At 42.2% G+C, this 144,179-nt stretch overlaps 2 protein-coding genes across 4 annotated transcripts; both read right to left on the bottom strand.

The window, feature by feature from the left end:
* Positions 1-906: 906 nt before the first annotated feature.
* Positions 907-87,404, bottom strand: LOC134348674 (protein mono-ADP-ribosyltransferase PARP14-like). Of its 3 annotated transcripts, none has more exons than XM_063052440.1 (18): positions 87,063-87,404; positions 77,569-77,708; positions 77,441-77,480; positions 71,281-71,463; positions 64,678-64,938; positions 62,464-62,697; positions 60,130-62,357; positions 59,802-60,035; positions 59,492-59,713; positions 47,583-47,661; positions 42,955-43,107; positions 34,715-34,777; positions 25,187-25,363; positions 19,507-19,713; positions 17,088-17,717; positions 11,834-11,979; positions 4,786-4,963; positions 908-4,219 (listed from the first exon to the last, which is right to left on the bottom strand). In XM_063052440.1, the coding sequence occupies exons 1-18, from the start codon at positions 87,253-87,255 to the stop codon at positions 3,933-3,935; spliced, it is 5,655 nt and encodes a 1,884-aa protein (XP_062908510.1). In that variant the 5' UTR covers positions 87,256-87,404; the 3' UTR covers positions 908-3,932. The 3 variants fall into 3 exon arrangements, with proteins under 3 accessions (XP_062908511.1, XP_062908510.1, XP_062908513.1); XM_063052443.1 differs by having other exon boundaries at positions 60,130-61,895; positions 87,063-87,403; XM_063052441.1 differs by lacking the exon at positions 71,281-71,463 and having other exon boundaries at positions 907-4,219.
* A 10,231-nt stretch (positions 87,405-97,635) lies between these two features.
* LOC134348800 (fas apoptotic inhibitory molecule 1-like) lies at positions 97,636-119,749 on the bottom strand. The gene is made up of 3 exons (XM_063052603.1): positions 119,639-119,749; positions 99,600-99,821; positions 97,636-97,785 (listed from the first exon to the last, which is right to left on the bottom strand). The coding sequence occupies exons 1-3, from the start codon at positions 119,747-119,749 to the stop codon at positions 97,636-97,638; spliced, it is 483 nt and encodes a 160-aa protein (XP_062908673.1).
* Positions 119,750-144,179: the final 24,430 nt, after the last annotated feature.

The following is a 144,179-nucleotide window of genomic DNA, read 5'->3' on the forward strand; positions in this document are numbered from 1 at the left end:
TGGCAAAGCATCAGGATTTCAGATGAATTGCACGCCAAGTTATCAGCAGTTCTTTACTGTACATCCACAGCAGTACTTACCATCAATGTACTGGTTGCTCCTGTCTTCTATTTGGAAACTACAACTGGGATATTTATTGGTGTGCATATTGATCATGTTGAAAGCAGGTCAGTAATGGGCCTGGAACTGCAATTTCTCATTGTAAGCTAGAATTCAGCTTGTTGCTGATGGGACATTCACAAGTGAATATGTTAGTGCACCTAGGTAAGATGCCATTGAAAATTAATCTGCATCTTAATGCTTTGCAAGGCAAAAGTATAGGTACAATCAGAGATGAGTCAGAGGTGGAAATAGTGAAGAAGTATTTGATTCAATGTGGCTTCGTGTTCAATTCATAAATACGAGAAAGTCTGCAGATGCTGGAAATGCAGAGCCACACACACAAAATGCTCAGCAGTTCAGGTAGCATCGAAGGAATTGAACAAACACTCAACATTTCAGGCCAAGTCCCTTCTTCAGGACTGGAAAGGAAGGGGAAGACTTAAGGTGGGGTAGGGGAAGGAGGCAGTGTAAGGGGCAGTACGTAGGTTAGTAAAGGAGGTGAAGCAAGAGAGATAGAAGGTGACAGGTGAAGCCAGGTGAGTAGGAAAGGTAAAGGGCTGGAGAGGAAGGAATTTGATAGGACAGGAGGGTGGACCATAGGACAACGAGGAGGAGGAGTGGACGCAGGGATGACAGGCAGGCAAATAGAGGTAAGAAGTCAGAGTGGGGAAGAGAAGAAGAGGAGAGGGGGAAAAGGACTTTCTTAAATCAGAAGGAGAAATCAATATTCATGTCATCAGGCTGGAGGACGCACTGACGGAATATAAAGTGTTGCTCCTCCACCCTGAGGGTGGCCTCGTCTCAGCACAAAATTGAATTGACTTTATTTCTTACATCCTTCACATACATGAGTAAAAATCTTTACGTCTCTGTCTAAATCTGCAATTTGCAATCATAGTGATTTATAATAAGTAGAATAGTAAATGTAACATACAAATACACTCAAATCAGCATGAGTTAATCAGTCTGATGGCCTGGTGGAAGGAGCTGTCCCAGAGCCTGTTGATGCTGGTTTTTTTGCTGTGGTACCATTTCCCGGATGGTAGCAACTGGAATAGATTGTGGTTGGGGTGACTCGGGACCTCAATAATCCTTCGGGCCCCTTTTTCACATCTGTCTTTGTAAATGTCCTGAATCGTGAAGTTCACAACTACTGATGTGCTGGGCCATCAACTGACATGTTGGAATGGGAATGGAAATGGAAATTAAAATGTTTAGCTACCAGGAATTCCTCTTTTGGTGGATGGAATGGAGGTGCTCGATGGGGCATTTCCCCACTTTATAACAGGTCTCACTAATGTAGAGCAGGCTGCACTGGGAGCATTGGACAAAACTGCAGACAGTACAAACTGTTTGTCATAATCACACATTCCAATTAATTTTATTGCCTTGTATTATTTCCCAATTGTATATTCTGATTTGTGGGATGAATTTCATTGCTTCATAATGGTACCTAACTTATTCACACCTACTCAGATTAATGATCAGGAGGATGTATGCATTCGACTGCAAGGTATATCACAAGGTAATTTAGAGAGCACCAGTAAGAAAGATTATCTGGGAGAGAGAGAGAGTGATGAAGCAGCAACTGATGGTCCAGGGAAACCAGGAAACACTTAGCTGTGGAAACAAATGACCAAAATCTTTACAATTTCTTTGATCTGGCAGTTTAAGCTCATACTTTGGTAGAGATAATGCCACCTCTTTAAACATCATTATCTTCATAATTTATAAATTCTTTGATAATAAAAGTACTTTGAAACTTCCATAATTTATTGTGTGTTATGTGTTCTAGTGTGCATTACACCCTGGTTCGGAGAAACATTGTCTTGTTTCTACATACATTATATGGTTATATATGTTATATACATGTATATGGTTAAATATCAATAAACTTACCCGAATAATAAATTATCACTAATGCAATTCAAAACATTTCCACAACTCAGCCAGAAAATTTACTATAGATGGCTGAGGAAAAAAAAAGTTGTGCCCAATTCAATCCTTCCAGCCAAGAAACATGAAGTCTTGAGCACTATTTTGAATAATTAAGACCAAAAAAAGTTAGAAGCAAGTGGACCTTTTTTTTGCCCAAGATGAATCTGAAGCTTAACTGGGAAGCACAAGCGGCCTAATTGTAATGTTTAATAGAGATGTTTGAATTGACAACTTATTATATTTGCACTGTTTTACCAAGTTTCTTGAAAATTATACACAGTAAGGCATGCACTCAAATAAATTGATTCAAGCATCCATCAAGGATTAATAATTGTTGTTTAAACACAGTGCACGTAGTTATAAGAAAGTACACAATTCTTTATTTTCTGGGTTAAGATAATAAATCAAAAAAATTACCTATTAATGAATCATTTAAAGAATTTAGTATGATAAAAAATTCCCCTTTTCATTTTTAGAATGCTATGGAAAATCAACTGGTTAATGGATAAATCTAAAAAAACATTGAAAATGGGCAGATTGAAGCAATGGTCACAATAGGCTTGGCAATTTCCAAGAGTGAATTTTTATCAAGGAAGAGAACAGAAAAGGGGCACAGATTGAGGTTCAACACCCTCCTGTTAAAGATACAAGGTTGTTTTTTGAAGTCTCAAGACAGCAGCGGCTGAATCAACAAGTCTAATGTGGTGATGTAAGAATACTGTATAGCTGCTGGAAATCTGGAGCAACTCAGAAAATGCAGTAGGCACTGCAGGTCAGACAGCATCTACAGATTCATGACTGGAAAGAAACAGGGGAGAAGCCAGAACAGAAGGGTGGAGGGAGGGGGTGGACTGAAGAGCTGGCATGTAATAGGTAAATCCAGTAGAGAGGCAGAAGATAGGCAGGTGGTGAAGGGACTAGGAACAATGTAATAAGCTTGGAAGTGACAAAGGGCTGAAGATGGAAAGGGTGGTGGACTGTGGAATAAAGGGAAGGAAGTGAGCGAAGAACTGAAGGGAGGAATGTGTATATAATGGCAGATTGAAAAGGCAGGAGAAAGAGAAGATGTAACGTGGCCAGTAGGAATGGGAAAACAAAAGGCCGAGGCAGATAGGAGTGGTTACCAGAAGCTGGAGAAATTATGTTCATGCCATCATTTGGAGATTACCAAGATGGAATATGAGGTGCTATTCCTCTAATTGACATCTGGCCTCAATTTGGCAGTACAAGAGGCCAGACAGGCTGGTGTGAGATGTTGTGGGATTGATTCCCTGAAGTACTCCCTTGTTGTTTAGTGGAAAGTCCAGATCTGCCTCTGCTTCCTCTATACTCAGTAAGACACCTCTCCATGTGCTTTTTACTTTAAACGAATCATAGCATGACAGTTGATATGTCTTTAATAAAAAGCTTCAATCAGAAACAGTAGCTATGAAACTGACAGATTGCATGTGAAAGTGTATCGGTTTAATATGTACGTACATGACTCCAAGTCCATCCAAGTGGTTGGCTTGTTATTTTCTTCTCAGTTCTGCAGCAACTAGGTCACAGGCCTGGTTGACAGATAAGCATATGTGCTCTGAGTAATATACATATTTGTCTGATTTAATGTGTGCTTATCATTTACAACATTCATTTCTAACAGATATGCACTTTCTATCTATGCAGAGAAATTAGCATTAGGGATATTGTATTCATACCAAGCAATGTAGTCAACCACCCACTGTACCTGGAATTGAAAGTTTATCTTAGACAAGAAACACTCAACCTTTTCAGTAGCTGTTCAACATTATGACCCCAAAATGAAAAGTTATGATTTCAACAGTGGAATTCAATGAAAGAATTACAGAAAAATTAAATTCCAATATGATGTTTTCATATCTGAAATAATTTAGTTATTTGAAAGTAATTAAATATTCTGGGTAAGCTTGAACATCATTGAAAATAATGAACATGGAAGGAGTTGCTGTGTTATCCACAACGCTGTCAAACAAGTCTGTCGGATCACTTGAATTTTTTGAAGGGGGTGCGACCATTCCACCCTGTCCTCGACAGTAGATTCCAATTAGTACTCGGGCACGATACATGTACTTCATTCCATTCGTGTCAGGTTTTGAGTAAGTGGGTTGAGCAGAATAGTTTGCATCTACGGCAAAATAGGTGCCATTCCCATACACTGTGGCTACAAAAGAAAGTTAAACATTGCTTAATTGAGCAATACTATTTCCACTTATCAAACAGAAAACATGTTAATCATTTTAAGGAAACAAACCAGAAACATTTGCTTCCAACATTCCAAAATTAAGCAATTGTAAAGACTTCTTAAAAATATGATTTGAAAAATGGAAACTGGAAGATTTGGAGCAGAGGAGCTGGTGTTTAGTTTTCTGCGGTGATTAAGTGGTTTGTGCACATTGTGGTCCTATGCTGAGTGGAAGCAATATCTTACTATTTTAAAATCAGGGTGATGTGCCTCAGATGAACAGCATTTTGCATTTTATTCCTGCAATCTAGTTTACAAACCACTGTATTTTACAGCTTAAAGAAAGGAATTATCTAAAAGATTACTGAATTTTGCTGATTAAAATAATGACAAGTATTTCAAAACTAAATAGTAATACATTTCTGGTTAAACATAAACATCAGAACATATTTTCTTTCCCTTTTGACTATTCGTTGACCAATACTCTCCATATTCCAATTTCCAGATTTGCAATTTGCCCTTTTGATTAAAATTTCATTGCATACCATTCCTTCCAGCATAGCTCCGGTTGAATCCATGACGACTGATTAAACTGAGTGTATCTGGTGCAGTTCCATGGAATAAATTCCTCTCATTATTAGTTCCAGGTGGATTTTTGTTATCAAACTGTTGTTTTTTAATCATATAATTCTTCCAAAGACATGGGTTTTGAAGTCTTTCAATCTGTTAACACAATTTCCTTGGTCAATTGTGCTTACAGTTTCAACAAAAATAATCTCAAACAAACTTACCTTCTATTACATGGGATGCTGTTCCTATCACATGAAATGCTGATTTCCAGTGCCTGCATTTCTTAGAAACTTTCCAAATTCTCTTACAATCATTTATGTAGAAAGTATCTAAAGTATATACTGTACACTTTGCTCGACTGGTGGTAAGAATCTGTATTTAGTGATTAAGATACAAAGTTTGTGCTAGGATAGTCTGAATACTTATTGATGTTAATATATGAGGATCAACCAAATACTGCAGCTGTGCTCTGTCCACACTCTTGTACGAGTCAGAGTGCTGGCACATGACAGAACGCGGCGACCTTGCCATACTGTTGTCATTCCACACCATGAGCCTCTAGAAGACCCTCTGTATTTTCTGGTCAAGAAAGATCTCTGTTGGATCTCCAAGCAACACACACCAAAGTTGCTGGTAAACGCAGCAGGCCAGGCAGCATCTGTAGGAAGAGGTGCAGTCGACGTTTCAGGCCGAGACCCTTCGTCAGGACTAACTGAAGGAAGAGTGAGTAAGGGATTTGAAAGTTGGAGGGGGAGGGGGAGATCCAAAATGATAGGAGAAGACAGGAGGGGGAGGGATAGAGCCAAGAGCTGGACAGGTGATAGGCAAAAGGGGATATGAGAGGATCATGGGACAGGAGGTCCAGGAAGAAAGACAAGTGGGGGGGGGGGGACCCAGAGGATGGGCAAGAGGTATATTCAGAGGGACAGAGAGAGAAAAAGGAGAGTGAGTGAAAGAATGTGTGCATAAAAATAAGTAACAGATGGGGTACGAGGGGGAGGTGGGGCCTTAGCGGAAGTTAGAGAAGTCGATGTTCATGCCATCAGGTTGGAGGCTACCCAGACGGAATATAAGGTGTTGTTCCTCCAACCTGAGTGTGGCTTCATCTTTACAGTAGAGGAGGCCGTGGATAGACATGTCAGAATGGGAATGGGATGTGGAATTAAAATGTGTGGCCACTGGGAGATCCTGCTTTCTCTGGCAGCCAGAGCGTAGATGTTCAGCAAAGCGGTCTCCCAGTTTGCGTCGGGTCTCGCCAATATATAAAAGGCCACATCGGGAGCACCGGACGCAGTATATCACCCCAGTCGACTCACAGGTGAGGTGTTGCCTCACCTGGAAGGACTGTTTGGGGCCCTGAATGGTGGTAAGGGAGGAAGTGTAAGGGCATGTGTAGCACTTGTTCGGCTTACACGGATAAGTGCCAGGAGGGAGATCAGTGGGGAGGGATGGGGGGGACGAATGGACAAGGGAGTTGCATAGGGAGCGATCCCTGCGGAATGCGGGGGGGGGGGAGGGAAAGATGTGCTTAGTGGTGGGATCCCGTTGGAGGTGGCGGAAGTTACGGAGAATAATATGTTGGACCCGGAGGCTGGTGGGGTGGTAGGTGAGGACCAGGGGAACCCAATTCTTAGTGGGGTGGCGGGAGGATGGAGTGAGAGCAGATGTACATGAAATGGGGGAGATGCGTTTAAGAGCAGAGTTGATAGTGGAGGAAGGGAAGCCCCTTTCTTTAAAAAAGGAAGACATCTCCCTCATCCTAGAATGAAAAGCCTCATCCTGAGAGCAGATGCGGCAGAGACGGAGGAATTGTGAGAAGGGGATGGCGTTTTTGCAAGAGACAGGGTGAGAAGAGGAATAGTCCAGATAGCTGTGAGAGTCAGTAGGCTTATAGTAGACATCAGTGGATAAGCTGTCTCCAGAGACAGAGACAGAAAGATCTAGAAAGGGGAGGGAGGTGTCGGAAATGGACCAGGTAAACTTGAGGGCAGGGTGAAAGTTGGAGGCAAAGTTAATAAAGTCAACGAGTTCTGCATGCGTGCAGGAAGCAGCGCCAATGCAGTCGTCGATGTAGCGAAGGAAGCTCCCTACGCAACTCACTTGTCCATTCGTCCCCCCCATCCCTCCCCACTGATCTCCCTCCTGGCACTTATCCGTGTAAGCCGAACAAGTTGTACACATGCCCTTACACTTCCTCCCTTACCACCATTCAGGGTCCCAAACAGTCCTTCCAGGTGAGGCGACACTTCACCTGTGAGTCGTCTGGGGTGATATACTGCGTCCAATGCTCCCGATGTGGCCTTTTATATATTGGCGAGACCCGACGCAGACTGGGAGACCGCTTTGCTGAACATCTATGCTCTGTCCGCCAGAGAAAGCAGGATCTCCCAGTGGCCACACATTTTAATTCCACATCCCATTCCCATTCTGACATTTCTATCCACGGCCTCCTCTACTGTAAAGATGAAGCCACACTCAGGTTGGAGGAACAACACCTTATATTCCGTCTGGGTAGCCTCCAACCTGATGGCATGAACATTGACTTCTCTAACTTCCGCTAATGCCCCACCTCCCCCTCGTACCCCATCTGTTACTTATTTTTATGCACACATTCTTTCTCTCACTCTCCTTTTTCTCCCTCTGTCCCTCTGAATATACCTCTTGCCCATCCTCTGGGTCCCCCCGTCCCTCCCCACTGTCTTTCTTCCCCCTCCTGCCCATGATCCTCTCGTATCCCTTTTGCCTATCACCTGTCCAGCTCTTGGCTCCATCCCTCCCCCTCCTGTCTTCTCCTATCATTTTGGATCTCCCCCTCCCCCTCCAACTTTCAAATCCCTTACTCACTCTTCCTTCAGTTAGTCCTGACGAAGGGTCTCGGCCTGAAACGTCGACTGCACCTCTTCCTACAGATGCTGCCTGACCTGCTGCGTTCACCAGCAACTTTGATGTGTGTTGCTTGAGTTTCCAGCATCTGCAGAATTCCTGTTGTTTCTGTTGGATCTCCATTTATTTTCCGATCCTTAGGATTCTTTCAGGAGTCAGGAATGATGAGCATTCTTAATTATAAGATTTCAGATTATTTTAGAGTACAAACATGCAAATACTAAACAAACTAAGTAAAGAGCCAAGAATCGATGCTAAGAGCTGTATTATTGAGGAGACAAAGAAATAAAGAAGAAGCCAAGCGGCCAAGATGGTGTCTCCAAAAAACCATTGCTTTTATAGAAAGAGAAATTTGTTAGATAGAGAATAAACTAGCTAATAGCCTACATAATTAAAACAATTACATAATGTGGATAATGCACTAATACTTAGCCAATGAAAAATGAGAAAGGTGATAAACCGCTAATTTTAGCTGCTATACCATTTTCTGCCAAGTGGGGATGAACCACCACATACTGTGAAAAGTACAGTGAGGCTCCTCTTCCTATAGATGCTGCTTGGCCTGCTGCGTTCACCAGCAACTTTGATGTATGTTGCTTGAATTTCCAGCATCTGCAGAATTCCTGTTGTTTGCGTGAAAAGTACATGAGTTTGTTAAAAAGCATGAATCTTGAAAATGTTATTTAAAAAGTGGTTTCCAACATCTCCAACCATGCCCTACTCCATCAGTGTCATCAAGAGGTGACGGACAGAATCATCATGAGGAACTGTTGGAGATCGATTGGGCATGTGATGAGAGGAGAGGCTAACTCCATCATCAAGACAGCACTGCACTGGACCCCTGAAGGGTGGAGGATATGCAAGAGACCAAAGACAACTGGGCTCCGTACTTTAGAGGCAGAAATGCTATAAAAGTCGGACTGGGATGTGTTATGTGCGCCACACAGGGAGGACATTAACAAAATGACTGATAGTATCACAGACTACATCAAGTTCTGTGAGATCACCACAGACTGTATGCTGCTTCCCCAACACCAAGCCCTGCATCACCAGTGACCTGAGAGAACTTTTGAATATGAGAAGATAGCTTTCAGGTCTGAAGATACACAAGTACTGAGGCGAGTACAGAGTGTACTGAGGCGAGTACAGAGTGAACTGAGGGTGAGGCTGAGGGAGTGCAAAGAATCCTACAAGAGGAAGCTGGAGTACAAGCTCCAGCAGAATAGAATAAGGGATGTGTGGTCGGGCATGGAGCAGATCACTGGCTTCGAGGTTAAGGAAAGGAAGATTGAGAGCTGCATGGATAGGGCCAATAAATTGAAGTTGTTTTTCAACAGGTTCAGCATGGGACCTCCTGCTGTCCTTTCCCCCACTTGCCCAAACCACACTCCTGCCCCCAAAGCCTGTTCCCTCCATCCCTCCCTCCCCTCCGGTGAGTACTTGTGTTCCGAACCCCCAATTTTGGAGTCTCCTGCCTCCATGGGGATGACCACCCTCCCCCACCTGACCGACTGCAGGTCAGGGTAAGAGACAGCTGGAGAGACTACATCAAGGCAAGTCTGCTGGACCCGACGGTATCAGCTGAGGGTACTGAAGGCCCGTGCAAACCAGCAGTCTGGTATTTTGCAGCATCTTTACAATCTGAGTCTGAGTCAGGAAAAGATATGGTGCAATGAAAGACTTACTGCTCGTTTCCTGTACCCAAGAAGGTAACTTCATCTGGACTTACTGACTACAGACCAATTGCCCTCACATGTCATGTAATGAAGGTACCGAAGAGCTGGTCCTGACTTACCATAGACCGCAGATGAGATCTTCATTGGACCCTCTACAGCTTGCCTACCAACCTCATGTGGGAGTGATGATGCCATCATCTACCTGTTGTACTGAGCTCACTCCCACCTGGATGATGCTGGTGGCATTGTGAGAATCACTTTTTTGATTTCTCTTGTGCCTTCAATACAATCCAGCCACTTCTTCTGAGCAAGGAGTGAAGCTGCAAAGGATGGGTGTAAACAAATCCACTATCTCCTGGATTACTGACTACCTGACAAATAGACCCCAGTTTGTACAGCGGAGTGGTTCTCCGTCTGAGATGGTGGAGAGTGGCACTGGAGCACCACCAGGGACTGTCCTGTCTCCACAATGTACACCTCAGACTTTCAGTACAAATCTGCGTCTTGTCACTTGCAGAAGTTCTCTGATGACTCTGCAGTAGTTGAGTGTAGCAGAGATGAGCAGGAGTTGAAGTATAGAAGACTGGTGGGCAAGTTTGTGGAGTGGAGCAGGAGGAATCACCTGCTCCTGAATGTGGCCAAAACCAGGGAAATGGTGATTGATTTTAGGAGGAAGAGGACTGTGACGAGTCCTGTACCTATTCTGGGAGAAGTTATTGCGATAGTGGAGGAGTACAAATACTTGGGTGTTCACCTTGACAACAGACTTGACTGGAAAACTGGAAAACCAGCACCAAGACTGTTTACAAGAGGGGATGAGCAGACTACTTTCAAAGGAAACTGAGATCCTTCAATATGTGCAGCAGGATGTTGGAGATCTTTTACCAGTCTGTTGTAGTGAGTGCAGTCTTCTTTGCTGCTTTATGTTGGTGGAGCCGCAGCAGTGCTGGTGATGCAAAAAGACTAAATAAACTCGTAAGAATGGCTGGATCCATCCTTGGCTACAACTTGGACTCTTCTGAGTTAGTGATGGAGAGGAGATCACTAAACAAACTGTTATCCGTTACGGACAATCAGACAGATTCTCTCCATGACCTACAGAATAAGCAGCGGATCACCCTTTCAAACAGACTCATTCAGCTCTGCTGTCACAAGGATCATTACAGAAAACCTTTCCTACCAAATGCGATAAGTACATACAACAGTCAATCACTGCGCGACAGAAGAACACACATCATAGTACAATAGTCTCTGCTTTGTTATTTTGTTCATTATTATTGCACATTAGTAAATTATTGCTTATATTATTATTCAGTACTTTATTAGTTAATATATTTATTATTGCTGCATTTTAAATGCTGCTACTGTAACAAAATAATTTTCCACGGAATCAATAAAGTACTTATTATTAATATGCTATGTTGAAATCGCATAAGATGTTGGTGAGGCCTAATTTGAAGTATTGTGTGCAGTTTTGGTCAAATACCTACAAAAAATATATAAATAAGGTTGAAAGAGTACAGAGAAAATTTGCAAGGATGTTGCCAGGACCTGAGTTATAAGGAAAGATTGAATCCGTGTGGACTTTATTCCTTGGAATGCAGAAGATTGAGGGGAGATTTGATCAAGGTATACAATATTATGAGAGGTATAGATAGGTTAAATGCAAGCAGACTTTTTCCACTGAGGTTGGGTGAAGATACAATCAGAGGTCATGGGTTAAGGGTAAAAGGTGAACAGTTTAACGGGAAAATGAGAGGAAACTTCTTCTCTCAGAAGGTTGTGAGAGTGTTGTATGAGTTGCCAGCACAAGTGGTGCATGTGAGCTCAGTGTTAATGTTTAAACGAAGTTTGGATAGGTACATGGATGGTAGGGGTATGGCGGGCTATGTTCCTTGTGCAAGGTCAATGGGAGTAGGCAGTTTAAATTGTTTTGGGGGTGGGGGGGGGGGGTTGAAGGCCTGTTTCTGTACTGTGCCTTTCTATGACTCTATTGGGACAGGCAGCCACAAATCAAAGAAACCCAATGGAACTCGTTAAACAAAACACCATTAAACACCCATTCTGCAGAAAAGAAAGAAATCGTGCAAACAATAAAAGTAAGCAATAATACCCAGAATTGAAGTTCACTAAAGTGATTCCACAGCCATGAAGCCAGTCACAGCCGATCTAGGAGCTGGTCAGTTTCAGGCCACAGCCTCAGCTGAGCACAGAGATGAGTAAACCTGGTGGAGTAGTGAGCTGAACACAGGCTCATCCCTCACCTCCAGCTCCAACACACTGACCTTTTCAATCTGGCCTGGTGCTTAAATCAGGCAAGCCTTGGGTTGTTTCTCATTCTCAGACCCAAGTCCAACCGCTTTGATACGCTGAAAACGTATTAGTTACGTTTATCCAAATCTCTCCTTGTTAAGTTACAAAATTATGAAGTACAAATTGGCTCATGATAATTAATTTGACATACCTTTACAATCTGAAGCTGTGCAACAGTTGCTTTGAACGATTGTGCTACATCCTGATATTCGCTGGAATTCTGTTGGAGCTCCACAGATCTACTTTGTAAATTTTGCATGTCACTCCAATGTGCTGGTAGGCTATCAGTTAGCGTTCCTACAGATATGTCAAATAAATCATAATTATTACCTTTGTTCAAAGTTAATGTACTATCAATGTACATGTATGTTACAGTACACAGTCAGGATTCATTTTCTTGCAGACTTACTCAATAAATCTGTAAAATAATAATTATAACAGATTCAATGAAAGACTGTCCAACTAGGGTGTACAACCAGAGTGTGGAAGAGGAGAAAATGCAAACACAAAAAAGAAAGACAAAATAATAATACATAAATACACAATAAATATAGAGAACATGAGATGAAGAGTCCTTGAAAGTGAGTCCAATGGTTGTGGGAACATTTCAATGAAGTTGAGAGAAGGTATCCTCTCAAGAGCCTGAGATTCATTTTCTTGTGGGCACTTACAGGAAAAAAATAGAATAAAATTTTATGAAAAACTATATGAGAAAGTGTGCAAAAAGATAAACTGAGCAAATAAAAAATAATACTGAAAGCACGAGTTGTTTAAAAGACAGTTTGTAGGTCATAGAATCAGTTCAGAGTAATGCTTAATGAAGTTATCCACAATGGTTCAGGAGCCTGATTGATGTAGGGTTAAGAACTGTTCCTGAACCGTGTGGTGTGGGCTCTAAGGTTTCCGTATATATTGGCCAATGATGGTAGTGAGAAGAAGTTGTTAGTCAAATGTGGGTTTTAGATGATGAGTGATAAACATTTTAGACCAGGGATAATTTCCACTTTTTTCTCTTTCCATTTGTGCAGCAATACAGTACAATACATAATTAAATCTAAATTACAAGAAAAATATAAGTTAAATTTGTGCAAAAAGAGAAAAAAATAGTGAGGTAGTGTTCATGGGTTAAATGTCCATTCAGAAATCAGATGGCAGAGGGGAAGAAGCTGTTCCTGAATCACTGAGTGTGTGCCTTCAGGCTTCTATACCTCTTCCCTGATGGTAGCAGCAAGAAGAGGGCATGTCTTGGGTGATGGGGGTCCGTAATGATGGATGCTGCCTTTTTGAGTCATTGGTCCTTGAAGAACTCATCAGGTCTAACAATCTGCACAAAATATTTCACAATTCAGGAACTGTCACTGAAAGTTACCCCACATCAGTATTGCTAAATATGCCATAATTATTTTAGAATGTTGTATTCTACATCCGAAGTTAATTCCATTGAAATAAACGGGACAACATCCGGAGACAGAGGAACTATATGGACATGACTGATGCATGATTTCTTGCACATAATTCAGAACAGCTGGAAGAATGGCAGGTGGGATTTAAATCCAGACAAACGTGTTGCATCTGGCGGGGCAAACCAATGAATGGTGAGAAGAATGAAGAGGGTGGTAGGAAAAATGGATCTGGGAATACAAAAACTGCATCACAGGTAGGTAGGGTTGGAAAGAGAACTTTGGGCATATTGGCCTTCATAAATCAGAGCATTAGACCATAAAACATCGGAGCAGAAATAGACCATCTGGAAAATCAAGTCTGCTCCACCATTCAATCATGGCTGATCCATCTTTCCCCCTCCTTAGCCCCACTCTCTGACTTTCTCCCCATAACCTTTGATGCCATGGCCAATCAAGAACCTATCAATCTCTGCCTTAAGTACATCCAATGACCTGGCCTCCACTGCTGCCTGTGGTAAGAATTGCCACAAATTCACCACCCTCTGCCTAAAGAATTTTCTCTGCACCTCTGTTTTAAATGGATGCCCCTCTATCCTGAGGCAGTGCCCTCTTGTCCTAGACTGCCCCACCATGGTAACATCCTTTCCACACCTACTAAGTCTAGGCCTTTCAACATTTGAAAGGTTTCAATGAGATCCCCCCTCACCCTTCTAAATTCCAGTGACTACAGGCCCAGAGCCATCAAACATTCCTCATCTTTTTATTCCTGGAAACATTCTTATGAACCTACTCTGGACCCTCTTCAATGCCAACACATCTTTTCTAAGATAAGGAGCCCAAAATTGTTCACAATACTCAAGGTGAGGCCTCACCAGCATCATATCCCTGCTCTTGTATTCTAGACCTCTTGAAATGAATGCTAACATTGCATTTGCCTTCCTCACCACTGACTCAATCTGCAAGTTTACCTTTAGGGTGTTCGGCAAAAGGACTGCCAAGTCCCTTTGTATCTCTGGATTTTCTCCCCGTTTAGAAAAGAGTCTGCACATTTATTTCTTCTACCAAAGTACATGACCATGCATTTTCCAATATTGTATTTCATTTGCTACTTTCCTGCCTATTCTCCAAATCTAAGTTCTTCTGCAACCTTCCTGTTTCCTCAACTCTACCAGCCCCTCCACTAATCTTTGTATCATCTGCAAACTTGGCATCAAAGACATCTATTCCATCACTAAATCATTGATATACAGCATAAAAAGCGGTCCCAACATCGATCTCTGCGGAACACCTCTAGTCACTGGCAGTCAACCAGAAAAAGAGCCTTTTATTCCCACTCACTGCCTTACTATATTATTTATGGTGCAACTGTAACGAAAACCAATTTCCCCCGGAATCAATAAAGTATGACTATGACTATCAATCAGCCAATTCTCCAACTATGCTAGTGACTTTCCAGTAATAGTGCAGGCTCTTAACTTGGTAAGCAGCCTCATGTGTGGCACCTTGTCAAAAGCCTTCTGAAAGTCCAAATATACAACATATACTGCATCCCCTTTATCTATCCTACTTGTAATCTCCTCAAACAATTCCAACAGGTTTGTCAGGCAGCTTTTCCCTTAAGGAAACAATGCTGACTTTGTCCTATCTTGTCCTGTGTCACCAAGTACTTTATAACCTCATCCATAACAATTGACTCTAACATTTTCTCAAACAGTGAGGTCAGGCTATCTGGTCTATAATTTGCCATATGCTGCCTCCCTCCTTTCTTGAAGAACATTTTTCCAGTCCTCCAGAATCACACCAGAGTCCGGTGATTCTTGAAAGATCATTACTAATGTCTCCACAATCTCTACTGCAACCTTTTTCAGAGCCCTAGGGTGCAGTTCATCTGGTCTGGGTGACTTGTGTACCCTTAGGTCTTTACGCATGTTGAGCACCTTCTCCCTTTCCCCTCCACTTACTTTCTTCCTTCGCACCCTACAGTACTTAGCACACTGCTGGTGTCTCCACAGTGAAGACTGATGCAAGATACTCATTTAGTTCATCTGCCATCTCCTTAGCCCCCATTAATATTTATTCAGCTGATTTTTTTTGAGCATTGAGTACAGGAGTTGGGATGTTATGCTGAAGTTGCACAAGACACTGGTGAGGCCAAATTTGGAGTACTGTGTGCAGTTTTGATCACCTACCAACAGGAAAGATGTAAACCGGGTTGAAAGAATACAGAGAAAATATATAAGGGTGTTTCTGGGTATGGAGGAAAGATTGAATAGGTTAGGACTATATTCCTTAGAATGTAGAAGACTGAGAGGAGATTTGAAAGAGCTCAACATAATTATGAGAGGTATAAATAGGGTGAATGCAAGCAGGCTTTTTCTACTGAGGTTGGGTGGGAGTATAACCAGAGGTCATGGGTTAAAGGTGAAAGGTGAAAAGTTTAAGGGGAACATGAGGAGAAACTTCTTCAGTCAGAGGGTTGTGAGTGTGCAGAATGAGCTACCAGCACAAGTGGTGTGTGCAAGCTCGATTTTTCAACATTTAAGAGAAGTTTGGATAGGTACATGGATGGTAGGGGTTCATGTCAAGTTTGTCACCTAAGTGCATTATTGTATGACATAGGCGATCATGGTCTTTTCATAATCATAATTGTTCTTGGCAATTTTTTCCCTACAGAAGTGGTTTGCCATTGCCTTCTTCGGGGCAGTGTCTTTACAAGATGACCGACCCCAGCCATTTTCAATGTTCTTCAGAGATTGCCTGGCCTCTGTGGTTGCATAACCAGGACGCAATATGCAGCAGGGGCTCTACAACCATCCACCACCTGCTCACATGGCTTCACATGACCCTGATTGGGGGGAAGGGAGCTAAGCATGTGCTACACCTTGCCTCAGGGTGAGTTGCAGGGTGGTGGAGGGAAGGAGTGTCTAACACCTTCTTTGGTAGAGACCTATCTCCTCCCTGCCACATAATGAGGAGGATAGATAGGGTAAACTCTGGCAGGCTTTTAACACGGGTTGGGTGAGGCTAGGATAGAGGTAATGTAATAGGTTAAGGGTGAAAGTTGAAATATTTAAGGGAAACCTTTTCACTCAAAGGTAATGTGAGTGTAGAATAAGCTGCTAGTGGAAGTGGTAGATGCAGATTTTATTGCAACAGTTAAGAATATGACATGAAACGCTGTCGTAGGAAAGCAGCATCTATCAGAGATGTTCTCCACCGACGCCATGCTCTTTTTGTACTATTGCCATCGGGAAGAAGGTACAAGAGCTCAGGACTCGCACCACCAGGTTCAAGAACAGTTACTACCCATATAACCATAACAGCATGGAAACAGGCCACCTTGGCCCTTCTAGTCCATGCTGAATGCTTACTCTCACCTAGTCCCACCGACCTGCACTCAGCCCATAACACTCCATTCTTTTCCTGTCCATATAGCTATCCAATTTTACTTTAAATGACAACATCGAACCTGCCTCTACCACTTCTGCTGGAAGCTCGTTCCACACTGCTACCACTCTCTGAGTACCCCTCAGCCATCAGGCTCTTGAACAAAAGGGGATAACTACACTCACTGGCCCATCCATTAAGATGCTCCCACAACCAATGAACTCACTTTAAGGAGATGTTATTTCAAGTTCTCGTTATTTGTTGCTATTTATTTATATTTGCATCTGCAGTTCGTTGTCTTCTGCACTCTGGTTGATCTTTCATTGATTCTGTTACAGTCACTGTTCTACAGGTTTGCTGAGTATGCCCGCAGGAATAAAAGAATCTCAGTGTTGGATGTGATGACAGTTGTATTCTGATAATGAAAGTTACTTTGAGCTTTGGAAAAGTACATGGATGGGAGGAGTATGGAGGGCTACGGTCCAGATACAGGTTGATGGGATTTGGCAGAGTAACAATATGTCACAAAATAGATAGGCCAACATGTCTCATTCTCAGCTGGGCACGCTATGACTATGAATGAAAAGTAGAAATTAAATACAATGAAAAATTTACCTTCAACTTTCGAAATCCTTTTCAAATTCATCTCACGTCCATTGACCCTTGCAGTACACTTCTTCATAGCTACAACACATAGCTGGTTGCGAAATGTAAAAGTAACTTCAGCCTTTTGTTCAGTGAATGCCTTTTCCAGTTTCAGGTTTGTAGCACTGTCAAATGCTGTGAATTGACTTGAATCAACTTGAAATTGCCATTCAACCAAATTTTTGACAAGTTCCTCATCTCTTTTTTCAAATTCATTTTTTCTGACGTTCTCAATCATCACATGAATTTTTGAAAAGGCATTCAGAACATCCTTTGTGATACCACAGATTTTTATCTGAGCTCCAGATTGGTTGCGTTGTAGTTCCAAAGAGATTTGAAGACTTCTCTGAAGACGATGTAATTCTTCATGTTCATTTTCAGAGAATTTAAATAAGAAATCATTGATAATAACTTCTTCACTCTGATCTTTTGAAACCGTACTTTTTATGAAGGATATAGTACTTTCAATAGTTTGCTCATTGTTTCCACAGATCTCAAAATGAGCTGTCTCTATCCCATCTTTGAATTCAATATTTTCTTCAATGAAGGAGGCTGCATTTTCTTTCTTCTGTTCCCCCCAAAACACTGACGTAAATGCATCTGATATTAGCAGAAAAAAATTCACAAAATTACCTAAAAGCATTGTATGCACAGACACAGAATAGAAACGGGATGCATGGTGTAACTTGCCACATCAACACACGTTCCACTTGATCCTCCTCTCTCTTTTTGTATTTAACTTGATCAACTTTGTCTACTACTCCCTTTCCTTAAATGTGCTGTTTGCTTCACCCATCTGGTAGCTAGTTTCACACTCTCACCAATATTTGCATGAAAATCATTGTAACATCTACACTCATCGTGGATGAAATCCCTCTATGTTCACTCCGTCACTTGGTAACTTTAAATCAAGGAATCTGTTAGCCTATTATGGTATGTTACTGTATCCAGTGCTCCCAGTGTGGCACTATATATCGGTGAAATCCGATGTAGGTTGCGAGACTGCCTCGCTGAACACCTACACTCCATCTGCAAGAAAAAGCACAGGATTTCCCAGTGGTCACCCATTTTAATTCCACTTCCCATTCCCATCTGTCAGTCCATGGCCTCCTCTGCTGCTGCCAAGAGGCCACTCTCAGTTTGGAGGAGCAACACCTTATATTCCGTCCGGTTAGCCTCCAACCTGATGGCATGAACATCGATTTCTCGAATTTCTAGTCATGCACCCTCCCCTTCATCATTCCCATTTCCCTCTCTCACCTCAACTCCTTACCAGCCTATCACCTCCCTCTGGTGCTCCCCCCCTTTCCTTTCTTCCATGGCCTTCTGTCCTCTCCTATCAGATTCCCCCTTGTCCAGCCCCTTATCTCTTTCACCAATTGACTTCCCAGCTCTTTACTTCACCCCTCCTCCCCTTCTCCCACCTTCTTACTCTGACTTCTCATCTTATTTTCTCCAGTCCTGATGAGGGTTTTGGCCTGAAGCGTCAAATGTAAACTCTAAGCAGTAATTATCGCAATACTGCCTTTAGGAAATGTCACAAGCCATCTTCTTGGCTTTGAAGAAATGCCCATTACACCCACTATTTGCTTTCCCTCGTGACACCAGACAGAAATTTTTTATTTTCCTTAATCCCTGAATCTACATTCCTTGACCTTGGGCACTAGGCATTCTAGCAGCACCTTATCAAACGGTTCTAAAAATGTAGACAAAATATATCTACAATATAACTATTGTTGGTGCTTTATTTACCCTGTTTAAGTAAGATTTTACTTTTGAACTCTACATTGAGAATTCTTGTTTCTAAAGTTTTGTCCATTAACCTCTCAACAGGAATCCATTATTTTACCTACATTTAATATTAAACGGACTAGTCCATAATTCTCTGTACCTTAAATACAGGTAATACACTAGATTTCACTATGCCTCTGACAATATCTTGTATATAGTACGTCACTGAACTGAACTGAACTAAACTGAATATGCCTAGACTGTTTCAATGACTCTGTGGTTTGATGATTTACATTTTGTGTTTTTCATTAGTTTTTTTGCCATTTGAGTGATTTGTTCCCCCCACCCCACCCCGCATGTTGCGGGTTTGATGTTTTTCTTTGAGTGGGTTTACTTTGTTTCATGGCTGTCTGGGGGAAGACTAATCTCAGTGTTGTATACTATATACATACTTTGATGATAAAAGTACTTTGAATCTTGAATCATTGAAGGTCTTTTGTATCTCAACATCCTTTTAAAATGCATGATGCAAACCTGTTTTATTTTCTTTGATTTTTAGTTTATGTAATAAATCCTATTTTTCTATTTTAAAAGCATTTATCCAATTACTCATTTCAGTACAAAATATATTCTTCTTTTTAAAATGTCTGATACTTACTTGATATTTTTTTAAAGAAAGATTCATTAACTGGAATATTAGATCCTTCACGCATTTTCATCCTGTTGTGAAATTCACTTAACATTTGAGGTTGAAAAATTACGATGCGAATGTTCCGCAAAGAAGCCGAAGGTTTCTTCTTTATAAATTCCACAACTGAATCAATCATTGCATCAGCAACTTGGGAGGGGTTGGCATTTCCTTGTCCTGGTGATTGGCATAGAAACATTTTAAATTTACACATGTGATTTCGTTTACTAGCCACGATTAACCCGAAGTGCCAGGCAGAAGCACAGAAACTGTAGAGAACAGGCCATTTGTCCTTTCAAGACTGGAGAACCCATCTAGTGAGGTGTTGTGGGTGGAACTGAGGAATAAGAAAGGCCTGATCATGTTAATGGGGCTATACTGGAGACCACCCAACAGTCCAGGGATTTAGAGGAACAAATTTGTAGAGAGATCTCAGGTTATTATAGTAGGTGATTTTAACTTTCTACATATTGACTAGGACTCACTTATTTTAAATGGACTAAATGGGAAAGAGTTTGTTAATGTGTTCAAGAAAGTTTCCTTAATAAGTAGGTAAAAGTACGAACAAGAGAGTGTGCGATACTTGATCTGCTATTAGGGAACGAGATAGGACAGAAGTTTGTGTAGGGGAACACTTTGCATCTAATGAAGACAATGGCATTAGTTTCAAAGTAAATATAGAAAAAAGATAGGTCTGGTCCACGGGTTGAGATTCTAAATTGGATAAAGGCCAATACTGATGGCATCATGAATGATCTGGCAAGTGTGAATTAGGACACGCTGTTTTCTGGCAAGGGTGGACTTGGTAAGTGAGAGGCCTTCAAAAGTGAAATTTTGAGAGTACAAAACTTGTATGTGCCTGTCAGAATAAATAGTAAAGATAACAGCTTCAGGAAACCTTGGTTTTCAAGGGATATTGAGGCCGTGATTAACAGAGGTATAGGCAGGGAAGTTTCTCTGTTCATCTGATTATGGCAACCCATTTCTTGGTTTCTTGGCAAATCATTTGATTGGCAGCAAAGAATCCTGCTCTATAATTTCTTAAAATTAAAACCTTATCGGTTCATGGCCAATGAAACTAACACACTTTATATTACATTCACACATACTAATCTGAAGTAGGTTACTTTTTCTGCATTATTTTTCTTCTATGTTTCTTTTATTTTCTATTTTAACCATTTTCTTAAATTATTAAATATTTCAAATGTAAGGATGATAACAGTTAAGATTAAAGGTTAATTTCATACTTTATTACATTAATATCTTCAGCTGCCTGAATGATTATCACTTAGGAACACTCACATAGACAACTACGGCACAGAAAGATCTTTTGGTCCAGCTAGCCCATGTTAAATTATTAATCTGCCTACTCCCATCGACCTGCCCCTGGACAATAACCCTTCATACCCCCCCCCCCATCCATATACATATCCAAACTTCTGTTAAATGTTGAAATCAAACTCAGAACCATCACTTCCACAGGCAGCTCGTCGTGCACTCTTAGCAACCTCAGTGAAAAGGATCCCCCCCCTCAAGGTTCCCCTTAAATATTTCACCTTTAACCCATGACCTCTGGTTTAAGTCTCACCCAACCTCAGTGCAAAACCCCATTGATACACTTCATAATTTGTATACCTTTATCAAATCTCCTCTCAATCTTCTATGTTCCAAGGAATAAAATCCTAATCTATTCAACCTTTCCCTATAATTCAGGTTCTCAATTCCCAGTAATGTCCTTGTAAATTTTCTCTGTTATCTTTCCTGGAGATAGGTGACCAAAACAGCACACAATACTCCAGATTAGGACATCTGGAACATAACATCCCAACTCCTGCACTCAGTACTTTATGAAGGTCCATGTGCCAAAAGCTTTCTTTACAACCCTCTTTACCTCTGAGTCCACTTTCAAAAAATTATGGATCTGTGTTCCCAGATCCCTTTGTTCTACCACACACCTCGGTACCTACTGCTCACCATGCAAGACTTACCCTGCTTTGTCTTGCCAAAGTGCAATACCTCACACTTGTCTGCATTAAATTCAATATGCCATTTTCAGCCCATTTTTCACACTGCAAGTTTTGATAGCCTTGCTCACCATCCCACGCCTCCAGTCTTGGTGTCATCCACAAATTAGTTTACATTATCACCCAGATTGTTAATATAGATGACAAAAAACAGACTCAGCACTGATCCCTGTGGCATACTACTAGTCAAATGCCTCCAGTCAGAGAGGTAACTATCTACTACCACTCTTTGGTTTTCCCCTCATGAAGCTATTGTCGAATCTTATTTACTACCTCATCCTGAATACCAAGTGACTGAACCTGCTTTACTCATCTCCCATGTGGGACCTTGTCAAAGGACTTGTAGACAGCATCAACTTTAGAAACATAGAAAACATACAGCACAATACAGACCCTTCAGCCCACAAAGCTGTACTGAACATGTCCTTGCCTTAGAACTACCTAGGCTTTACCCATAGCCCACTATTTTTCTAAGCTCCATGTAGCCATCCAGGAGTCTCTTAAAAGACCCTATCATTCCCGCCTCCACCAATGCTGCCAGCAGCCCATTCTATGCACTCACCACTCTCTGCGTAAAAAACTTACCCCCGACATCTCCTCTGTACCTACTTCCAAGCACCTTAAAACTATGCCTTCTCGTGCTAGCCATTTCAGCCCTGGGGAGAAGCCTCTGACTATCCACATGATCAATGCCTCTCATTATCTTGTACACCTCTATCAGGTCACCTCTCATCCTCCATCGCTCCAAGGAGAAAAGGCTCCGCTGCACCCTTTCTATGGTTTCCACATCCTTCCTATAGTGAGGTGACCAGAACTGAGCACAGTCCTCCAAGTGGGGTCTGACCAGGGTCCTACATAGCTGCAACATTACCTCTTGGAACTTTCCTGGTAACTTCCTTGAAAAACTGTAAGATAGATTAAACACATCTTACAACGCACAAAACCGTGTTGACTATCCCCAGTCAGTCCCAGTCTATCCAAATACTTATATATCCGGTCTCTTCCAATACTTTCCAATAAATTTCCCACTGCTGATGTCAGGTTCACCGGCCTATAATTTCCTGGCTGATTCTTAGAGCCTTTCTTAAATAGTGGAACAATATTTGCCATCCTCCAATTTTCCAATACATCACCCATAGCTATGGAAATTTTAAATTCCCTTGTTAGGGCCCCTGCAATTTCTGCACAAGGTCTGAGGGAACACCTTATCAGCGCCTGGGGTTTTATCCACCCTAATTTGCCTCAAAACAATAAGCACTCCTCTTCTGAAATCCGTATACAGTCCATGAGCTCATTGCTGTTTTGCCTCACTTCTATAAACTCTGGGCCCATCTGAGTAAATACAGATGCAAATAATCCCGGAAGGGGGGAGAAGATGGCGGCGTGACGACAGCGTGCGCGGCCACTTCAGTGATGAATATCTGTTACCTGTCAAGTAGGGGACCGTGCACGATTCTGATTTGATGGAGACAGGTGTCAGAGCACAGCAGAACATCTGGAAAACTTCTGAAATGCCTGCTACTGTGTGTTTTGCGTTTTTCAGCGGCCGGGGAGAGGTTGAAGGCGCTCGGCAGAGGATGTCGCTTAGGAGGCTGTATTGGAGAGGCTGGTCGGAAGCTCAGAGTTTTCGGACGGATGGACTCAGGGTTGGCTGGGGTCGGCTGCTTCCAAGGTATCGGCAAGTTGACGGTGCCTGGAGGTTTATGGCAGGGAGTTTCTCCCTTTTGCCACCTGCTATCGGGGACTCGGGAGTCGATCGACTTAGGACTTTTGAGACTTTTTTTTTACTGTGCCAATGGTCTGTTCTTTATCAAATTACGGTATTGCTTTGCACTGTTGTAACTATATGCTATAATTATGTGGTTCTGTCAGTGTTAGTCTTTGGTCTGACTTGTTTTCTGTGATATCACTCTGGAGAAACATTGTATCATTTCTTAATGCATGTATACATTTCTAAATGACAATAAAAGAGGACTGAGTGTTCTCACAATCTAAGATTTTCTCCATCTCATTGGCTACAAGCATAGATAACCATGCTGATCTTGAAGAGCATCAATTTTGTCCCTTGCTATCCTTTTGATTTTAATATAACTGAAGAAACCCTAGGAATTCTCCTTCAGTTTGTTTACCAGAGCAACTTTATGCCCTCTTTTAGCCCTGATGTCCCTCTTAAGTGTACTTTTGCATTTATTATTCTCAAGTACCTCATTTCATCTTTACTGCCTACACCTACTGTGCATCTCCTCTTTATTAACAATATCTCTCAAAAAATGCATTGTATGTTTCACTACCAACACAGTCCGAAGATGTGCTGGGACAGCCCGCAAGTGGCACTATGCTTCCAACACCAACACAGTGAGCCCGCAGCTATTAATCCTAACCTGTAGGTCCTTGACTGCTTGGGAGGAAACGGAGAACCCAGAAGAAGCCCACGTGATCACAGGGAGAAGGAAGGAAAAGAACGGTAAACTAAGGGAATCTCAGGTAAGAGAGCTGTTCAATTTGGTCAAGAAGGAAAAGAATGCATGTGTAAGGTTCAGGATGAGATACTGAACATTTCAAAAGCCATGCCTAATTAGGGATTGTAAACATGGCTTTGTGTGGGGCGAGTCATGTCTTCAGATCTTGACTATGATTCTCAAGGTGATGAAGGTGATTGATGAAGAGCTCTGGATATTCGAGTTTAGTAAGATCCCTCATGGTAGGTTCATCAAGGAGATTAAAATGCATGGGATCCATAGTGATCTGTCCATTTGCATTCAAAACTGACATGCCCATAGAAGGTGTAGACTTCTTTCTAAATGGGCAGTGAATTCAGTAGGATTCCTCATGCAGGATTTTACTAAAGGTTAATTTGCAAGTTAAGTTGGTAGTAAGGAAAGCAAATGCAATGTTAGCATTTGTTTAAATAGAGAACTAGAATATTATATTTATATTTAGAGATACAGTGCAGAAGAGGCCCTTCCAGCCCAATGAGGCGAACTGCTCAGCAACCCAACTATTTAACACTACCCTAATCATAGGACAATTTACAATGACCAATTAACCTAGTAACTGGTACTAGGTTACACAAGCTCACACAAGTCAGTCAGATGAGCCCACGCCAACAAAGTCAAAATGTAACAATTCAATCTGATTAGCACAAGGATAAGAATAGGGAGTATGGACAGTATGAAACCAACCATTGCAGAAGTGGACGATCCCACTGTGGAAACGTAGAGATTACATCAGGATCAAGATCCTACCTTGCCATTCTCTTCAGATTTTGGTAATCGCAACATTATAGCATCTCTCTCACAAATTATCAAATCAAGTTCTCCAGTTGTAGCATGCATTGTGGAAGTAAGCACTAGGGTATGTACTTTCATCTAAACTGGAGTATCCAAAACTACGATTGCTGCCTGTTTCATCTCAAGCCCATTTTCAGACCAACTGCCTTCCCATGATCATAATCCACTACTTACATTCCCACATCTTACTGCATAATTCTTATATACTGTAGTTGAACTGGGACACAACTTATATAGTTCCTGTCTTGGTCTGGATATTAATATTTTGGCTCTTCTCAGTGTGTAAGGAAACTCCAAAAGGAGTGGGGAATAAAAAACTTTAAGGAAAATACCAACCTGTACCAACGGCAGGGAAAGCAACTGATGAGAATTTCTGTTGTTCACATAGCTGCAGAACTTCATCAACTATGGCTTTGATTTTAGTTGGATCTGTATGTCCAACCATATGAATTATAGCTTGACACCGCAGTTTTCCTGGACTTGTTATTATTGTTGCACTGTTTGCCTGTGAGCCTATGAATTAAAGAAAGAATCATTTCATTTATTTTTTGCAGTCATTACATAAATAACAATTAAATATTCCTGTCCACTAATATTTAGACCATAGGACACAGGAGAACCAGGCCATTCGGCCCATTGAGTGAGCTCCACCATTCCGTCATTGTTGATTTATTATCCATCTCCCTGTAACCTCTAACAGTGTGTGTGTGTGTGTGTGTGTGTGTGTGTGTGTCTTCCCAACCACTGAAGTCAGGCTAACTGGCCTATAATTTCCTTTCTTCTGCCTCCCTCCGTTCTCAAAGAATGGAATGACATTTGCAAATTTCCAGTCTACAATGCCTTAAGATATCAGAGCAGAATTAGGCCATTTGGTTCATCGAGTCTACTCAGCCACTTCAACATGGCCGATCCATTTTCCCTCTCAGCCTCAATCTTCTGCCTCCCCCCCCACCCCCGTATACCTTCCTGCCCTGACCAATCAAGAATCTATCAACCTATCTCTATCAATAGCTCCAGCAATAGTTTCAGTCCTCAGGAACCATTCCAGAATCTAGTTACTCTTGAAAGATCATTACTAATGCCCCCACAATCTCCTCAGACACCTCTTTCAGAATCCCGGGTGTAGACCATCTGGTCAAGGTGACTTTACTTCAGTCCTGTCAGCTTCCCAGACACCTTCTCCTTAGTAATAGCAATGACACTCGCTTCCACACCCTCCACCCGCCACTGATACTCTTGAATTTTTGGAATACTGCTGGTGTCTATTTGAATAGAGGTTTTAAAATTTTTTTTAAATATTTTTAGAGATAAAGCATGGACCAGGATCTTCTGGCCCAATGACCCACACCACCCAGCAACCCACCTATTTAACCCCAGCCTAATGACAGGACAATTTACAATCGCCAATTTATCTGCTAACTGGTACGTCTTTGCACTGTGGGAGGACACACACACACAGGAAGAACATTCAAACTTTCTTACCATGGACACCGGAACTGAACTCCGACCCCCACCCCCCACCCAAGCTGTATGAATTTTAAAACATTTTGACTTATGGCACTGTACAATATCTCATGCCACCTTACATCCCCATCGCTCACTGACTTGCTAAACAACACAAGCTACCTCTTCCACAATGTGTTGATTTAAACCTTTTATTTGATTGTATAAATTCTTGAATGACTTCACCCCTCCAGCTTTGTAATGTTCTCGAAGTTCAGCATCCTTTCACCTCGTCAACCATGCACATGACTGACCCATCCATTGTTGGGTGGCGGGGTGGAGATACAGTACATCCCTACCAAAGGAGGTGTGGGACGCTCCTTCCCTCCGCTAGTCTGCAAAGCACCCTTGGGCAAGGTGTAGCCCCTGACCAGGGCCACGTGATGCCATGGGAGTGGATGGTAGATGGTCGTATGAGCAGCTGGTGCACATCACAAACCATAATGGCTGGGGTCATCCATCTTGTAAAGACACTGCCCAGAGGAAGGCAATGACAAACCACCTCTGCAGAAAAAACTGCCAAGAATAATCATGGTCATGGAAAGATGATGATCACCCATGTCATATGACATGGCATGTAATGTGGAATTCCTTCTCTAAATCCTCCCGCAGATTTTCCTGTAATTCATTTCAAAAACCTGCTCATACCCTCCTTTGGGCTCTGTTCATTATGCATCTTTGTAGTGCCGAGGAATGAGGAAGTTGGTACATCAGGAAACAGAGACAAATTTCTAAGATCGTGGTAGAGTGAAGGAGCCTTGAAATATTTTGCAAGTGTCATCATGTCTGTGAGCATTAGCCACCCTGGAATAAGACAGCTTTGATATTCTCACTTGGTATGAATAACCAGAAAAATTTGTTGAGGGCAGTGGAATGAAATGCTTGCCTGAGGACATCCGAGATCTAGAAATTGAAATATTAAAAAAACGAGTCCGAGAGTAAGTTGGGAAAAAGTGCACGGAGAATAGTCTTAGAAAAAGTTTTATTTCAAACATTAGGCCTCTGTGGTTCTGCTTTTTGTTTCTGTTGTTCTGCCTTCTGACCTGCACAGAGCTGTTTTGGTAGCTCTATTGGTAACTCTTCCATAACTAGAGGGGCACTGATTCTGTCTCATTACATTTCTTGATAATCTTACATAAAATCTTTGCCTTTGATTTAGTATACAGTGCCTTGTAAAAGTATTCAGCCCCTAAAACTTTGCTCACATAAATGAGTATTACAACCAGGATTTTTGATCAATTTAACCAAGATACTGTATTTGTGAATCACAGGCTCCTTTTTTCATAGTACAGCTCCCCTCACCAAAAAAAAAGAGAATTGCAAAGCATGAAAAACTAAAAATTCAAAAATATTCATTCTTCTTTGATCAGTACGTAGTTGAACCACTTCTCACAACTATTATAACCAGCAGTCTTTTAGGAAATCAGATTTACGCCCCACGTACTGCTTAGTGTTGAGGCCAAAATGTTCCTCTTCAGTCTCATCCGACCGCAAGACCTTCCTCCACATCTTTACATTATCTTCTAAGTAACACTTTGCAAAGTCTTTACGGGCAAGAATATGTTTTTTTCTTCAGCTAGGGCTTCTTGCTTGCCACTGTTCCATAAATACCCATTTTGTACAAACCCTTAGAGTTTGTGAAACCATGAACGTCATCTCTAGTTGCAGCCGGTGATTTCTGCAGCTTACTCAGAGTGACTGTTGGGGTCACAGTGGCCTCTCTTACAAGTGCCATTCTTCTCTGGCAGCTAAGTTTAGAGGGGCACCCTGACCTAGGCAGTGTGGCTCTGGTTTCCTATTTTTTCCACTTTTTCACAATGGACTGCACTGAGCTCTGAGGTGTGTTCACTGCCTCTGAGATAGTCTTGTACTCTTCTCCAGATCTGTGTTTCTTTCATATAATTTCCCTGACTTGGCTTGTATGATCTTTTGTCTTTGTTTTGGTTTGGTCTGTTGAAAATCTACCATACAGTTGTTTCTCAGAGAATTGTATGAATTCATTGAAAACAAGTGATTCTCCAATTTTCTAAATCAACAAATTGCATGAGTTGGTAAAGTAATATAAAGTATTGGGTCTGTGAAAAGTTAGTGTAGTAATTAAAAAGAGGATGAATACTTTTTCAACCTCACAATTTTGGTTTTTAATTTTTAGTAAATTGTTGACATTTTGGAATTTTTCTTTTGATTTGACATGATGCACAATATTTTATCGATTAGCTCAACAAAAATCCAACTTCAATATATTTTAAATTTAGAAAATGAGAGAGTAGGTTCCGGTGATATCATCGTCCAGAATGGCAGCTTAAATCATTAGCTCCTCTGGAAAAACGCAAATTTTGCCCCGTTAATCCATCAAATACAAGATCTTTTGAAAATATCTGAATTGATAAGGGGGGCAAGAATGGGGAAAAAGAATGGATATAAAAAAAGCACCACTGCGGAGCCTATAGAAGGGAGAGGTAGAACATGCGGCTCTCCTACACATGCGCGTGGTGGCGAAGCTGACGCGGGGCCTCGTTCAGGTGAAGTGGCAAATATGATAAAAATTCTAGAAGAGACAAGAGAAGTCCAAAAAGATATAAAACAGCAACTAAATGATATAAAGTCAGAGCTCGCCAACATCAATCAGAAAACAAAGATGGCAGAGACTCGAATTGAGAAGGTGGAAGATCGCGTGCAAAATGTGGAACAGATACTAAGTAAGATGATAAAAATATTAAATCAACAGGAAAGTAAATTGTTTGATCACAAGGGAAGATCGCGTCTGAAAAATATCAGGATTTATAATGCTCCCGAAGGAGTGGAGGGGTTGTCAATTATGAAGTCTGTAAGAAAGTTGCTGCAGGAGGCGCTGGAGATTCCCCCAACTATGGAGATTGAAATTGAGAGGGCGCATCGTGCGCTCGTCCCAAGGCCTCCGGGAAACAGAGAAAGTAAGCCGCGCTCAATAGTACTTCGAGTGGAAAGTGGCCAGTGAGTGAGTGGGCCAGTGAAGGAGTGGAGCTTTGAGGCTTTGACTCGAGAGATTCTGGCAGTTTTGGCAGTTGGTCTGTGCAATCAAGTCAATCAAGATTTGAACAGATCAGACTCAGCAGAAAACTGTTGATTAGACAATCAGGATTTGAATAGCTCAGACTCAGCAGAAAGCAGCTGATTGGGCAATTGAGGTCAGGTGACCAAACATTTTGAAAAGCTCAAACAGATAAATAGAGGGATAGCTCAAGCGAAGCGGCCAGTGAGTGAGTGGAGCTTTGAGGCTTTGACTCGAGAGGCCTCGACGAAAATAGGTGGAGGACAATCTAGCTCGCAGTTAGTTTTTACAATGTCTCCTGAGACAGTGATGTGCCTCTCATGTGAGATGTGGCAGTCTTGGGGGAACTCCCCTCTCCCGCAGAGTCACATCTGCCAGAAGTGCATATGGCTGGGTGATCTGGAAGACCGTGTAAGGAATCTGGAGCAGCAGCTGGATGACCTTCTACTCATAAGGGCGAATGAGGCAGTCATAGATGAGAGCTACAGGGAGGTAGTCACACCTAGGCTGTTGGAAGCAGGTCACTGGGTGACAGTCAGAGGGGGGAAAGCGAAGGTGAGCAGACAGGAAGCGCAGAGCACCCCTGTAGCCATTCCCCTGAATAATAAGTTTACCGTCCTGGATACTGTTGGCAGGGATGACCGACCAGGTGTGAACCACGATGGCAGGGCCTCTGGCACTGAGTCTGACCCTGTGGTGCAGAAGCGTGGGACAGAGAAGAGGAGAGCTGTCGTCATTGGAGACTCTATAGTCAGGGGAGCAGACAGGAGATTTTGTGGACGTGAGAAAGACACCCGCATGGTTTGTTGCCTCCCGGGTGCCAGGGTCCGGGATGTCTCTGACCGGGTGCATGACATCCTGGTAAGAGAGGGAAAGCAACCAGAAGTCGTGATACATGTTGGGACCAACAACATCGGCAGGAAGAGGGATGAGGTCCTGAAGTGTGAGTTTCGGGAACTAGGCAGAAGGCTGAAGAACAGGACCTCAAGGGTGGCGTTCTCAGGATTGCTGCCAGTGCTACGTGACAGTGACGGTAAGAATTGGAGGAGATGGCAGTTGAATGCCTGGCTGAGGAGTTAGTGCTGGGAGCAGGGTTTTAGATTTTTAGATCATTGGGATCTCTTCTGGGGAAGGTGGGACCTGTACAGATTGGATTGGTTGCACCTGAACTCGAGGGGGAGCAATATCCTTGCAGGTAGGTTTGCTAGCATGGTTCAGGAGGGTTTAAACTAATTTGCGAGGGGGATGGGACCCAGAGCGATAGAGCAGTGAAAGGAGTGCATGGAGTAAAGCCAGATCTAACATACAGAGAGGCTTTGAGGAAAGAGAAGCAGAATAAACGGTGTAAAGACAGTAAGGTAGAAGGGCTGAAATGTATGTACCTCAATGCAAGAAGCATCAGGAACATAGGTGATGAACTGAGAGCTTGGATACATACATGGAATTATGATGTAGTGGCCATTACAGAGACTTGGCTGGCACCAGGGCAGGAATGGATTCTCAATATTCCTGGATTTCAGTGCTTTAAAAGGGATAGAGAGGGCAGAAAAAGCGGAGGAGGGGTGGCATTACTGGTCAGGGATACTCTTACAGCTACAGAAAGGGTGGGTAATGTAGCAGGATCCTCTTTTGAGTCAATATGGGTGGAAGTCAGGAACAGGAAGGGAACAGTTACTCTACTGGGGGTATTCTATATGCCCCCTGGTAGCAGCAGAGATACAGAGGAGCAGATTGGGAGGCAGATTTTGGAAAGGTGCAAAAATAACAGGGTTGTCATCATGGGTGACTTTAACTTCCCTAATATTGATTGGCACCTGATTAGTTCCAAGGGTTTAGATGGGGCAGAGTTTGTTAAGTGTGTCCAGGATGGTTTCCTGTCACAGTATGTCTACGAAGGACCTGGGGTAAGAAGAGGGTTTTTTGGAACAGGAAGTTAATATACTTCGATCAAGATTACCCCCCGGCGGTCCTACAGAAACGGAAGGAATATTCCGAAGCAAAATGAATATTAAAGCAAGAAAAGATAAAATTCCAAACCCCGTACCCTGCTAAACTGAGGGTGTTTTATGAAGGAGGGATACAGCTATATCAGATGGTGGAAGAGGCGACTGCAGACATGAACAACAGAGGGTTGCTCATTAGCGTGGTCAGACCGAGGGAAAGCCTGGCTCAGCAGTTATTCTGATCTGCTTGGGAAATAGTAACAGAACTGAGAAAGCAGGGGACGGGAGAACAAGAGAAGTATATTAGGAAGAAACTCCAAAGACAGCCCTCACCTCCTCCAGAAGAGCCACAAGGTTTGGCTAACTTTAAAAGTGCTGATAAACTAGACAGAAGCAAAAATAGATGGTGATATACCTATCTCAAGAAATACGTATTATAATGTGGACTTTATATTACTCAAGTTTTTATTATTCATTTATTCACTCCTTTTTTCACCACCTAAATGAGAATATATACATGGGAGGAATACACAGGGAAATCATTTCTGTGTAATGGACATAGAATTTTTTTACTTACTTTTATAGGTACTGCAGCGGGGGCCCTCAACTCACAGGTAGGAGGGGCTATCCCCTACGGCTAGACGTTTCTTCCAGCCCAACCCAGGGTCATCTAGAGACCCCAGCCTTGGAATCACACCTTCGTTACCTTTTTTTAAATTCGCATTTCTTGGCTCTTATTTGTTCAGGGAGTAGATTGATTAAGTTATATTCTGCAAATTTCAATGATATACTAACAGATAAATACACATGGCTAAGGACAAAGTAAAATTCATTTCTTTCAGCGTCAATGGGCTGTTAAATCCAATCAAACGAAGTAAAATTCTATCAAAAATGAAAAAAGAACAAGCCTCTGTTCTTAATGTGGATTATAGAATATTTACCTCCATCATGGACAAACAATTAGAAGAGTTTGTACCCACACTGATACATAATGATCAGACAGGATTTATACAACAACGCCAAACTCAAGACATTATACGAAGGACACTTCATATTATGGATCATATAAAAAAAAAATGAAATTGAAGCAATAGTGATAAGCGTGGACGCTGAAAAGGCAGTTGATTTCGGTTAACTGGAATTTTCGTTACAGAATTTTACATATATTTGGTCTACATGACACAATTATTAAAACTATACAGGCACTGTATGACAATCCTACTGCTAGGATTAAAATCAATGGATATTTATCTAATAGTCTTACCCTAGATAGGGGCACAAGACAGGCTTGTGCAAGGTCACCACTACTCTTTGCATTATATCTGGAACCATTAGCTCAATACATCAGACAAAATGAAGATATCAGGGGAATTACTATTAAAGGGACAGAGTATAAATTGGCCTGTTATGGGGATGACATTTTGATCTAGCTAGGGCAACCAACGTACTCTTTACCTAAATTGATGCAACCCTTTGAACAATATGGCCAATTATCAGGATACAAGATCAACATAGATAAAACCCAACTACTTTCATATAACTATAGCCCACCAACAGAAATTGAAAGTAGATATCCTTTGGCATAGCAAACAGAGCCTGTCAAATATTTGGGCATCATTATGCCAAAAGATTTGGCAAAATTATCAGAATGCAATTATCAGCCTATATATAAAAAAATTAACGAAGATATAACAAGATGGAACCCAATTCCTTTTTTTGGCCTCAGTTCAAGGATTGAATCTATTAAAATGAATATACTGCCCAGACTACTGTATCTCTTTCAGAGGCTACCAATAGAGATTAACCAAAATCAATTCAATGAATGGAACAAGATGCTATCAAGATATATATGGCAAGGTAAAAGGCCTAGGGTTCGTCTCAAAATTTGCAATTGACCAAGGAAAAGGTGGGATGGGGCCTCCCTTCTCTTAGAGATTATTATTTTGCAGCACAGTTGAGAGCTGTGATAGGCTGGTGGAACCCATCATATGACGCTCAATGGAAAAACATTGAGGAGAGGATACTTTCCATCCCCATACAGGCAATTTTGGCTGATAACAACCTACAAGGTTACATAAATAACCCGTGGGTGAAATGGACTCTTAAAATATGGAAAACTATTATAAAAGAATTTAAACTAGAGACAGAAGGAACACTGTTCAGTTTTGAAATGCTCAAAGAGAAACACTTATTAGAAAAACAAGACTTTTACTGGTATTGACAGATGTGACAGTATGTTCATAGGAGGGTTAAAAATGTAACCAAGGCAAGTACATGTCTGATAGAGATACTTAGAAAAGCATATAATTCAGACAACGGTAGTAGAATAATTTCAAGTGTGTATAAGGGTTTGTCAAATCTTAAAACACATTTGACTTCATACATTAAAACAAAATGGGAGAAGGAAGGAGGGATAATAATATCTGGTGAAGTCTGGACAATAATATGGAGGTATCAATGGAAGTGTACCAGTTCACAGAAATGGGGGGAGTTCGGGTGGAAAAACATGATAAGATATTTTATTACACCCTCTCAGAAATCCCATTATGATAGTAACATCCCTGTTTGCTGGAGAAATTGTGAAAATCAAAATGCAAACCATTATCATATTTTCTGGGAATGCCCCGTTATCAAAGACTATTGGAGTGGGATACATAATGCCCTACAAGACATCTTTAAATGTGAAATACCCTTAGAGAGTAAGCCCATATATTTTGGGTATATACCTCAAGAATAGTTGAATAGAGATAAATATTTAATGAATATACTGCTGTTGGCTGGTAAAAAGACCCTTGCCAGGAAATAGTTATCACAGGACAGCCCAACTTTAAATGCATGGATGGAAATTACAATGGACATTTACAAAATGGAGAAGATAACAGCATCTGTTAATCATAAGTTGGAACAATTTGATTCATACTAGGAAAAATGGTTTAACTACATCGCACCTCATAGGCCTGATTTTATTCTCACAAGTCAATGAATATGTTGTTTAAAAAAAAAGGATCACTCCCTACTTTGTACATAGTTTTCTTCTTCCGATTGTTCTTTCTTTCCTCTCCTTCTATAAGTGTATACCTCAGATAAATATTATGTGCAGATTTGTGACAAATATGATATTATATATCTGAAATACATCTTATGGAAGTGTTTGTTTGATGATAAACTTCAATAAAAAATATTACAAAAAAAAGAAAATGAGAGAGTGAAATGTGGACATAATTGTGGGGGCTGAATACTTTTTCAAGGCAACGTAATATTTTGCCAATTGGAAGTTTAAGTTTAATACTAAAATGTTAAAATCCTATTGTACATTATAGGCAGAAAGGCAAAGAGATTGTAGAGCTGGAAGCTGTTTGGGTCTGTAAAAGAAAACAAATTCCAAACCTTTCTGATGGCACTCAGCTTCCACAGTTGGACCAGCAGCATCTAAAATAGCCTTGGAGACACCTGAAATTTAATTACAAATGAGATGATTGATTTAATAGGAAAACCAGCATATCCTTAACCAGAGTAACACACACAAAATGCTGGAGGAACTCAGTTCTTAAACAACAAATGCCTTTTTTATTAAACATATTTGATACTTTAAAAGTGTGCATCAATTGACAAGAGATCTAAACTTAACAGTATTGCTGGTGGATTAATTATAATAATAAACAGGTATGTCTTTTCATCACAAATCCAAGTAAGAGTGAGTGAGTGAGTGTGTGTGTGTGTGTGTGTGTGTGTGTGTGTGTGTGTGTGTGTGTATCTCTCTCTCTATATATATTATATATATATTTTGGCAAAATGTGATTAAGTATGATCCTGTATGTGATTAAGTATAAACCAAACAAAGGCCAGATTTTTCTTTCAGCATGGTGTCTACTGATGACCTCAATGGGGCATTTTGTAAGCGTCTGAAATCATTGCTAATCTGAAATCTATTCCAATGAGGCATCACTCATGGAGCATCTCTGAATGAGGAAAGAAACATCAAGATGATGATCAATTGGACAGAAGTGTCCTCAGCGGCACACTTGCAGATCCGATGAGTTCAACTCGGTCCTTGTGTGCTGTCTATGTGGAGTTTGCACATGCTGCTTGTGACTGTGTGGAATGCTGGAAACATCGAAAAGCCAAAGACTCCAGATGTTGAAGTTTCCTCCCCCATGCTAGAATTGTTGGAGTTAGTTAATTATCTGCTGTAAATTCCCATAGTACATTGGGCACCATGTCAGGATGGCCGTTAGCACGATGCTATTCCAGCTCAGGGTGCTCCAGAGTTCAATTCTGTTCCGTAAGGAGTCTGAACAGCCTCCCTGTGGAGTGCAAAAGTTTTCTCTGGGTTTGCTGGTTTCCTTCCACAGTCCAAAGACGTACCAGGTAGGTTAATTATTTTCCCGTGATTAGGTTAGGGTTAATCGGGCTTGTCAGGGGTTGCTGGGGCAGTGTGACTCGAAGAGCCAAAAGGGCGCTGTGTCATTAAATAAAATAAATATTGGTAAGTGGTAGATTATGGGGGTGAGCTGATGGGAATGTACAGGGAATAAACTGGGTCAGGATAATATTAGTGTGAAAGAAAAGGGGTACTTGAAGGTTGGTGGACTGAAGCCCCATTTCTATGCAGTGTCTGTGATTCATTGAATGAGGCACAGCACAATCCACAACATATAAAAAACAAACTAAAGCTGACTTTAAATCTTATACAGAAAATATACTGTGGCTACGGAAATAAAGATAGGATAATAAAAGTGAGAAATGAGACAGACTACATTTGCTTTAAAAACCTGCTGGGTACTTACTTTTTCCTAAGCAAATGAGATGACATCTACATAAAATTCATACCTAACATTTGAGTGTTTCTACAGCAGTAATTGTCGTTCATTAAAATAAATCCTTTGATCCCATGTATGCTAGACTTAACTTTTTAAGTTATCTTCAATAAAGAAGGTTAGCAATTCAAAGTAAATTTATCATCAAAGTTCTTGTATGTCACCATATACAACCCTAAAATTAATTTTCTTGTAGGTATACTCAACAAATCCAAAATAGAATTACTTCATTTCTGCAATGCTCCATTTCTGTTGATGTCTATCTGTACTGACTGCAGTATGGGACCTATAGAGCAGCAGGCATACTTGGCAGATTCCTGACTGTGGCCGAGTGCTTCACGATCTCAGGAACTGCCTGGAAGATGCACACCTTTGGGGCTGGGAGGTCGGAAGTCGTGGGTGACCCGGTTCCTTGCCGATTTCACTAACTGAAGTGCTATGAGGGACTGAAACATCAAGACAGCAGACGGTGTATTTGCTGATCACCGGCTGCTCTTGGAGGAAGTCCTGTGCTCGGGCGATGCCCCTCTCTCTTTTATGATGGAGAAAGTGCGCCTGTTTGTCCCTGAGAAAGGGGGAACAGCGAGTTGCTGGTTTTGCAAATGAGCGAACGAGAGAGATCGAGATATAGAGAAAGACACAGAGATGGGGGGGTGTGGGGGGAGGGGAGAGTGTGGGATGGAATCTCAGCACCTTGAATGGTGGGTGAGGAGTCAATGCTTCTGGTGTGGGGGAGGGTCAATACTTATGCTACCGCTTGTGCAAAGGTGGGGGGCGGGGCGACTTCTGGTTTTCGGGTTTTTGATGTTTCTATCGTTCTATGGGGCTTCTTTGTTTCATGATGTCTGTGAAAGGAACAAATTTTAGGTTGTACTAGGCAATGGGGTGACCCATTGTGGCACACTTTGAGAGAAGGGTAGTGCAGTCTGATGTGACCAGAATGTACATTAAATTTTCCTGAATGCTATTGGTATCGCTTTGCTTTAGAAACTGAAGTAGAAAACCTCAGTTTATTAAAAAGGAATGACGCATAGCAAAGCAAATATAGCTGCTCCTCTTAATGAAGGCCACTCTTGATGGCATCATTTCTGGTTTATCTGCCACCCTTCTGCCTCTCATTGTTATTCTGGAGACATGCAGCCCTTTCATCCCCCGTCTCTTCATGTCTTTTGCTGTTTGTTGTTTGTCTCTGATCCTGGAGACGTGCATGCCTCTCCTCCTCTGTCTCTTCTTCTCTCATCTTTTTTTGTCCTGACTCTTTGATCCTGGAGTCATGTGGCCCTGGCCTCATCTGATTCTTGTTCTCTCCCTCTCCTTGCCGCTTCCCGACGACGTTTGGCGTCATCTCTGTACCATAATGTCCCCCATCCCTTTCCACGCGGCATAATTAGGCTGACCTTTTTTTACCCTAATGCTGGATAGAAGATATGAAGCAGTAACACCAAAGAATGCTGATTATTCTTGATGATGTGGTTGGCGCTCTCCTAAATGGAATTGATATAGCCACTGCTGTCCTTTGACTGCAGCAAAGGGTTTTATGGGTGTCTCAAAGTATGTCATTACAATAAGATTTAATTATCTCTTGTTAATGGATGGCAGTTAGATCTGTCCCAATCCTGTGCATGCTGATGGTGATTAGCCAAATGTGACCCCTCGAAATAGAGCTGCCCTGCCCTTTTGCCCTGGTTAGTGTCGCTGCTGAGGCTGGCCCCGCGCATGCGTCGGGCTGTCGCGTCCCGATTTCTATGATGGCGGATCGGCTCTCGGGTTAAAAGGGAGTCTGTTGATTTTTGCGAATGAGCAATTTTATACTACTGTATAACCCTGAACTTTGTCTGCATTCTGTAAGATAGTGCATTTTAATTCGATTTAGCCAAAAAAAGTGCCGCTGTAATGAACCGTTTGCGCTAATTGGAGGTTACAAACAGACATACAGACAGAGCATGAGAGTTTGAGTAGTATATAGATACTTTATAGCAGGGGTCACCTACCTTTTTTGCACCGCGGAGCAGTTTAATATTGACAATATTCTTGCGGACCAGCTGACGGGCAGGGGCGGGGGGTGTTAATCACGACCGGAATATAGGTGATAAGTCAACTATAAGTCACTATAAGTGGCTAATACACTCAATTTTGTTTCTAAAAGGGTTTATCTAACGAATTTAATATTAAACACACAGCGTATATTTTCCTCGCATGAATATAGTGATAAGTCAATTATAAGTCACTTATAAGTCAATAGCATCATAATATTTTAAGTAACGTTTGGATATTAAGCACACAACGCATATTTTCCCCATATGAACATATGAAATTATTGCAACACACCAATATCGCTGAATCAGTGGGAGCCCTGGGCTTGTTTTCCTGCAACAACACGGTCCCATCGAAGGGTGATGGGAGACAGCGATACTCGAAGAGGGTTCCTTATGTCCAGTCTATTCCGCAATTTAGCTTTCGTTGCATTCATTGCAGAAAATCCCACTTTGCAGAGATATGATGTTGGAAATGGAAGCAACGTTTTCAGTGCTTTCGTGGCTATCTCAGGATATTCGGCCTTGACTTTGATCCAGAATGCCGGCAGAGATGTTATGTCAGACATACTTTTCAGCCCACCGTCATTTGCAAGCTCGAGAAGTTGATCTTCTTCCCGTGCTGACATGGATGATTCACCAGGGACATTCACAAATGGGTCACGGACCCATTCCTTTGCACGTCTTGGGTCATTTGTGGTTGGGAAGTAATGCTCGAATTCTGTCGACAGTGAAGATAGGTGATCACGCACCAGCTGTGAGAAGGATGGTGCAGCCCCAGTCTCTCCCAAAATCCCAGCTAATGTTGGGAACATGTCAAATATGCCCCTGTCCACTCGCCGTCCCCACATTTCCAGTTTGGCTTTGAAAGCAGACGCTTTATCTGCCAACTTGAAGACAGTTGTCATTCTCCCCTGAAGTGACAAATTGAGTTCATTGAGCAGGTTGAAGATGTCACACAGATAAGCGAGTTTTGCTATCCACTCCTCGTCACTGAAGTGTGCTGCCAGTGGTGACTTTTTTCCTGAAAGAAATCTCTGTAGCTGCTCTCTTAACTCAAAAACCCTGGCCAGGGCTCTCCCCCTTGATAGCCACCTGACTTCAGTGTGTCAGAGAAGGCGTTTGTGCTCGGCATCCATTTCCTCACAAAGCTGCTCAAACAGACGTGAGTTAAGGGCTTTTGCTTTGATGTGATTGATAACTTCAACAACGTCACTCAATACGCTGTTAAGATCAGGTAACATTTTTCAGCTAGCCAGCATTTCCCTGTGTATGACAGTGTGTAGACTGGCATTCAGGAGCAACCTCTGACTCGGGTAGTGAAACCAGACAGCCGTCCAGTCACAGCTGCAGCCCAGTCTGTGCATATTCCAACACAGAATGACCAGTCCAGTTTGCCTGACATGTAGTCATTCAAAGACTTGAATAGTTCTGCCCCAGTTGTGTTAGTTGGCAGTGGCAGTGCACACAACATATCTTCGTGCACATCGGCTTGAAATATGTATCGCAATAAACCAGCAGTATTGCCTTGTTGTTGACATTGGTAGACTCGTCGACCTGGATAGCATACCATGGTGACTTGTTAGGCCGTTCCAACAGCTGTGCTTCGATGTCCTCCGCTATGTCATCAATTCTCCTTGAAACTGTGGTAGCTGAAAGAGAAACCTGTGCCATCTTGTTAGCTGCAGCTTCTCCCAACAGTTCACGGCACATGTCCTTGGCAGTCGGCAGAATCAGTTCTTCACCAACAGTGAAAGGCTTCTTAGCCTTAGCAATACGGCTAGCCACTAAGTACGACGCTCTCAGAGCAGCAGCATTTGTGGAGGTGTTGACTCTCAGCACTTGCTTCTGTCCCGCCTGCTCACGTTTATTCTGCTCAAAAAACTCAACGGGTTTGTCTTTAAGTGCAGGGTGCTTGGACTCAAGGTGCCAAAGCAGGTTTGAGGGCTTCACTGCCTCATTAGATAGCTTGTCTCCTCATATCACACACAGGGGGCTTGGAGCATGCAAGTCACCGGTCGCATTAAAGCCACATTTTATGTATGACTCGTCGTATTTTCTGTTGAAGGAAGCTTTCTTTTTTTTTTTTGCAGTCTCGGCCTCAGCTGTCTCTGCGTTATCATCATTTTTAGGCCTTTTATGTCCCATAGAAACCATAGAAACTACAGCACAGAAACAGGCCCTTTGGCCCTTCTTGGCTGTGTCGAACCATTTTCTGCCTAGTCCCACTGACCTGCACACGGACCATATCCCTCCATACACCTCCCATCCATGTATCTGTCCAATTTATTCTTAAATGTTAAAAAAGAACCCGCATTTACCACCTTGTCTGGCAGCTCTTTCCATACTCCCACCACTCCACCACTCTCTGCGTGAAGAAGCCCCACCTAATGTTCCCTTTAAACTTTTCCCCCCTCACCCTTAACCCATGTCCTCTGGTTTTTTTCTCCCCTTGCCTCAGTGGAAAAAGCCTGCTTGCATTCACTCTATCTATACCCATCATAATTTTATATACCTCTATCAAATCTCCCCTCATTCTTCTACGCTCCAGGGAATAAAGTCCTAACCTATTCAACCTTTCTCTGTAACTCAGTTTCTCAAGTCCCGGCAACATCCTTGTAAACCTTCTCTGCACTCTTTCAACATTATTTATATCCTTCCTGTAATTTGGTGACCAAAACTGAACACAATACTCCAGATTCGGCCTCACCAATGCCTTATACAACCTCATCATAACATTCCAGCTCTTATACTCAATACTTCAATTAATAAAGGCCAATGTACCAAAAGCTCTCTTTACCACCCTATCTACCTGTGATGACACTTTTAGGGAATTTTGTATCTGTATTCCCAGATCCCTCTGTTCCACTGCACTCCTCAGTGCCTTACCATTAACCCTGTATGTTCTACCTTGGTTTGTCCTTCCAACGTGCAATACCTCACACTTGTCAGTATTAAACTCCATCTGCCATTTTTCAGCCCATTTTTCCAGCTGGTCCAAGTCCCTCTGCAGGCTCTGAAAACCTTCCTCACTGTCTATTACACCTCCAATCTTTGTATCATCAGCAAACTTGCTGATCCAATTTACCACATTATCATCCAGATCATTGATATAGATGACAAATAACAATGGACCCAGCACTGATCCCTGTGGCACACCACTAGTCACAGGCCTCCACTCAGAGAAGCAATTCTCTACTACCACTCTCTGGCTTCTTCCATCGAGCCAATGTCTAATCCAATTTACCACCTCTCCATGTATACCTAGCAACTGAATTTTCCTAACTAACCTCCCATGCGGGACCTTGTCAAAGGCCTTACTAAAGTCCATGTAGACAATATCCACTGCCTTCCCTTCATCCACTTTCCTGGTAACCTCCTCGAAAAACTCCAACAGATTAGTCAAACATGACCTACCACGCACAAAGCCATGTTGACTCTCCCTAATAAGCCCCTGTCTATCCAAATGCTTGTAGATTCTGTCTCTTAGTACTCCCTTCAATAACTTACCTACTACTGACGTTAAACTCACCGGCCTATAATTTCCCGGACTACTTTTCGATCCTTTTTTAAACAACGGAACAACATGAGCCACTCTCCAATCCTCCGGCACTTCACCCGTAGACAGCGACATTTTAAATATTTCTGCCAGGGCCCCCGCAATTTCAACACTAGTCTCCTTCAAGGTCCGAGGGAACACTCTGTCAGGTCTCGGAGATTTATCCACTTTAATTTTCCTCAAGACAGCAAGCACCTCCTCCTTTTCAATCTGTACAGTTTCCATGGTCTCACTACTTGATTCCCTCAATTCCATAGATTTCATGCCAGCTTCCTTAGTAAATACAGACGCAAAAAACCTATTTAAGATCTCCCCCATTTCCTTTGGTTCCGCACAAAGCCGACCACTCTGATCTTCAAGAGGACCAATTTTATCCCTTACAATCCTTTTGCTCTTAATATACTTGTAAAAGCTCTTTGGATTATCCTTCACTTTGACTGCCAAGGCAACCTCATGTCTTCTTTTAGCCCTCCTGATTTCTTTCTTAAGTATTTTCTTGCACTTCTTATACTCCTCAAGCACCTGATTTACCCCCTGTTTCCTATACATTTCACACAACTCCCTCTTCTTCTTTATCAGAGTTGCAATATCCCTTGAGAACCAAGGTTCCTTATTCCTATTCAATTTGCCTTTAATCCTGACAAGAACATACAAACACTGCACTCTCAAAATTTCCCCTTTGAAGGCTTCCCACCTACCAATCACATCTTTGCCAGAAAACAACCTGTCCCAATCTATGCTTTTTAGATCCTTTCTCATTTCTTCAAATTTCCCCTCCCATCTCTTCCAAAGAAACTCTCAAGCGACGTTTGTCTTTTACTCATCGAGAAGTTGTTGGTTATACCGACTGATGACCTCGTGTGCGTTCAAGTTCAACAGTGGGTGTGACAGGGAATGAGGAAAGGTGCAGCTGACTCATATCGTTTCATACCGCCAAATCATATCATTTCCTCGTAGCCCAGTAGTACATGCTTTGCGGCCCGGTGGTTGGGGACCACTGCCTTATAGCTACTCTGATATTTAATATACTTTGAAACCTTTGGGACATCTGGATTTTCCAATTTAATCACATCTACAATGTTAAAAGTTGCAATAACAGCAAGGCACCATTGTACAATTACAGTAAAATGTAGTCAATTCTTAGCGAGTAAAATCAATATGAAAATTAAGGGAATTGCGTTCTTCTTCAAATTATCTTGGAACAATGTGTTAAAATACCTGCTTTTAGTGTAAACCTGGTATTTGATGAGTTGACAATGACATCTGTGCTCTCCTTTGTAATATCTCCTGGTACCACCTGTAGTAAAATTGGTCCTACGAGCATTTCAGCCTGACCGGGTGCAGTCTCAGATAGGTTTCCAATGAAAAGACCTGTAAAATGGTTCCAAGGTATCTCCTCAATTATACATTTCTTCACAGAACATTTTATTTTACTAATCAAATAGTCTTTAGAAACATGATAATACATTGCTTATGCAGTCCTCACATTTTTCTGTTTTTTTGCAATCAGACATGGCAAGGTCGAGACCTCCTGACAAAAAGGTGGATACAGGGAATAAACCATCAAGATCTAGACAGACAAGAGAAAATCTGCAGATGCTGGAAATCCAAGCAACACACACAAAATGCTGGAGGAACTCAGCAGGCCAGGCAACATACATGGAAAACAGTACAATCAACATTTCCGGCCGAAACCCTTCAGTAGGGCTGGAGAAAAGAAACTGAGCAGTAGATTTAAAAGGGGAGAGAGAAACACAAGGTGATAGGTGGAGGGATGAAGTAAAGCTGGAGGAGCAGGGATGAAAGGAAACTAGCAAATAATATCAAAGAGGATACTAAAAGCTTTTTCAAGTATATAAAGAGTAAAAGACAGGTGAGAGTAGATATAGGACCGATAGAAAATGATACTGGAGAAATTACAATGGGAAATGAGGAGATGGCAGAGGAACTGAACAAGTATTTTGCATCAGTCTTCACTGAGGAAGACAGCAGGATACCGGACACTCAAGGGTGGCAGGGAAGAGAACTGCGCGCGGTCACAATTACGACAGAGAAAGTACTCAGGAAGCTGAATAGGCTGAAGGGTAGATAAATCTCCTGGACCAGATGGAATGTACCCTCGTGTTCTGAAGGAAGTAGCTGTGGAGATTGCGGAGGCATTAGCGATGATCTTTCAAAAGTCGATAGATTCTGGCATGGTTCCAGAAGACTGGAAGATTGCAAATGTCACTCCGCTAGTTAAGAAGGGGGCAAGGAAGCAAAAATGAAATTATAGACCTGTTAGCTTGACGTCGGTGATTGGGAAGTTGTTGGAGTCGATTGTCAAGGATGAGGTTACAGAGTACCTGGAGGCATATGACAAGATAGGCAGAACTCAGCATGAATTCCTTAAAGGAAAATCCTGCCTGACAAACCTATTACAATTTTTTGAGGAAATTACCAGTAGGCTAGACAAGGGAGATGTAGTGGATGTTGTATATTTGGATTTTCAGAAGGCCTTTGACAAGGTGCCACACATGAGGCTACTTAACAAGATAAGAGCCCATGGAATTACAGGAAAGTTACATACGTGGATACAGCGTTGGCTGATTGGCAGGAAACAGAGAGTGGGAATAAAGGGATCCTATTCTGGTTGGCTGCCGGTTACCAGTGGTGTTCCGCAGGGATCAGTGTTGGGGCCGCTTCTTTTTACATTGTACATCAACGATTTGGATTATGGAATAGATGGCTTTGTGGCGAAGTTTGCTGACGATACGAAGATAGGTGGAGGGGCCGGTAGTGCTGAGGAAACGGAGAGTCTGCAGAGAGACTTGGATAGATTGGAAGAATGGGCAGAGAAGTGGCAAATGAAGTACAATGTTGGAAAGTGTATGGTTATGCACTTTGGCAGAAAAAATAAACGGGCAGACTATTATTTAAATGGGGAAAGAATTCAAAGTTCTGAGATGCAACGGGACTTGGGAGTCCTCGTACAGGATACCCTTAAAGTTAACCTCCAGGTTGAGTCAGTAGTGAAGAAGGTGAATGCAATGTTGGCATTCATTTCTAGAGGAATAGAGTATAGGAGCAGGGATGTGATGTTGAGGCTCTATAAGGCGCTGGTGAGACCTCATTTGGAGTACTGTGGGCAGTTTTGGTCTCCTTATTTAAGAAAGGATGTGCTGACGTTGGAGAGGGTACAGAGAAGATTCACTGGAATGATTCCAGGAATGAGAGGGTTAACATATGAGGAAGGTTTGTCCGCTCTTGGACTGTATTCCTTGGAGTTTAGAAGAATGAGGGGAGACCTCATAGAAACATTTTGAATGTTAAAAGGCATGGACAGAGTGGATGTGGCAAAGTTGTTTCCCATAATGGGGGAGTCTAGTATGAGAGGGCATGACTTCAGGATTGAAGGGCGCCCTTTCAGAACAGAAATGCTAAGAAATTTTTTTAGTCCGAGGGTGGTGAATCTATGGAATTTGTTGCCACGGGCAGCAGTGGAGGCCAAGTCATTGGGTGTTTTTAAGGCAGAAATTGATAGGTATCTGAGTAGCCAGGGCATCAAAGGTTATGGTGAGAAGGCGGGGCAGTGGAACTAAATAGGATAAAATGGATCAGCTCATGATAAAACTCGATGGGCCAAATGGCCTACTTCTGCTCCTTTGTCTTATGGTCTTATGGTCTAAGTAAAGAGCTGGGAAGTTGATTGGTGAAAGACAGAAAGCCATGGAAGAAAGAAAAAGGGAGGAGCACCAGAGGGCAGGCAAGGAGATAAGGTGGGGCGCGGTGGATTTGCAGATGAGAAATGGTGAAAGGGGGCGTGGGGAACATTACCAGAAGTTTGAGAAACCGATGTTCATGCCAACAGGTTGGAGGCTACCCAAATGGAATACAAGGTGGTGTTCTTCCAACATAACTGTAGCCTCATCACGACAGTGGACAAAGCCATGGTTGGACATATTGGAATAGGAATGGGAAATGGAATTAAAATAGGCGGCTACTGCGAGATCCCACTTGTTCTGGCAGACTGAGTGTAGATGCTCGGTGAAGTGGTCTCCCAAACTATGTTGGATCTCACTGATATACAGGAGGCAACACCGGGAGCACTGAACACAGTATATGACCACAACAGACTCACAGGTGAAGGGTCGCTTCACCTGGTAGCACTGTTTAGGGCCCTGAATGTGAGAGAGGAAGTACAGGGTAAGTGTAGCACTTGTTCCGCTTGGAAGGATAACTGTCAGGAGGGATGAATGGACAAGGGAGTCGCGTAGGGAACGATGAGGGAAAGGTGTGCTTGGTAGTGGGATTCCGTTGGAGGTGGCAGAGGTTTCGGAGAATTATGTGTTGGACGTGGAGGCCAGTGGAGTGGTAGTTGAGGAAAAGAGGAACCTTACCCCATCCTCCTGCCACCCTACCAGGGATAAGAGCAGATGTGCATGAAATGGAAGAAACGTAGTTGAGGGCAGCGTTGATGGTGGAGGAAAGGAATCCCCTTTCTTTGAAAAAGGACATCTCCTTTGTTTTAGAATGAAAAGCCTCATCTGGAGAGCAGATGCAGCGGAGACGGTGGGATTGAGAGAAGGGGATGGTGTTTTTACAAGTAGCAGGGTGGGATGAGGTGTAGTCCAGGTCGCTGTGAGAGTCCATGGGTTTGTAATAGACATTGGTGGATAAGCTCAGTCCGGAGACAGAGACAGTGAGATGGAGAAAGGGAAGGGAGGTGTCGGAAATGGGCCAGGTCAATTTGAGGGCAGGGTGGAAGCTGGAGGCAAATGGATGAAGTTGACGAGTTCAGCACGGGTGCAAGAAGCAGCATCAATGCAGTCATCGATGTAGCATCGGAAAAGTGCGGGATGGTCACCAGTGTAGGCTTGGAACATGGACTGTTCCACGTAGCCGACAAACAGGCAGGCATAGCTGGGACCTATTGAGTGCTCATGGCTATCCCTTTTGTGTGAAAGAAGTGGGAGGAGCCAAAGGAGAAATTATTTAGAGTGAGGACAAGTTCTGCTAGGCGGAGGAGAGTGGTGGAGGGGAACTGGTTAGCTCTGGAGTCCAGAAAAAAACAGAGCTTTGAGGCCTTCCTGGTGGGGATGGAGGTGTATAGGGACTGGACTTCCACGGTAAAAATAAGTTGATGGGGGCCAGGGAACCTGAAATTATTGAAAAGATCAAGAGTGTGCGAGGTGTCACAGATGTAGTTTGGAAGGGACTAAACTAGACAGGCTGATTTCTAAAAACGCAAATATGAGGAAATCTGTAGATGCTGGGTCTCGGCCCGAAACGTCGACTGTACCTCTTCCTATAGATGCTGCCTGGCCTGCTGCGTTCACCAGCATTTTGTATGAGAGGCTGATTTCCCCTGAGTTACTTGCATGTTGTGTGAACGGTAGCCTTCTTGGGATCTAGACATTATTCCAACATGCATAATAAGTGATGAAAAGGACCGTGGGCATGCAGAAAATGCATTTCTCACTGTAGAATGCACAGCACCAATTTTCAGTGGCCCAAGGTTGAAGATATTACATTTTTCCTGTGTCTGCAACCTCAAAACTTGTTACTAACCACATCCAGTAATTTTACTGCTCAGCTCATTTTCACTTCCTGACATTGTGGAAGCAAGCCTGAAAAGGACTCACGAATTTCCTTTAAAAGATTTAATGGAGTATTTACTTAAAATAAAATCTTCAGAGAGAGTGAAGAAGAGGAAGCAAAGTATTTTTATTAAAGTTTTAAATACTTGCAATCTAACCAAGATGAAGAAATCTTGCACTTGACAACAAAGCATATTTTTTTTAATCTGTTGTGGTCTGGGAAAATAAACAAGATCTAATCAGCATTTGCAATAAACAGTGACCTACCCGTGGATTTCGGCTGATCAATAGGAACCGCAGTTTTTGGCTGCTTTGTAAAAACCTTTTGGAATTCCTGAGACATTGCCTATACAACAAAACACTGTTAATATTCCAAGAAACACACCGAATCACCATCTTAATAATAAACTAGTGAGTATACATCAGCCAGTCTTCAGTGGTGCTCATTCTTTCTTGTTGCCATTTGCACAATTTGTTGTTTTTTGCGTGGGGAGGTGGGTTTGATGTTCTTGTTGCAGTTTGTGCAATTTGTTGCTTTTTACATGGGGGGGTGGGTTGATGTTTTTTTTTGAACAGCTTCCATGGTTGTCTTTCTTTCCTGGAACATGAATCTCAGGGTTGTATACCGCATACATTTATTTTAAGATTGAAGTCTGTCACGAGCCTTGTGGCCCATCATGCCGGTTTCCATACTGCATACATACTTTGATAATAATTGTACCTTTGATCCTTGTGGGGAAATTATTGGAGAAGATTGTTAGAGACAGGATTTGTGAGCATTTGGATGAGGGTTAGTCAGCATGCCTTTTGTGAGGGGCAGCTCATGACTCATGAGTCAGACTGAATACTTTGAGGATGTGACAGAGCATATTTATGAAGGTAGAGCAGTGCATGTGGTGCATATAGATTTTAGTAAGGCAATTGATAAGGTTCCCCATAGTAAGCCCATTCAGAAGATTAGGAGGCATGGAATCCAGGGAAACTCAGCTGGGTGGATTCAGAATTGGCTTTCACAAAGAAGGATGAGTGTAGTTTAAGGTGGAACGTATTCTACCTTCAGGTTGGTGACCAGTGATGTTCTGAAGGAATCTGTTCTGGGACCCTTGCTCTTTGTGAGTTTTATAAATGGAGAAGAGGATTGGTGGATTAGAAAGTTTATGGATGACATGAAAGTTTGTGGTTGATGTGGATAGTGTGGAAAGTTGTCGAGTGTTACAATGGGACATTGATGGGATGCAGAGCTAAGCTGAGAAGTGGCAGACAGTGTTCAATCCAGAGATGTGTGAGGTGATCCACTTTGGATGGTTGAATTTGTCGCAGACTACAGAGTTACTGGCCGTATTCTTAGCAGGATGGGGGAACAAAGAGATTTTGGAGTCCATGTCCATAGGCCCCTCAAGGATACTGTGCAAGTTAATAGGGTTGTTGAGAAGGTGTATGGTCTATTGTCCTTCATTAATCACTGAATTGTGTTCAAGAGTCACATGGTAATCTCAGTATATAATACCATCATTCCCACAATCCTGATTAAGAAGTTGCAGAACCTAGGCTTCTGTACCTCCCTCTGCAATTGGATCCTCGACTTCCTAACCAGAAGACCACAATCTGTGAAGATTGTGAAGAAAAAGCATTTCAGGATGTATTTTGTATACATTTCTCTGACATTAAACTTGACCTTTGAACCTTAACATATCCTCTTCACTGACAATCAACACTGGTGCACCTCAGGGGTGTGTGCTTAGCCCACTGCTCTACTGTCTATATATACATGACTGTGTGGCTAGGCATAGCTCAAATACCATCTATAAATTTGCTGTCAGTACAACCATTGTTGGTAGAATCTCAGGTGGTGACGAGAGGGCATACAGGAGTGAGATATGCCAACTAGTGGAGTGGTGCCACAGCAACAACCTGGCACAACATCAGTAAGACGAAAGAGCTGATTGTGCACTTCAAAGAAGGGTAAGATGAAGGAACAAATACTAATCCTCATAGAGGGATCAGAAGTGGAGAGACTGAGCAGTTTCAAGTTCTTGGGTGTCAAGATCTCTGAGGATCTCACCTGGTCCCAACACATCGATGTAGTTACAAAGAAAGACAGCAACTATACTTTATCAGGAGTTTGAAGAGATTTGACATGTCAACAAATACACTCAAAAACTTCTATAGATGTACCATGGACAGCATTCTGACAGGCTGCATCACTGTCTGGTATGGAGGGGCTACTGCACAGGACTGAAAGAAGCTGCAGAAGGAGTCAGCTCCATCTTGGGCACTAGCCTACAAAGTACCCAGGACATCTTCAGGGAGTGGTGTCTCAGAAAGACTGTGTCCATTATTAAGGACCTCCAGCACCCAGGGCATGTCCTTTTCTCACTGTTACCATCAGGTAGGAGGTACAGAGTCTGAAGGCACACACTCAGCAATTCAGGAACAGCTTCTTCTACTCTGCCATCTGATCCCTAAATAGACATTGAATCTTTGGACACTGTTTCACTTTTTAAAAAAAACATATACAGTAATTCTGTTTTTGCACTTTTTAAAAAATCTGTTCAATATACATATACTGTAATTGATTTACTTATTTATTTTTATATTTATTTCTTTTTCTCTGCTAGATTATGTTTGCCTTGAATTGCTGTTACTAAGTTAACAAATTTCACGTCACATGCTGGTGATAATAAAGCTGATTCTGATTCTGACTCTGTCACAACTCTATAAAACCCTGGTTAGATCACACTTGGAATATTGTGTTCAGTTCTGGTTGCCTCATTATAGGAAGTTTGTGGAAGCTTTAGAGGGTGCAGAGGAGATTTACTATGTTGCTGCCTGGATTACAGAACAGGTCTTATGAGGATAGACTGAACGACCTTGGGGTTTTCTCTTCGAAGCAAAGAAGAATGAGAAGTGACTTGATAAAGGTGTACAAGATCACTTTTTTCTAGGATGGAAATGGCTAATACAAGGGGGCATAATTTTAAGGTGATTGGAGGAAAGTATAGAGCTGATGTCAGAGGTAAGCTGGTTTTTTTTAATACACAGAGAGTGGTGAGTGCCTGGAGTGAAACGCCAAGGATGGTGGTAGAGGCAGATACATTAGGGACATTTATGAGACTCTTGGAAAGGTATATTGATGTAAGAAAAAAAATGGAGAGCTATATGGGAGGGAAGAGATAGACTGACCTTGGAGTAGAAACATAGAAAACCTACAGCACAATACAGGCCCTTTGGCCCACAAAGCTGTGCTGAACATGCCCTTACCCTAGAACTACCTAGGCTTACCCATAGCCCTCTATTTTTCTAAGCTCCATATACCTATCCAGGAGTCTCTTAAAAGACCCCATCATATCCACCTCCACCGCCGCCGCCGGCAGCCCATTCCACGCACTCACCACTCTCTGTGTAAAAATCTTATCCTGACATCTCCTCTGTGACTATTTCCAAGCACCTTAAAACTATGCCCTCTCGTGCTAGCCATTTCAGCCCTGGGAAAAAGCCTCTGACTATCCACACGATCAATACCTCTCACTATCTTGTACACCTCCATCAGGTCACCTCTCATCCTCCGTCGCTCCAAGGAGAAAAGGCTGAGTTCACTCAGCCTATTCTCATAAGGCACGCTCCCCAATCCAGGCAACATCCTTGTAAATCTAGTAAATTAAAAGGTTGGCACAACATCGTAGGTGGTTATATTCTATGTTTGAAGTTCCATAATGTTGGGTAAAAAAAATGGAAACCTACTAAACAAGGACATAAAGTATAAACAGGGGATTTGGTATAGCTAGAACAACGCATACGAAACGCTGGAGGAACTTCTTCTCTGCTAAACTTAGGCTGAAGGAGCAACACTGGGTATCCATCTGGGTCATCTCCAACCCGATGCATGAACATCAATTTCTCTAATGTCCAGTAATTACTCACAACACCCTTCTCTCCTTTTCCATTCTCTATTTGGTAAACCTCTCACACCTTCCCATCACCTCCCTTAACTGTTGTTGGCAAAATTTCAGATGGTGACGAGGAGGCTACAGGACTGAGATAGATCAGCTGGTTGAGTGGTGTCAGAACAACAACCATGCACTCAGCGTCACTAAGACCAAGGAGCTGATTGTGGACTTCAGGAAGGGGAAGTTGAGGATCACACACCAGACCTCATTAAGGGATCAGTAACGGGAAGTTTCTATTTGCTGGGTGTTATCACCTCTGAAGACGTACCACCTCCTGGCTTCTCACTCCATCCCTACTTCCCCACCCACCACCCACCTTCTCCCCTCCCCTGGTCTCACCCTTCTCCTCCCTGCACCTGCTTATTCTGGTTTCAGCCCACTTCCTTCCCAGTCCCCATGAAGGGTCTCAGCCCAAAATACAAACATAGAAAACCTACAGCACAATACAGGCCCTTCAGCCCACAAAGTTGTGCCAAACATGTCCCTATCTTAGAAATTACTAGGCTTACCCATAGCCCTCTATTTTTCTAAGCTCCATGTACCTATCCAAAAGTCTCTTAAGAGCCTCCATCACTGTTGCCGGCAGCCCATTCCACGCACTCACCACTCTTTGAGTAAAAAAAACTTACCCCTGACATCTCCTCTGTACCTACTCCCAAGCACCTTAAACCTGTGTCCTCTTGTGGCAACCATTTCAGCCCTGGGAAAAAGCCTCTGACTATCCACACGATCAATGCCTCTTATCATCTTATACACCTCCATCAGGTCATCTCTCATCCTCCATCGATTGTTTATTTCCCTCCAGAGATTCTGCCTGACTTGCTGAGTTCCTCCAGCACTTTGTGTGTCACTAAGCAAAGATAGCTACTTATATCAGATCTATAGTAGAGTCATAGACAAGTACAACACTGAAACAGGCCTTTTGGTCCATCCAGTCCATGCTGACTCATTTAAACTGCCCAGTCCCAACGACCTGCTCCGTGACCATAGCACTCCATATCCCTCCCATCTATGTACCTGTCTAACCTTCTCTTAAAACATTGAAATCGAGCTTGCATGCACCACGTGTGCTGGCAGCTCGTTCCACACTCTCACAACACTCTGAGTGAAGAAGTTTTCTCTCACGTTCTCCTTTAAACTTTTCACCTTTCACCCTTAAACCATGACCTCTAGTTGCAGTCCCACTCAAACTCAGTTGAAAAAGCCTGCTTGTATTTACCCTATCTAAACCCCTCATAATTTTGTATACCTCTATCAAATCTCCTCTCAATCTTCTACGTTCTGAGAAATAAAGTCTGAACCTATTCAATCGTTTCTATAACTCAGGTCCACCAGACCTGCAACATCTCTTTCAACCTTGTTTACATCTTTCCTGTAGGTAGGTGACTAAAACTGCACACTATACTCAATATCTGGTCTCACCAATGTCTTATACAACTGCAACATAACATCCCATCTCCTGTACTCAGTAATTTTACATACGAACCCCAATGTGCCAAAAGCTTACATTACGACCCAATTACCTAGCATTTATGTAATTTAAATGAACAGCAAATGATGAAATATTATCAACCTATATTATTGACTCCGTTTCCCTCTACAGCAGAGATTCACAACTTTTTTTTATGTCGTGGACCCCTACCTTTAACCAAGGGGTCTGTGAACCCTGGGTTGGGAATCCCTACTGTACAGACACTGCCTGACTGGCTGACTTATTTTCATAATTTACTGTTATTTGCTTTTTGGTCCTAATTACCATAGCTACAACAGGAACAGGCCCTTTGGTCCATTGTTTCCATGCCAACCAAGGTGTATTAAAAAGAAAAGGTATGACAAGTTTAAGTCAGTATTATATTTAAGCAAACTGTGAATTTACAATTACAATGTTAAATGTCCCTCATGAGTCAAAAATACAACTTATATCATCAGATACAAATTTCATAACATATGCTGGTTGTTTCAAACCCGATTCTGATGTTTAGGACTGGGATATAATGTCATTTGTAAATTAGTAGATGGTTAACAAGTTTGCAGATGACACCAAAACTGTTGGTATCATGGACAATGGAGAAGACTATTTAAGATTTCAACAGGACCTAGGTGAATTGTGAAAGTGGGCCAAGTAATGGTAGATCAAACATGTGTAGTACTGTATTTTAATAAGTTAAACCAAGACTTAACAGTGAATGGTAGGGCTCTGAAGAATGTAGAATAGAGTGACCTAGAGATAGAAGTAGACAGCTCCCTAGAAGTAGTGACTCAGGTAGACAGGGCAGTGAAGGAGGAGCTTAGTACACTCACCTTCAATGGTCGGGGCATTGATTACAGGAGTTGGGACATCATATTGTCATTGTTGGTGAGACCACACTTGGTGTATTTTGCACAGATCTGATTACACAGCTATAGGAAGGATGCCATAAATCTGGAAAATGTGCAGGAAAAAACCACGGGCTGTTACTGAGACAGGAGGGTTTGAGTTATAAGGAGACAGTGGAGACAGTGGGACTTTTATCCCTGAAGCAAGGAGGACTTAGGGGGGACCTTACAGATTTATAACATCATGAAGAGGGTGGATAAGGTGAATGGTTGCAGTCTTTCACTCATGTAGGGGAGTCTAAAACTATAGGACATGGATTTAAGTTGAGGGGGGACAGAATTAAAAAAGGGAGCCAAGGGGAGGCCTTTTCCACACAGAGTATGGTGGGTATGTGAGGAAGCTGTACAGGTTGGTATAATTATAATGTTTAAAGGACAGGTACATGTTTAGAGCAGGGGTTCCTAGCCTTTTTAATGCCATGGAGCCTTACCATTAACAGAGGGGTCCGTGGACCCCAAGTTGAGAACCCCTGGTTTAGAGGGTTATGGGACAAATATGGACCAACGGGACCAGCTCAGACAGACATCAGCATGCGTGAGTTGGGTAAAAGGGGGCTGCTTTCTGTGCTGTACATATTTATGACTTTCAACATCTTAAATCACTCACAAATACATTTATTGGTAATAACTCAAAGACCTTGTACACCAACAGAAGCAAAACATACTATTGGCAATTTGTCACCAGCAGGCTTCACTGTGTGAATTGGGCAAAGTAAGTTTAATCTCAATAATTCTTGTCAGTGACTATAATGCACACAGTTGCAAGGTTGCAATAGGAAGCGATATTGAAAGTAAGAAACTAGAAAGGGAATGCATCTCAGGTAACGTTTTATTTTCATAAGTGTCTCTCTGTAAAGATTTGAGCTTTGTAGAGATTTGTGGGTTGCTGGTATCATAACAAAATACACAGAATGTAGGAACCATATGAGTTAAGAGGAGTAGATCTGTTCAAAGTTCAAAGTAAATTTATTGTTGAAGTACATGTACAACCCTGACATTCAATTTTGTGGGCATACTCAAAAAATCCAATAACCAATATAGAATCAATGAAAGACCCCACCAACAGCGGAGATAACCAATGTGCAAAAGACAATAAACTGTGCAAATTAAAGATAGAAATAATAATAATAATGTTTGCTTACACTGGCACAATTAAATGGCAAACATCATTCACCAAAATTTTGCTGCAGGGAGATCAGTGGGGAGGGATGGGGGTGTCGAATGGACAAGGGCGTCACGTAGGGAGCGATCCCTGCGGAAAGCAGAGGTGGGGGGAGGGAAAGATGTGCTTAGTGGTGGGATCCTGTTGGAGGTGGCGGAAGTTACGGAGAATAATACGTTGGACCCAGAGGTTGGTGGGGTGGTAGGTGAGGACCAGGGGAACCCTATTCTTAGTGAGGTGGTGGGAGGATGGAGTGAGAGCAAATGTGCGTGAAATGGGGGAGATGCGTTTGAGAGCAGAGTTGATGGTGGAGGACGGGAAGCCCCTTTCTTTAAAAAAGGAGGGCATCTCCCTCGTCCTGAAATGAAAAGCCTCATCCTGAGAGCAGATGCGGTGGAGACGGAGGAATTGCGAGAAGGGGATGGCGTTTTTGCAAGAGGCAGGGTGAGAAGAGGAATAGTCCAGATAGCTGTGAGAGTCAGTAGGCTTATAGTAGACATCAGTGGATAAGCTGTCTCCAGAAATAGAGACAGAAAGATCTAGAAAGGGGAGGGAGGTGTCGGAAATGGACCAGGTAAACTTGAGGGCAGGGTGAAAGTTGGAGGCAAAGTTAATAAAGTCAATGAGCTCAGCATGCATGCAGGAAGCAGTGCCAATGCAGTCGTCGATGCAGCGAAGGAAAAGTGGGGGACAGATACCAGAATAGGCACGGAACATAGATTGTTCCACAAAGCCAACAAAAAGGCAAGCATAGCTCGGACCCATGCGGGTGCCCATAGCTACACCTTTAGTTTGGAGGAAGTGGGAGGAGCCAAAGGAGAAATTATTGAGAGTAAGGACTAATTCCGCTAGATGGAGCAGAGTGGTGGTAGAGGGGAACTGATTAGGTCTGGAATCCAAAAAGAAGCAGAGAGCTTTGAGACCTTCCTGGGGGATGGATGTATATAGGGACTGGACATCCATGGTGAAAATAGAGTGGTGGGGGCCAGGGAACTTAAAATCATCGAAAAGTTTAAGAGCGTGAGAAGTGTCACGAACATAGGTAGGAAGGGATTGAACAAGGGGGGATAAAACCGTGTTGAGGTATGCAGAAACGAGTTCGGTGGGGCAGGAGCAAGCTGAGACAATAGGTCTGCCAGGACAGCCAGGTTTGTGGATCTTGGGTAAGAGGTAGAAACGGGAAGTGCGAGGTGTGGGAACTATAAGGTTGGTAGCAGTGGATGGGAGATCCCCTGAGCAGATAAAGTCAGTGATGGTGTGGGAGACAATGGCCTGGTGCTCCTTAGTGGGGTCACGATCGAGGGCTAAATATGAGGAGGTATCCGCGAGTTGTCGCTGTGCCTCGGCAAGGTAGAGGTCAGTACGCCAGACTACAACAGCACCCCCCTTATCAGCGGGTTTAATAATAATGTTAGGATTAGTGCGGAGGGAGTGGAGAGCACAGCGTTCCGAAGGAGTGAGGTTGGAATGGGGACAAGGTGCGGTGAAGTCAAGACGGTTGATGTCCCATCGGCAGTTAGCAATAAAGAGATCCAGAACAGGCAGAAGACCAGAGTGAGGTGTCCATGAAGAAGAGGAGGGTTGAAGACAGGAGAAGGGGTCATTGATGGGGATGAAAGAGTCCTTGCCGAAGAAGTAGGCTCGGAGACAGAGACGGCAGAAGATGAGTTCCGCATCATGGTGAACACAGAACTCGCTGAGGTGTGGGCAAAGGGGGACAAAGGTGAGGCCTTTACTGAGGACAGAGCATTCTGCCTCCGACAGTTGAAGGTTGGAGGGGATGGTAAAGACCCAGCATGGATGACAGCTGGGATCAGAGGGGGGAGGCTGGTGGTGTCAGTGGAGAGGGGAGGGTTGGGGTGAGAGGAAGATGGAGCCTCTGAGTACCTTGGAGCTGTCGAAGGGATCTGAGGGAGACGGGATTGCAGAGTGGTGGTGGGGGAAGGGGATACGGCAGTCCCAATAGCGGCACATAAAGTTTGACAAACTTACTGGAGTTCTTCCACTATCCACTGCGCTCGTTACAACTTCAGAGGGGAACTAATGGATGTTATTTACTTGGATTTCCAGAAGGCATTTGATAAGGTGCCACATAAAAGACTTATCCATAAGATAAGATAGAGTTGGGGGTGATGGATTAGCAAGGACAGAGGATAGATTAACTAACAGAAAGTAGAGAGTTGGGAAACATGAGTGCTATTCTGCTTGGCAATCAGTGGTGAGCGGTGTGCCACAGGGGTCGGTGCTGGGCCCACAACTGATCATGATATACATTAATGATCTGGAAGAGGGACCGAGTGTAGTGTGTCTAAGTTTTCTGATGATACTAAATTGAATGGAAAAGCAAATTGTGTGGAAGATACAGAGAGTCTGCAGAGAGATATAGATAGGTTAAGTGAGTGGGCAAGGATCTAGCATATGGAGTACAATACTGGTAAGTGCAAGGTCATCCACTGTAGGAGAAATGGAAGAGCAGATTTAAATCATGGGTAGGCAACCTTAAGCACAGATAATTTTCCAGCATGAGTTACTTATTAATTTGAGGCAAAACATAACTAGGTGTATTTAAATGGATAATTCCCATATTTCAAGTGTTTTATGGCATTTATCTGGCCCACCGTCCACTCATTAATACGCGATCCGGCCCACAGAGGCAAGATGGTTGCTGACCCCTGATTGAAATGGTAAAAAATTGCAGCAGGCTGCTGTGCAGAGGGACTTGGGAGTGCTTGTGCATGAATCACAAAAGATTGACTTACAGGTGCAGCAAGCTTTCAAGAAGGCAAATGGAATGTCGGTCTTCATTGCTAGAGGGATTGACTTTAAGAGCAGGGAAGTGTTGCTGCAACTGTACAGGGTACTGGTGAGGCCGCACCTGGAGTACTGCAAGCAGTTCTAGTCTCCTTACTTGAGGAAGGATATACTGTACTGGCTTTGGACGCATTGCAGAGGAGGTTCTCCAAGTTGATTCAAGAGATGAGGGGTTAGACTATGAGGAGGATTGAGTCGCCTGGGACTGTACTCACTGAAATTCAGAAGATTGAGAGGGGATCTTACAGAAACATATAAAATTATGAAAGGGATGGATAAGATAGATGCAGAAAAGTTGTTTCCACTGGTAGGCGAGACTAGAACTAGGGGACATGGCCTCAAGATTCGGGGGAGTAGATTTAGGACAGAGATGAGGAGGAACTGCTTTTCCCAGAGAGTGTGAATCTGTGGAATTCTCTGCCCAATGAAGCAGTGGAGGCTACCTCAGTAAATATATTTAAGACAAGGTTGGATAGATTTTTGCACAGTAAGGGAATTAAGGGTTATGGGGAAAAGGCAGGTAGGTGGAGATGAGTCCTTGGCCAGATCCGCCATGATCTTATTGAATGGTGGAGAAGGTTTGATGGGCCAGATGGCCTATTCCTGCTCCTATTACTTATGTTCTTAATATCTACAACTGGTATCATCCCAAAGTCACTACAAATAGGGCTACACAGCTACTGTATATCTATGTAAATCTTCGGGAAGCTACAATATTAAATACCACTAAAGTAGTCCAAAATTCCCTAGCAATTGAGACATGAGTGTGCTTGGCTATGCCCGTACCTCAGGTTTTACCAGTTTGATATGAGAACAAATATTTTTAAATACAATGATGATGATATTAAAAACACCAGAAAAATGCTGAATTAAAAGAGGAAACTGAAAGACTATGGAACATGAACAGGGTATACTATGTCCCAACTGGTATCATCCCAAAGTCACTACACAATAGCATTAAACAATCAGGCCTACACAGCAATATTTATGTAAATCTCCAGAAAGCCACAATACTAAACACCATAGAATAGTCCAAACATTTCCAGGAATTAAGAAATGAGTGTGCTTGGCTATGCCCGTACATCAGGTTTTATCAGCTTGAGTTGAGAAAAAAATAAAAGTTGCAGGTACGTTTATTATCAAAGTATGTATGCAGTATACAACTGAGATTCATCTCCTCCAGACAGCTACATAACAAAGAAAACCATGGATGCAGTTAAAAGAAAAACATCAACTCCCAAGTGGAAAAAAACACTATCTGTGTGAACGGCAACAAGAGCAATAATAATTAAAAACATGAGATAAAGAGATCTTTTCATAGATGAAAGGAGACTTGGGTCTGGATTCAGTATAAGAGCCTTAATCACAAATAGTGAATCATCTGTTTAGATAGCTTGAAAGGAACAAATTTTATTGTTTTAAAACATAACAAAACTCAGTGCAAGAGCAATGATGTAATGATGACATTATGCAGTAAAATGAAGCCCATGTAGGAAGAATACTCATCACCGCATAACTAGCTAAGGCCAAGGCCAAGGTATCACTGCCGTTGAAATGGAACAAATCTGTAAAGAGTTGTAAGAATTGTTGAGGATTTGGTGAACTGAAGCAGTTAATTAAAGAAAAGGAAATTAGCTTTTGAAGGTGCATTGTTTTGGAAGGATTTGAAGTTGTCAACAAGATGGCAAATGAATCAACAATAGTTCAGAGTTCCAGAAATGCACTCCATATAGAACCTGAATAACCCTGAAAATACTTCATCAAATTATTATCTCTATAGAAAATACAAAGCAGAATCAAGGAAAAAATGCTCAATATATCAAAAAAGTAATAGCTAAAAACATTCAGTACAAGGTATGTAATTTTCTTCTAATCCTCACCTGAACAACAAGATGATCATCAGGATGTACCACCAAGTAAACTTTCTTAAGATGAGCTGACCGTCTCTCAGAGCTGAACTTCAGAACTGTTTTAAACATAACGTTTGCAACAACATCCTTTGGGTAAGATAGCTTGCCACTACCAATTGCCGGGAATGCGATGGAATCCTGCTGCGATCCTTCAGTGTTCTTCAGGCAATCTCTGATTATGCCTTTCAAGACCTGAATTGTAATTTTACATTTAATCTTCAATACACAATTTTCAAAAAATATGATTTGCTGCACAGGTACAAACAATAAAATGTGTTACCTTATCTGCATTCCTACTTTGTTCCCAACTAGGAACAACAGCATGATACACTTCATTACAGTCCAGATTACATCCTTGAGTTTCATATACCATTCCCATGAAAGGTTGTTTTCTCTTCTGTTCTTCCCACAGTAATCGTTTGAGGCTTGGGCCGGCTTTCTCTAATATTGCTTTGGAAACTGCACCTGAAGTAAGGTCCAGATCCATTCCAATGACGTTGACAATGACACCAGCCTAGAAATAGGAAGTCAAATTTAAAAATAAAGGTAAAATACAATTTCTGGAATTACTACCAATTTCAAATAAATAAGTTACACTGAAGCCTTACTTTCATATCTTGAATATTTCCTTTGACGACAAGGATGTTTAGACCTTCTTTAGTTTGGGCTTCATGGAGACATTTAATACTTCTGTTTCTCATGTTGCCTGAAGCAATCCTGACCTGCTGTGAAGGTGAACTACTTATCAGGTCACCAAATATTTTCTGAACAGCATGGGAAACAGCACGGACAGACTGAGCATCATTATTTACCAAGTGGATCTCACTGAGTGTACTCCCTCCTTGTAAGTTTGCACAGTGTTCCCTGACTGTCATGGTAATTATTTCAGCACATAAATCCAGTGGAAATCCAAATATTCCAGAACTAATAGCAGGGATTGCTATAGATTTAAAGTTATAAGCTTCTGCTAGACGTAGACTCTCCTTCACGGCACTTCTTAATCTCTTTTTAGCTGTGTTTGGATCGGTATCTGACCACCTTGGACCAACTGCATGAATCACTGCGGAACACGGTAGTTTGCCAGATTCAGTAAGAACGGCCTCACCAGGCAGAAGAGGTCCTCGACGTTTAATAATCCAATCACACTCTTCTTGCAACACTGTTCCAGCGGCATCTGATAGAGCTTTTGCAAGACCTCCAATATGCTTCAGATCTTCATTTGAGGCATTAACAACGGCATCAACATGACTCTCACACAGGTCTCCCTTATAAACAGTAATGACAGGTCCATTAGGCATCTGTACTTTACAGGAAGTCGGGCTCAAGTCACCTTCCATGTGCTCAATAAGTCTTACAATACAATGAAACTTTCTCTTTGCTATGGAAACAAGATATTCTTCATTTTCTTTGTAAGACTGCTTTATTCCTGGTCTGTTCATTTTGAACATCTTACTGACTATTTTGGAAGCTTGATTCGAAAGTATATGCTCTGCCTGACAGACATTCTCTTCAGGACCAACGACAGAAACGCTTGCATGATTTTCCTTGTCATACACTTCTATTTGAACACCTGGAACATTAATATTCTCAGAGGCCATCAAAAAGTGCAGCACTCCACGAGATTTAAAAGGAATGCTTTTTTGAATGATTGTGTTCTTTTTGACAAATTCACTGAGCTTTTCAAAAGCTTTGCAGACAGCATCTGAGTAGCCAGAGATAATAATCTGCGCATGCCTGTCGAGGGTTTTCTCTTCAATTTCCACCCTTTTACTTTGGGAATTCAATGATTTATCTAATTTTCCCTTTATATCTGTCCATTCATTCATTCTAATGACACTTATGTCTTGTATCTCAATACATCTGAAAGTGAAATGTCTTTTGACTTGCTTTTCTGCTTCACACAAAGTGTCTTCACTGCCAGTCAACACAACAGAGTTGCCCTGAATGTCAAATGCAGCATTGATTCCATTTGATGTAAAAAGGTGGGAGGAAACTTCTTGACAGTGTACTTTTCGTAGAAAGTCAACAAGACAAGGGTCCAGATTAATCTGTTTTTCCTTCATCTCAATGACTTCTTCTAATATCTTGCTTTTGGCACAATAAACATCCGAAGATAAACCATGTAATATTAAATGGCATGCATTTGGGCTGTACTTCATGTTAAGATTTGGAAATTGTTTGGTAAAACAGCTTTCAAGACCATTGTTTAATAATAAATCATATTTAGCTGGAGGAATTGCCACTACCTCAGATATACTTTGTTTTTCCCTTTCTAATTTTTTAATGGCATCATTCACAATTGATTCGAATGTTTGTTGCAGAATGTCCACACTCTCAGCCACGCCAGTGATGATTACTTTTCCCTTTGAAGTGTCTGGAATAACAACAACATTTTGGTTCAAATATTGACCCAAATCATTCTGAATTATTTCCCAAACTGATTTATTTGTGTCGTTTATATTAGTCGTGTACTTTGACAGAATAGAAACTAAATTATCTGAAGCCTCCTTTTTCCAGTTCTTTGCAAGATTCTCAAATGAACTCATATGTTTGGAAAGTGCTGGGGAAATATTGACCAAGTTTGATTGGCCTGATTCTGGGAATGCAATATTACAGTGGCACGAGGACATTCTGTCCATGATTTCTGCAATTCGCTTTTCATCTTGTTTAAGAAACTGTAGAATGTAGGAATCAATTTCAAACACAAAGGGATCAGGCATTTTCACCACTGGTCTTTTGTTCCCATATAAAGCTGATCCAATTGATTCATAATAAGGATAGACATAAATTGGGATTTTAGAAATATTGTGTTCTTTAGACAGAATGACATCCAGAACTGCAAGCAAAACCAAAAAAATTGTTAGAGAACAATAGGTGAAATGAACTCAATTTAAATGTTCATAAATTTCCAATTCATCATTATTTTCCGAAGTACATATTACCTCCAGAATCTTCAAAAGAGATCACAGCTGCATTATGCTCCAGTGTCATTACTACAGAGTTTACAATTCCATTTCCATTTTTAGCACTTTCAAAGTATAGTTTTAGAAGATCTTCAGTGATGGTAGAAGGCAGGTTCTCCACTCGTAAACTCCTAGTTTTTTCCAGCATCTTCGCTCCAATTTTTCGCTGCTTCAGAAACTTGTTGGAACATTTTTGAATAAATTCAGAGAGATCTGAAAATAAAGTTGGGGGAAAAACAAATCTGTTAAAGGAATTTCAATTTTATTGAAAAATTTATAATTTAGTGATTAAAGATTTCAATTACAAAGCACGTCCAACACAGAAACAACTCATTCAACTTGACCAGTATATGATGTTTAAGCTTACGTAAATCTAAGGATATTCCTTTCTTCCCAATAGAATTGTTTTGAATGTATCGGTACTATTTTCAAACTCTCTCTGTTGTAGAAAGTTCCTCATTCCTCAGTCTTTTGGTAAAACTATTTCTTTAGATTTCCTTTCTGGATTACTTGCTGACTCTCTATTACAATGGCTTTACTTTATTCTTCCTTCGAAACCGAAACATTCTCCGTACAACATTCCTGTGTCGTGCAACCACCGCGCTACCGTGGCACCCCAATGATACTGCAATACAGGATATATTTTGAAGATAAACCTTTAATACCTGGATATTTCACATTTATTTCTTTGCTAACCTTCAATCACTTCACAGCTCTAATGGAAAGTTACTGACCTGAAACACTGCACACAACTGTAGTACAGCAGAAATGTAGAGCAATGGACTTGCTTAAAACTAATGAACAGAAATAGAATTCCATTCAAGGATTATTTCTATAAATCCTCAGGATTTAATTCTGGTGCTTTTTTTGTGCACTGACCCAGCTTTAGGTTTCTTTGGCAAGCAAGCAGCAGCAGGAATAAACTATCCTTGATATGAAGAAGGCAAGACAGACTGCAAAAATAGAGGAATAAAATGTAATTTTAATTACATCTTCCTCTATTTTTCTCTGCATAATTGTAAATAAATGGGAAGCAATAACCTAAATAATACATCTACATATTAAGCAGCATTGATGAGAGAACCAGAATAATGGTAGAATATGTACATACGCGTCCCCATTTAAGTGAATTCAGAGCTCAAAGCAAAGGTGTTGCAGAATAACCTCATTAGGGCTCATCTTCCCACGCAGTGCAGTTATGCAATTATCTGACCTTCTATTCATTCCACTTGCTGAAATGTTTGTCAACCTCACAAGCAGTCAATTAACTTGAGTAAAATTTTCAACAAGAGAAAAATTGAGATTTCACATTTGATTCCTTGATTAGAGCCTCCGCAGAGTGATACAATTCACCTACTTGTCAGAAACAGAAATGAAAATCATCTATATCAGCCTATTTACATTATGATATTAGATTAAAGCTTCTAATATTGCTTGTGAGAGGAGCCATTGAGAAAGAGCAAAGGGATGGGGATTCTTAGTGTGAAGCACATTTGCAAAAGTAATTCAGAACTCTCCGATTCCCATGAAATTGGTTAAAATGCCAACCATTTGCAATGGTAAATTGGGACCCAGATCATACTGCATGAAACAGATAAATGGTTTGAGTGCAATATCGTGGCTGTCCATCATGTCTGACGATGACATGACCGACGATGACATGACCTTGTGTGGGAGAGTTTTTAAAAGTGGAAAAGTCATTGCACTGGGCAGTTCCACTCTTTCAACCTCGCAAGTCCAGGTCCAGTGGTACAAACAAGCATCCAAACTGGGGTCCTCCTTGGTTGCAGAGGACTGCCATGACGTCTTCTGTGCCTTATCATGCCCTATCGTACTTACTCGCCATATCGTACTGCTCCAGCTTGCGTATCATGTAAACAGCTGGGATACAACATCCATGATCGACCCTGACCAACATAGGGCCTCAGATAAAAGAGGAACTGAAGTTTCCTACCACGAAACTAAAAGACTGAGCAAGATAAAAGGCATTGTGGTCCCTAGAAACAACTACCATGCAGGATCTACTGTATATCTGAATGATTAATGTGCTGACACCTGTTACACATTTCCATCTCTTATTACATCTGTCATTATTTGTCATGCCGAAAATAATTATTTATTTGCTGTATTTTAGTGGATGAACAAAAATACCTTAACACATTAAGATACAAATTCATGAATTTTCACCCTTACCAATGTCAGTTTTGAAGGTGATGACAGCTGCGTCAATATCGGTTATTATTTCCAAACTGAATTCCCCATGTGCTTCTTCCAAATTAGTCAATTTTTCAACAAACAGAGATAAAAGTTCACACGTAACATCTTTAGGAAGGTCATGTAGCAGGACAGCCGAGGATTGTGAAGAAGTATTACTCCTTTTAGGATGAAAACTCTTCACCGTTAACGGAATATTCTCCACAAGATGGACCCTTTGTCTCAACACTGCTTGAGTATCTATAAAAGAACATCAACAATATAAATGTTGGTAAAATCCAGACGTTAACTCTCCCCACTCCCATCAGACCATGACTTACAAAGGAGAGTACAGCAAAGGGCAGGCCCTTTGGCCCACGATGTTTTGCCAACACTTTAAACTACTCATGCATCAGTCTGACCTTTCCCTCACACAGAGCCCACCGTTTTCTTTCATACACATGCCGAGCTGGGAGTCTCTTAAATGTCCCTCATGTACTTGCCTCTGCCAACAACTTCAAAGTAAATTTTATTATCAAAGTACATACATGTCACCGTAAACAACCCAAAGATTCATTTTCTTGAGGACGTACTCAACAAATCTATAGAATAATAACTATAACAGAATCAATGAAAGACCACCAAACTAGGGCATTCAACCAGAGTGCAGAAGACAACAAACTGTGTAAATGCAAAAAGAAGAAACATAATAATAATAATAATAAATAATTAAGCAATAAATATTGAGAACATGAGATGAAGAGTCCTTGAAAGGGAGTCCATTGGCTGTGGGAACATTTCAATGGTGGAGCAAGTGAAGTTATCTCCTTTGGTTCAGGAGCCTGATGGTTGAGGGACAGTGACTGCCCCAGAATCTGGTGAGAGTCCTGAGGCTCTTGTACCTTCGTCCTGATGGCAGCAGTGAGAAGAGAGCATGTCCTGGGTGGTGGGCTTCCCTGATGATGGACACAACCTTCCTGCAACAGCATTTCATGCTAAACCTCTAGCTTTCCCTAAAATTACATGCAAAGTACCTGACAGTATAAATGCATTTGATTTATGTGTGTTGCGCTGTTAATGATATCTTCTATTGCTTTTCCGATATTGAGTAAACTACTTGGTAATTTACAGAGAACACTGAAGGAATTCAACAGGTTGGCCAGCATCCATGGAAATGAACGAAGAGTCTACGTTTCAGGCCGAGACCCCTTTTTCAGGGCTGGAAAGGAAGGGGAAGCACACCAAAATATAAAAGGGGAGGGGGAGGGGAAGGAGGATAGCTGGAAGGTGATAAGTGAAGCCAAGTGGGTGGGAAAGATAAAAGGCTGGAGAGGAAGGAATCTGATAGAAGAGAGTGGACCATAGGAGAAAGGGAAGGAGGAGGGGACTCAACATTGGGATGAGTTGAAGTGCAATAAAGTTGCAGTGAAATCAAAGCAAAAAGTATCAAATACTGGTCTTAAGGTGTTGTACTTAAATGCACGCAGCATAAGGAATAAGGTGGATGATCTTGTTGTACAGCTACAGATTGGCAGGTATGATATTGTGGCCATCACTGAGACCTGGCTAAAGGATGCACGTCTCTGGGAGCTGAACGTCCAAGGATACACGGTGTATCGGAAGGATAGGAAGGTAGGCAGAGGAGGAGGCGTGGCTTTATTGGTAAGAAATGATATTAAATCGTTAGAAAGAGGTGATATAGGATCGGAAGGTGCAGAATCTTTATGGGTTGAGCTGAGGAATAGCAGAGGTAAAAAGACCCTGATGGCAGTTATTTATAGGCCTCCAAACAGCTGCAGGGATGTAGACTACAAATTACAACTGGAAATAGAAAAGGCTTGTCAGAAGGGCAGTGTTATGATAATTGTGGGAGATTTTAACATGCGAGTAGATTGGAAAAATCAGATCGACACTGGATCTCAAGAGAGAGAATTTGTAGAATGTCTGCGAGATGGCTTTTTAGAACAGCTTGTTGTTGAGCCCACTAGGGGATCGGCTGTACTGGATTGGGTATTGTGTAATGAACCGGAGGCGACTAGAGAGATTGAGGTGAAGGAACCCTTAGGAGGCAGTGATCATAACATGATTGAGTTCACTGTGAAATTAGAAAAAGAGAAGCCGAAATCTGATGTGTCGGTGTTTCAGTGGAGTAAAGGAAATTACAGTGGCATGAGAGAGGAACTGGCCAAAGTTGACTGGAAAGAGACACTGGTGGGAAAGACGGCAGAGCAGCAGTGGCTGGAGTTTATGCGAAAAATGAGGACTGTGCAAGACAGGTATATTCCAAGAAAGAAGAAATTTTCGAGTGGAAAAAGGATGCAACCGTGGTTGACAAGAGAAGTCAAAGCCAAAGTTAAAGCAAAGGAGAGGGCATACAAGGAAGCAAAAATTAGTGGGAAGACAGAGGATTGGGAAGTTTTTAAAACCTTACAAAAGGAAATCAAGAAGGTCATTAAGAGAGAAAAGATTAACTATGAAAGGAAACTAGCAAATAATATCAAAGAGGATAATAAAAGCTTTTTCAAGTATATAAAGAGTAAAAGACAGGTGAGAGTAGATATAGGACCGATAGAAAATGATACTGGAGAAATTGTAATGGGGGATGAGGAGATGGCAGAGGAACTGAACAAGTATTTTGCATCAGTCTTCACTGAGGAAGACAGCAGGATACCGGACACTCAAGGGTGGCAGGGAAGAGAAGTGTGCGCAGTCACAATTACGACAGAGAAAGTACTCAGGAAGCTGAATAGGCTAAAGGTCGATAAATCTCCTGGACCAGATGGAATGCACCCTCGTGTTCTGAAGGAAGTAGCTGTGGAGATTGCGGAGGCATTAGCGATGATCTTTCAAAAGTCGATAGATTCTGGCATGGTTCTGGAAGACTGGAAGATTGCAAATGTCACTCCGCTATTTAAGAAGGGGGCAAGGAAGCAAAAAGGAAATTATAGACCTGTTAGCTTGACGTTGGTGGTTGAGAAGTTGTTGGAGTCGATTGTCAAGGATGAGGTTACAGAGTACCAGGAGGCATATGACAAGATAGGCAGAACTCAGCATAATCTTTAAAGGAAAATCCTGCCTGACAAACCTATTACAATTTTTTGAGGAAATTACCAGTAGGCTGGACAAGGGAGATGCAGTGGATGTTGTATATTTGGATTTTCAGAAGGCCTTTGACAAGGTGCCACACATGAGGCTACTTAACAAGATAAGAGCCCATGGAATTACGGGAAAGTTACATACGTGGATAGAGCATTGGCTGATTGGCAGGAAACAGAGAGTGGGAATAAAGGGATCCTATTCTGGTTGGCTGTCGGTTACCAGTGGTGTTCCACAGGGATCAGTGTTGGGCTGCTTCTTTTTACATTGTACATCAACGATCTGGATTATGGAATAGATGGCTTTGTGGCTAAGTTTGCTGACGATACGAAGATAGGTGGAGGGGCCGGTAGTGCTGAGGAAACGGAGAGTCTGCAGGGAGACTTGGATAGATTGGAAGAATGGGCAGAGAAGTGGCAAATGAAGTACAATGTTGGAAAGTGTATGGGTATGCACTTTGGCAGAAAAAATAAACGGGCAGACTATTATTTAAATGGGGAAAGAATTCAAAGTTCTGAGATGCAACGGGACTTGAGAGTCCTCATACAGGATTCCCTTAAAGTTAACCTCCAGGTTGAGTCAGTAGTGAAGAAGGCGAACGCAATGTTGGCATTCATTTCTAGAGGAATAGAGTATAGGAGCAGGGATGTGATGTTGAGGCTCTATAAGGCGCTGGTGAGACCTCACTTGGAGTACTGTGGGCAGTTTTGGTCTCCTTATTTAAGAAAGGATGTGCTGACGTTGGAGAGGGTACAGATAAGATTACGAGAATGATTCCGGGAATAAGAGGGTTAACATATGAGGAACGTTTGTCCGCTCTTGGACTGTATTCCTTGGAGTTTAGAAGAATGAGGGGAGACCTCATAGAAACATTTTGAATGTTAAAAGGCATGGACAGAGTGGATGTGGCAAAGTTGCTTCCCATGATGGGGGAAGTCTACTACGAGAGGGCATGACTTCAGGATTGAAGGGCGCCCTTTCAGAACAGAAATGTGAAGAAATTTTTTTAGTCAGAGGGTGGTGAATCTATGGAATCTGTTGCCACGGGCAGCAGTGGAGGCCAAGTCATTGGGCGTATTTAAGGCAGAGATTGATAGGTATCTGAGTAGCCAGGGCATCAAAGGTTATGGTGAGAAGCCGGGGCTGTGGGACTAAATAGGATAAAATGGATCAGCTCATGATAAAATGGCGGAACAGACTCGACGGGCCGAATGGCCTACTTCTGCTACTTTGTCTTATGGTCTCTTATGGTCTTATGGTCTAACAGGCAGTTGAGAAGAGGTAAGAGGCCAGACTGAGGAAAAGAAGAGGGAAGGGGGAGTAATTAATTGTCTTGCGTTTTTGTTGCCAGGCCACACTCGGAGAAATTTTCGCTGACCTGGAATATTTTGATAAGAGGCATAGCTTAAAATCTTCTGTACTGGGTCACAAAAACAAAGGAGCTGGTTGTGGACTACAAGAGGAATGGAGACAGGCTAAGCCCTATTGACATCTATGGATCTGGGGTTGAGAGAATGGACAGCTTTAAGTTTCTCAGCATATACATCACTGAGGATCTCACATGGTCTGTACAAACTGGCTGTGTGGGTGAAAAAAGAACCAGACGGATGAAGAAGTTTCATATGAGTTCCCAAATCCTAAGGACTTTCTACAGGGGTACAATTGAGAGCATCCTGACTGGCTGCATCACTGCCTAGAACTGCACTTCCCTCAATAGCAAGACTCTACAGAGAATGGTGTGGATAGCCCAGCGCAACTGTAGATGTGAATTTCCCACTATTCAGAACATTTACAAAGACAGATGTGTAAAAGGGCCCGAAAGATCATTGGAAACCAGAGTCACCCCACCACAAACTGTTCCAGCTGTTACCATCCGGGAATCGGTACCACTGCATAAAAGCCAGGACCAACAGGCTCTGGGACATCTTCTTCCACCAGGGCATCAGACTGATTAATTCATGCTGACACAATTGTATTGCTATGCTACATTGACTGTCCTGCTGTATATTACATTTATTATAAATTACTATAATGTGCACATTTAGATGGAGCCGTAACGTAAAGATTTTTACCCACCATTTATGTGAAGGACGCAAGAAATAAATTAAATTCAATTCAAATTCAAGCTCAGATCCCATACTCTATTTAAATCATTTCTTTACAGTACAGAAAGGCATTCAACCAATTGACTAAGCTCATTAAGCAATCTTAGTTGTTCCTTGGCTGTAACCAGCTCTCTCATCAATTTCTTTATGAAACTAATCAAATTGGCTGAAGTGATCCTTAGCAGGAATACGAGGTGGGTGAGTCGTTCACTTGGAAATTCATGCTGAATATGCTGGAGCTGCATCAGGTTTGACCAAAGGTATCACAAACTGCATTACACCAACACCAAGGATGGCAATGTTTTTAAAGCCTTCTTTAAAAACAAGCAAGATCAGCAATTTCCTTTGTGAGAAACCACATGTCTGCTACACTTCGAACTGTATGTTCAAATATACAATATCAGGCAGACTGAATTAATTTTTCTTTTGTCCAAAATATCTGGGTAAAGCCTTTTAGACAAGACGACCATAATTCCTAGGAGCAGAATCAGGCCATTCAGCTCGAGTCTGCTCTGCCTCCCACCATGGTTTTTTTATTGTCCTTCTCATCTCCATTCTTCTGCCTTTTCCCCATAACCTCCAGCACCTTGATTAATCAATAACTTATCAACCTCTGCCTTTAATATATCCACTGACTTGGCCTGCACAGCCATCTGTGACAAAGAATTCCACAGATTTACCATCATGTTTAAAGAAAATTTTCCTTCTCTCTGTCCTAGATGAACTTCCCTCAATTCTGAGGTTATGCCCTCTGGTCCTAGACTCCCCATTATAAAAAAATTCTCTCCACATCCACTCTATTCAGACTTTCAATGTTCAATAGGTCTCAATGAGATTCCTTCTCAATCTTCTAAAGTCCATCAAGTAAAGCCCCAAAGTCATCAAACGCTCCTCATATGTTAACACTTTCATTCCTGGCGTCATTCCCATGAATTTTCTTTAGACCCTCTCCAATGCCAGCACAACTTTTCTTAGATAAGGGGCCCAGGACTGCTCACAGTTCTCTAAGTACTGTCTGACCACTGCCTTATAAAGCCACAGCATTACATCCTTGCTTTTATATTCTAGTCCTCTTGAAATGAATGCTAATATTGCATTTCCTCACCACCACCTCAACCAAGAGGTTAACGTTCAGGGTATCCCGCATGCGGACTCCCAAGTCCCTCTGCATCTCTGATTTTGGAATTTTCTACCTATTTACAAAATAGTCCACACCTTCTATTTCTAAATTTTACCTTAATATCTAGGTTTATAAATTTTAAATTATATATTTATTAATCATTAAAATTGTATTAATTCTAAACAGAGACAATGAAATGAAATAAAAACTAAGAAAGCACAACACTGGTTATATATTATACTTCTCCATTTTATATTTCAAAATATTTGCAACTCTACTTGCCTTCAACATTTTCAAAGGACACTGTTATATTTCTGCCCTCTCGGCTAAAGAATGTGAGGGATCCACCACCAGTAATGAAATTTTCAAAGTATTTTCGGAGACTGTTATCGCTTACATTGTCACTGGACAATATTCCACTAATTGCTCTCTTTTCATCCTGAAGACATTGCTCAGCCAGTTTTTCTAGATGAAAAGCATACAGATGTACTGTCATAAGTTGAGTAGCCCATTTAACAATAGATAAAATTAGATAGATTTTGATAGATTTAATAGATAGATTTTGAAAATTATTTAACTAATTAATTAGTTTTTAAAACAGATACACAAATATTAACAAAATGAATCATACTAAGATAAGAATGCAGTATATGAATCAGAAACAGGGGTAGGCTACTTGCTCTGAGTCTGTCTGCCATTTAATAACATTATGGCTGATCTGATTGAAACTTTTAACACCACATTCCAGTCTACTAATTTATTCTATTCACCTTTTTTTAAAATCAAGTTTTTTCCCACCTCTGTATCTTGAAAGACTCAGCTTCACTGTAATTTTGAAGAACAGAATTCTAATGACTCACAAACCTCAGAGAAGTAATTTCATCTCATCCCTTTTTTAAAATCAACCACTTGTTCTGCATTCTTCTACAAGCAGCATCCCCTCTGGTAAATTGCCTACTTACTACTCTGAAATTCTCAGATTTTGCTTTGCAGTCCTTCTTAAAAAAATGCACATTAACTACCCTCAGGTCTTCTGGCACTTCATCCATCCCATTGCAAATAACTCAGCCAGGATTCCCGGAAATTTTACTCTAGCTTCCCATGAGGATAACAGTTGGTTCTTCGCTGTGAAGATCAGGAGGGAACTCCATCGCTGCAGGACATTTTTCCCCCACCTGCTCTGCGTAGGTTTATAGTGAAGATCGGTGTGCACAGACCGATTCTGCTCTTTAGGCCGGAGTACGTTCCATAACGACCCCGCGAGCTGCAGTGACTGCGACGACCGCAAGGCTGTAGCTCGAGTATTGGAGGCTGAATCCATCCTTGGCTACAACCCGGACTCTTGAGTTAGTGGTGGAGAGGAGGTCACTACACAACCTGTTATTCATTGTGGATAATCAGGCACATCCTCTCCATGACCTATTGAAAAAGCAGCAGAGCACCCTTTCGAATAGACTCATTCAGCTCTGCTGTCACAAGGGCAGCTGTAGAAAATCTTTCCTCCCAAATGCAATAAGGACATAGAACAGTTCATCTCTGTGTGACAGAACACACATCATAGTAGAATAGTCTCTGTTTTATTATTCTGTACATTATTATTGCACATTGGTAAATTATTGTGTATATTATTATTCTGTACTTCATTATTTAATATTATTATATTTATTATTATTGCCAAGTGTGTTTTTAAATGTTGCTGCTGTAACAAAGTAATTTCCCACTAGGATCAATAAGTATTATTACGATCTCCTGCATGGAAAAGCCAAACAGTGGTTCTGCAGCGACCATTACGTCTGGATTATGGAAGATGCTTCACCTTCCTTAGGTGAGCAGGATGTCCAGCCCAGCACTCATGGGATGGGTGAGTTATGGGGTGGATGTTCTGCTCACTTACGGAAGCTTCTCACGGTGTTTTTGGATGCACCTGATCAGGCCCTGAAGTTGTATCTGCCTCCCTCCAATACTTCCTCTGCCATAATGCATTCTATCCCCAAGATTTCCCATTGTTTACAAGTTTTGAAGTCTTTCTATGGCACATATTAGTCCAGTAAATCTTACCTGAATTCCTTCCAAAGCATTAACATCTTTCCTTAAATAATATGTCCTATATAACTGAAGCTCACACTTCTATATTCAATTCCTTGAACAAAAGCGTTACATTTCCTGACTACCTGCTGTACCTGCATACTAACCTTTTCTAAATCATGCACTTGGACACTGGAACCTTTGTATCTCAGAGCCCTGTAAACTCTCATCATCTAGAAAATGCGTTTTGAAAAAAATCCTAACTAAATCAACATTTCAAAGTTCTAAGAACATTTAATATCAAGATATGTATACATTATACAAATTTAAGATAAGTCTCCTTACAAGCAGCCAGAAAACAAAGAAACCCAGAAGAACACATTAAAAAAAGACCATCAAACACCCAATATGTAGGAAAAACAAATCATGCAAACAATAAAAGCAAGCAAACAGCATCCAGAACTGAGGTCCACACAGAGTCCATCCACTGACACAAAATCACAGACCACCAGTTCAGTGCAGAGCTCAGTTAACATCACAGAGCAGTGAGCTGAACCAGCCTGTCCCCCTCGCCTTGAGCCCTGACACCTTGACCTTTCCAATTCGGCCCACACTTCAATCATCATCTAACCGTTAGGCACTGTCACTTCGACTCGCTCTGGAGCCTGGGCTCCACCAGCTCAATTCAGTCTGCATCCGACCTTTCCAATTCAGCCCGGTGCTCTAATTGATCAAACCCTGGGTCTTTACCACTGCCTCGCCACACCATGGTTCTGCCGCATCCAAATGTCTCCTAGTCTAAAGGGAAGTTACAGACCATCGTTTGATTGTTTAACAGAAAAAGTGTGATTAACAAAGTATTTAGTTGCTTACTTTGTTTCATTGGCCTCCAACAAGAGATCGCTAAGCTTCACCAGTGCCATCTTAAACCGAACAGTATTTGTATATTTTCCTGCATTATGCTTCATTTATCAAATCTTTATCCAATCACTTCACCCGCTTTATCCCTTGTCAGCCTCTATGTTTTGCTTTCTTAACTATAGGCAAGTATACTGTATAAGGAAGTTTCTGTATTGCTTTATCATGGACTATGATAAAACTTATGGGAAAAAAACTTTTTTTGCAGAGGACGCTACATTATTGGGTAGCTACCAGGAGACTGGTGCCTTGATGCACTGGGGCTGTGTTTGCCTTTAGTCCTCAAGTGTATCTAAAACTAGATCTGCTAATATGTAACATACACAGTACATGTGAGTGGTGGGGTGGGAATAATGTTAGCTCCTTGCCCTTCTCAAATCTTACCAACTTCTTCAATTTCAGGTAACCTACCCCTCTGGTACTCTCTCTTCCTCCCTCCCTCTCCCTCCACACACACTTGCCCATCTGGTTCCCTTCCCTCTTTGTTCACCTCACCCATCTTCTCCCCCTACTTGGTTCTATCTACCCATCATCCCCTCCCCATCAGGTTCCACCCATCACTTACAGCCTCTGTTCCCCCCACCCCCCGCCACATACATACTGCTGCACACCATGCACAGTAACGTAGTGGTTAGCACAACGCTTTACAGTACGGGTGACCCGGATTCAATTCCTGCTGCTCCCCGCAAGGAGTTTGTATGCTCTCTCCGTGACTGCATAGATTTCTTCCGGGCACTCCAGTTTCCTCCCACAGTCCAAAGATGTACCGGTTAGTAGGTTAATTGGTCATTGTAAATTGTCCTGTGATTAGGCGAGGGTTAAATTGGGGGGGGGGGGTAGCTGGGCAGTGTGGCTCAAAGGGCCAGAAGGGCCTGTTCTGTATCTCAATAAAAAAAATAAAAACAACAAGTCTCTCCTGTTCACGATACAGGGTTGTAACTGAAACATCAAGCTACATCTTTTGCCTCCACAAATGATGCTCATCTTGGTGAGTTCTTCCAGAGTCTGTTTGTTCAACATCTGCAGGCTCTTTAGTCTCCAAACTGTACCTAATTATCCTCGGGCTTTATCCTCCAAAGTAACATCAAGCCCTTATGAAGATAACCAAAAACAACTATAAACATTTTTAATAGTCAGGCATCATTTTGAAGCAATCTCCTTCAGTGCTTTACTTGGGAATAGAGCTTGGGGCTATGACCAAACTACAAGATGAATGAAGTATACAAGAGAAGGAACATTGTACAACATTACTATTCGGTCATTCAAAGAGAAGCCACTATCTGTCATTATGGTCAGTGAACAAAAAGTGGGGCTGAAATATTCAGCTATTTCAAGACTTTTTGTGTTAGAAATGGTAGATCACACAGAGATTCATATGCATCAACTTTCTGATCCATTTTGGTGCACATAAGGTTCCATTTTGGATGGATACACCTTTGAATATTCAATCGGCAGTCCTTCATATTGAGAACGCTTGGCTAGGGGAGAGAACTTCTAAGTTGGGAAATAGTTAAGTGAAGGCAGTTTGGGAGGTTTACTGTTATGCTAGTTGATGGAAGTTTAGCACAGATGCTTACATTTCTGACATGTTATGATAGTGATTCTTCCTGATTGACTAGATAGTGGCAAGAGCCATCTCCCAATGGAAAGTGGGAGGTGGAATGATTCTGCACCATATGGCTACTTTACACCAATGACATTGGCCTTGACCAGACTTACAGCATTATGACAGTCAACAATATTTATCATCTAGCTAATCATAATTAGGATCAACAGTTAATATATTTTCAGCCCCAATATTCTGTATACCACTGAGAAATAAGAGAAAGTAAAGCTGTTTTGTTTTACCTAATCCAACCAGCAGGACCACAACCTTCTCATGGTTTGGAGGCCTGTGTGCCTCAATAACCTGGGAGAGCGATGTTGGCTGGAGTCAGGGCTTTGAGCTTTAGCTCTTGGTAGGGTCACCCATGCCAAACAGATCAAAGGGTAGAGGACAAAAAAAGGAGTCATCCACTGGTCCTCCAGGTTTGGACGTTCAGCTCATGGTTAACAGCCCTGACTGGTAAAGCAAAACTGTTAAGGAACCAGCAATGAAGACTCCTACAACGGTATTCCCAAGTCTCCATCTGGAACGTGCAGGACTGACGGTCATGAAAACTGAACTACTGCCACAATGAAGCAGGCGCCAAGCACCGCCTGAGATGGAGAACCTTCACTGGTGCTCGAAACACCAGCGGCATAATGTAAATTTTACCTTATCATTGGAACCACTATCAAGGAAACAGCTGTTCAGTTTTTGACCAACTTCAGTTTTAATTGCAATCTCCCACGCTACTGTCCAGATTTTACTTGATAGGATCGGTCATATTCAAAACATGTTCAATTTGCGCAAGGGTGCCCAGATTGTTACACATTTTAACTAACTCCAAACCCAGTTAGTCAGATGAATCCACCTAAATCAGATTTTTAGACGGAAGGCCAAGATGTTTTAATTTGATTAACTCTGCAGTATTTACTTCTGCCTTCTGCCTCAGTCACTCAATTTGACATAGAAAAGTGGAGCACAGAAACACGTTTATCTAGTCCACGTCTAAACCATTTAAGATGCCTACTCCTATCAATCTGCAGAGGGGCCATAGCTCTCCATACCCCTACCATCCATTATCTACCCAAGCTTCGCTTAAACATTGAAATCGAGTTCACATGCACAATCTCACAACCCTTTGAGTGAAGTAGTTTTCCCTCATGTTCCCCTTAAACTTCTCACCTTCAACTCTTAACACATGACCTCTAGTTGTAGTCCCACCCAACCTCTGCGGCAAAAGCCTACTTGCATTTACCCTATCAAAGCCCCTCATAATTTTGTATACCTCTATCAAATCTCCTCTCAATATTCTAAGTTCTAAGGAATAAAGTCTGAACCTATTCAATCTTTCCTTATAAACCCGGCAACATCCTTGTAATTTTTCTCCATTTACTTTCAACCTTGTTTATGTCCTTCCTCTAGGCAGGTGACCAGAACTGCACACAGTACTCAAATTAGGCCTCACTAACATCTTATACAACTTTGACATAACATCCCCTCTTTTGTACTGAGTACTTTGATTTATGAAGGCCAATGTGTCTAAAGCACATTCTAACTACTTTAGATGCGGGTTTCAAGTCAACATATAAACATTAAGTCAAGTCAAGTCAAATTTATTTATATAGCACATGTAAAAACAACCTACATTGACAAAAGTGCTATACAGATCAGAGCAGAATAGCTAAAATTACAAATATGAGAAACACAGACATGACCAATAAGGCAAACAGCTTATCGGCACAAAAGAAACACAAGGGCCTAGGCACTAGCCAAAAATCAGCCACATCAGGAGGATTCAAATTATTCTGTTGTTAAACCCTTGTTTTACAAGCCCCTGTTATATCAAAATTTGTCAGTATCCTCACTTTCAGAGAATCAATTCTGTAACATTTTTAAAAGAAGCACAAGTACCTTTTCCTGGAGTGGGTTGGTTTCCTCTGCAAGCCACAATCTGTTGAAGCATAAGAATAATGTCAAAATTGAAAAAAATCATAATATTGCTTTATGATGACCATTTACACAATGTACAGAAAACTTACATTTTGATCTGGAGTTTGTGTTGCTCCTGCCTCATCCTTGCCCACAGCTGTCTCAGATGGAAGTCTGACAGTAAGATTAATAATCCCTTTCTTTTGCAGATCAATCTGGTGAGTTTTCTTCTCCAATACAAGGGACCTTACTAAAGAAATTATTAGAAGCAATTAAAGATACTAAATTTTGCTTTAAGTCACCACGTGTTTCAGACAGATAACTGAATATTTTGGACTGTATCACTGAACAGTAAAAATTAATGTGTTTATTTTCTTCAAAGTCAAATGCTGTATGTCAGCACATTATTCTGCCAATGTTCAGTAAAAGGAAGTCACCTTGTACAAATTAGCACAGGTTTAACATCAATACTGTCTGAAAAGTTGTACATACATTCACCTGTTTCCATGAAGTGAGAATGTAACTATATAATAATAATTCAATGCAACTATATAATATATATAAGTAGATAATTCAAAAGAAGAAATGGCAGCTGCAGTAACATGCACAAAAAGCTAGAGGAACTCAGCAGGTCGGGTAGCATCTATGGAAATGAATAAACAGTCAATGTTTTGGGCCGGGACCTTTCTTCAGGACTGAAAGGGCAAGGGCTGAAGCTAGAATGTGCGGGGAGGTGAAGGAGGCAAGCTAGAAGGTCAGAGGTGAAGCTAGGTTGGTGGGAAAGGTCAAGGGCTGGAGAAGAAGGAATCTGACAGGAGAGGAGCAAGGTCTGTAGGGGAAAGAGAAGTGGGGCGGGGAACCCAGAGTAAGTGATAGGCAGGAGAAAAAAGGTAAGTGGCTAGGGTAAGAGTGGGGAATAGAGGAAGAGGAGAGAGGGAGAATTTTTTTTAAAGCAGAAGGAGAAATTGATATTTACACCATCAGGTTGGAGACTACCCAGACGGAATATGAGGTGAAATATACCCTGAGGGTGGCCTCATCTTGCCACAAGAGGAGGCCATAGGTTGACATGTCCTGTTCAGTTTTGGTTACCCCACTAATAAAAAAATTTTAGTAAACTGAAAAAAGTGCAGAAAAGATTTACAAGACTGTTGCCAGGACTTGAAAACTTAGTGAAAAGGAGAGTTTGGACAGGTTAGGACTTCATTGCTTGGAGTTTAGGAGACTGAGAGCGATCATAATTATAGAAAACTACAGCACAGAAACAGGCCTTTTGGCCCATCTAGTCCATGCTGAACTATTAATCTACCTAGTCCCATCGACCTGCACCTGAACCACAGCCCTCCATGTCCCATCTCGACTATGTACCTATCCAAATTTCTCCCAAGTGTTGAAACCAAACCTGCATCCACCACTTCCACTGGCAGCTCGTTCCACACTCACTACCCTCTGAGTGAAGGAACTCCCCTCATGTTCCCTGTGAACATTCCACCTTTTACCCTTAACCCACGACATCTGGTTCTAATCTCACCCACCCCAACTGGAAAAAGCCTGCTTGTATTTACCTGTCTTGTCCATACTGTACCAACCACCGCTGCTGGGCTATAAATTTGCAGGAGCAATGTGTGGTTAAGTACCTTAACAGGACACAACACGATGCCTCGGTTGAGGCTCAAACTCGCGACCTTCCGATCACTAGTCTAACGCCTTAACCACTTGGCCACGCGCCAACACCGATATGTAGGGGGAAATGAGGCCAGTATTTTCTATATATGTTGGTACCGGAATTAACAGCCTAAATAGCCCCCAAACTTATGGCATGAATAGCGATTTCTCTAACTTCCCCTTCCCTCTCCTTTTCTCTTCACCTGTCTATCAACTCTGGACCAGAACTCTGGCCCCACTCCATCTTTCTACTTGATAAACATGTGGCCACCCAAATCTCTGTTGACTGTGTGGAAACTGTGGCAAGGCATGGGTTAATTAATGTTGAGGCAAGTATAAAGTTGCAGATAGAGTGCAGACAGCCAAGGCAAGTGAGGCCTGCTTCCCTCCTGCACTGCATAAGACAGGTGCAATTTTGGCTTACTGCAACAATTAGGTAACTGAAGGATTCAAGCAACACAAACCAAAGGACAATTACTTTACCAACTTCTAAATAGTATCATTGGTTCACTTTTTGCCTCCAACTTTCACTATGACCTCAAATTTACTGTCCATTACCGACACCTACTCCCCTTTCTCAATCTCACTGTCTCTATCTCTAGAGACAGCTTATCGACTGATGTCTATTATAAACCCACTGACTCCCATAGCTACCTGGACTTTACCTCTTCCCACCCTGTTACTTGTAAAAACGTCATCTCCTTCTCTCAATTCCTCCGTCTCTGCCACATCTGCTCTCAGGATGAGGCTTTTCATTCCAGAACGAAGGAGATGTTTTTTAAAGAAAGGGGCTTCCATTCCTCCACCATCAATGCTGCCCTCAACTGCATCTCTCCCATTTCACGCATGTCTGCTCTCACCCCATCCTCCCGCCACCCTATCAGGGATAGGGTTCACCTTGTTCTCACCTACCACACCACCAGCCTCCGCGTCCCACGTAATTCTCCAGAACTTCCGCCATTTGCAAGATGTCGCCACCAAGCACATTTTTTCCCTCCCCACCCCCACTTTCTCCAGGGATTGGTCCCTAAGCAACTCCTTTGTCCATTTGTCCCTCCTTGCAAGCAGAACAAGTACACCACCTGCCTCGACACCTCCTCCCTCACTACCATTCAGGGTCCCAAACAGTCCTTCCAGGTGAGGCAACACTTCACCCATGAGTGTGTTGTGGTCATCTACTGTGTCCAGTGCTCCCGGTATATCAGTGAGACCCACCGGAGATTGGGAGACCACTTCGCCAAGCAGGAACGCTCCATCCACCAGGATCTCCCAGTGGCCACTCATTTTAATTCCACTTCCTATTCCCATTCCAAAAAGTCTATCCATGGTCTCCCTTACTGTCGCGATAGGGTGCACTCAGGTTGGAAGAACAACATCTTATGTTTTGTCTGAGTAACCTCCAACCCAAAGGCATGAACATTGATTTCTCAAACTTTCATTAATGCCCCCACCCCTCTCAATCGTGCTTTATTTTACTAGTGCACAAGGGAACAGTATGGCCCCTGTCACAACACTGTTCTGAAACCTAAAAAGAGAAATGACATTTTAATACAGAATTGAGCAGCAGTTAGATACTGACCATTTAATAAACTGCGTACGTTTGAATTCCTTACTTGCAAGATCAATCCCCATTCGCAATACAAGTTTTAGAAGTCAATTGAAACTACAGGCTAACAACCAATGATACTATAAAGAGAAAATCTGCCGATGTGGGAAATCCAAACAACTCACACAAAATGCTGGAGGAACTCAGTAGACCAGAAAGCATCTATGGAAAAGAGTTCAGTCCACGTTTCAGGCTGAGACCCTTCAGCATGATTGGAGAGAGAAAGCTGAGGAGTAGATTTAAAAGGTGGGAGCTGGGGAGAGAGAAACACAAGGTGATAGGTGAAACTTGAAGGGGGGAGGGTTAAAGTTGGGAAGTTGATTGGTGAAAGAGATACAGGGTTGGAGAAAGGGGAATCCAATAGGATTTTAATTGGAAGAAAGAAAAGGGGGGAGGAGCACAAGAGGGAGGTGATGGGCAGGCAAGGAGATGAGGTGAGAGAGAGAAAAGGGGATGGGGAATGGTGAGGGGGGGGGGGAAGATATAGGCCTGGAGATTAAAGAAATATGGGGGGGGGGGTGAGAACCATGTACAACTGGAATAACCAGTATCGATCAGCAGTAATAGTATCTCTGCCGATTAATTGGACTCTGAAAACCCATCACATTCCACCTCACAAACTGCACACCTGCCAGTCAGGCACCTCCTGCCCCGTACGGAGAAGAGTCTGCAGTCCCCACACTGGCCTCATTAGCCACCTCAAATTCCCAAAACCTCAGTCTTGAGAGACTGCTTGAGGAAAGATCACCAGCAAGTGAGTTGTTGTCAAAGGAATAATCAGCAATTTAAATAGTAATAATTATAAAATTACTAATTTTGGTAACTATTCCTCTGCCTAGGACAAACTGGGCAAGCGAAGGGACGGAAGCAACACCTGAGTCATTGATCTACAGCCAAGGTTCTCTGACAGACATGTTGGACTAAAGCATACTGCACAGACAGCTGTGCAAAAGGAGTATGACGTTGTCCCTCAAGGTAAGAGATCAGTATACCGAATTAGTAATAGAACAAATTATCGCCCTTGAAGATTATGGAATTGAAAAACTTACTGATTGAATCAATGACATTTATGAGACTAGAATAATACCAGAAGAGATGTAAAAATCAGTATTTATCACTCTTCCTAAGAAACCTGGAGCAATAGAATGTGAGTTACATAGGACCATAAGTTTAATGAGTCATATCACCAAGATACTTATAAGAATTTTGATGACAAGCGCTAAAAATAAGATTCAAGCTGAAACAGGTAAAGAACACTGTGGTTTTGTGAAAGACAAACGTACAAGAAACGCAATATTGATGTTAAGGATACTATAAGAATGAGCTATTCAAGTGCAAAAAGATTTGTTTGTTTTATTGGCTACACAAAAGCATTTGATAAAGTGAAGCACAATAAGTTATTTGAAATATTTCAGGGAACTCTAGATCTAGATTCGAAAGGTCGCCGCCTAATCAGGAATCTGTACTGGGAACAAATTGCCGCTGTAAGAATAGATAGAAAGGGAGTCAGTTTACAAAAATTAAGAGAGGCATTAGACAAGGGTGTGTTTTCTCCCCTGATTTATTTAATGTGTACAGTGAAACAATATTACAAAAAATAAGAGACATCTTGGGAATCAAAGTTGGCGGTGAAAACATCAATAGTTTCAGATATGCAGATGACACTGTGTTAATTGCAAGTACGGAGGAAGAACTACAAAACTTAATTGATATAGTTGTTGAAGAAAGTGCAAAAATGGGTCTATCTATCAATTGCAAAAAAACAGAATGTATGGTGATATCCAAAAAGAAGGAGAATCCTATCTGCAGGCTGAGAATAAACGGGGAAGGTATAAAACAAGTACAGAACTTTTGCTACTTAGGAAGCTGGGTGACATCAGATGGCAGGTGCGACATGGACATCAAAAGAAGAATAGGGATGGCAAAAGACACTTTTACGAGAATGAAGAGTATACTGACCAATACTAAACTAGGCATGACAACCCGCCTTAGAGTACTGAAATGCTATGTTTATCCAGTTATGTTATATGGCTCAGAATGTTGGACAATATCTGGTAACATGAGGAAACGAATTGAAGCAGTAGAGATGTGGTTTTTGAGGAGGATGGAAAGAATATCATGAACGAAATGAATATCGAATAAGGATGTCATGAACAGAGCAAACACAAAAAGAGAAATAATGTATGAGATCATGAAAAAGCAATGTAACTTCATAGAAACATTTCGAATGTTGAAAGGGTTGGACAGGGTAGATGTGGAAAGGTTGTTTCCCTTGGTGGGTGAGTCCAGGACAAGAGGCCATAGTCTTAGAATTAGAGGGTACCCAGTTAAAACAGAGATGAGGAGAATTTTTTTTAGCCAGAGGGTCATGGATTTGTGGAATTCGTTGCCACATACAGCTGTGGAGGCCCGATCATTGAGGGTGTTTAAGGAGGAGATTGACAGGTATCTAATTAGTCAGGGTATCAAGGGATATGGGGAAAAAGCTGGAAATTGGAACTAGATGGGTGAATAGTTTAGCTCATGGGGGAGCTGCAGAGCAGACTCGATGGGCCGAATGGCCTACTTCTGCTCCTTTGTCTTGTGATCTTGCGATCTTGTGACACGTGATGAGGAAAGAGGAGTTAGAATGCATGGTACTTATGGGAAAGATTGAACTGAAGAAAGCAAGAGGAAGACAAAGACAAATGATGATGGAGACAGCTGCCAGAGAACTGGAAATGAATACCAATGAATTGATCCACTTGACCTGAAACAGGAGTGTGTGGGCCATGGCCCAAGCTCAAACTGGGCATGGCACCTAATGATGATAATGATGATGATACTGAGAGAAGAAACAAAAGTGTAGACGATCTTGTAAATGGAGAGACATTTCAAAATCTGAGGTGCAAAGGGATCTGGAAGTCCTCATGCAGGATTCCCTAAAGGTTAAAGCTGAAGGTGAGAAAGGCAAATGTGATATTAGCATTCATTTTGAGAAAACTAGAATATAAAAGCAAGGATGCAATGTTGAGGCTTTGGAAAGCACTGGTGAGGCCTCACTTGAGTGTATTGTGACCATCTTTGAGCCCTTTATCTAAGAAACAATGTGCTGAAATTGGAGAGGGTTGAAAGGAGGTTCACAAAAATAATTCCAGCATTGAAAGGCTTGTCATATGAGCAGCATCTGAAGTCTCTGGGTCTCTACCCACTGGAATTCAGAAGAATGAGGAATAACCTCACTGACACCTATCTACTGCTCTGACTTTTTCTTGTTGTCCCTCTCGCCCTTGAAACCTATGGAATGTTGAAGAGCCTTGAGAAGGTGGATGTGGAGCCGAGGTTTCCTATGGTGGGAGAGTCCAAGACCATAAGACACAGTCTCAGAATAAAGGGACTTCTATTTAGAACAGAGATTCGGAATTTCTTTAGCCAGAAGTCAGTGAATCTGTGGAATGTGTTGCCACAGGCAGCTGTGGAGGGCAAGTCATTGGGTATATTTAAGGTAGAATTGATTCTTGATTGATCAGGACATGAGGGGATATGGTGAGAAGACAAGTGATTGGGGCTGAGAGGGAAATGATGTAATGGTGGAACAGACTCAATGGGCCAAATGGCCTAATTCTGCTCCTATATCTTATGGTTTTATTCTTGGATTAGAATTATTTCTGCTTCTCAATATATTGCACAGATTCATTTTAAATTTGGTAATAACACTATTTATATCACGAGTTTTTACCTTAGGACATAGAAACATAGAAAACCGACAGCACAATACAGGCCCTTCAGCCCGTAAAGCTGTGCAGAACATGTCCTTACTTAAGTAATTACCTAGGGTTACCCATAGCCCTTTTTCCTTCTGAGCTCCATGTAGCTGTCCAGGAGTCTCTTAAAAGACCCTGTTGTATCCACCTCCACCACCGTTGCCAGCAGCCCATTCCACACACTCACCACTCTCTGCATAAAAAACATACCCCTGACATCTCTGTACTTACTTCCAAGCACCTTAAAACTGTGCCCTCTCGTGACAGCTATTTCAGCCCTGGGAAAAAGCCTCTGACTATCCACATGATCAATACCTCTCATCATCTTATACACCTCCATCAGGTCACCTCTCATCCTCCGTCGCTCCAATCAAAAAAGGCCGAGTTCACTCAACCTATTCTCAAAAGGCATGCTCCCCAATGCAGGCAACATCCTTGTAAATCTCCTCTGCACCCTTTCTATAGTTTCCACATCCTTCCTGTAGTGAGGCGACCAGAACTGAGCACAGTACTCCAAGTGAGGTCTGACTATAGTCCTCCATAGCTGCAACATTACCTCTCGGCTCCTAAACTCAATCCCACGATTGATAAAGGCCAATACACCGTATGCCTTCTTAACCACAGAGTCAACCTGCGCAGCAGCTTTGAGTGCCCTATTGACTCGAACCCTAAGATCCCTCTGATCCTCCACACTGCCAAGAGTCTTACCATTAATACTATATTCTGCCATCATACTTGACCTACCAAAATGAACCACCTCACTCTTATCTGGGTTGAACTCCATCTGCCACTTTTCAGCCCAGTTTTGCATCCTATCAATGTCCCGCTGTAACCTCTGACAACTTTCCACACTATCCACAACACCGCCAACCTTTGTGTCATCAGCAAATTTACATCCCATCCCTCCACTTCTTCATCTAGGTCATTTATAAAAATCACAAAGAGTAGGGGTCGCAGAACAGATCCCTGAGGCACACCACTGGTCACCGACTTCCATGCAGAATATGACCCATCTACAACCATTTTTTGCCTTTTGTGGGCAAACCAGTTCTGTATCACAAAGCAATGTCCCCTTGAATCCAGTGCTTCCTTACTTTCTCAATAAGCCTTACATGGGGTACCTTGCCAAATGCCTTGCTGAAATCCATATACACTACATCTACTGCTCTACCTTCATCAATGTGTTTAGTCACATCCTCAAAAAATTCAATCAGGCTCGTAAGGCACGTCCTGCCTTTGATAAAGTCATGCTGACTATTCCTAATCATATTATGCCTCTCCAAATGTTCATAAATTCTGCCTCAGGATCTTCTCCATCAACTTACTAACCACTGAAGTAAGATTCCCTGGTGTACAATTTCCTGGGCAATCTCTACTCCCTTTCTTGAATAATGGAACAACATCTGCAACCCTCCAATCCTCCGGAACCTCTCCAATCCTCATTGATGATGCAAAGATCATCGCCAGAGGCTCAGCAATCTCCTCCTTCGCCTCCCAGCCTGGGGTACATCTGGTCTGGTCCTGGTGACTTATCCAACTTGATGCTTTCCAAAAGCTCCAGCACATCCTCTTTCTTAATATTTACATGCTGAAGCCTGTCAGTCATCCCTACAATCACCAAAAACATTTTCCATAGTGAATACTAAAGCAAAATACTCATTAAGTACCTCTGCTATCTCCTCTGGTTCCATACACATTTTTCCACTGTCACATTTGATTGGTCCTATTCTCGCCCATCTTATCCACGTGTCAAGAAACCTTCCCGAACACATCTAACAAACTCCACTCCATCTAAACCTCTCGCTCTAGGGACATGCCAATCGATATTTGGAAATTAAAATCTCCCACCACGGCAACCCTGTCATTATAACAACCTTCCAGAATCTGTCTCCAAGCTTTCTGTATTTGTGAACCAACAGCCTCTTCCTCCGTCTCTTTAGTTTGGTTCCTATCCCCCAGCAATCCTAGTTTAAACTCTCCCCAATAGCCTTAGCAAACCTCCCCGGACAAAAAAAAAACACAAGAAAAGGACATAGGATACAATTGCAAAACATAAAATAACTTCAGTTCCAGAAGCACACAACGTTTTGGCAAGATTTGATATTTTGTTTGATTAAAAACGAATTTCCCCATAACAACTTGGCCGACATAGGTAATCATATTGGCATCAGTGATAAAGTATTTGCGGAGCGTAGCGACAACCCATTTTCATCATGGGTTTGCAGCCTATCAGTGCGGAGATAAATATTAAACTTTCTCAAAGCAAGGAAGTGATAGCGCAAAGTTTCCCTTCCTTTCTCCGGGCAGTAAACACGGCCATTTTCCAATCTGTGAACTTTAAGGATATTACAAATCCTAATCTTACAAATATTAATGTCGTAAAATACGAGAGCTTCAAGATCTGTTGGGCTAAATTCTTCTCCCTCCCTCACTATCGAGTCTTCCTCCTCGCCGTTTTCTTAACTAACACTGCACTATCAAAAGCCAAATAAATCTGCTTCTGAAATAACTATAATCTCAACTGAAATGAATTCTAACGGTTCTAAAAATGAATTCTAACGATTTGGGAGCGAGTTAGAAACTCACGCACTTTCGTCACTGACGAAGCGTACCACGGCTTGGTTTGAGACAGGATCGTCATATTCCACGATACATTCTCCGCCGTTAGATTTCTTCTTGCTTTGGAAATAAATCTGCAGTTTATTTCTGAAAAAGGTAGCGTCGTCCAAATCCCATTTGCCCTCGACTATGAGAGGATAGTGGTAACCACCGTCTGCAGCCATCTTCCACAAGCGAATGGAAACTACCCTCGTCCTCTCCGGTTGTTTGTTGTCAGTTTCATTTTCGTTTCCTGTGAAGCGAACTTTTTTTGGTTTATAGGAAATAACCTTGCACTGTTTTTTTGCTAACGTAGACACTCAAAATTCGCCTTTGAATATGCCCAAAACGCACTTTGTACCAGGGGAATCAAGGTATTATAAATAAGAATGGGATAGGTTGAGGGATTGGAGCAGGAGGCAGGGATTCAAGTTTTTGGATCATTGGGACCTCTTTTGGCGCAGGCGTGACCTGTACAAAAAGGACGGGTTACACTTGAATCCTAGGGGGACCAATATCCTGGCGGGGAGATTAGCAGGGGCTACTGAGGTGACTTTAAACTAGAATGGTTGGGGGGTGGGAATCAAATTAAAGAGGCTAGGCGAGAGGAGGTTAGTTCACAACAGGGGGTTGGGAACCAGTGCAGAGAGACAGAGGGGTGTAAAGTGAGGGTAGAAGCAAAAAGTAGTAAGGAGAAAAGTAAAAGTGGCAAGGCGGACAAATCCAGGGCAAGCATCAAAAAGGGCCACTTTTCAATATAATTGTATAAGGGCTAAGAGAGTTGTAAAAGAGCGCCTGAAGGCTTTGTGTGTCAATGCAAGGAGCATTCGGAACAAGGTGGAAGAATTGAAAGTGTAGATTGTTATTAATGATTATGATATAGTTGGGATCACAGAGACATGGCTCCAGGGTGACCAAGGATGGGAGCTGACCATAATATGGTGGAATTCTTCATTAAGATGGAGAGTGACATAGTTAATTCAGAAACAAAGGTTCTGAACTTAAAGAGGGGTAACTTTGAAGGTATGAGACGTGAATTAGCTAAGATAGACTGGCAAATGACACTTAAAGGATTGACGGTGGATATGCAATGGCAAGCATTTAAAGATTGCATGGATGAACTACAACAATTGTTCATCCCAGTTTGGCAAAAGAATAAATCAAGGAAGGTAGTGCACCCGTGGCTGACAAGAGAAATTTGGGATAGTATCAATTCCAAAGAAGAAGCATACAAATTAGCCAGAAAAAGTGGCTCACCTGAGGACTGGGAGAAAGTCAGAGTTCAGCAGAGGAGGACAAAGGGCTTAATTAGGAAGGGGAAAAAAGATTATGAGAGAAAACTGGCAGGGAACATAAAAACTGACTGTAAAAGCTTTTATAGATATGTAAAAAGGAAAAGACTGGTAAAGACAAATGTAGGTCCCCTACAGACAGAAACAGGTGAATTGATTATGGGGAGCAAGGACATGGCAGACCAATTGAATAATTACTTTGGTTCTGTCTTCACTAAGGAGGACATAAATAATCTTCCAGAAATAGTAGGTGACAGAGGGTCCAGTGAGGTGGAGGAACTGAGCGAAATACATGTTAGTAGGGAAGTGGTGTTAGGTAAATTGAAGGGATTAAAGGCAGATAAATCCCCAGGGCCAGATGGTCTGCATCCCAGAGTGCTTAAGGAAGTAGCCCAAGAAATAGTGGATGCATTAGTGATAATTTTTCAAAACTTGTTAGATTCTGGACTAGTTCCTGAGGATTGGAGGGTGGCTAATGTAACCCCACTTTTTAAAAAAGGAGGGAGAGAGAAACCGGGGAATTATAGACCGGTTAGCCTAACGTCGGTGGTGGGGAAACTGCTGGAGTCTGTTATCAAAGATGTGATAACAGCACATTTGGAAAGCGGTGAAATGATCGGACAAAGTAAGCATGGATTTGTGAAAGGAAAATCATGTCTGACGAATCTCATAGAATTTTTTGAGGATGTAACTAGTAGAGTGGATAGGGGAGAACCAGTGGATGTGGTATATTTGGATTTTCAAAAGGCTTTTGACAAGGTCCCACACAGGAGATTAGTGTGCAAACTTAAAGCACACAGTATTGGGGGTAAGGTATTGATGTGGATAGAGAATTGGTTAGCAGACAGGAAGCAAAGAGTGGGAATAAATGGGACCTTTTCAGAATGGCAGGCAGTGACTAGTGGGGTACCGCAAGGCTCAGTGCTGGGACCCCAGTTGTTTACAATATATATTAATGACTTGGATGAGGGAATTAAATGCAGCATCTCCAAGTTTGCAGATGACACGAAGCTGGTTGGCAGTGTTAGCAGTGAGGAGGATGCTAAGAGTATGCAGGGTGACTTCGATAGGTTGGGTGAGTGGGCAAATTCATGGCAGATGCAATTTAATGTGGATAAATGTGAAGTTATCCACTTTGGTGGCAAAAACAGGAAAACAGATTATTATCTGAATGGTGGCTGATTAGGAAAAGGGGAGGTGCAATGAGACCTGGGTGTCATTATACACCAGTCATTGAAAGTGGGCATGCAGGTACAGCAGGCGGTGAAAAAGACGAATGGTATGCTGACATTTATAGCGAGAGGATTCGAGTACAGGAGCAGGGAGGTACTACTGCAGTTGTACAAGGCCTTGGTGAGACCACACCTGGAGTATTGTGTGCAGTTTTGGTCCCCTAATCTGAGGAAAGACATCCTTACCATAGAGGGAGTACAAAGAAGGTTCACCAGATTGATTCCTGGGATGGCAGGACTTTCATATGAAGAAAGACTGGATGAACTAGGCTTGTACTCGTTGGAATTTAGAAGATTGAGAGGGGATCTGATTGAAACGTGTAAAATCCTAAAGGGATTGGACAGGCTAGATGCAGGGGGATTGTTCCCGATGTTGGGGAAGTCCAGAACGAGGGGTCACAGTTTGAGGATCAAGGGGAAGTCTTTTAGGACCGAGATGAGGAAAAACTTCTTCACACAGAGAGTGGTGAATCTGTGGAATTCTCTGCACAGGAAACAGTTGAGGCCAGTTCATTGGCTATATTTAAGAGGGAGTTAGATATGGCCCTTGTGGCTACAGGGATCAGGGGGTATGGAGGGAAGGCTGGTGCAGGGTTCTGAGTTGGATGATCAGCCATGATCATAATAAATGGCGGTGCAGGCTCGAAGGGCCGAATGGCCTACTCCTGCACCTGTTTTCTATGTTTCTATGTTTTCTATGTTTCCTTCAGGCGTAAAACGGCAGGTGACGTTTGGCCCTATTAATCGAAATTTGGGAGATAAAAAAAGTGGCCTAATCCCCTCGGGGGAGTATGTTGTTAACGTAAACAGCGCACTTCACTGATATACATGTAACAAATAGGTTTGAATAGAAACACAGAAAACCTACAGCATAATACAGGCCCTTCGGCCCACAAAGTTGTGCCGAACATGTCCCTACCTTAGAAATTACTAGACTTCTCTATAGTCCTCTATACACCACCTTGTATTCCGTCTGGGTAGCCTGCAACCTGATAGCATGAATATTGATTTCTCTAACTTCCGTTAATGCCCCTCCTCCCGTTCTTACCCCATACCTTATTCATTCATTCATTTATTTATCTATCTCTTTCTCTCTCTCACTCTCACTATAACTCCTTGCCTGTTCTTCATCTTCCTCTGGTGCTCCCCTCCCCCTTTCTTTCTTCCAAGGCCTTCCGTCCTATGATACTCCCTCTTCTCTAGCCTTGTATCCCTTTTGCCAATCAACTTCCCAGCTCTTGGCTCCATCCCTCCCCCTCCTGTCTTCTCCTATCATTTTGGGACTCCCCCTCCCCCTCCCACTTTCAAATCTCTTACTATCTCTTCTTTCAGTTAGTCCTGACGAAGGGTCTCGACCCAAAACGTCAACTGTACTTCTTCCTATAGATGCTGCCTGGCCTGCTGCGTTCGATCAGCATTTTGTGTGTGTTGCTTGAATTTCCAGCATCTGCAGATTTTCTCTTGTTTGACCTCTATTTTTACAAGCTCTATGTACCTATCCAAAAGTCTCTTAAAGGACCCTATTGTATCTGCCTCCACCACCATTGCCGGCAGCTCATTCCACACACTCACCACTCTCTGAGTAAAAAACTTACCCCTGACATCTCCTCTGTACCCACTCCCCAGCACCTTAAACCTGTGTCCTCTTGTGGCAACCATTTCAGCCCTGGGAAATAGCCTCTGACTACCCACACGATCAATGCCTCTCATCATCTTATGCACTTTCTGAAGCAAAAAATGAGACTTTCCAGCTCTTAGCTTTATCCCTCCCCTCCTGTCTTCTCCTATCATTTCGGACCTCCCCTTACCACTTTCAAATCTCTTACTATCTCTTCTATCAGTTAGTCCTGATGAAGGGTCTCGGCCCGAAACGTCAACTGTACTTCGTCCTATAAATGCTGCCCACCAGAATTTTGTGTGTGTTAATATCTGTGGCCGTCAGTCTGCTCAAAGTTCCTTCAAAGGAGAGAAGGAAGGATGCATCACTTTGAGCGTGCATGGGACAACTTGCAGCTGCAAATTGGTGTGAAATCCTATACTGCAATAAATTTTCACATCAAGAACTTCTATCCCAGAAAATATGTCTCCAATGAAAGGTGGCATTCAGGACCAGTGGCAAGTCATAATTCAGCAAGAATGTTGAGTGGTAATTAGCAGCATCTCTGGTGGATATTCCTTTGGGACTGAATCACATAGCACATGTCCATCTAAAAGTTGTCTCTGAATTGTTAAGCAAGATTCTCAGGATGTGCCCATCCACAGTTTTACTGAAAAGATGCTGGTTGGCTTTTTCTCTTCCCACAGCACTTCTTGCAGTGGCGATGCAACAAGAATGGTTTAAGGTAGAAGGTCATTCACACCATGAGTTAAACTCTAGCTTCTTTTTCCTTGCCTAGATTTCCAAATGTTGATCAAAGTTCAAAGTGAATTCATTATCAAAGTGCATATATGTCACCATATACAACCCCTAGATTTGGTGAAACAATAGAAAAAAAGAAATAACAATAATAGATAAGTAAACGATAAATGGAGAACATGAGATGCAGAGTCCTTGAAAGTGAGTCATGGTTTTGGGAACAGTTCTGTAATGGTTCCATTAGAAATATGGGTAGCAAAATGGCAGAAGGAGTGTAATCATGATGTGTGAAGCATTGCATCTTGGGAGGTCAAATGTACTGTATGAGGAACTTGTACAGTAAATGGCAGGATCCTTTGGAAGCACTGATATACAGTGGATTCTTGGGGTACAGCTCTATAATCCCCTGAAAGTGGCAACACAAGTAGTAGAATTACGAAGACATATGGCACACTTTCTTAGTTGGGGTATTAGTACAAGTTAGGAAGCTCATTGCTATTGCATATAACTTTGCTTAGGTCATATTTTGGATATTGTGTGCAGTTGTCTTCACCATATTACAGGAAGGATGTGCTGCCTTTGGAGTGTGTGCAGAAAGAACTTCACCAAGGAGCCAGAATATTTTTCCCAGGGTGGAAAATGTCAAATACTACAGATCATAGATTTATGGTGAGAGGGTGCTGATCTTAACATGACCTTCTATACTCCTCTGAACAGGGTTGATCTGTTGGGATGATTTGACTGGTGAAGTAAAGAGTTTGCTTAGGTATGAGATTATAGTTTCATGATGTACTCTTCCATTGCTGTTGATGGCCTACTCTCATGGATGCTCAGTTTTGAGTTGTTAAACCTGTTCTTTACCTATCTTACTTTGCAGAACTGTAGTGCCGGAGAACAGTGGAGTGTTCTCAGGGTGAAGATGGGAGTTTGTTGCTTAGAAGGCTGGGGAGACTCAATCATTGTTTGCACAAAGAAACGGATTCATTTCTGGATACTAAAGGATGAAGGTGCATGCCAATAACACAGGACTAAAGCGTTGAGGTAGAAAATCAGCCAAGATAGTGTTGAATGATAGAACAGGCTTGAGGGGCTGATAGACAATTCATCCCATTTAAGTTTTTATGTGGGGAACAAAGAGATAGGAATAGCATCTTGTATCAAAACAATTACCTCAGAAGACAAGGGTAATAGAACAGATGTCAGGTTAGGAGGTAGCCAGCTGAAGATGAGCATGTAATCATTAGAAGATGAGTCACAGCAATGCAGGGTGGGGTTGGAGGAAGAAAAGAGTTAATATGTAGAAAGCTAAGGGTTCCAAGAGGTTGGCCTTCAGGTAAAGAAATACATGAGCCAAGTATGAAGGCAATAACGTTGCCCATGAAGTACAACAAAGTTTCAAAGTAACACATTTCCTATATTTTTCTACTTTACAATCAGAATACAATCTTGCAGCTTTGAAAACCAAAGGAAAATGAAAATAGCAGCAAAGTTATTAGAAACTCAGATGAATTCTGTTTTAATGCTCAGATAAAAATCAGACAACTACAATATAAAATTATTTATTTGTATTAAATTGTCTATAATTGTCTATATAAAAGAAATCTATATCAAAGTCTTCTGCAAAAAAACTATAGGAATATAATATGCATCCCTAGGTCAATATAGCTCAGTGTAAAATGACAAAGAACATTCTAACCTTAAAACTTTTCAAACATTTATTAATTCCTCTTTAGAGTCCAATTTGTGCTGTCCATTGTTGTAGCAGTAAAGACATTTTCTCTGAACTTCCACATGAAGTCAAAATGCCATTTATTATACACAAAATTCCTTCCTTGCCCATGTTTCTGCCTTATTAATAACATTCATTACCATTAATATATACACTTACACAAGAAACAGAAGGAAATCTAATTTTATCTGTGGTTTTTATCAAAGTGTATTGTAAACACAAGAGATTCTGCAGATACTGGAAATTCAGAGCAATACGCACACAAAAAGCTGGAGGAACTCGGACGGTCAGGCAGCGTCTATGGAAATGAATGAACAATCAACATTTTGGATCAGGACCCTTAATTAGGGCTGAAAGGGGAAGATGCCAGAATGAAAGGGTGGGGTGAGGGGCTGGAGGACAGGCTAGAATGTGATGGGTGATGTCAGGCGGGTGAGAAAGGTAAAGGAGCTGGATAAGACGGAATATGGTAGGAGAGGAGAGTGAACCATGGGAGAAAGGGAAGAAGCAATGGTATCAAGGAAGATGATAGGCAGGTGAGGAGAAGAGGTAAGAGGCCAGAATGGATAATAGAAGAGGGAAACAGAAGGGGTAAAAGAGGAAAAAAGGTTCCCTGAAGAAATCTATGACCATGGGGTGGTAGGTGAGGACAAGAGGAATAGTTTCCCTGTATACACACATACATGAGATAGGAAATAGCATTTTGAGAAGTGACAGGGAGGAAAGTAGTACTAGTCAAGAAAACCATGGAAATTCCTAAGTTTATAAAAGATGTCTGTTGACAGTTTGTCTCCAGAGATGGAGACAGAGGGATCGAGAAAGGGGAGAGAGGTGTCACAAATAGACCAAGTGAATTTAAGGGCAGGGTGGAAGTTGGAGACCGAGTTGATGAAACCGATCTCAGCATGGGGATATGAAGCGGCAGCAATGCAGTTGTCAATGTAGCAAGAAAGAGTTGCAGAGTATTACTAGGGAAGGCTTGGACTATTTAGCATAGCCAATGAAAAGGCAGGGAATGTATAGTGCAATGTAGAAAATTAATGATAATTTATTTAGTTCCAATTTTTAAAAAATGAAATGAATGGAATGTGCCTAGTAAGACCAAATATAGTGAGATAGATAGGCAGACAGACACACACACCTTGGAGACCATAAAACATTTTACATGTAACAAGGAGTGTTTTCTGTATCACTTTGCTGCAGAGAAAAATCAATTTAATGGATACCTCAGCTCCTTTACTGAATGGCCAGGACATGAAGAAGCAGAGTCATACAACAAGAATCATGCAAATAACAAAATAATTGTAATAAATCTACTAGTCTTCCAAATATTAGGTTTTTCCTCTCACTGGTACGGTGTCATCCTACAACTTGTAGCACCCAAGGCATGGAGTCTACATTGTGGTAAATTCTGTGTAATGTGGCTAATCAAAGACAGCAGCTAGTGCTGGAGAACCAGCTGCAAGGTCCTGGATATTGAAGCCAAACCAGAAGAGTGGCAGCAACAGGGAAGAAATGAGCGATTAGGAGAGATGTTCTGGCTAAGACACAGATCTATCTACCAATTAGGTAGAGAAAGCAAGTTTTCTATGCAGAAGATGAATCTTTCTTGTCAGGAGTATGCAAAGCCAAAGCTCCCAAAGCAAATCAAATGACCTTCTCCAGGTTTTGATGGATCCCAATAACATAGTTCATCAGTAATCAGGTGGGGGTGGGGTGGGTGCAGATAACACTTAATAATCCCTCATATCCTGTCTTCGACATCCACCTTCACTGATTACATGACATAAATATTTTATTTATTGAGATACAGTGTGGAGGAGGCCCTTTTGGCCCTTCGAAACATGCTGCACAGCAATTTAACACTAGCCTAATCACAATTTATAATGACCAATTAACCTACCAACTGGGATGTCTTTGGAATGCGGGAAGAAACTAGCACACCTGGAAGAAACTCAGGTGTCATGAAGAGAACATACAAACTCCTAAGAGACAGCAGTGGGAATTGAACCCAGATAGTCTGTTTGGTAAAGTTTTGAGCGAACCACTCTGCCACTGTGCCACCCTATCAAATGGAAACCGCAGCCGCAGCAGCTGGGAATCTGAAACAAAAGTCGAAAATGCTGAAAACACTTAAATAGGTCAGGCTGTGGAAAGAGACAGTAAGGTCAAGATCATTGGTCAGAGCAATCTGACCTGAAACATTAACTTCTTTTCTCCTTCATCAATAAAGGCATCACTGCTGTGCTCAACTGACCGTTATCCCATCAGAATATGTTCATGTCCTGTTTTAGTGCATGTTCCTGGGTGTAAAACCAAGTCTTAAGTTGTCTTTCAGGCTAATTTCACTATTTTTTTGGGGAGGACCCAAACTAATCCAAGCACAGTGACACTTCAGCTCAGCACAGCTAAAAGATGAAACCCAATGTCTGGATAAATGTGTTGAATCTTTTGAATTCATAATTTATTCCTGCATTTTTTAAATTCAACTTGTACCTATATCAAAAATGTATCTTGCTCACTTGGTATTATAGGAGCAAAAAATGGAATGTTCAATACAAATGCTTGTTTTAAATGCTTTTGACAAGGTCCACACAGGAGATTAGTGTGCAAACTTAAAGCACACGGTATTGGGGGTAAGGTATTGATATGGATAGAGAATTGGTTGGCAGACAGGAAGCAAAGAGTAGGAATAAACGGGACCTTTTCAGAATGGCAGGCAGTGACGAGTGGAGTACCGCAAGGCTCAGTGCTGGGACCCCAGTTGTCTACTATATATAATATATATATAATGACTTAGACGAGGGAATTAAATGCAGCATCTCCAAGTTTGTGGATGACACGAAGCTGGGCGGCAGTGTTAGCTGTGAGGAAGATGCTAAGAGGATGCAGGGTGACTTGGATAGGTTAGGTGAGTGGGCAAATTCATGGCAGATGAAATTTAATGTGGATAAATGTGAAGTTATCCACTTTGGTGGCAAAAACAGGAAAACAGATTGTTATCTGAATCGTGGCTGATTAGGAAAAGGGGAGGTGCAATGAGACCTGGGTGTCATACACCAGTCATTGAAAGTGGGCATGCAGGTACAGCAGGTGGTGAAAAAGGCAAATGGTATGCTGGCATTTATAGCGAGAGGATTCGAGTACAGGAGCAGGGAGGTACTACTGCAGTTGTACAGGGCCTTGGTGAGACCACACCTGGAGTATTGTGTGCAGTTTTGGTCCCCTAATCTGAGGAAAGACATCCTTACCATAGAGGGAGTACAAAGAAGGTTCACCAGATTGATTCCTGGGATGGCAGGACTTTCATATGATGAAAGGCTGGATGAACTAGGCTTATACTCGTTGGAATTTAGAAGATTGAGGGGGGATCTGATTGAAACGTATAAAATCCTAAAGGAATTGGACAGGCTAGATGCAGGAAGATTGTTCCCGATGTTGGGGAAGTCCAGAACGAGGGGTCACAGTTTGAGGATAAAGGGGAAGCCTTTTAGGACCGAGATGAGGAAAAACTTCTTCACAGAGAGTGGTGAATCTGTGGAATTCTCTGCCACAGGAAACAGTTGAGGCCAGTTCATTGGCTATATTTAAGAGGGAGTTAGATATGACCCTTGCAGCTAAAGGGATCAGGGGGTATGGAGGGAAGGCTGGTGCAGGGTTCTGAGTTGGATGATCAGCCATGATCATATTGAATGGCGATGCAGGCTCGAAGGGCCGAATGGCCTACTCCTGCACCTATTTTCTATGTTTCTATGTTCTATGACAGTAAGAGTAATTTAAAATCAACAATTCACTTCCTATTGCAACTAAAGGGTGATTACGCACAAAAACAGAAATTTCCCCAACTGATCAGAAATGGAATTGTTTCATTATCATCATGTGTCTTATATTATTACAACTGATTTACAAATAAATTCAAGGATATTTGTTCTTTAGCACAGCTGCCATTCAGGAAATTACTCAACAATTTCTGGGATTTCTTGGCCATCCATAATAAGAGTGTGGATAATTCCTTCTCTTCGTTTCCCACTGCTCACACCTTTGATACAGCAGTCATGATTGCCAATAGTAAAGTGAGTCTCAGTGCCATCTTCAACAAATTCTCCCTACAATTAACAGTGAAATGTTTTAAGCAAAGGAATTGCACTTCATCCCATTCTCAAAATATTCCACAGTGCATTACAAGTGTAGTCAATATACAGGCATGATTTGTATAAACCTCAACCATTTAATAATTAATGAAATGACTAACAGCAGATCAGTTTTCATTGTGATAGATGAGCGAAGAATGTAGACAGAACACCAAAAGGTGTCAGATGAAATATAGGGATCCGTTAAAATTTAGATTTATTAACTAGACATGTCATTTAGTTCACTGTTTCATAAAGTGATTGAAGTACCATATGTTCTACATTATTTCTGTGGGTAACTAAAGTACAGAACTTTAAATGGGGCATCAGCAGAATTTGTCTTAAGGTAAAACATGTTTTTGTCACTTTGTATATCAGTTGGGCTGAGAAAAGAATTTTAATATTATATATGGATTAAGATTTCTTGAATGTGGTCTAATCACTTACGAGTGAAAGTGAAGTCCATGATTACGGATGACCTTGCAAAATCAAAATGTAGACGAAGGAGCAGAAGAGTGGTGTTACGTACAGCAAACACGAGGAAATCTGCAGATGCTGGAAATTCAAGCAATACACACAGAATGCTGGTGGAACACAGCAGGCCTGACAGCATCTATAGGAAGAAGCATAGTCAACATTTCGGGCCGAGACCCTTCGCCAGGACAGGGTCTCAGCCCAAAATATTGACTGTGCTTCTTTCTGCAGATGCTGTCTGGCCTGCTGTGTTCCACCAGCATTTTGTGTGTGTTACATACAGTGCAGCTAGCTGCCTCGTCTCCAGAATCTCCTGTATTCTTGGTACAGAATTAGCTCTCTTTCCATATGACTGTATCCCAGTATCCTCAAAATATCCCAAAAACATGTAATTAGTAGATAAATTGGCTGCTGAAAATATCTGCAGTACCGGAGGGTGGTGGGAGAATCAGAATGTCTGCACCTACAGTATGTGCCTTTGAAGCTGCTACAAGTTTTTGATTAGACCTTTAACACTCTGTACTTGTGCACGACATTAAAGTTCACTTGACGTGGATCGCTCCCAGGGCCCAAATAAGCATGATGGACCAGAGACAGAGAGATCAAAACAGTCTTTATAGGTGAAGCAGCACTTCAGTTGCACCTTCCAACCTGGGGTACTGTATCTAGTGTTCCAAAAGTGGCCTCCTCTACACTGGAGAAACCAAACATAGACTGGAGGATTACTTAGCCTGTTTTGTAATCCTGCATTAGCAGCACACAATAAAGACAAAGCAGCATAATCTGCTTCTACCTGTGCCATTAATCGATTTGGTCCCACTGTAGAAATATTCCCATTGTTCTTTCCATTCCTCCCCTTTATGTGATTGAAATTTTTTCTGTCCCCAATTCAGATTACGTGCTTGGCTGAAAGTGGCAACTGTTTCTTTCCTCAGATGATGCCCGAGATGTTGAGCATTTGCCATATTCTCTACTTTTCAAGTGTTGGATAGGATGGATAATTTCTGAATAGTTTATGGAAAGGTGATAGCAATGAACTCAAGGCCTCAAGTATAAAAAGGAGTGTTCGTGACCAGGACTAGGAGTTGTGTATGTTGCTCAGTAACCATTAGAAGATGTAGATAATTGCAATGCACCATCATTAAGCAATTTAAAGTATAGCATTTTCATGAAGGAAATAACCAGTTACTTTAGGAAGTCCAAATTAGAGTAAGTGCAAGCAAAGCCTTGAAACCGTGTCTTATTTAGGATAATTTAAATATACACTCCTTGTGAAAAAGTAAAAATTACCACTGTAATATGCACTTACCCAGCACAATTCGAGAATCTATTCCATCTAGATTTAGTAGCCACGTATTTGTAGTCTTAGACCTGTTCTCCAAATATTTCTTTAGGCTTTTCCCATTGATCTCCAAAGTATATTCATACGCAAAGCCACTGATTGCATCAATGTTGATTGTTGCTTTTGTTTTAGTTGCCCCAACTACAAAGGTTTCCTTCCCAACAAGCTTGAACATCCAGTCCCTTTTTATGACTTCCTGATAACAAAATACCGTTGGTTACACACAAAAAACTTCAATTATTATTACACCAAACTAAGTTACGAGTTAATTCATACTGCATGGCAACGGCTAATAGGAGAAATGTAACCAGTCATAACAAGTTAGGAAGCATAAAAAAGCAAAATAACAAGGTGCACAATCCAAATACTAAAAATTCAAACTATGGAGAGCACAATGACATAGCTATAAGAACTTTCAATCATGACACCCTACTCATGCTACCAATGGATAACTGAACAAGGAGTTTCATGCTTGAATATTCAAAATTCAGAAGTACTCTGTTTTCTAATAACCCTGATTTCGCTATGAAGGGCAACAACAACAAAAGTAAACGGACTAAATCTTGCAGGCAAATGGGTGTTCTGCAGAGAACTGCTGGCATTCACTCCCATAAATACAAGCCCATTTGGATTTCCACTCTGTTTACACTCAAACATGGAAGTCTCAACCCAGCCAAGACTCTAGTCAGTGAATGACAACACATTGATTTCTGATGCAGAATTTGGAAGCTCGCTCACTTATGTGGAGGATTTTGGTTGGGAGTTAAAAAGTAAAATTACAGTAAGTTAAGTTATTTAAAATTATTTAAGCTTGCAGCAATGTTTTTAATTAAAAGTGACATTAATTTTTTCAGTAATTTTGTTTTAGAAAATATTGTAATAATATTTAAGATTGAATTGCACAATTCATTTTTCAGAAGTCTTTGAATGATTGTGAATGTCAGGCAGTCAGAAATATTCCAAAAGTCGTACAGATGGCAATGCAGGGTCTTGGCTTTGTCCTCCAACAAATGTGTATACAGTTTTGTGGATGAGGCTTGTTGTTCACCAATGTGACCCAATTGCTCCATGCAAGATCCTGGGACTCTACAAGCATTGCTCGCAGGACTCAATGCACTGGGTAGTTCAATCCGGGATTCTCCTGCCAGTGGGTTTAGCCTTCTGGACCTTAGCCAGGTCAGTACTGTGACAAAGGGCGAATCTCTGATGAAGGAGGCAGTGAATACTTTTCATTAAAAAGTAGTCCATTATTTACAAAATTCCCACTCTAGGAATAGTGCAAATGGGAAGCAATGCTCCTGAAACAGATTAAACACTATATTAGCAAGTAAGAACAAGATTAACAAATTCCATTTCCAATATTAATATTGGGACTGTCAGTGAGAATTAAAAGTCTGTTTTGATCCTTAACGCCTGGCTATGACGTGTAACATCATTTACACCGTCATAGCCAGGCTACAAACCCAGCACCCGAGTGCCCTCATTACTATCTTGGGTGACTTCAACCATGTTACCATGGCTAGAACACTGCCCAACTTCACGCAGTATGTTAGCTGTACAACCAGAGGGGAGAGGACTCTGGATTTGATGTACGCTAACATTAAGGATGCATACAGCTCCTCTCCCCTCCCCCCACTGGGAATGTCAGATCACAACCTGGTGTATCCAAAACCCTGCTACGTGCCTCTGGTGAAGAGTAAACCTGCAACCTCGAGGACAGTGAGGAAATGGTCGGAGGAGGCTTATGAGGCACTCCAGGGTTGTTTGAGGTGACAGACTGGCAGGCACTCTGTGAGCCACATGGAGAGGATATTGATGGGCTCACAGAGTGCATCACTGATTACATCAACTTCTGTGTGGACTGCAATGTTCCGACAAGAACTGTCCTTTGTTATTCAAATAACAAGCCATGGGTGACAAAGGACATTAAGGACATCCTGAACGCTAAAAAGAGGGCGTTTAGAGATGGAAATAGGGAGGAGCTGAGGGCAATACAGAGGGACCTGAAAGCCAGGATCAGGGAGGCTAAAGACAGGTACAGGAGGAAGCTTGAGTGGAAATTCCAGCAGAACAACATGAGAGAGGTCTGGAGGGGGATGAGGACCATCACTGGGTTCCGGCAAACTAGGAACAGAGGAACGGAAGGCAGTGTGGACAGGGCCAATGAACTTAACCTGTTCTTTAACAGATTTGACATTGTGACCCCTGCCCGTCCCCCACATGAGCCATCTGTTGTCAGCGCCCAACCAACACATATTCCACTCTCCCCTCCTACCCCTCCTCACAGTCCCCTACCCTGCTCTCATGACTATACCCCTTCCCCACACGAAACCACCACGGTGGGCTTCACAGCCGAACAGGTGAGAAGACAGCTGAAATGTCTCAACCCAAGCAAGGCTGCAGGACCGGATGGTGTCAGTACCAGGGTGCTCAAAGCCTGTGCCCCTCAGCTATGTGGAGTACTTCGCAATGTATTCAACCTGAGCCTGAGGCTCCGGAGGATTCCTGTACTGTGGAAGACATCCTGCCTCGTCCCTGTGCCGAAGACGCCGCGCCCCAGCGGCCTCAATGACTACAGATCAGTGGCATTGACCTCCCACATCATGAAGACCCTGGAGAGACTCGTTCTGGAGCTGCTCCAGCCTATGGTCAGGCCACACTTAGATCCCCTCCAGTTCACCTACCAGCCCCGACTAGGAGTTGAGGATGCCATCGTCTACCTGCTGAACTGTGTCTACGCCCACCTGGACAAGCCAGCGAGCACTGTGAGGGTCATGTTTTTTGACTTCTCCAGTGCGTTCAACACCATCCGCCCTGCTCTGCTGGGGGAGAAGCTGACAGCGATGCAGGTGGATGCTTCCCTGGTATCATGGATTCTCAATTACCTGACTGGCAGACCACAGTACGTGTGCTTGCAACACTGTGTGTCCGACAGAGTGATCAGCGGCACTGGGGCTCCACAGGGGACTGTCTTGTCTCCCTTTCTCTTCACCATTTACACCTCGGACTTCAACTACTGCACAGAGTCTTGTCATCTTCAGAAGTTTTCGGATGACTCTGCCATAGTTGGATGCATCAGCAAGGGAGATGAGGCTGAGTACAGGGCTACTGTAGGAAACTTTGTCACATGGTGTGAGCAGAATTATCTGCAGCTTAATGTGAAAAAGACTAAGGAGCTGGTGGTAGACCTGAGGAGAGCTAAGATACCGGTGACCCCTGTTTCCATCCAGAGGGTCAGTGTGGACATGGTGGAGGATTACAAATACCTGGGGATATGAATCGACAATAAACTGGACTGGTCAAAGAACACTGAGGCTGTCTACAAGAAGGGTCAGAGCCGTCTCTATTTCCTGAGGAGACTGAGGTCCTTTAACATCTTCCGGACGATGCTGAGGGTGTTTCACGAGTCTGTTGTGGCCAGTGCTATCATGTTTGCTGTTGTGTGCTGGGGCAGCAGGCTGAGGGTAGCAGACACCAACAGAATCAACAAACTCATTCGTAAGGCCAGTGATGTTGTGGGGATGGAACTGGACTCTCTCACGGTGGTGTCTGAAAAGAGGATGCTGTCTAAGTTGCATGGTATCTTGGTCAATGTCTCCCATCCAGTACATAATGTACTGGGTGGGCACAGGAGTACATTCAGCCAGAGACTCATTCCACCGAGATGCAGCACAGAGCGTCATAGGAAGTCATTCCTGCCTGTGGCCATCAAACTTTACAACTCCTCCCTTGGAGGGTTAGACACCCTGAGCCAGTAGGCTGGTCCTGGACTTATTTCCTGGCATAATTTACATATTACTATTTAACTATTTATGGTGTTATTACTAGTTATTATTTATGGTGCAACTGTAACGAAAACCAATTTCCCCCGGGATCAATAAAGTATGACTATGACTATGACTAAATGGACTGAAAGCTTTTCTTGTACTTGAAAATCATATCTAAGTTTTAACGAACTTTAATTTTTATTTTTGCGATAACCTTCCTCTCTGCTTAGTTATTTGAAAGCTGCAATAATAGACCTAAAGCAACAGACACAAAATTCTGGATGAACTCAGCAAGTCAAGCATCATCTATGGAAATAAATAAATTGTCAACTTTTTCAAAATCAGAATCAGGTTTATTATCACTGGCATGTGTTGTGAAATAATAATAAGTAAATCAATTACAATATACGTATTTCAAATAAATTAAAACTGGTGCAAAAAATAGAAATAACATATATTAAAAAAGTAAGGTAGTGTTCAAAGGTTCAATGTCCATTTAGGAATCGGATGACAGAGGGGAAGAAGCTGTTCCTGAATTGCTGAGTGTGTACCTTCAGGCTTCTGTATCTCCTACCAGATGATATCACTGAGAAAAGGGCATGCCCTGGGTACTGGAGATCCTTAATAATGGATGCTGCCTTTCTGAGACACCGCTCTTTGAAGATGTCCTGAGTACTTTATAGGCTAGTACCCAAGATGGAGCCAACTAAATTTACAACCCTCTGCAGCTTCTTTCGGTCATGTGCAGTAGACAACACCCCCCCCCCGCCCCCACCCCCTCTGGCCTACCAGACAGTGACGCAGCCTGTCAGAATGCTCTCCACTGTACAACTATAGAAGCTTCTATTTGCTGACATGCCAAATCTCATCAAACTCCTAATGAAGTATAATTGCTGTCTTGCCTTCTTTATAACTGCATCAATATGTTGGGACGAAGTTAGACACTCAGAGATCTTCACACCCAGGAACTTGAAACTGCTCACTCTCTCTACTTCTGACCCCTCTAAGAGGATTGGTATGTCTTCCTTCGTCTTATCCTTCCTGAAGTCCACAATCAGCTCTTTCGTTTTACTGACATTGAGTGGAAGGTTACTGCTGTGGCACAACTCCACTAGTTGGCATATCTCACTCCTGTATGCCCTCTTGTCACCATCTGAGATTCTACCAACAATGGTTGTATCAACAACAAATTTATCGATGGTATTTGAGCTATGCCTAGTCATACAGTCATGGGTATAGAGAGAGTAGAGTAGTGGGCTAAGACACACCCCTGAGGTGCACCAGTGTTGAAATGTCAGCAAGGAGGAGATATCACCAATTTGCACAGACTGTGGTCTTCCGGTTAGGAAGTCGAGGATCCAATTGCAGAGGGAGGTACAGAGGCCCAGGTTCTGCACCTTCTCAATCAGGATTGTGGGAATGATGGTATTAAATGCTGAGCAAGAGTCGATAAACTGCATCCTGACATCGGTGTTTGTGTTGTCCAGGTGGTCTAAAGCCATGTGAAGAGCCATTTCAGGACTGAAGAAGGGCCTTGGCCCGAATTGTTGATTGTTTCTTCATATCCATGGATGCTGCCTGACCTGCTGAGTTCCTCCAGCACTTTGTCTGTGTTGTTCTGGATCTCTGGCGTCATACAGAATTTCTTGTGTTAATGATAGACCTAGCCAAGTTTTCTGGAATATCCTAATTTTGAAATGGCCAAGTGCCAAGCTGTCTTATGTTCCTTGATATTTCATGCATGGATATTGTATTGCACAAAAGCAATACTTGTACTTCTCCATAAAGAAGGGCCTGTGTTTGATCTTTCCTGACTCAAAGTGGTTTACAATCAGTGACATACTTTCTGAATTCAGTTCAATTTAACACAGCAAATTTCCACAAACAGTGATATGTTGATGATAAAATAATCTATTTTTATTGAATGAGAAACAAATAAGGCCATAAGACATAGGAGGAGAATTAGGCCATTTGGCCCATGGAGTCTTCTCCTCCATTCAATCACGGCTGATCCTTTTTTCCCCTCCTGAGCTCCACTTTCCAGCCTTTTCACCTTAACCTTTGATACCATGTCCAATCAAGAACCAATCAAGTTCTGCTTTAAATACACACAACAGCCTGGCATCCATAGCTGCCCGTAGTAATAAATTCCAGAAATTAACCACCCTTTAGAAATTTCTCTGCATCTGGTTTAAATAGATGCCCATATATGCTGAGGCTGTGTCTTCTTGTCCGAGACACCCCCACCATGGGAAACATCCTTTCCACATCCACTCTGTAGAAGACCTTTTGCATCTCAGATTTTTGGTTTTTCTCCCAGTTTGGAAAATAGTGTGCACATTCATTTCTACTACCAAAGTACATGATCATGAATTTTCTAACATTGTATTTTATTTGCCTCTTTCTTGCCCATTCTCCTAATCTGTCCATCCTCCTGCAGCCTTCCTGTTTCCTCAAAACTACCTGCCCCTCCACCAATCTCTGTATCATCTGCAAACTTGACAACAAAGCTATCTATTCCATCATCTAAATCATTGACATACAGCATAAACAGCAGTCCCAACTCCGACCCCAACGGAACAGCACTAGTCATTGGCTACCAGCCAGAAAAGGATCTTTTTATTCCATTCGCTGCTTCCTACCGATCAGCCAAATCTCACTATGCGAATAATTTTCCCGTAATGCTGGTAACTTGGCAGGCAGCCCATTGTGTGGCACCTTGTCAAAGGCCCCCTGAAAGTCCGAATATACAACATCTACGCATCCCCTTCATCTATACTACATGTATTCTCCTCAAATAATTCCAACAGGTTCGTCAGGCAAGATTTTCCTTTAAGTAACTTTGCCCCATCTTGTCCTGTGTCACCAAGCACCCCATAACCTCATCCTTAACAATTGACTCCACATCTTTCCAACCACTGAAATCAGGCTAACTGGTCTATAATTTCCTTTCTGCTACCTTCCTCCTTTCTTAAAGAGTGGAGTGAGATTTGTAATTTTCCAGTCCTCTGACACCATGCCACAGTCCAATGATTTTTGAAAGATCATTACTAATGCCTCCAGAATCTCTAACGCTAACTCTTTCAGAACCCTAGGATGCAGTTCATCTGGTCCAGGTGACTTATGTACCCTTAGCTCTTTCAACTTTTTGAGCACTTTCTCTCTTGTAACTGCACTCACTTCTCTTCCCTCACACCCTTCAACGCCTGGCACACTGCTAGTGTCTTCCACAGTGAAGACTGATACAAAATACTCATTTAGTTCCTCTGCTGTCTTCTTGGCTCCCATTATTATTTCTCCGGTTTCATTTTCTAATCATCCTATATCTACTCTCATCTCTTTTAATGTACTTGAAAAAACTTTTCATATCCACCTTGATATTGTTTGCTAACTTCCCTTCGTGCTTCATCTTTTCCGTTCAAATGATTCTTTAATTTGCTCTCTGCAGGGTTTTAAAAGCTTTCTAATTCTGTTTTCCCACTAATTTTTGCTTTGTTGTTTGCCCTCTCTTTTACTTTTACATTAGCTTTCACTTCCTTTGTCAGCCACGGTGGTACTATTTTGCCTTTTGTATATTTCTTCACTTTTGGAATACATCTATCCAGCACCTTCCTCATTTTTCCTAGAAACTCACACCATTGCTGCTCTGCTGTTATCCCTGCCAGCATCTCCTTTTGCCAACTTCTCTTTCATACCACTGTAATTTCCTTTACTCCACTGAAATACTGCTACGTCATACTTTACTTTCTCCCTATCAAAGTTCAAGTTGAACTCAATCATATTGTGATCCCTGCCTCCTAAATGTTCTTCTACCTTAAGTTCCCTAATCACCTCTGGTTCATTACATAACACCCAATTCAGTATAGCGGACCCCTCAGTAGACTCAATGATGAAGTGCTCTAAAAAGACTTAAGACCATAAGATGTAGGAGCAGAAGCAGGCCATTTGGCCCATCGAGACTGCTCCACCATTCAAGCCATCTCGTAGGCATTCAAATTCACTCTTGAGGTCCATTTCCAACCTAATCTTCCCCAATTGACCAGCATCTTGAAATCTCCCATGACTATTACAACATTGCCCTTTTGACATGCCTTTTCTATTTCCTGTTATAATCTGTGGTTCACATCCCAGTTAGTTGGGAGGCCTATATATAACTGCCATCAAGGTCCTTTAATCCTTGCAGTTTCTTAACTCAACCCACAAGCATTCAACACCTTCCGATCCTATGTCACATCTTTTTATTGATTTGATGCCATTCTTTACCAGCAGAGCCAGGCCACCCCCTCTGCCTACCTTCTTTACCAGCACAGCCAGGCCATCCCTCTGATACAACATGTAAGCTTGGACATTTAGCTCCAACTCGAACCATCCTTCAGCTTTGATTCAGTGATGACCACAACATCATACCCAACAATCTGTAATAATGCAACAAGATCATCCACCTTATTTCTTATACTCTGTGCATTGAGAACTGTATTTGCTACCCTTTTTGATTCTGCATCCCTAACGCACAGATTTTCTCCCTGCTGGCTGCAATTATGTCCTATCATCTGCCTGCCCTTCCTAACCATCTGACTGCACACTATCTTTGCTTTTATACCATCCATCCCATCCTGAGTTCCCACACCCTGCCAAATTAAATTAAACCCTCCCCAACAGCTCTAACAAATCTGCCCGAGAAGATATCAATTCACGTGCAACCCGTCACTTTCAGACAGGTCACACCTCTCCCAGAAAAGATCTAAATGAACCAAGAATCTGAAGCCCTGCCCACTTCACCAGATTCTCAGACACTCAATAGTTTGCCAAATCATACTACCTCTCCCCTCAATGGTGCATGGCACAGGCAGCAATCCAGAAATCACTACCTGGGAAGTCCTGCTTCTCAGCATTCTACATAGCTCTCTAAATTCCCTTTACAGGACCTCTTTGCTTTTCCTTCATATGTCATTGGCACCAATATGTACCAAGACATCCGGCTGCTCGCCCTCCCTCTCCAAAATGTTATGGACTTGATCCGAGATGTTCTTGTCCCTGGAACCTGGGAGGCAACAAGCCATTCAGGTGACCTGTTCACATCCATAGAATCTCCTGTCAGTTCCCCAAACTATTGAGTCCCCTATCACTACCACTCCCCTCTTCTCCCTCATTCCCTTCTGCACCGCTGACTTATGTTCTGTGCCAGTAACCCTGTCTCCGTGGCATTCTCCTGGGAGATCATCCCCCACAACAGTATCCAAAACCGTATACTTATTGTTGAGGGGAATGGCCACAGGGGTGCTCTGCGCTAACTGCTTATTCACATTTCCATTTCTCCTGATAGTCACCCAGCTACTTGCCTCCTGCAACTTTGGGGTGACTACTTCCCTGTAACGTTGATCAATTATATCCTCGCTCTCCATACAAGCAGAAGGTCATCCAGTTGCTGCTCCAGATCCCTAACATGGTCTTCAAGGAGCTGCAGCCGGATGCACTTCACGCAAACGTAGTTCCCTGGGAGACTCTGGATCTCTCAGGACTCCAACATCCAGCATGAAGAACAAACAACAGCCATTTACTATAGGTTCAGTAAAAGAAAAAAAAGAGAACCTTAACAAAAGCTTACCCAGAGCGAATGCCTCTTTCGAGCCAAAGCCTGAACGCTCCTACTCTCACCACTGGCCTACTGGTCCCTTCTGTACTTGTAAACAAGTGTCACCGACCTGTAAGAAACCTCGTCACCGTGGCCCGCTCCTGCCACTGATTTGGCCACCGGAAAGAGCCTGAACGCCCACGAAACTCGTTATTTTTTGAACAAAGTTCCATAGGATATTTCATCATCGACTAAACAGAGCAGAAAGGGCCGCAGTTTAAAAATATCATCGACTTCCTGCTGGCTGTGGATGGAATAAAAACATTTTGCAGTTGCTCCTAGTTTACTTTACTTTTCTTACTTTCCAACCTGATTTGAAACCTTACTTTTGAACGTGATATTGTTCTACCATGGTTACCATGACTACAAGGACTGCTAAAGGTACTAAAGAGAAGAAGATTCTTCTACATCTTTGGATTCTATTATTGAATTGCTGCAAAAACACAGAAAGGAAGTGTCCGAGGAATTTCAGCAATTCAGAAAAGAATCCTCCAAAGAGTTTCAATAACTCGGCTCTGAAATGAAACAACTAAGTATGAAATTGGATTCTATTCAAAAAACCTTAACTGAGCACGATAAGCGAATAAAAGAGAATGAAGCAATCCTGTCGATTCTGGATGAGAAAATGGACAACCTGCAAAAGCGCTATGAGAAACAATCCAAGGTTAACGAAGAACTAAGACAGAAGATGACTGATGTAGTAAACAGAAGTAGAAGGAATAACGTACGAATTCTTGGTCTCGAAGAGTTAACTGAAGGTGATCACCCCATGGAATTTTTTGCAAATTTTCTGGTTCAGTTATTCCCTGATATTTTAAAATCGACGCCAATGATGGACTGAGCGCACAGAGTACCTGGGAACAGAATGTTTGGAAGCAAACCTTGTTCAGTAATAATCTGTTTTCATGAATTTCGAACAAAGGACCTGATAATTCGTGAATCCCATCGGAAAGAATGATCGATTATAATGGTAAGAAGATTATAATTGTTGAATATTTCTTAGCAGAGATCATGAGGGAGCGTGCCAAGTTTAAAAGTGTCATGTCAGAGCTGTACAAGAATTTTAAACCTTCTCTATGGTATCCGGCACAGCTCAGAATTACACTGCAGGATGGATCGAAGGAATGCTTCCGTTCGAGTGTCCAGGCCCAGAAATTTTTAGAGTCAGTAAATTGACTGTTTATTATTTGTTACATGAACAACCGTCTATTTTACCTTTGGTGAACCTTGAACTTAACCCTTTTCTTTGAACTTTTTAAAGTTTTATTTTGAGAATAAGACTTTAATCTGCTAATACTTTGTGTGCCAAGTTTAAAAGCGTCATGTTAGAGCTGTTCAACAAAAATTTATATGAATAACTGTGTATTTTACCTGTGGTGAACCTTGTAGTCAATTCTCTTTTTGAAGCCTTTAAGGTTTTACTTTGAGAATAAGACTTTAATGATCTAATACTCTGTGTGTTCATATTATTTTATATTATACTTATTTCTCTAGAGTTCTTGATAGCAGAATTAACTGTCTCTTTATTATCTGTTGTTTTGACTAGGTCGGAATTCTTCAAACTTTAAAATTAATTTGGAGCTAAGCCAGCAGGATTTTTGGAGGGATGTTTCTATTAGTTGTGGACGTCGACTTCCTTTGGTTGACTTTCTCTCTTTGGGAGGGGGGAGGGTGCTTGGGTTTTTTTTCCTGGAAGCTGTTTTGGATTCTTAGTCAAACCTATTTCTTGGTTACCTTATCTCACAGGTCATTGTTTACTTCTATTAATCATCTCAAGAATTATCCCTTTAACTTTTCTTTTAGATAGTAATAAAATGGATTATAATATTAACTTACTTAATCTTAACGTGAAAGGGTTAAATCACCCTTTGAAATAAAAGAAGATTTTTGCCTATATTAAAAACTTAAGGCCCCAATTTTTTTTTACAAGAAACTCATGTACGTAACTCTGATAACTCACGCTTTTTTAGCCGATGGAGAGGATTACATTTTCACTTGTTTTCAGGCCAAATCTAGAGGAGTTTTGATTTTTACGGAAAATACAGTTCCCTTTGTTCAACACAAGGTAGTTTCTGATACTAATGAGCGATTTGTTATAGTATCAGGGAAATTTGAGAATAAGTTGTTGGTATTTGCTAGTGTTTATGCTCCAAATATATCCAGGATTCTTTGAGCATTTTTTTTTCCGTTTCTGCCTGATCTGAGACTTTAATTGCTGGTTAGATCCAGTTTTAGATCGGTCTTCTTCTAAACCAGTGACACTTAATAAATCAGCTTTGTTTATTCACTCATTTCTAATGAAATGTGGTATTATTGATATATGCGTTTTTTAAATCCAGCAGATAAAGAATATTCATTTTTCTCTCATGTTCATCATACGTATTCCAGAATTGACTTTTTTTATTGATAACCAAATGATTCCATTAGTTCGATCTTGTAAATAGAGGAGAGATTGCTATCTCTAACCATGATCCTGTGCTCTTATCCAAAAATCTTCCTGGTTTTCCTCAAACAAAAAGATTCTGGCATTTTAATCTAACTTTGTTATCTGACAAGGATTTTTTGAAGTTCTTGGAGAGGCGAATTACTCTCTTTTTTGAAGAGAATACAGTGGAGGAGACATCTAGCCTTGTCGTATGGACTGCCTTTAAGGCATATATTAGAGGACAAATTATTTCTTATACTGCAAGTGGTAAGAAAAAAGCTAATAAAGAGAGAATTAATTTAGCCAATCAGTTGAAACAATTAGACAAAGAATATGCCTTGACTTCAGATCCTGTTTTATATAAAAGACAGGTTGAAATTAAAACTAAATATGATTTTTTATTAACATATCCTATTGAAACTCAACTCCTAAAGGATAAAAGTCAATTTTATATCCATGGAGATAAAACAGGCTAAACAAATTAAAACTTCTAGTGCTAAACGACAGATTAAAGGAACTTATAAAGCTAATGGTGTTAGGACAACTGATCATTTAGAAATAGATGATACTTTTAGAGAATTTTATTCTAAACTTTATAGTTCTGATCCTCTTAAAGATAATACTGTAATGAATAATTTTTTAGACCAATTAAATATTCCTACACTTTCTGTTGATAACCAAAAACAGTTGGATCAATGTATTTCTCATGAAGAAATTGCCGAGGCTGTACGCACACTGCATTCAGGGAAAGCCCCAGGTCCTGATGAATTTTCTGCAGAATTTTATAAGGCTTCTTCTTCTTTGCTTATACCTCATTTATGTTCAGTTTTTTCAGATTCTTTTAAGTCAGGTAAGTTGCCACAATCTTTTTACGAAGCTTCTATTTCACTTATTCTTAAAAAAAAAGAACCCAATTGAATTTTCTTCATATAGACCAATTTCCTTACTTAATGTTGATGCTAAAATCCTACCTAAAGTTCTGGCTCGTAGGATTGAAAATATCTTACCATCTATCATTTTCGACGATCAGACTGGTTATATTAAAAATCGATATTCCCATTTTAATATTCGCTGGTTATTAAATGTTATCTATTCTCCTTCTAAGGAGATATTGGAATGTGTGATATTCCTAGACGATGAGAAGGCTTTTGATTGGGTTGAATGGCATTATTTATATAAAATTTTAGAAAAATTTAATTTTGGGCCCAACTTTATTCAATGGATTAAATTACTGTATTTATCTCCTTCTGCTCGGGTTCTTACTAATTCTCAGAATTCTAAACCATTTAAACTTCAACGTGGAACCAGACAAGGTTGTCCTTTGAGTCTTTTGCTCTTTGACCTGGCCTTAGAACCCTTAGCTATTGCTTTTCGAGAATCTAATGATATCAGTGGTATTTTACGGAAGGGTACTACCCACAAAGTTTCACTTTATGCGGATGACTTATGCGTTACATTTCCAATGTCGAAACTTTGTTACCTTCTTTACTCTCTTTACTCTCTTGTTTTAGTCAGTTTTCTGGATATAAATTGAACCTACACAAGAGTCAACTTTTTCCTTTGAATAAATTGGTATTAACTAATATTAATCTTCCTTTTAAAATTGTAAGAAACCAATTTACTTATTTGGGTGTATCAATTACTAAGAATTATAAATACCTATTTAAAGAAAATTTTCTTATTTTATTAGATTATAAAAAAAGAACATTATCAAATTGGTCACCCCTTTTGTTATCATTGATTGGTTGAATTAATTCTATTAAAATAAATTACCTAAATTTATATACCTTTTTCAGGCTTTACCTGTTTTTATTCCTAAATCGTTTTTTGACTCTCTGGACTCTATTTTATCCTCCTATATATGGAAAAATAAACATGCTCGATTGAATAAAGTCCATCTCCAGAAAGTTAAAAAGAATGGAGGTTTAGCTTTACCAAATTTTAGGTTTTATTACTGGGCAGCTAATATATTGATCTTACGTTTTGATTATATTATATTAATCATGAGGACTGCCCAGTGTAGGTTTCTTTAGAAGCTAACTCTGTTAATAAATTTTCTATTATCTCTTTTTTGGGATCTTTTCGGCCAGTGAGTGAGTGGGCCAGTGAAGGAGTGGAGCTTTGAGGCTTTGACATGAGAGATTCTAGCAGTTTTGGCAGTTGGTCTGTGTAATCAAGTCAATCAAGATTTGAACAGATCAGCAGAAAGCCGTTGATTAGACAATCAAGATTTGAATAGCTCAGACTCAGCAGAAAGCAGCTGATTGGGCAATCGAGGTCAGGTGACCAAACATTTTGAAAAGCTCAAACAGATAAATAGAGGGATAGCTCAAGCGAAGCGGCCAGTGAGTGAGTGGAGCTTTGAGGCTTTGACTCGAGAGGCTTCCACGAGAAGAGGCGGAGGACAAGCTAGCTCACAGTTAGTCTTTACAATGTCTCCTGAAATGGTGATGTGCCTCTCATGTGAGATGTGGCAGTCTTGGGGGAACACCCCTCTCCCGCAGGGTCACATCTGCCAGAAGTGCATACGGCTGGGCAATCTGGAAGACCATGTAAGGAATCTGGAGCAGCAGCTGGATGACCTTCGACTCATAAGGGAGAATGAGGAGCTACAGAGATGAGAGCTACAGGGAGGTAGTCACACCCAGGTTGTCGGAAGCAGGTCATTGGGTGACAGTCAGAGGAGAGAAAGCGAAGGTGAGCAGACAGGTAGTGCAGAGCACCCCTGTAGCCATTCCCCTGAATAATAAGTTTACCGTCCTGGGTACTGTTGGTGGGGACGACCGACCAGGCGTGAGCCGCGGTGGCAGGGCCTCCGGCACTGAGTCTGACCCTGTGGTGCAGAAGGGTGGATGGAGAAGAGGAGAGCTGTTGTCATTGGAACTCTATAGTCAGGGGAGCAGACAGGAGATTTTGTGGACCTGAGATGTCCGGGATGTCTCTGACCGGGTGCACGACATCCTGGTACGAGAGGGAAGGCAACCAGAAGTCGTGATGCAAGTTGGGACCAACGACATAGGCAGGAAGAGGGATGAGGTCCTGAAGTGTGAGTTTCGGGAACGAGGCAGAAGGCTGAAGAACAGGACCTCAAGGGTGGCATTCTCAGGATTGCTGCCAGTGCTACGTGACAGAGATGGTAAGAATTGGAGGAGATGGCAGTTGAATATGTGGCTGAGGAGTTGGTGCAGGGAGCAGGGTTTTAGATTTTTGGATCATTGGGATATCTTCTGGGGAAGGTGGGACCTGTACAGATTGGATGGGTTGCACCTGAACTCGAGGAGGAGCAATATCCTTGCAGGTAGGTTTGCTAGCATGGTTCGGGAGGGTTTAAACTAATTTGCAAGGGGGATGGGACCCAGAGCGATAGAGCAGTGAAAGAAGTGCATGGAGTAAAGCCAGATCTAACATACAGAGAGGCTTTGAGGAAAGAGAAGCAGAATAAATGGTGTAAAAACAGTAAGATAGAAGGGCTGAAATGTGTGTACCTCAATGCAAGAAGCATCAGGAACAAAGATGATGAACTGAGAGCTTGGATACATACATGGAATTATGATGGAGTGGCCATTACAGAGACTTGGCTGGCACCAGGGCAGGAATGGATTCTCAATATTCCTGGATTTCAGTGCTTTAAAAGGGATAGAGAGGGCAGAAAAAGGGGAGGAGGGGTGGAATTACTGGTCAGGGATACTATTACAGCTACAGAAAGGGTGGGTAATGTAGCAGGATCCTCTTTTGAGTCAATATGGGTGGAAGTCAGGAACAGGAAGGGAGCAGTTACTCTATTGGGGGTATTCTATAGGCCCCCTGGTAGCAGCAGAGATACAGAGGAGCAGATTGGGAGGCAGATTTTGGAAAGGTGCAAAAATAACAGGGTTGTTATCATGGGTGGCTTTAACTTCCCTAATATTGATTGGCACCTGATTAGTTCCAAGGGTTTAGATGGGGCAGAGTTTGTTAAGTGTGTCCAGGATGGATTCCTGTCACAGTATGTGGACAGGCCGACCAGGGGGAATGCCATACTAGATCTAGTACTAGGTAATGAACCGGGTCAGGTCACAGATCTCTCAGTGGGTGAGCATCTGGGGGACAGTGACCACCGCTCCCTGGCCTTTAGCATTATCATAGAAAAGGATAGAATCAGAGAGGACAGGAAAATTTTTAATTGGGGAAGGGCAAATTAAGGATATAAGGCTAGAACTTGCGGGGAAATGTACTATGGACATGTGGTCGATGTTTAGAGATCTCTTGCAGGATGTTAGCGATAAATTTGTCCCAGTCAGGAAGATAAAGAATGTTAGGGTGAAGGAACCATGGGTGACAAGTGAGTTGGAAAATCTAGTCAGGTGGAAGAAGGCAGCATACATGAGGTTCAGGAAGCAGGGATCAGATGGGTCTATTGAGGAATATAGGGAAGCAAGAAAGGAGCTTAAGAAGGGGCTGAGAAGAGCAAGAAGGGGGCATGAGAAGGCCTTGGGGAGTAGGGTAAAGGAAAACCCCAAGGCATTCTTCAATTATGTGAAGAAAAAAAGGATGACAGGAGTGAAGGTAGGACCAATTAGAGATAAAGGTGGGAAGATGTGCCTTGAGGCTGTGGAAGTGAGCAAGGTCCTCAATGAATACTTAGGTGTTCACCAATGAGAGGGAACTTGATGATGATGAGGACAATATGAGTGAGGTTGATGTTCTGGAGCATGTTGATATTAAGGGAGAGGAGGTGTTGGAGTTGTTAAAATACATTAGGACGGATAAGTTCCCGGGGCCTGACGGAATATTCCCCAGGCTGATCCACGAAGTGAGGGAAGAGATTGCTGAGCCTCTGGCTAGGATCTTTATGTCCTCGTTGTCCACGGGAATGGTACCGGAGGATTGGAGGGAGGGGAATGTTGTCCCCTTGTTCAAAAAAGGTAGTAGGGATAGTCTGGGTAATTATAGACCAGTGAGCCTTACGTCTGTGGTGGGAAAGCTGTTGGAAAAGATTCTTAGAGATGGGATCTCTGGGCATTTAGAGAATCATGGTCTGATCAGGGACAGTCAGCAGGGCAGATCGTGTCTAACATGCCTGATAGAGTTCTTTGAGGAGGTGACCAGGCATATAGATGATGGTAGTGCAGTGGATGTGATCTATATGGATTTTAGTAAGGCATTTGACAAGGCTCCACACGGTAGGCTTATTCAGAAAGTCAGAAGGCATGGAATCCAGGGAAGTTTGGCCAGGTGGATTCAGAATTGGCTTGCCTGCAGAAGGCAGAGGGTTGTGGTGAAGGGAGTACATTCAGATTGGAGGATTGTGACTAGTGGTGTCCCACAAGGATCTGTTCTGGGACCTCTACTTTTCGTGATTTTTATTAACGACCTGGATGTGGGGGTAGAGGGGTGGGTTGGCAAGTTTGCAGATGACACAAAGGTTGGTGGTGTTGTAGATAGTGTAGAGGATTGTTGAAGGTTGCAGAGAGACATTGACAGGATGCAGGAGTGGGCTGAGAAGTGGCAGATGGAGTTCAACCCGGAGAAGTGTGAGGTGGTACACGTTGGAAGGACAAACTCTAAGGCAGAGTACGAAGTAAATGGCAGGATACTTGTAGTGTGAAGGAGCAGAGGGATCTGGGAGTACATGTCCACAGATCCCTGAAAGTTGCCTCACAGGTGGATAGAGTAGTTAAGAAAGCTTATGGGGTGTTAGCTTTCATAAGTCAAGGGATAGAGTTTAAGAGTCGCGATGTAATGATGCAGCTCTATAAAACTCTGGTTAGGCCACACTTGGAGTACTGTGTCCAGTTCTGGTCACCTCACCATAGGAAGGATATGGAAGCATTGGAAAGGGTACAGAGGAGATTTACCAAGATGCTACCTGGTTTAGAGAGTATGCATCACGATCAGAGGTTAAGGGAGCTAGGGCTTTACTCTTTGGAGAGAAGGAGGATGAGGGGAGACATGATAGAGGTGTACAAGATAATAAGAGGAATAGACAGAGTGGATAGCCAGCGCCTCTTCCCCAGGGCACCACTGGTCAATACAAGAGGACATGGCTTTAAGGTAAGGGGTGGGAAGTTCAAGAGGGATATTAGAGGAAGATTTTTTACTCAGAGAGTGGTTGGTGCGTGGAATGCACTGCCTGAGTCAGTGGTGGAGGCAGATACACTAGTGAAGTTTAAGAGACTACTAGACAGGTATATGGAGGAATTTAAGGTGGAGGGTTATATGGGAGGCAGGGTTTGAGGGTCGGCACAACATTGTGGGCTGAAGGGCCTGTACTGTGCTGTACTATTCTATGTTCTATGTTCTATGTTCTATCTTCACTTCCTTTATCCTTAAGTAAAATAACTGAAAATGTGGTGGTGAAACATACTTTGAGGATTTGGATACAATTTAGAAAACGCTTTGGTCTACTGCGATTTTCCCTTTCTAGTCCTATTTTTTAAAAATTATTTTTTTAAGCCTTCTATGACTGATGTAGTTTTTAAACAATGGGATGGATTGGGCATTACATGTTTCCAGGACCTGTTTGAGGAGGAAGTCTTTCCTTGTTCGAACAACTGTCAACTAAACATAGTTTATCAAAAACCCATTTTTTTCTGTACTTACAAATTAGAGACTTTCTGTGATCTCAATTATATACATTTCCTAATAGTCCTGATAAGAACTTACTAGATGAAATTCTTCATATGAAACATTTCATAATGGTTCAATATCCAATATTAATGATATGTTGATTGGAATGAGAAATGATTCTTTAGACAAAATCAAAAATCTTTGGGAACAAGATTTACAGACTTCAATTTCTGAAGAAACTTGGAAAGAATTGTTTAAATTAGTTAATACTTCATTGTTATGTACTTGTCATTCCCGCCTACAATTTAAAGTGGTCCATAGGCTGTATATGACCAAGGATAAGTTACCTCATTCTTATATGGACGTATCTCCCTACTGTGATAGGTGTAACAATGGAGAAGCTTTATTTATTCATATGTTTTGGACACGTCCAAGTCTTGAAAAATATTGGAAGTATTCCAAACTTTTCCTGTACTCTTTAAAGTAAATTTTAAGCCTAATCCTTTGACTGCCCTATTTGGTATTGTTGGAGGGAAAGCTATCATTTTGAAGACGCAAATACGAGGAAATCTGCAGATGCTGGAAATTCAAGCAACTTTAATGTTTGTCGTTTTGAAAACATCTCATTTGCACATTCTGGCTTTTATCTCTCTTACGGCTAGGAGGGCACTTTTGTTTAAATGGAAGGATGCTGTTCCACCTAACCACGCTCAGTGGTTACGGGATGTTATGGCATACTTAAATTTAGAAAAAATTCGTTGTTCGATTTCTGAATTTAACCAAGATTTTCAAAATTTGTGGGGGCCATTTTTAAATTATTTTCATATCTTGGATTTCTTGTTAAAATACAGAAGCTGGTTAATAGCATATTTTATTATCTGATAAGTTTTTTTTCCTTTTTTTCCTTTACCAAACAGCTTCGACTTTGGTTGTGGGTATAAACTTTTTTATATAAAATTGTTTATATTCTAACATATGGATTAATCTAATCTATATGAATATAGGGTAAGGAGTTTGTTAATGTGATTCAATATGATGTATCTGCTATTATTATATTTTTTCTTTTGTTTTATAATGTGTATTTTCTTGGATTCTGTATTCTTCTATGTAGAAATTAATAAAAATATTGAAAAAGAAAGAAAATACCGTCTAACCCTCCAACTGCATGGCCTCTCTGCAGTATTTTGATGGAATAATTCCAACATTTTTTTAATACTCGTTGCAAACTGGGATTTGAATGCACGCACTTATGATTCAGAGGCAAAAGTGCCTGTACTAGACCCAGGATTACTTGGGTATCTCTGCAGCAATAAGCAATCTTGTTTCCAACTATCAACACAGATGTCGGCATTTTGAACTCAAGTTGTTGAATAGAGTTTTTCTTATTAACAGTTTGCCCACCGGTAAAATCAACTGATGGTCCAATAAAGCAGGGGTTCTCAACCTGGGGCTCACGGACCCTTGCTTAATGGTATTGGCCCATGCTATGTGAGGTTGGGAAGCCCTACAATAAAGGATCCAGTGTTACTATTACATCATTACACTCACTTATTTATTAAAATATCAGGGAAGCAGGCACATATCAAAATTAATATGGAAAATTATAAGTGTGACAGACATTATAATTTTTAATATCATACCTTTCCATCAACATACACTACTCGCTTTCCTGAGGTGGTACCATGCTCAAATTCTATTTTATGAACACCATCGCTGAGAGCTACTTCCCACAATGCCACCAGGTCAGCCATTATTTCTCAATGTGGCCGTATGTATCAAGATCTAAATGAAACAAAATAATTACTTTTTAAATACACAAAAGGCATTAACTCATTATGACCAAGTTTTGTGGACAGTTTTAATTGCACACGTAGTTTGGTGACTGCAGTCCTGTAAACAGTGGGTTCTGCAAAGCTCAGAAGTTGGCCTTTTGGTTTTAAATAATTTGAAGTTCACAGTAGTTTGCCAGGATCCCACCACTAAGCACATCTTTCCCTCCCCCCCTCTCTGCTTTCCGCAGGGATCGCTCCTTACGTGACTCCCTTGTCCATTCGTCCCCCCCATCCCTCCCCACCGATCTCCCTCCTGGCACTTATCCGTGTAAGCGGAACAAGTGCTACACATGCCCTTACACTTCCTCCCTCACCACCATTCAGGGCCCCAGACAGTCCTTCCAGGTGAGGCAACACCTCACCTGTGAGTCAACTGGGGTGATATACTGCGTCCGGTGCTCCCGATGTGGCCTTCTATATATCGGTGACACCCGACACAGACTGGGAGACCGCTTTGCTGAACACCTATGCTCTGTCCGCCAGAGAAAGCAGGATCTCCCAGTGGCCACACATTTTAATTCCACGTCCCATTCCCATTCTGATATGTCTATCCAAGGCCTCCTCTACTGTAAAGATGAAGCCACACTCAGGTCCATACCTTTCAACATTCAAAATGTTTTTATGAGGTCTCCCCTCATTCTTCTAAACTCCAAGGAATACAGTCCAAGAGTGGACAAACGTTCCTCATATGTTAACCCTCTCATTCCCGGAATCATTCTAGTGAATCTTCTCTGTACCCTCTCCAACGTCAGCACATCCTTTCTTAAATAAGGAGACCAAAACTGCCCACAATACTCCCAAGAGAGGTCTCACCAGCGCCTTATAGAGCCTCAACATCACATCCCTGCTCTATACTCTATTCCTCTAGAAATGAATGCCAACATTGCATTCGCCTTCTTCACTACCGACTCAATCTGGAGGTTAACCTTAAGGGTATCCTGTACGAGGACTCCCAAGTCCCGTTGCATCTCAGAACTTTGAATTTTTTCCCCATTTAAATAATAGTCTGCCCGTTTATTTCTTCTGACCAAAGTGCATAACCATAAACCTTCCAACATTGTATTTCATTTGCCACTTCTTTGTCCATTCTTCCAATCTATCCAAGTCTCTCTGCAGACTCTCCGTTTCCTCAGCACTACCGGCCCCTCCACCTATCTTCGTATTGTCAGCAAACTTAGCCACAAAGCCATCTATTCCATAATCCAAATCATTGGTGTACAATGTAGAAAGAAGCGGCCCCAACACGGACCCCTGTGGAATACCGCTGGTAACCAGCAGCCAACCAGAATAGGACCCCTTTATTCCCACTCTCTGTTTCCTGCCGATCAGCCAACACTCTATCCATGTATGTAACCTTCCCATAATTCCATGGGCTCTTATCTTGTTAAGCAGCCTCATGTGTGGCACCTTGTCAAAGGCCTTCTGAAAATCCAAATATATAACATCCACTGCATCTCCCTTGTCTGGCCTACTGATAATTTCCTCAAAAAATTGTAATAGGTTTGTCAGGCAGGATTTTCCTTTAAGGAATCCATGCTGAGTTCTGCCTATCTTGTCATGTGCCTCCAGGTACTCTGTAACCTCATCCTTGACAATCGACTCCAACAACTTCCCAACCACCGATGTCAAGCTAACAGGTCTATAATTTCCTTTTTGCTTCCTTGCCCTCTTCTTAAATAGCGGAGTGACATTTGCAATCTTCCAGTTCTCCAGAACCATGCCAGAATCTATCGACTTTTGAAAGATCATCGCTAATGCCTCCGCAATCTTCACAGCTACTTCCTTCAGAACACGAGGGTGCATTCCATCTGGTCCAGGAGATTTATCTACCTTTAGCCTATTCAGCTTCCTGAGTACTTTCTCTGTCGTAATTGTGACTGCGCACACTTCTCTTCTCTGCCACCCTAGAGTGTCTGGTATACTGCTGATGTCTTCCTCAGTGAAGACTGATGCAAAATACTCGTTCAGTTCCTCTGCCATCTCCTTATCTCTCATTAATGGTGCAAACAACTTTGTTATCTTTTTCTTCCTTCTCCCCTACATCTTCAGTCTGTGTGTTCCTGTTCTCTGTCCCCTGCCTATCCTCCCTCACACACTGTCTACTAGCTTTTTCTATTTGTGAACTAACCTCCTCTCTCCTAGACTCTTCAATTTGCTTCCCACCCCCCAACTATTCTAGTTTAAAGTCTCCCCAGTAGCCTTCGCAAAGCTCCCCGCAAGGATATAGGATTCAAGTTCATATTAGACGCTATGCTGCATATTGTTGAAAATCTGGAAAAGTGTAGGAAGTATCGGAATCAAATTGAAAAGAGAAGTAGGAAAGCAGAGAAAAAGTGTGAAAAAATACTTGCAAGTAAAGTCAAAGAAAAGCCGAAGATACTCACTAAGTGCAGAAACATAAAGATAGTGCCAAGGTAGCATAGCAGACAGTGTGATACTGTTACAGCTCAGGGTTTTCCAGATTTCAGAGTTCAATTCCAGCATCATCTGTAAGGAGTCTCTGTAAGTCCTCTCCATGCAATGTGTGGGGTTTCTCTGGGTACTGCACATTCTAAAGTTGTACCAGTTGGTGGGTTAATTGCTCTTTGTAAATTGTATCATGATTAGGTTAGGGTTAAATTGGGGTTGTCAAGGGTTGCTGGGGCAGCGTGGCTCAAAGAACCAACTCCACACTGTATCACTAACCAAAAAATAATGAAGCTGTAGTAGTGTGTCATGGGGACAGAAAAGGTAAACTGTGTCAGATAAATCATGTGGAAAAGTTTCTTATTAAATACTTTGTGACTTTACACTGAAGAGTAGGGTGATCATGATGTTGTTCAGGCAAGTATTAAATAGGATTAATGTGGGAAAAGAGGAACTATTCAAAGGTTGACCTATATTGAAAATAGATGAATCACCAGCTCGGGATGAACTGCATCTGAAACCATTAAAAGGAGCAAGGAAGTGAATTGGGAGACTCCAACCACAATCTCTTTTTTGTGGCAGGAATGTTGCCTGAAGACTGGAGCAATGCCAACACTGTACTGCTGTATAAACAGCGAGGAAGGGGGAGAAACAAATCATTTACAGACTAGTTAGTTTTGAAAAATTATTAGAGTTCTGTGAGGAGATCCTGGAGTACTCCTAATTAACTGTGCTTTTGAAGAGAGAGAGGGAGAGAGAGACAGTTATTTACCACCGATATGTTGCTTTTGAAGAGAGACAGAGAGAGATTTATCATTGATGGTTTGCTTTTGAAAAGAGGGAGAGAGACGAAGATTAACGGTTGGACTGTCACTTTAAGGCATTGGAAGTAACTTTGGATTTCTACTGAGTTGGGTTTGGAGACAGCACCGAGCAGCTTGACAGTTGCTATGGTGACCGACAGGACATTATTGGTGTTACTTTCAAGGACTTGTTGCCTGCTTGCATTCCTTCACAGACAAAGGAAGGAGGGATTATTTGAATGACAGGTGATGCTCAGCACAGGGAGATAAATAAGAGGTCAGATGATACAGACCTCGGACACATGATCTGGACACTGAATGAGCATTGTTGTGCCCGCAGAGAAAGTGGGTTTTTGGAGGATCGATCAGGTGGATCGATCCAAATTGCTATTCCAGTGAAGGAGAAGGGATTGACTGGGGGGGGGGGGCGGGGAGTTGTCTATGTGTCCACCCTTGCCGGGGTGATCGCTCCGCCACAGGAAAACCGATTCCCCTGGTTAAAGTCACAGTCAGTGACTTGTGAAGGATTTCGGAGGACGACGAGGAGATCGACGGCAACAGCTCACCTGACGACTCAACTCTCTCTCTCTCTCTCTCCATCACTACTCAACTAAATACCACAAACTGAACTGAAGTGAACTTTACTCAACATCGTAACACTGTATCTTTTTACCCCTAGACTTAAAGAAGCTTGGTTTTCATACATATATTTCCACACTTACTGATTTACATACTTATACATATAATCATTGCTAACCTGTGTGAATTATCTTCATTTATATTACTGCATTGTGAAGTTACTAATAAATATTATTTGTTTATTGCAATACTAGACTCCAAAGTGGTTTCTATTTCTGCTGGTTTCTTTATCCCCGTCACGGGGTACGTGACATAATTGGGGGTTCGTCCGGGATATGAACAAATTGGTTGGGAGGCTGGTTTGAATTGATTGGGAGAAAATCCCTTTTGATTTGGACTTTTGATTTGGTTGTGTGGAAAAACAGCAGAAAGGGGTGTTAGAGACTTTCTAAAATCACCAGACCTGGTGACTTTGAAGTTAGTTAAAAAGTATGAGTTGCGGGACATTGCTAAAGAATTGAGAATTGAGGTTAAGAAGGGTTTGACTAAGGTAGAAAGTCAAAGGAAAATAGTTGAATATTATATAGATAAGGGAACATTTGATGAGGAGGTGTTAGAGGTGTTCGTGGAAGGTGAACCTACTGAGGATGAGCTTCAGCTTCTGTCGGAAATATTAAAGAGGGAGCATGAATTGAAATTAAAACAGCTCGAGAGAGAGGCCAAGAGGCAGAGAAATGGAGAGAAGAAGTAGCAAAACAGAGAGAAGAGGCAGCAAGACAGAGACAGCTCGAGAGGGAGAAATGACAATGTGAAGATCACGTGGCAGAAAGGCAGAGACGTTTTAAAAGGGAGAGGTTGCAGCAAAGAGGTTCAGAGTCAGACCCTGATGATTTTTACAGCTCAGAAGGGCTAGTTTTGTGTGATGAATTTAAAAGTTGTGTTCATGATGAGGTAAGGGCATACCCAGTGGCAGAGGATGCCCCTACCCTGAAGGGGTTTGTTAAGAAAGCAGATGAAGAAGTTTTAACCCATGAGGTTGAGTTTATTCCAGAAAAGAGTTGGCCAGAGAATAGCTGGGAGGTTCAAGATGACCTTGAATTTGAAACTGGGACAAGTGATGACAGCCCAGAAGAGGCAGTTGTCCCAATTGCCTGTGTTCAGGTTGTTGAAGTACCTGTGAGTTCACAGGATTCTGAACCTTATGTTGAGACTCAGTTGAAGTCTGAAGTGCCTGACTTGGTTGGAAAGGAATGCAGTTTTTGTGTGTCATATGATCTTGGTTCAGTGAGTAAGAGGTTAACCTTGGTACCAGTGGAATGTGAGGATTCGCAGTCATTTGTAGTAGACCGTGTTTTAAAAGCTGGTGAGGTCAATGTTGCTGGAAGTAATGGGAAAAGTGCTGTTCCTGGACTTTTGGATAAAGTGATGGAAAAAGTTGGATTGGTTGCGCGACCTTTGACCCTACTTGCAGGACAAAGGCCTGCTGAGACAGGCTGCTCTAGTTTGTTGGATTTTGTTTGGACATTTGGAAGTAAGCTCCTGCAAGGTCATGCTGTTATTCAGGGTGATGTGATGGAAAGCAAGGTGTAGTGAAGGTCGGAGAAAGTTGATAAAGAGATTATTTGGCCTCTTTCATAATGTTTACATAATTCTCATCAGCCTGATGATAGTACAGAATTTAATAAACAATGGAGGCATGTTGACAGCTCTCCAAGATAAGAGTGTTTCAGCAATTCAGCTGATGGATAAGGCTGTTCAGCTGATGAGCAAAGCTGCTGTTAAGGCCTGCAATAGCAAGACCAGAGGTTTAAATTATTATGATGTGTCACAGACTTTTCTACCTTCCAGATTTCAGCAGGACTTAGAGGGTAGTACAATTGATAATTGTAGTACAATTGGTAAGGTGTATAAGAAAGGTTTGTCTTTATTGAAAAAGGAATGTATTGAGGAACAGAAACGAGATTCTGGAATGGTGGCTTTAAGGGAGATAGCTCTCACAGGAGAGGAGGTTCAGAGAGAGTCAGTGGGACGTTACCTTATAGATGAGATGTTGATGAGGAGGTGGAGACCAGCCACAGTGCCTGCAAGTCACGTGGTGGTTTTGAAAGGTTACAAGGCTGAAATTTTAAACATGGCTTACAGTATACCTTTAGGTGGACATCATGGAGAGAGAGAGACAGGGAATAGGATTGCGAAGGAATTTTACTGGCCTAGTTTAAGGAATGATGTAGTGAATTGAGTGGGCTCCTTGGCAAAAGACTGCAGCTGGTTATCAGTATGTGTTAACAATTGTGGGTGCTGTGTCTAGGTCCCCTGAAGCAGAGTCTTTTGAAAACATTGAGACCAAGACTGTGGTAACAGCATACAGTAAGTTTTACACACTGGTAGGTCTGCCCAAAGAAATTCAATTTGACCAGGGTAATAACTTTACTTCGAGAACATTCCAGGGGATGGCTGGAGAATTCGAAGCTAAACACATGGTGTCATTTACATATCACACAGAGTCCAAGGAAGCCTTGGAACGGCTCAACTCAACTCTTAAGTCCATGATTAAAGCACATTGTGTGAGAAATGGGAAAAATTGGGATGAAGGGGTTCCCCTCCTTTTATTTATTGTTGGAGATTCGATTCAGAAGGCAGTGAAGGGTAATTTGTTCGAACCTGTGTTCAGTTACAGGCCAAAAGGACCTTTGACCCTACTCAGAGAACTCTGGAAGGGATTTAGTAAGCTTTGTGTCCTTGCTAAGGAAAGTTTACAAAATGGTCGAGTCAAAATAAGACACTTGTTTGCCAGAATTGCAGCTGGAAGAATTGTTGTAGAACAAAATGGAGTCGTGAAATCTGATAATGGAATGGAAAGGCATGTTTACTCATAGAACATAGAACATAGAACATAGAATAGTACAGCACAGTACAGGCCCTTCGGCCCACAATGATGTGCCGACCCTCAAACCCTGCCTCACATATACGGCCCCACCTTAAATTCCTCCCTATACCTGTCTAGTAGTCTCTTAAACTTCACTAGTGTATCTGCCTCCACCACTGACTCAGGCAGTGCATTCCATGCACCAACCATTCTCTCAGTTAAAAACCTTCCTCTAATATTCCCCTTGAACTTCCTACCCCTTACCTTAAAGCCATGTCCTCTTGTATTGAGCAGTGGTGCCCTGGGGAAGAGGCGCTGTCTATCCACTCTATCTATTCCTCTTATTATCTTGTACACCTCTATCATGTCTCCTGTCATCCTCCTTCTCTCCAAAGAGTTAAGCCCTAGCTCCCTTAATCTCTGATCATAATGCATACTCTCTAAACCAGGCAGCATCCTGGTAAATCTCCTCTGTACCCTTTCCAATGCTTCCACATCCTTCCTATAGTGAGGTGACCAGAACTGGACACAGTACTCCAAGTGTGGCCTAACCAGAGTTTTATAGAGCTGCATCATTACATCGCGACTCTTAAACTCTATCCCTCGATTTATGAAAGCTAACACCCCATAAGCTTTCTTAACTACCCTATCCACCTGTGAGGCAACTTTCAGGGATCTGTGGACATGTACCCCGAGATCCCTCTGCTCCTCCACACTACCAAGTATCCTGCCATTTACTTTTACTCATTGAATCTAGACTCACTCAGATGTCAGAATTCCATTGTTTTGAAAAATATTACTGATAAGGTCCATCAGTTGGACCCAAAACCAAAAAAACAAGTAAAAGGACTAATTGGTGTTTTGAAATGGTGCACAGGTGCAGTGCATCATGTCAAGATGAATTCAGCCCAGCCTATGAAACGGCACCTTCACAGTGTGAGTTTTGAGAAAAGTAAGATGGTTGAAGAAGAAATTAGAAACAAGAAAGAACAAGGAAAGAGAATGAGTGACTGTATTGATAGAGTGGGGAAGGCTAAATACCTTATTAAGATTGACTTGTTAAAAGGATACCGGGGTGTTCCTTTTACAGAGAGGGCTAAAGAGATATCAGCATTTGTGACACCGTCTAGACTGTATGAGTACAATGTTTTGCCCTTCGGGATGAAAAATGCACCAGGAACATTTCAAAGAATGATCAATTTGGTGATTAAAAGGTTAGAAAACATAGAGGCCTATATTGATGACCTAGTGGTCTGGATTGACACATGGGAAGAACATATTGCGGTAGAGAAACTGCTTGATAGACCATCCAGGGCCACTCTTACTGTGAACCTCGCTAAAAGTGAGTTTGGCCATGACATAGTTACATATCTTGGTTATGTGGTGGGCGAAGGGCAACTGGCTCCTGTACAGGCCAAGGTTCAAACGATTGCTGAAGTTCCTGTTCCAACTAGCAAGAAAGCTTTGAGAAAGTTTTTAAGGATGGTTGGGTACTACAGAAAATTCTGTAAGAACTTTGCTGACATCGCTCTCCCTCTAACAAAACTCCTGGGGAAGAGCAAAAGATTTGAATGGAGTGACCTTTGCCAGGAGGGATTTTAACGTCTGAAAACCATCCTGTGCTCAAAGCACCTGATCTTTCAAAGCCATTTTCTATAACAACAGGCGTTAGTGACGAAGCTGCTGGGGCAGTATTGTTACAGAAGGGGGTGGATGACATTGAACATCCAGTAGCTTATTTCTCAAAGAACTTTAATGTACACTAGAAAAATTATTCAACTGTTGAAAAGGAATTACTAGCACTTATTCTGGCTTTACAACATTTTGAGGCCTATGATCAGAGACCTCAAAACCTTTCTGTTGTTCAGAGACCACTTGTGGTTTACATGGGTTATAATCCGTTGATGTTTCTAACTAAGGGCAGGACCTCCAGGGTAACAATCTCAGGATTGCTACCTGTGCCACGTGTGAGTGAGGCGAGGAACAGAAGGATTATACAGATCAATACATGGCTGAGAGGATGGTGCAGGAGGGAGGGCTTCAGGTTTTTAAATATTTGGGCTTTGTTCCAGGGAAGGTGGGATCTGTTCCGACGGGACGGTTTACACCTGAACTGAAGGGGTACTAACATTCTTGCAGGAAAGTTTGCTAGTGCTGCTTGGGGGGGGTTTAAACTAAATTTGCAGGGGGCAGGGATCCAGAATGTGAGAGAGGATAGCGAGATGAAGTATAAAGGACAGGTGGGGACTACACGGTTCCGGAATATTAAGTGTGAAGTAGAGAAAGGTGAGGTGGAACGAGTGATAAGGAGGATACATGTGCAGAAGGATGGTCTGACGGAGCATGGAGTTAAATGTGCAGAAAGAGTAAGTAATTTTAAGAAGGACAACAAAATTCAAGGGGCGTATAGCCCGGTGAGATTTCGGGGAGCTGGGTTATGCACAATAGGCAGTGATTTAAACAGAGAGAGGAGAAATGGGTTAAAAATTCTATATCTGAATGCACGAAGTGTCAGAAATAAGGCGGATGAGCTTGAAGCTCAGCTGCGAATGGGTAACTGCGATGTTGGGATAACGGAGACATGGCTGCAGGGGGATCAGACCTGGGAATTGAATGTACAAGGGTATACGTGCTATTGAAGGGACAGAAAGGTGGGCAGAGGGGGTGGGGTGGCCCTGTTGGTGAGGAATGAGATTCAGTCCCTTGCAAGGGGGGACATAGAATCAGGAGAAGTAGAGTCAGTGTGGATAGAACTGAGGAACAGTAAGGGCAAAAAGACCCTAATAGGTGTTATCTACAGGCCCCCAAACAGTAGCATGGATATTGGGTGCAAGTTGAATAGGAAGTTAACAATGGCATGTGGCAAAGGAAATGTCGCAGTAGTTATGGGGGATTTCAACATGCAGGTGAACTGGGAAAATCAGGTTGGTACTGGACCCCAGGATAGGGAGTTTGTAGAGTGCCTACGGGATGCATTTTTGGAGCAGCTTGTACGAGAGCCGACCAGAGATAAGGCTATTCTGGATTTAGTGTTGTGCAATGAACAGGATTTGATAAGTGTTCTTGAAGTAAAGGAGACATTAGGAGGTAGTGACCATAGTATGATAAGTTTTTATCTGCAAGTTGAGAGGGATAAGGGCAGATCAGAAGTGTCAGTATTGCAGTTGAACAAAGGAGACTATGGAGCCATGAGGGAGGAGCTGGCCAAAGTTGACTGGTCGGATATCCTAGCAGAAAAGACAGTGGAACAGCAATGGCAGGAATTCTTGGGAATAATGCACAAGGTGCAAAATCAGTTCATCCCCCGGAGAAGGAAGGATTCAAAGGGGGGAAAGTGGCCACAGTGGTTGACAAAGGAAGTCAGAGATAGCATAGCATTAAAAAAGAAGTATAACAGAGCTAAGGTGAGTGGGAAGATGGATGATTGGGAAATTTTTAAGGAGCAACAGAACTTAACGAAAAAGGCAATACGGGGAGAAAAAAATGAGGTATGAATGCAAGCTAGCTAGGAATATAAAGGAGGATAGCAAAAGTTTTTTTTAGGTATGTGAAGAGAAGGAAGATAGTTAAGAACAATGTGGGCCCTTGAAGAATGAATTGGGAGAAATTGTTATGGGAAACAGAGAAATGGCAAACGAATTTAATAAGTACTTTGGATCTGTCTTCACTAGGGAAGACACAAGCATCTCCCAGATGTATGGATGGGCCAAGGACATAGGGTAACAGAGGAACTGAAACAGATTGACATTAGGAAGGAAACGGTGATGAGTAGACTGATGGGACTGAAGGCTAACAAATCCCCAGGTCCAGATGGTCTGCATCCTAGGGTACTAAAGGAGGTGGCTCTGGAAATTGCAGATGCATTGGTGATCATTTTCCAATGTTCCTTAGATTCAGGATCAGTTCCTGAGGATTGGCGCATGGCTAATGTTATCCCACTTTTTAAGAAAGGAGGGAGGGAGAAAACAGAGAACTATCTCCCTGTTAGCCTAACATCAGTAGTGGGGAAGATGCTAGAGTCCATTATTAAAGATGAAATAGCGGCATATCTTGATAGCAGTGATAGGATTGGGCCGAGCCAGCATGGATTTACCAAGGGCAAATCATGCTTGACTAATCTATTGGAGTTTTTCGAGGATGTAACCAGGAAGATAGACGTGGGAGATCCAGTGGATGTGGTGTACCTTGACTTTCAGAAGGCACTTGATAAGGTACCACATAGGAGATTGGTGGGTAAAATCAGAGCTCATGGCATTGGGGGGAGGATATTGACATGGATAGAAAACTGGTTGGCAGATAGAAAGCAAAGGGTAGCAGTGAATGGGTGTTTCTCGGAATGGCAGGTGGTGACTAGTGGGGTGCCACAGGGCTCGGTATTGGGACCACAGCTGTTTACGATTTACATCAATGATTTAGAGGAAGGCATTGTGAATAACATCAGCAAGTTTGCTGATGATACTAAGCTGGGTGGCAGTGTGACATGTGATGGGGATGTTAGGAGAATTCAAGGTGACTTGGATAGGCTGGGTGAGTGGGCAGAAACTTGGCAGATGGCGTTTAATGTGAATAAGTGTGAGGTTATTCACTTTGGGAGCAAGAACAGGAAGGCAGATTATTATCTGAACGGTGTGGAGTTAGGTAAGGGAGAAATACAAAGAGATCTAGGAGTACTTGTTCATCAGTCTCTGAAGGTGAATGAGCAAGTGCAGCAGGCAGTGAAGAAGGCTAATGGAATGTTGGCCTTTATTACAAAGGGAATTGAGTACAAGAGCAAGGAAATCCTTTTACATTTGTACAGGGCCCTGGTGAGACCACACCTGGAGTATTGTGTGCAGTTTTGGTCTCCAGGGTTAAGGAAGGAAATCCTGGCTGTGGAGGAGGTGCAGCGTAGGTTCACTAGGTTAATTCCTGGGATGTCCAGACTGTCTTACGCAGAGAGGTTGGAGAGACTGGGCTTGTACATGCTGGAATTAAGGAGATTTAGGGGGGATCTGATTGAGACATATAAGATTATTAAGGGATTGGATAAGACAGAGGCAGGAAATATGTTCCAGATGCTGGGAGAGTCCAGTACCAGAGGGCATGGTTTAAGAATAAGGGGTAGGTCATTTAGGACAGTGTTGAGGAGGAACTTCTTCTCCCAGAGAGTTGTGGAGGTGTGGAACGCGCTGCCTCAGAAGGCAGTGGAGGCCAATTCTCTGGATGCTTTCAAGAAGGAGCTAGGTAGGTATCTTATGGATAGGGGAATCAAGGGTTATGGGGACAAGGCAGGAACCGGGTATTGATAGTAGATGATCAGCCATGATCTCAAAATGGCGGTGCAGGCTCGAAGGGCCGAATGGTCTACTTCTGCACCTATTGTCCATTGTCTATTGTCTAAAAGGAAACAAAACTAACTACCCTCAAAACACCCCCCACCCTCCCTCGCAGAAAAAAACAGCCACAATAGCATCAAATCCCCAACCCTCTCCCCCGCAGAGAAAACTCCAGTGGCAATAACATCAAATCCCCACCCCTCTCACTCACAGAAAAGAGCCGCGACAAAACACCCAATTCCCTCCCCCCACACACACAAAACTAACAGATCACCCACCTGCCAATCAGCCACAAGAAAAAAAACACTGAATAACTGAAGGAGACCAACATAAAATACAATTCAAGAATCACATAAATCTCAGAATATCGAAATCATCTTCCAATCAGCATTTAAGCAGAGCGGCTGCATGAACTCAGTCCTTCCTTGAAGAGCAACCGCCATGCCAGGTCCAAACACCACCGACGTAGCTGCTGACTGTCGTTGTCCCAGTGGCATCCATTGGGGGTGATCACTGACCCCCCCTCCGCATTCACCTTAATGCTTCAATCTTCCTTGATGCTTATAAATGGAGTCGCTCGTGACCCCGCGCTCTCTGGTCTTTTCCATGAGACAGCTCGTGTTCTTGGTCCCTTTTGAGATCCTGTCTCTGATCTTCTCCACAAGGCAGCTCTCCAGACACAGCAAACCACTAGATCATTTGATCAGTTCCAAACTGCACTTCCTGGGCTCCAACAGTTTCCGTAAGGCAATCAAGACAAAATGAACAAGCAGAAGGCATAGCAAAAAGTGAAATAATTGAAGAGATTGGCTATCTGGAAGATGTTGCCTGAGGAATAGTTGTTCACTGGTGCCATCTTGATCTACTCTGCATGTGAAAAATCTTCTTTAAATCTTTTCATTTTCAGTTAAGCCTTTGTTCCCCAGTACACTCTATCTTCACCACAGAGAACTCTGTCTATTCTCCTGACTATACTATCCCTAATAACCACCATATTTCCCTCCTCTCCCCTCTTGAATGGCTCCCTGAACTACAGTGCCACCGTTAGGTTGCTCATCCTTCCTACAGACCCCACTCTCATCCACACAGGGAGCAAAAATCTCAGACCTGTTGGACAAGCTCAAGGGCTGAGGCTCCTCCAGCACTGTCTCTTGGATCCCACTACCCACCTCACTCGCAGTCATAGTTCCCTCTAAGCTTTTCAACCAGCGCACAAAATTAATATGCGCACAAAATTAATATGCGCACAAAAGGTTAGCTACCTAAAATCATGTAGTAATTAATAATTATACTTATTGAAAATAATCTTTTAGCTAATTGTTTCTGTTAACTAGTTAGTCGGTTTTTCAAATACCACAATGCACGTCACTAATTTACGTCACCTCACCTTTCCTGTTCCAGTTTGTACAGCTGCATCACAGCGGCAGCCATCTTTGATGGGCAGTATTCATATCGTAAAGTTTACAAAGGTCTGTTTCAAATCCTGTAGGTAGCTTACTAAGTTTTTATTGGAAAAAAGTATTGATTCACTATGTCAAATTCAAAAGAAGCGAAGGGCATGAAGCGCAAAAGAACTGCAAATTTGTTTAAAGTTGAATGGTTTAACAAAATAGTAGAAACTGTTACACCGTAAGCTCATGAGGTCATAAACGTTCAGCTACGAGAAATATTTATGTATGATTCAAAATCTGGAGTTATCTGTTTGAATTGTCGTGATGCGAAAGTTGCTGGAGAATTTGCTAGTGGAAAGAAGTGGGATGATATTTGGAAACTTGACTTTCTGAAGCGTCATTTGGCAAGTAAACAACAGGAATTCTGCAGATGCTGGAAATTCAAGCAACATACATCAAAGTTGCTGGTGAACGCAGCAGGCCAAGCAGCATCTATAGGAAGAGGCGCAGTCGACGTTTCAGGCCGAGACCCTTCGTCAGGACTAACTGAAGGAAGAGTGAGTAAGGGATTTGAAAGCTGGAGGGGGAGGGGGAGATGCAAAATGATAGGAGAAGACAGGAGGGGGAGGGATAGAGCCGAGAGCTGGACAGGTGATAGGCAAAAGGGGATACGAGAGGATCATGGGACAGGAGGCCTAGGAAGAAAGACGGGGGGGGGTGACCCAGAGGATGGGCAAGAGGTATATTCAGAGGGACAGAGGGAGAAAAAGGAGAGTGAGAGAAAGAATGTGTGCATAAAAAGGAGTAACAGCTGGGGTACGAGGGGGAGGTGGGGCCTAGCGGAAGTTAGAGAAGTCAATGTTCATGCCATCAGGTTGGAGGCTACCCAGACGGAATATAAGGTGTTGTTCCTGCAACCTGAGTGTGGCTTCATCTCTACAGTAGAGGAGGCCGTGGATAGACATGTCAGAATGGGAATGGGATGTGGAATTAAAATGTGTGGCCACTGGGAGATCCTGCTTTCTCTGGCGGACAGAGCGTAGATGTTCAGCAAAGCAGTCTCCCAGTCTGCGTCGGGTCTCACCAATATATAAAAGGCCACATCGGGAGCACCGGACGCAGTATATCACCCCAGTCGACTCACAGGTGAAGTGATGCCTCACCTGGAAGGACTGTTTGGGGCCCTGAATGGTGGTAAGGGAGGAAGTGTAAGGGCATGTGTAGCACTTGTTCCGCTTACACGGATAAGTGCCAGGAGGGAGATCAGTGGGGAGGGATGGGGGGGACGAATGGACAAGGGAGTTGTGTAGGGAGCGATCCCTGCGGAATGCAGAGAGAGGGGGGGAGGGAAAGATGTGCTTAGTGGTGGGATCCCGTTGGAGGTGGCGGAAGTTACGGAGAATAATATGTTGGACCCGGAGGCTGGTGGGGTGGTAGGTGAGGACCAGGGGAACCCTATTTCTAGTGGGGTGGTGGGAGGATGGAGTGAGAGCAGATGTACGTGAAATGGAGGAGATGCGTTTAAGAGCAGAGTTGATAGTGGAGGAAGGGAAGCCCCTTTCTTTAAAAAATGAAGACATCTCCCTCGTCCTAGAATGAAAAGCCTCATCCTGAGAGCAGATGCGGCGGAGACGGAGGAATTGCGAGAAGGGGATGGCGTTTTTGCAAGAGACAGGGTGAGAAGAGGAATAGTCCAGATAGCTGTGAGAGTCAGTAGGCTTATAGTAGATATCAGTGGATAAGCTGTCTCCAGAGACAGAGACAGAAAGATCTAGAAAGGGGAGGGAGGTGTTGGAAATAGACCAGGTAAACTTGAGGGCAGGGTGAAAGTTGGAGGCAGAGTTAATAAAGTCAACGAGTTCTGCATGCGTGCAGGAAGCAGCGCCAATGCAGTCGTCGATATAGCGAAGGAAAAGTGGGGGACAGATACCAGAATAGGAACGGAACATAGATTGTTCCACAAACCCAACAAAAAGGCAGGCATAGCTAGGACCCATACGGGTGCCCATAGCTACACCTTTAGTTTGGAGGAAATGGGAGGAGCAAAAGGAGAAATTATTAAGAGTAAGGACTAATTCCGCTAGACGGAGCAGAGTGGTGGTAGAGGGGAACTGATTAGGTCTGGAATCCAAAAAGAAGCGTAGAGCTTTGAGACCTTCCTGATGGGGGATGGAAGTATATAAGGACTGGACATCCATGGTGAAAATAAAGCGGTGGGGGCCAGGGAACTTAAAATCATCGAAAAGTTTAAGAGCGTGAGAAGTGTCACGAACATAGGTCGGAAGGGATTGAACAAGGGGTGATAAAACAGTGTCGAGGTATGCAGAAACGAGTTCGGTGGGGCAGGAGCAAGCTGAGACAATAGGTCGGCCAGGACCGGCAGCTTTGTGGATCTTGGGTAGCAGGTAGAAACGGGAAGTGCGGGGTGTGGGAACTATAAGGTTGGTAGCAGTGGATGGGAGATCCCCTGAGCGGATAAAGTCGTTGATAGTGTGGGAGACAATGGCCTGGTGCTCCTTAGTGGGGTCACGATCGAGGGCTAAATAAGAGGAGGTATCCGCGAGTTGTCGCTGTGCCTCGGCAAGGTAGAGGTCAGTACGCCAGACTACAACAGCACCCCCTTTATCAGCGGGTTTAATAATAAGGTAATTTGGCAAGTAAATCGCATTTGGACAGTGTACAAAAGCTCAGGCAACAGAACCCGTCAGTACCCGTTACAGGAGTGCTACGCATGATACAGTTGAGTGCAATGAGCGAGAGGGAAAACGATCAAACCCAGAGGAGATCTAGGTTGAGGTATAAGAATGGTCAGCTTTTGATTTCCCTGCAATTGCAGATTGTGACTTCACATTTGGTGATGAACAAGTTAATGCCTTATGTCTCAAATATCATGATTTTCTAGTGAAAATATTATAATAGCTAGACAGTTTAATGATTTCAAATTTTCTGTGCAAGAAAAAATTAAATCCAAACCGATTTCATACTTTGCTCAAATGGTGGCATTTGTACTTCAAAATGAACAGTTTTGCGACCTTGCAGAGCTGATGGACATTGGGGGAACCTTTCTTGCATCTAGAGCGGACTGTGAGCGAGGTTTTAGCCTAATGAATCAACTCAAAAACAAGCTGAGAAACCGTTTAGGTCAGTGGTCCCCAACCTCCGGGCAAAGAATGCAGGGGTGCAGTGGTAGTCAGAACGTGCCCAGCATTACCTTTAAGAAAAAAGACAAAATAAACAAGCTAATTAATTAGATGCCGCCCAGCACATGAATATTGGGTTCTTCACAGCAATGTATCAGTCCACGGCCCAGAGGTTGGGGACCACTGTCTAGGTGAAAGTCATTTCGATATGTTAATGAGAATCAAAAGCTATCAATTGGATGGAAGTTCTATTAGTCCAGATAGAGTTTACAAAGAATGGGTAAATGCCAAAGACAGGAGAGAGAAAAAAATAACTGAGTGACTTAACTATGTATGCTATTTTGTTGTTATTCTGTGCAGTTTTATGTCAAATATTTTGTAAACCTACATAAACTGTGCCATGTGTGTATTCAGTGCGCACATACTTTTGTCACAGGAAAAATATTTGCACAATATTTTTGCGCACACTGACTACTAAAAATTAGACGGAACATTGCTCGCAGTCACACCCTCTTGTCTCTAACCACAGACCAATCTGAGGCAGCTAATCTAATGGGTGTGACTCCTTCTGAAACAGAGAATCCAGATAACACTCCCCCTCCCTGATGTGCCAATGTTTGAAGCTCAGATTCCAGGTCATCAACTTTGAGTCTGAGTTCCTCGAGCAGCCAACACTTGTTGCAGATGTGGTCACCAGGATCCACAATGGGGTCCACCAGCTCCCACATCATGCAGCTACAGCTCACCACCTGATCCTGCATCATCCCTTTATTTAATTAGCTGTAATTTAGTGTCTTTTTATTCAACACTGCATAAGCTTTACCTACTACTTACCTGTGCCCCAGTGCCAAAGCTGCTTGAGCCAAAGTTCCCACTCCCACACTGGTCCACTCACACAATGGCCACTCTGCTTTGACCCTGCTTTACTTTCATTTGCTCCTGCTGATGAATCACAAATCAGTTGGTCCACCGTTAATGTGCTGAGCCCCACGAAACGCTCCTTTTTTAAACCCTTCTCCCCGACCTGTACGTAGCTCCCTCTCTCTGCAAATTGATTGATCCACCGCTAATGCGCCAAGCCCCCTGAAATGCTCCTTTTTTCAAGTCTTCTCCCCGACCTGTACGAAGCTTTCTCTCTCTGCGAATCGATTGGTCTGCCGCTAATGCCGCTAACTCTGCATCTACGTTTTAGAAACATATAAAACCTACAGCACAATACAGGCCCTTTGGCCCACAAAGTTGTGCCGAACATGTCCCTACCTTAGAAATTACTAGGCTTATCCATAGCCCTCTATTTTTCTAAGCTCCATGTACCTATCCAAAAGTCTCTTAAAAGACCTTTATGTTTTATGGCCTTATGGTCAAGAATTGGATACCATTTCTTAGTTTGTCTGGAAATACATGACATTTTTAGTAATATGACATGGTGACAGTTTTTTGGGGGGGCGTTCTGGAGTTCAGAGTTTAATTTCGGTGCCATTCCATACGGAGTTTCTGTGTGTGCTCCCAGTGGAATCCATAGCTTTTCCCTGGGTTCTCCGGTTTCCTTCCACAATCCAAACATGTGCCCAGGTAGGTTAATTGGTCTTTGTAAATTGTTCTATGATGAGCTTAGGGTTACTTGGTGTTGTAGACTTGTTGGGCTAAAGAGCTGGAAGGGCTTGCTCGGCTGTATCACTAAAGTAGAAAAAAAGAGTCAATGGAGTTGAAACAATAACCTTACCCTCCTCTTCCAACTGCAGAGTTTCTATTTCATTTATTTGCTTGCTGTAAAACTTCTGATCCTCTTGCAAACTAATGTCAGCTCCTCGTGTGAAAGTGCACGGAAAAAACAACAATGAAAGAATTCAGAAGAAATAGTGAAAACAGCTACATATTATTAAACACATTAGTATTGATGTTAATATCCAGGGTGAAAAAGAATCTGTCTCACTCGCTCTCTCTCACTCTCTCGCTCTCTCTCTCTCACTCGCTCTCTCGCACTCTCTCTCTCGCGCTCTCGCTCTCTCTGGCTCGCTCTCTCTCGCTCTCTCTCTTGCTCACACTCTCTCTTTCACTCGCTCTCTCTCTCTCTCTTTCGCTCTCACTCTCTCTCACTCTTTCTCTCACGCTTGCTCTCTGGCTCTCTCTCACGCTCTCAAGAAAATTGATTTCTGGGATATTGCGGGCATCAGGGAGCAGCTATTAATATGTGGGAGACTCCCGGAACTTCCGGGAGAGGTGGGATGTCTGTTACCGGGTACTTTAAAGGTAGGGTGAGGTGCTCATCACATGGATTAGAGGTGTTTATTTGTTACTCCTAACCTAACCACCTGTGACTCAGCAAAACTACCAATCCGGCACGACACAGATCACAAAAATTCTGGATTCGTGGTCAACCTGGTATCTCTTTTAGAAACATAGAAACATAGGAAATAGGTGCAGGAGTAGGCCATTCGGCCCTTCGAGCCTGCACCGCCATTTATTATGATCATGGCTGATCATCCAACTCAGAACCCTGCACCAGCCTTCCCTCCATACCCCCTGATCCCCATAGCCACAAGGGCCATATCTAACTCCCTCTTAAATATAGCCAATGAACTGGCCTCAACTGTTTCCTGTGGCAGAGAATTCCACAGATTCACCACTCTCTGTGTGAAGAAGTTTTTCCTAATCTTGGTCCTAAAAGGCTTCCCCTCTATCCTCAAACTGTGGCCCCTCGTTCTGGACTTCCCCAACATCGGGAACAATCTTCCTGCATCTAGCCTGTCCAATCCCTTTAGGATTTTATACGTTTCAATCAGATCCCCCCTCAATCTTCTAAATTCCAATGAGTACAAGCCCAGTTCATCCAGTTTTTCTTCATATGAAAGTCCTGCCATCCCAGGAATCAATCTGGTGAACCTTCTTTGTACTCCTTCTATGGCAAGGATGTCTTTCCTTAGATTAGGGGACCAAAACTGCACACAATACTCCAGGTGTGGTCTCACCAAGGCCTTGTACAACTGCAGTAGTACCTCCCTGCTCCTGTACTCGAATCCTCTCGCTATAAATGCCAGCATACCATTCGCCTTTTTCACCGCCTGCTGTACCTGCATGCCCACTTTCAATGACTGGTGTATAATGACACCCAGGTCTCGTTGCACCTCCCCTTTTCCTAATCGGCCACCATTCAGATAATAATCTGTTTTCCTATTTTTGCCACCAAAGTGGATAACTACACACTTATCCACATTAAATTGCATCTGCCATGAATTTGCCCACTCACCCAACCTATCCAAGTCACCCTGCATCCTCTTAGCATCCTCCTCACAGCTAACACTGCCACCCAGCTTCGTGTCATCTGCAAACTTGGAGATGCTGCATTTAATTCCCTCATCCAAGTCATTAATATATATTGTAAACAACTGGGGTCCCAGCACTGAGCCTTGCGGTACCCCACTAGTCACCGCCTGCCATTCTGAAAAGGTCCCGTTTATTCCCACTCTTTGCTTCCTGTCTGCTAACCAATTCTCCACCCACACCAATACCTTACTCCCAATACCGTGTGCTTTAAGTTTGCACACTAATCTCCTGTGTGGGACCTTGTCAAAAGCCTTTTGAAAATCCAAATATACCACATCCACTGGTTCTCCCCTATCCACTCTACTAGTTACATCCTCAAAAAATTCTATGAGATTCGTCAGACATGATTTTCCTTTCACAAATCCATGCTGACTTTGTCCGATCATTTCACCGCTTTCCAAATGTGCTGTTATCACATCCTTGATAACTGACTCCAGCAGTTTCCCCACCACCGACATTAGGCTAACCGGTTTATAATTCCCCAGTTTCTCTCTCCCTCCTTTTTTAAAAATTGGAGTTACATTAGCCACCCTCCAATCCTCAGGAACTAGTCCAGAATCTAACGAGTTTTGAAAAATTATCACTAATGCATCCACTATTTCTTGGGCTACTTCCTTAAGCACTCTAGGATGCAGACCATCTGGCCCTGGGGATTTATCTGCCTTCAATGCCTTCAATTTACCTAACACCACTTCCCTACTAACATGTATTTCACTCAGTTCCTCCATCTCACTGGACCCTCTGTCCCCTATTATTTCTGGAAGATTATTTATGTCCTCCTTAGTGAAGACAGAACCAAAGTAATTATTCAATTGGTCTGCCATGTCCTTGCTCCCCATAATCAATTCACCTGTTTCTGTCTGTAGGGGACCTACATTTGTCTTTACCAGTCTTTTCCTTTTTATATATCTATAAAAGCTTTTACAGTCCGTTTTTATGCTCCCTGCCAGTTTTCTCTCATAATCTTTTTTCCCCTTCCTAATTAAGCCCTTTGTCCTCCTCTGCTGAACTCTGAATTTCTCCCAGTCCTCAGGTGAGCCACTTTCTCTGGCTAATTTGTATGCTTCTTCTTTGGAATTGATACTATCCCTAATTTCTCTTGTCAGCCACGGGTGCACTACCTTCCTTGATTTATTCTTTTGCCAAACTGGGATGAACAATTGTTGTAGTTCATCCATGCAACCTTTAAATGCTTGCCATTGCATATCCACCGTCAATCCTTTAAGTGTCATTTGCCAGTCTATCTTAGCTAATTCACGACTCATACCTTCAAAGTTATCCCTCTTTAAGTTCAGAACCTTTGTTTCTGAATTAATTATGTCACTCTCCATCTTAATGAAGAATTCCACCATATTATGGTCACTCTTACCCAAGGGGCCTCTCACGACAAGATCGCTAATTAACCCTTCCTCATTGCTCAAAACCCAGTCCAGAATAGCCTGCTCTCTAGCTGGTTCCTCGACATGTTGGTTCAAAAAACCATCCCGCATACATTCCAAGAAATCCTCTTCCTCAGCACCTTTACCAATTTGGTTCACCCAATCTACATGTAGATTGAAGTCACCCATTATAACTGCTGTTCCTTTATTGCACACATTTCTAATTTCCTGTTTAATACCATCTCCGACCTCGCTACTACTGTTAGGTGGCCTGTACACAACTCCCACCAGCGTCTTCTGCCCCTTAGTGTTACGCAGCTCTACCCATATCGATTCCACATCTTCCCAGCTTATGTCCTTCCTTTCTATTGCGTTAATTTCTTCTTTAACCAGCAACGCCACCCCACCTCCCCTTCCTTCATGTCTATCCCTCCTGAATATTGAATATCCCTGAACGTTAAGCTCCCATCCCTGGTCACCCTGGAGCCATGTCTCTGTGATCCCAACTATATCATAATCATTAATAACAATCTGCACTTTCAATTCATCCACCTTATTACGAATGTTCCTTGCATTGACACACAAAGCCTTCAGGCGCTCTTTTACAACTCTCTTAGCCCTTATACAATTATGTTGAAAAGTGGCCCTTTTTGATGCTTGCCCTGGATTTGTCGGCCTGCCACTTTTACTTTTCTCCTTACTACTTTTTGCTTCTACCCTCACTTTACACCCCTCTGTCTCTCTGCACTGGTTCCCATCCCCCTGTTGTGAACTAACCTCCTCACGCCTAGCTTCTTTAATTTGATTCCCAGCCCCCAACCATTCTAGTTTAAAGTCACCTCAGTAGCCCCTGCCAGGATATTGGGCCCCCTAGGATTCAAGTGTAACCCGTCCTTTTTGTACAGGTCACGCCTGCGCCAAAAGAGGTCCCAATGATCCAAAAGCTTGAATCCCTGCCCCCTGCTCCAATTCCTCAGCCACGCATTTATCCTCCACCTCATCGCATTCCTACTCTCACTGGCATTCTCCTATCAGGCAGAAGATACAAAAGTCTAAAAGCACATACCACCAGGCTCAAAGACAAATTCTAACCCACTGTTACAATATTGTTCCATAGTATGACAAGATGGACTATTTACAATCTATCTCATTATGATCCTGCCCCTGATTGTTGACTTGCACTGTAAATTCTCTGTAGCTGTTACACTTTCTCCCACATTCTGTTTTTGTTTCACCTTGCTCTACCTCAATGCACTGTGCAATGATTTGATCTGTATAAACAGTACTCAGGAAAAGCTTTTCACTGTATCTTGGTGCACATGACACGAATAAACTAATTCCAATATATTGTTCTGTTACAAAGAATGCTTCAGAGTAGAAAATCTTGAATTTCTATTCAAGATCAGGAAGGTGGTACAGGAGCCTGAAGGCACATACTCGACCATCCAGGAACAGCTTCTTCCCCTCTGCCATCAGATTTCTGAATGGAAATTGAACATTGAACCCATGAACACTACCTCACTACTTTTTTTTTATTTTGCTTTTTGCATTACTTATTTAATTTAACCTGTATATACATATATATTTTCTTACTGTAATTTACATTTTTTATGTGTTGTAATGTAATGCTGCAGCAAAACAACAAATTTCACATCATATGCCAGTGATATTGAACTTGATTGTGATAACAACAACGTATTGCAGTGCCATGAACCTGCACCACTTTTGCTGGGCAACAAGAAGCAATACACAAATAAGCAATCCTACTGTTAATCCTTGGAACAGCCAATACCAAGTCTCTGCAGTGATCACACAGAAAATGCATACTTGTCCAAAGTCAGGCAGAAATCCTACATCCCTGTAGAATTTCCTGCTGTAGGTTAGACTCTTGAAGGACAGAATATAATGGGTACCTTTGTATCAAGCAGTGGGGCTCTTCAGTCGTAAAGAGGTAACTGTGTGATTACGATAGGCACCACACAATTCCCACCGGCCACTCGTCAAAGGTGAGCAGCCTGGGTAGGAAATAATGGTGTCCACTACCCCCACCATAAGATGATAAGATATAGGAACAGAAGTAGGCCATTCGGCCCATCGAGTCTGCTCCGCCATTCAATCGTGGCTGATCCAATTCTTCCAGTCATCCCCACTCCCCTGCCTCCTCCCCATACCCTTAGATGCCCTGGCTAATCAAGAACCTATCTATCTCTGCCTTAAATACTCCCAATGACTTGGCCTCCACAGCCGCTTGTGGCAACAAATTCCACAGATCTGCCACCCTCTGACTAAAGTAATTTATCCTCATCTCAGTTCTAAAAGGACATCCTTCAATCCTGAAATTGTGCCCTCTTGTCCTAGAATCCCCTACCATGGGAAATAACTTTGCCATATCTAATCTGTTCAGGCCTTTTAACATTCAGAATGCTTCCATGAGATCCCCCCTCATTCTCCTGAACTCCGGGGAATACAGCCCAAGAGCTGCCAGACATTCCTCATATGGTAACCCTTTCATTCCTGGAATCATTCTCGTGAATCTTCTCTGAACCCTCTCCAATGTCAGTATATCCTTTCTAAAATAAGGAGCCCAGAATTGCACACAATACTCCATGTGTGGTCTCATGAGTGCCTTATAGAGCCTCAAGATCACATCCCTGCTCTTATATTCTATATCTCTAGAAACGAATGCCAACATTGCATTCGCCTTCTTCACAACCGACTCAGCCTAGAGGTTAACGTGTGGGGTATCTTGCACAAGGTCTCCCAAGTCCCTTTGTATCTCTGCATTTTGAGTTCTCTCTCTATCTAAATAATAGTCTGCCCGTTTATTTCTTCCACCAAAGTGCATGACCATACACTTTCCAACATTGTATTTCATTTGCCACTTCTTTGAGGTTTAGGTTCATTCTCCTAAACTATCTAAGTCTCCCTGCAGGCTCTCTCCTCAACACTACCCGCTCCTCCACCTATCTTTGTATCATCGGCAAATTTAGCCACAGATCTATTAATACTGTAGGCCAAATTATTGACATACATTGTGAAAAGCAGCGGTCCCAACACCGGCCCCTGTGGAACTCCACTGGTAACCGGCAGCCAGCCAGAATAGGATCCCTTTATTCCCACTCTCTGTTTTCTGCCGACCAGCCAAT

Source organism: Mobula hypostoma, chromosome 6, assembly GCF_963921235.1.
Source record: "Mobula hypostoma chromosome 6, sMobHyp1.1, whole genome shotgun sequence".
NCBI classification, from domain to species: domain Eukaryota; kingdom Metazoa; phylum Chordata; class Chondrichthyes; order Myliobatiformes; family Myliobatidae; genus Mobula; species Mobula hypostoma.

Coding starts and splice junctions, on each gene's coding strand:
- LOC134348674 (XM_063052440.1), bottom strand. CDS start 87,255: ATGGCTGCAGACGGTGGTTACCACTATCCTCTCATAGTCGAGGGCAAA. Junction 71,464..77,440: donor CCAACCCACTCCAGGAAAAG/GTACTTGTGCTT, acceptor CTTTTCATCTAG/AAAAACTGGCTGAGCAATGT. Junction 4,964..11,833: donor CACAGCTTCAGATTGTAAAG/GTATGTCAAATT, acceptor TTGTGTTAACAG/ATTGAAAGACTTCAAAACCC.
- LOC134348800 (XM_063052603.1), bottom strand. CDS start 119,749: ATGGCTGACCTGGTGGCATTGTGGGAAGTAGCTCTCAGCGATGGTGTT. Junction 99,822..119,638: donor TAGTGTATGTTGATGGAAAG/GTATGATATTAA, acceptor TTTTGTTATCAG/GAAGTCATAAAAAGGGACTG. Junction 97,786..99,599: donor ATGGAATAGATTCTCGAATT/GTGCTGGGTAAG, acceptor TGTTAATTGTAG/GGAGAATTTGTTGAAGATGG.